General features: G+C 38.5%; 2 protein-coding genes across 2 annotated transcripts; both read left to right on the top strand.

Moving 5' to 3' along the window:
- Window positions 1-15,286: 15,286 nt before the first annotated feature.
- gfra4b (GDNF family receptor alpha 4b) lies at window positions 15,287-75,895 on the top strand. Its single transcript, XM_030739348.1, has 9 exons — window positions 15,287-15,433; window positions 15,571-15,657; window positions 58,505-58,780; window positions 61,138-61,218; window positions 64,928-65,273; window positions 66,479-66,588; window positions 67,414-67,548; window positions 71,522-71,682; window positions 73,847-75,895. Exons 2-9 carry the CDS (start codon window positions 15,615-15,617, stop codon window positions 73,988-73,990), a joined length of 1,296 nt encoding a protein of 431 aa, XP_030595208.1. The 5' UTR covers window positions 15,287-15,433; window positions 15,571-15,614; the 3' UTR covers window positions 73,991-75,895.
- Window positions 75,896-98,207: 22,312 nt separating this feature from the next.
- Window positions 98,208-118,193, top strand: LOC115787005 (sodium bicarbonate transporter-like protein 11). The gene is made up of 20 exons (XM_030739555.1): window positions 98,208-98,287; window positions 104,127-104,177; window positions 104,908-105,000; window positions 105,352-105,395; window positions 105,722-105,941; window positions 106,063-106,144; window positions 106,227-106,350; window positions 108,728-108,937; window positions 110,735-110,819; window positions 110,897-111,022; window positions 111,183-111,296; window positions 111,919-112,051; window positions 112,331-112,404; window positions 112,961-113,234; window positions 114,919-115,025; window positions 115,289-115,454; window positions 115,634-115,807; window positions 116,175-116,370; window positions 116,963-117,132; window positions 117,611-118,193. The coding sequence occupies exons 1-20, from the start codon at window positions 98,227-98,229 to the stop codon at window positions 117,675-117,677; spliced, it is 2,571 nt and encodes an 856-aa protein (XP_030595415.1). The 5' UTR covers window positions 98,208-98,226; the 3' UTR covers window positions 117,678-118,193.
- Window positions 118,194-144,179: the final 25,986 nt, after the last annotated feature.

The raw sequence follows: 144,179 nt of genomic DNA on the forward strand, positions 1-144,179 counted from the left end.
ATAGTCTACCATTTTCAGAGGCTCAAAATTAACTGGACAAACTAATATAATGTGAAATATAGGGATTGTTTTAATACTTAGATGAAAATCCTTGGATGACGGCTTGAAATCTAAAATCCATGGACATCACCATATCCTGTATTTTCTCCCTTGACATGCTCTGCTAGGCATGGTGAATACTTACTTCACAAAGAAGGAGGAAGATAGGGTGACGTATGAGAGTGGAAGAAGGTGCACACAGGTGGGCTGCATCTGCAAAAGGTGCAATCAGAAAGAAACAGGAGACTGGAAGGTGGTGGCATTGGAGAATGTAGCTAAGCAGCATTGGATGGTTGTCTGTAGGATGGCTTTGTATATTAGAAGAGGAAAAGTAAAGTAAAGTAAAATTTTATTTATATAGCACTTTTCTAGATAAAATCACAAAGTGCTTTACAGCATTTAAAAGAAAACAATAATACACAATAAAACACACACAAACCACTAGTTAAAAGCAAGCCTGTACAAATGAGTCTTGAGCTGTTCTTTAAATGATTCAATAGAGTCCACAGATCTCAGGTGTGATGGTAGTGCATTCCACAATTTAGGAGCTGCAACCTCGAAAGCACAGTCTCCCTTAGTTTTTAGCCTAGAGCGAGGAACCACCAACAGATTTTGGTCAGAAGACCTCAGCAGTCTGTGCGTTATGTATGGGTGTAAGAGCTCACTAATGTATTCAGGCATTTGACCATGCAGAGCTCTGAAAGTCATCACCAAGATCTTAAACTGGGATCTGAACTTTATGGGAAGCCAGTGCAGAGATGACAAGATAGGTGTCACATGAGACCACTTAGAGGATCCTTTAAGTAGCCTGGCAGCAGCATTTTGGACCAACTGGAGGCGATTCAAAGACGATTTGCTGAGACCAATGTATAAAGAATTACAGTAGTCCAACCAAGAGGAGACAAAAGCATGAACAATAATTTCCAATTCCGGCTTGGACACCATTCGACTGAGGCGGACAATATTTCGCAAATGAAAAAAGCAGGATCGCACAAGGCTATTAACATGTTTCTCAAAGCTAAGAGCTTGGTCAAATGTAACTCCTAGGTTTCGAACATTTGACTGAACCATTGATGATAAAAAACCAAGATTGTTTATCACAGTGGGAACAAAGCTATCGGGTGCACAGACAAGAACTTCAGTTTTCCCGGTATTAAGTGAAAGGTAGTTAGCAGCACATCCAGTTCCTTACAGCCTCAACACAGTTCTGAAGAATAGATAGTTTTTTAACATTCTGTGGAGAAAAGGAGATATACAGCTGAATATCATCAGCGTAACAATGATATGAGACCTCTTTAAATGCGCCCAAAATGTCTCTGAGAGGTAGTAAATACAAAGTGAACAAGATAGGACCCAACACAGAGCCTTGGGGCACACCACAGGACAGAGCAGCAGATGAGGATGTAAAAATATCAGCAGCCACTGAGAAGCTTCTGTCTGAGAGGTAAGAGCGGAACCAATCTAAGGCTGATCCAGAGATGCCCACCCATGTCCTTAACCTGTCAATTAAAATGTTGTGATCTACTGTGTCAAATGCTGACGATAAGTCCAGGAGTACAAGAACAGAGTATTCACCTGCATCCCTTTTCATTAGAATATCGTTAGAGACTCTTAGGAGAGCAGTTTCAGTGGAGTGCAGGTTACGAAATCCAGACTGAAACTTATCGAGTATGTTATATTTAGCTAACATAACATTTAGCTGTTTGACCACAACTTTTTCTAAGACTTTTGATACAAAAGAAAGCTTTGAAATTGGTCTAAAACTTTGAGGAAGTGAAGGATCAGCATCAGGTTTTTTCAATAGGGGATGAATAACAGCTTGTTTAAAATATTGGGGGACAGAGCCAGTAACCAGTGACCTGTTAATTATTGTTAACACACATGGCCCAATGGTGCAAAAAATTTTCTTAAATAAAAATGTCGGTAAAACATCAATGGAGCTAGAGGAGGGTTTCATGCTATCAACCACACTTAGGAGATCTTTTAATGATATTGGTGAAAAGTTCTCCAGGATTGAAGGCCGAGTGGGAAGTAAGGCAGAAGAAAAGAGTGAAGGTAGAGGCAAGGATTAAATGGTGAAAGTTGAAGAAGCTGAATAATGTTGAAGAATGTTCAGGAAGGAGTGGTAGGGAAGGGTTACCAGATGACTGGGAAGGCTGCAGTGGTAAAACTGCCAAAAAAAACGTGTTTCGTGTATCCTCTGGACAGAGGAAAGAAGACAAGGAGAGTTGGTGGTGGTGTGGTGCAATGAGCAAGTACAGGAAAGTATTCAAGGGAAAAACCTGGCAAAGAAAATAATCAGGGAGCTGAAGAAAGTCCACACAGTGGACTTTTTGACCTGGTTGTTTAACGCACTCATGGAGAGTAAGAGGATGCCTGAGGAATGGAGAACAACTGTACTGGTACAAATTTTCAGGAACAAGGGTAATGTGCAGAGCTGTGGTAACTACAGAGGGACAGTTAATAAGCCATACTGTGAAGCTATAGGAAAGAGTTGTTGAAACTAGGCTTAAAAGACAGGAGACGATCAGTGAGCAGCAGTTTGACTTCATGACTTCAAGAGCACACAGATGTGATGTTTGCTTTGAGAGCGTTAATGGAGAACTATAGTAAAGGTCAGAAGGAGCTTCACGCTGTCTTTGTGAATCTAGAGAAAGCATGCGACAAGGTGCCAAGAGAAGAACTGTGGTATTGCACAAGAGGTCAGGCGTGGCAGAGAAATGACAGTGGTGCAGGATATGTGTGAGGACAGTGAAACAGTGGTGAGGTGTGTGGTAGGAGTTACAGATAGGTTGAATGTGGGGTGGGATTACAACCAGGGTTCAGCTCTAAGCCTGTTTTTGTTTGCGATTGTTAGGGACAGGTTGACAAATGAAGTTAGGCAGGTATCTCCTTGGACTATGATGTTTGCAGACAACATTGTGATCTGTATTGAGAGAAGGGAGCAGGTGGAATAGAGTCTGGAGAAGTGGAGGTATGCTCTGGAGAGGGCTGAAAGTCATTAGAAACAAGAGGTAGGACATGTGTGAATGAGAGAGAGAGATGTGGAAAGGTGAACATGCAAGGAGTAGAGGTAATGAAGTTAGATGAGTTTAAATACCTGGGTTCAACCATAAAAAGCAGCAGACAGTGCACAGAAGGAGAGAGTACAGGCAGGGAGTAGTGGGTGGAGATGGGTGTCACAGAAGGATAGCAAGAGTGAAAGGGAAAGTTTATAAGATGGTAGTGAAATCTGCTGTTATATATAGTTTGAAGACAGAGGCACTAACAAGAAGACAGGATACAGAGATGGAGGTGGCAGAGTTGAATGGACAGGATTAGAAATGAGAGTATCAGACGGACCGTTCAAGTTGAGCTGTTTGGGGGCAAAGTTAGAGAGGCAAGGTTGAGATGATTTGGACATGTGCAGAGGAGGAACAGTGAATGGACTGGACAAAGGATGTTGAGGACGGAGCTGCCAGGCAGGAGGAAAAGAGAAAGACCTCAGCAGAGGTTCATGGATGTTGTGAAAGAAGACATGGTTTGTTTTCAGTAAGTGTGAGCCATACTCTACTGGGTTGAGATCAGATGAGTGACTTGGCCATTGAAGAATATTCCATTTTGTTGCCTTGCATTTGCATTATGCTTTGGATCATTATCCATTTGCAGTGTAGGAGCTGTTTGATCAGTTGTGCACATTTGGCTGAAACTAAGGCTTCAGCCAAATGTGCACAACTGCAAACTTCTGAATTCATCCTGCTACTTCTATCAACACTCAGATCATCAATAAACACCAGCAACCTGGTTCCACTGGCAGCCATACATGCCCATGTCATAACACTGCCTCCACCATGCTTGAGAGACAATGTGGTATGCTTTGGATCATGAGCTGTTTCTGTATAATTTGGTCATTATACACTTTAATTGTCATTTGTGGTGAGAATGTGGAACTATGTCTAAAACTGTCTGGGATTCCTAAACAGTTAATCCAAAAATGTTGTAAAACCCCTTGAATTAAAACCGAAAGTCTGTGCTAACCAGTCACATATTAATTGTTTGATTTTAAGAGTAAAGAGGCAAAACCTAACTGTAACAAAGTACAGCAAGCTGTCCAAGTATTGGGATCAGGCCTAGGTTAGTTTGGAGGGCAATATATATTTACCAAAAATACCAAAGCAAAAACAGGGCAGGGACTGAATGTGTGTTTGTCTATTGTACTGTAAAATGTAAAAGTTATTATGCCTGATTCACCAGTTTAAGACCTGCAGTATTTTCACTGAATTGCCTCAAATCCAAATGGCATAAAACTTACTGTGTTGTGTTACAAGCAAAGCTGCTCAGAGGTTTATCTCATGTAAAAGTGAAATCCACATGAAGAACGCAATCATATTAGACAAGCCTGAAATTTTCAATGACAAGGTCAGCATATGGGTTAGCATGGATTACTTTGAATCCTGCAAAGCTATTTTAATTGAGACAAAAAAAAGTAGAACTGGAGATGAACACGAGACCTACTTCCCGCTTCAGCCTTTGCCAGCTCATTATGATACCAAGTCAAAAGATAATAAATTTGGGCATCAAATTTAAAGTTTATCACCTTATTCCAATATTATTACTATTTGGTTACCAACCAGCTCTGCTCAGCAGGCCTAGTCTGTTTAAAAAATAATTCTGAGTGGTAGATGCACTTAGGATCATCATTATAAACTGATGCATAGTTTGATAAATATGGAAAATAATAACAAAGAGGGAGCAGATTCTAGTTAAGGGTAAAAAAAAAAAAATAATAAAAAACAAGCAAAACAAAACATTAAAAAAAACCCTTTTAATATGTCTGGCACTCTCGGCAAATGCTTTGATTTTACCCCAAATCACTAATTGATAACCACACTGAATATCCCTCTACCATAACCTCATCTATAATTCATGAAGTAATGTGATACACTGCACACAACATGGAGTTTACTATAGAGCACAGTGCTCTGCAATATTCATGTAAACCTCAGGCCAGTATAAGCAATGCACGGCACTGAAAATCCTGCTGAATACTGCATGACTTGAAGGATATCATCTAGTTACCTTGGGGCCAAAAGATTGAATCACTTCTTGATGTAAGAGCTGTACTCCTTATGTACTCCTTATGCATACCATACATATGGCAAAAATCCAAAACAAACAAACAAAAAACAACCCACTGAAAAATCGCTGTCACATATGTAGCCATAGATTCACCATAACTGCCTTTTCAACTCATAAAAAGCTTGTATATTCCCTATTAATACAAATCAAAAATTAGCATTATAACACAAAAAAAAAAAAAAAAAAAAAACTGCGCAAAAACAGCTTGCAAAGTGCTGTGTGGATTTTTTAAGTTGCAGCCATCTGCACAGCTGAACAGATAATTTCATGAATAACTACTTGGATAGATGCATGGCTCATCAAAAATTGTAAATTCATTTTTTCCTGCTTGAAGACAGATACGCGGCTTCCACCACTCACTCTGCAGCCTATTAAATAAAGACACAAGGTAAATTGTTACTTCAGCTTGTTTGAGGGGAAATGAAATCAGTGAGGACTTCAAAGGGTTTGTGAATACATTATGGAAATTATGTAAAATGCTCTATGAAAACAATTATAAACTGTGAGTTTAAAAAAGAAATTTGGGCCCTTGAACATTCTGGTATGTGTTCATGCACGTAGGTCTTTGACGAGTGAGGAACAAAACAAAAAATAACATAACGTGAGTTTTTATGTGACGTTACTGTGAGATAACTGCAAAGGTAACTGAGCTGGCTGAGCTGTTTGCTTTAGAACCACTATGGAAAACAGCATTGGCTCCCATTTTGACCTGTGCCCTCACCAGACGTTGCCTTCTAATTTGGCTAATTGTATTTTTCCCAGGGGATGCGTATACATGGCCATCAATGAATGGGTGTCAGGTCAGTGTTAAAGCACAGGTCATAACACATAACTCTGGAAAAGAGTACCACCTCTCACCATGAGGGCAGCATTAGATTATTAAATCTGCATAATAATTGCAATCTCCACTTTTTGCTGATAGGGTTTTTTAAATTAACCAAACCTCTAAAAGGATCAGTAACTTTTTGTATATCCCAGCAATTGTAAATATCAGGTAATTTCAGATAAGGTCAGTTCTTTTACAAGCTGCTCAGCTCAAATAACTTTTGAGCTTGGTGTGAGGAGCATACCTTTGTCTCTCTGGTGTTCTAATAATAGCACATCTACTGTAACAATATATTCTTGCCCTCAATGTGTTACAGTGTGTAACTTGGTAAGAAATCCCTTTTCATCATATTTTAATGATACCCCCATTTTCTGACATTTTAGTGCTCATTTTCCAACATGAGTACGAACAAAAATCTACAAAAGTCCACATCAGGACGCCGGAGGGCTGATGGACGGCAGAATGACACAACAACACAATCCCCAACCAAATCCATGTACAGATTTACATACCAAAAATACTGGGTCAGTTTTGTGGTGGTGGTTGTGGTGGTGTGGCTACGAACAGTAACTGACTAAACTAAAGATAACTGATGTGAAACTTCTCTTTTTTTTTGGCATCCATCTATGAATCATGTGTAACTGTATTGCTTCACATACAGTATGTTTGGTAGTATTTTAATCTTTTCTCATTTGTGATAAGCTTCATGTTCTCCCCTCAAATGATTAAAATTAAAATAGCATTTAAAAAGTTAACTTGAGATTTGGATGATCAACATGAAGGTGCAGTTTGTTTTATAATTTAAGATACACATGCCTTTTAATTGTGATAGATGCTAAGTGCAGTCTGACCAAGTCTGGATATAGTGCATTACAAATTAAAACATTTTTATTATAGATATTATTATATACATCCATCCAGGATAAACACCTCTTATATCAATCAACTTTTCAAGTGCTCTAATAGGGCTTTCAGATATAAAGTGACTCCCTGCAAAGAAGGTAGAGATTTCAAAATTTCTTGTGGAACTATTTACTGAATCAAAATATTTTGCATGAACACTTCATTACCTGATTACCTCTTTAACTCAATTTGGAAAACTATTATAGATCTATAGAGTGATTGGGTGGACCACTTAAAGCTGAACTGTTTGCACATGTAATCTACCTAAAACGACCTACCTGACTAACACACACCTGTATACCAAGTTGCATGGCAACCTGTTTTCAAGATAGATAAAAATGCAGACTGGAGTCAATTCAGGGAATTCAGAATAACACACTATCAGAGTTTGTTGTCCTTGCCTGGCTAGATGCCTTGTTTCTATTGGTCCTGCAGGTATTTGTCACAGCAAGGATGGGTTATAGTTCAAGTTAAGTGAACTTTGACCGCTGTGTATGTGTGCTTTGCTCAAGAAGCGCCAAAGTTTCTTAGTGCAAGCCATTGGAAATAATGGGCTTCATAGAGCAGTATTACTATTGTTGCATCATGCCTGAAAGCCCCTTAAGGCAGCAACCAGGACCACTAAAAAACAGTGGAATAAAACATCATCTGGATGTGGCAGGATAAGGAAAGTCAGTAAAAAAAGGGTTAGGGTGGACTAAACTGCAGCATATCCTGCATGACTTCCACAGGTCTGAGCGTAGACCTAATGAAGTACAATGGACACATGGAATAATCATAGTAGCCTAAACAGATCTGTTGTTTCTAAAGTGCCACAAATACACAGGTTAGTCAAAATCATGCTGTTACCAATATACAGAAATGAGCTGCAGAGGAACATAATCACCTTATGCATGTCATAGTTCTGGGCCGTCTGCCCAGCGTTTTGTGTTTAATTTTATTTTCCTTGTGTGTTCCCAGTTTGTTTTGGTTTTCATCATTCTTAGTGCTGGCTTTATCATTTGTGGTTTTCTTGTTCCTTCATCCCTGTCTCCCCGGCGTCTGTGTTCTGGTGTCTGTTTGTCCTTTTGTCTTATCCCTGACCTTCTTTGTTTCTGTATTGAGTTTTATTCCCAGTGTTGTGACTAGTCTGTGTTTCTGTCCCATGTCTGTGTCTCTGTTTCCCTGTGCTGTGTTCCTTCCTTGGTCACTTCCTGTTTTATTTTGACAAGTCTTGTGTTCCCCGTGCTTCGAGTTTAGTTTGCTTCCCCTGTTATTAATTTCATTTGCTTCACCTGTGGTGCCCTGCTGTTTCCTCTTGCCCTGATTACCTGCTGTGTATTTAAGCCCTCAGTTTTCTTCTGTTCTTTGTCGTGTTGTCATTGATATTCAGATGTGTGTGTCTCTGTCCCCTAAAATTTGGACAAAAATGTATCTCAAGCACTTTTTCCAGCTGTAGCATCTTTTCCTACAAACATCTGCTGATTGCCTCTCAGCCACAGAAACACATTCTTATAAAGACGCGTGTGTGAAAAAGGCCAAAGAAACTTCTGTAAACATGCAGAAAACTTGCACTCACTCGCTTATTTTGGTGTGACCGCTCACACAATCACAAAATCCCTGGAGATGAGTTATGGAACTTAAAACACAGAGATGTTGATCCAGGTGCCATCTGATTATTTTTGGCCACTGAAAGTGTCAGGAAATAGGTGATAGATCCTCTTGGATAACCTTATCACCCCCTCAAACTCATGAATCTGTTACTGCCAGCGTAACCTGATCTATTTGTACTGCTAATCTTTGATTACACGAGTGATAATGGCTGAACTCTAAGGTGCAAAAAAGAGGGGAGCATATAAGAAGTATAAGAAGACACTACATAAACATACTGTATATTCTAAATGCAGCTGTTAAAGAAAGGACGAATGGGGGGCAAAACACTTTTATGCTAACAATGTTCTAACAATCTTTACTGTGGCATTATCTTTGCATCATTTACTGATTAATAAATTCAACAGCCCCTCCTCTCTCCTCTTCTCTGTGTATCTCTGTGCAAGTGTGTGTGTTCTCGCCTGCACCCGTGTGGTCCAAATGGAGTTTAAGACACAGCTAGGCACCCAGAGAGGAGTAACCTGACACACACTATGCACGAGACACACCATCTGTTGAAGTGAGAGGTAACAAAGTCACCGTCTGTGCGAATCTCCGCCGTGGAGTCTGGCACCAATTGAGCATTGCTCTATTTGGCATGGTACTGACAACACCCCAGCCAGATTGTAGTGACTCCATACTCCTAAATTTCCTTTAACAATACAATATTATTCTAATACAGTGAACCCTCGTTTATCGCGGGGGTTACGTTCCAAAAATAATCCGCGAAGTAGTCAGCTTTATTTTTTACAATTATTATACAGTACTATAGAAGGAAACCAAAGATCAAAACCTGTTTTCAAGCCGAACACATTCTGTGCTGGACAGAGACGAGGGACGGAGGAGATTGATTGACAGCCAATCAGGACGCAAAACACGATGCGCGTTCATACACTGTTTAAAAAAAAAAAAAAGCATAAAAAACTGCACTAAAAAAATCCGTGAAACAGCGAGGCCGCGAGAGGTGAATAACGAGGGTTCACTGTATTCTGATTCCGATCACTGCATGTCAGTGGTAATTTAAGCTTTATTAAATCACATGACACCTCTTTGATAGAGAAACACAACTCCGGTGTTATTTTAAATTGTTTCAAGTATGTCCCATATTACTGCATTAAGCTGCAAAAAAGAGAAGAATGAGAAAATGGAGGTGTCCCAAGTGTTCACACAGAACAACTACTGCTCTGTTTGCAATCAAGTAGAGACATGATGTCACTATCCTGGGAGCAGTATAGATATATGAACTGCTTCTTAGTCAACTATGTGAATGTTTGAAGGTGTGTAATGAAGTGCTGAAACACATGTTAGGCCCATTATTGAACACTACAACATGAGCTCTTGTTTCCACTTCTAACCCACCTCCCTCCCTAAAAGAAGTGTTGTGTTGTTAGTTGTGTTTCTATGTCCAAATCAACATACAGTTGAGATCTGAACTTCACATACACTCATCATGGGCATGTATATCATTGTAATTTGGGGCTTTTAATGATTTATTTGAACTATTCTTTTCCAAGAATTTTCCAGGATATAACATACATCTTTAATGACTTGGGTGCACAAATTTGAATTTATTTTGGACTTTCTCTAATCCACACAATTGTCAAAAGTATACATACAGGCTCAAATATATACATAAAAACACTTTTCTGTTTTAATAAGTGCTGCTGTTGCTGAAGGTTCTACAGTGTCTTTTAACTTGACAAGGCTGAGGCCTTTTGACTTCTCGTTAGTGATCATGATTAACTGCAACTGGTAGTTTTTCTTTACCGGCATAAAAAAGATTTGTTTGACAGCACTCATTGGACTGACAAGCCAAATACATTCTGGAGAAAAGTTTAAGGGTCAGACGAGACAAAGATTGAACTATTTGGCCACAATGGCAAGAGTTATGTTTGGAAGAGTAAAGGTGAGGCTTTCAAACCTAAAAACACTGAACCAACTGTCAGACATTGTGGAGGTAGCATCATACTCTGGGGCTGTTTTGCTGACAGTGGTACTGTTACGTTGCACCAAGTGGACAGAATAATGAAAAAGGATGACCTCCAAATTCTTCAACTTCCCCTCAAATCAACAGCTACACAGTTTAATCTTGGACATAATTGGGTGTTTCAACATGACAATGATCCCAAATGCACATCAAGAATGGATAAAGCAGGCTATCATTAAGCTGCTGGAATGGGCTTCCTAAAAGCCCGACCCTAACCCTACTGAAAAATTGCAACTGTGACAGGAAACCAACCAATTTAAATCAATTCTACCAATTCTGCCAAGAAGAGTGGTGCCAGAGTTATGCCAGAAGCTTTTTGATAGCTACCAAAAGCATTTGACCATGGTGCAACTTGCTATGGGTGGCATGGACTTCGTTGGCTTCTCTCATTCTGGGTCTCCCATTCTGGTCATGTTCATTAACCAATCCTTGTGTTGTAGAGGCGGTCCTTCTCCAGTTCTCAGCTGCTTGACACCTGGGCCGGTTCCCGCAGCTGATGATGGTTTGGGTGATCATCTGGCCTACTTAAGTGGAGGAAGACCTACACTCAACGCTGAATTATTACTTACCTCCCAGTTAGTTGATGTAAGCGCTCTAGTTTCATGTTATGACTTCTCAGTGGACATCTGTTGATACCTCTGTTTCTTCTTTGTCCAGAAACTGGAACCCTGGAGTGCATGCCCGAGAGTAAGTGAGCGAGAAGAGGAAAAGAGGAGAGAGGTCCAAGTGTTGTTTTTGTGAGAGCATCCTGTAAACCTGTGGAGCCACCCTGGAGAGTCCAACCTGCCACCTTTTCCCAATATCACTATTCATTGTCTTGTGCAAGGTAGATACATTCACTGAAAGAGATTCTAACAGCCTGTGTTTCGAGTCCTCCCTATTCCTTCAGCCATGACAAAGGGACATTTAACCAGATATTAGTTGGGGTGTATACTTCAAGGATTCTTTATTGTCATTCGCATCACATTTACATGCAGTGGAATGAATATTTGAGCCTGTATGTATACCTTTGACTCTGTGTGGATTAGAGAAAATCCAAAATAATGGTAAATGGTAAATGGACCAGTTCTTATATAGCGCTTTTCTACTCAGTCCGAGCACTCAAAGTGCTTATAAAACACAAATGCATCCAGTTCTTGTTTTTTGAAGTCATTAAAGAAGTTTACTGTACAATCATTCCACCCTGGAAAAAGAACAATTCAAAGAAGTCATTAAAAGCCCCAAATTACTATGACATTCATGCCTGTAAACTTCTGACCACAACTGTAAATATCCTAAATTTGATGGATATCAATAAAAGAGTAAAGGTAAGGCAGGGTAAAGGAAAGTAAACTAAGGCTTAACTTCTTGCTGAAAACTTTCCATTTTCTTATTGGAAAAAGTCAAATGATTGGCAGCAGACAGAGTGTAGCAAAAACCTCAACTTTGCCAGCAAAGTAGCAAATTAAATTGAAGACATTATGTTTACTGTGGTGGATTATCCATCTTGGGACATGTTCAATTAAGTGTAATTTGTTTACAACAGAGCAGAGAACAAACGGCAGCTAAGGCTTCTTCTCAAGGGCAGAAAGTTCTGATACCTCAAATTATGGTAATACATATGTAAGAGGAGCAATTAGTACAATTGCTACATAATTAAAAAACAAACTGGCAGAAATTAATAGACAAGCCAGTATTTAAAAAAAAATGCAACCATGGCACAAACATGCAGATGTTGTCAGTAATATCACCTGACTAGATGTTCTGTAAGATACAGTCTCCTGATGCGGTGACTATCGGCAAGCCAAATCTGTGAACTACTGTAACTGGTATGCTAAACACAATAATATAGTCTTCTGGGAACAAACAGTGCTAATAAAGCTAAAACTAATAATATCCAACCAGCTGGTCATGTTATAGAGATATAGTGCCTTGAAGTAGGACCTTCCCCACCACACCACCGAAGTCAGACACTGCAGAGGAAGCCCATGCCTGCTGCCTGCTGCCACAATCTCACTGTTTTTGCCATCACCCAAAGCTCATCACCACAGGTGAGATCAGGAATGTTCCTATATCACTGCAGACACCACGCCACACCACACCACACCAATCCATCCATCCATCCATCCATCCATCCATCCATCCATCCATCTCCTGCCCTGCTCCTCCCACAACTATTCGATTCAACTATCCAAATTTTAGGATAGTAGGATGGAGTTTTTGGCTACTATATTTTTGTAACTTGAACTATAGTATTTTAATGTTGCTGTCTAAATGCTCTGGGTGCTGAAATAGTCCTTTGACATTGTAAAGGCTTTTTAAAAAATAGCCTTTACATGCTGCCTCACTGTTGTACTGTCATTGACAATACACCCCCCCCCCCCCCCCAAAAAAAAAAAATCCTATAAACAAACAAAAAAACAAAGTTATGATTTGAAGAAATTCAGTCTGCATTTTCATTCAGTGAGTATAACTGCTAAATGGTTTCAACAAATATTTACAAAGCCTCTTTTCATCACCCAGTTTGGTAATTTTGACACCAGTGATTATGGGTACAATAACTAATCCCTCATTAATGTTGTGTCCTCACTGCTCTGTGTCACAAGGATAGGAAATCAATGTGCCTTTGCCTGAAGCAAGAACTGAGAGCTGTCCATCTCCCATGTTTAAACAGCACCTTCTCTCAATACTGAAAGATGGTTAGAAAAGTAAGAAATCCTGGACCTACTGACAGTAACTTAGTCTTCAAAGGACAACATAATCATGTTTACCAGGCGGGTCTATCCACAAGAAAACTCTTAGTTGAGGTTATTAGACTCGCATTCAGTCAACATTTCATAATTTGAACAAAAAAAGACAAAGCCTTCTGCACCACAATACACCTGAAAGGTGCCAGAGACTAATGGTTTAGAAGATAACAAACATTTTCCCTCAAATTCTCCCCAAACCATTTTTCTGGGCTTTTTCATTCTTCCAAATTTGATGTTGATTTGAATTACAAATGCCGATGCACATTGCAAATATGTACGAAGAGATCCCCATGGCACTGAGCTGCTCTTTAAAGATTCATAAAGCAGTTTCAGAGCCCATCTCTCCTTGTTTAAGGACTCCCAATGGAGATGTTAATGCATTGTTCCAAATATTCTCACTGCAAGCTTGTTAGGGAACTAAAATTACAATCGTTGAGGCATAAAGACATTTTACAGTTACAGTTTTCCAATGTGAAGCTTCAGCAAAAAATCAAAACTTGAAACAACTTAGGCTCTGAAAATGCTTGAATTATAGTTGCTGGCTCATGTAAGTCCATTGAACCAGTACAGCAGAGCAGCCATGAACAGCAGTAAAGATAATACTAACAGGCTGAAATGGCTCTTCCGAGGTCTTCATTCTGTCTTTCATACACAACTGGATCATCCTTTTGGACCCCCGGGTTGCTTTATAGACACAGACATGTGCACACATATACAGTAAAGCATACACACTGAGTCTGGCTGATCCAGTATTGTGACTCTTTTGTTATCTGCTCCTCACCAGCTTTGTTTGCATGGATCATCTGGAAACTATTTGTTGCTGCCGTTTTGGAGATGCACTAAAGTGGTCAGTCAACAAGCTCTAAATGCACTCCTGGTCTACTGATGTTCTCTTCGAACAAAAAGGGCCTCTGAACCATAAAATGAACAGATGGTGTGAAAGTTGAATTCTTAACACTAAAGAATCAATAACTGTCTGTTTCAAAACAGTGAACAGCTCTGAAAATTGAGCACTGCAGCTCTGGCTGTCAGTAGTGACCAGGAACTGCATCCACCTCTCTGCTGGGGCCAAGAATTAAAGCTTTTCTGCGAAAGAAAAGAGAAAACCTTATAGTTTGATAAAGCAGCAATGTATTAATATCATTTGAATTTTTTCACTTTCACATAGGTGCCCAGGTACTTGTAAAATAAAGTTTCGATATAAACAACTATTTTAAAGTGGTTTTGGTTTTGCTACTATCTTTGTAAATTTAACCTGGGATCTGACAGACCAGATCAAAATCAGATATCAGAAGGTGTTCATGTAGAGCTTAAACTTTGTATAAGGCAACCTAATCAAGTAGGTTTCAGGTTGAGAATTCCCAAATGTGCCATTTTGAGAGTTTGTATTGTTACTAACCTTTTGTTCAGCTTCCTTGGAAACCTGTAAGACCCCAGTCACCACTTTTGGAGAAAATATATGCACTGAACATTTGGGGAGCTCACACACATTACACTATCCTGTACTTCAGCTCAAAGTACTAGCTCACTTTTCTTTTTAAGTTCCTTTTTTATTAACTCTGGTTACAAAATCCCATACTTTATATAAGCAATTTGAATGACAAGTGCTAGACCTTGAGATGATGAGAGAGGACAGGGGAATGAATAGCAGGAATTATAAAAAGAAGGGAGGTCTTTATCTCTTAACACTCCATGGAATTCAAGTAGAGATTAAAGCTGAAATATTCAGTCAGCTGCTTGAAATTATATGCACTTTCTAGGCTAGAAAAACAGAAACTATAAGGGATAACATAGGATGCTCAGTAAATGCTATACAACACATCACAAAGCAGGAGAAGATCACAGTGATTTACTTTCCCTACACTGCAGGTCCTCTGAGTCATAACATGATGTTTCTGTGTTAGAATTAACATTATATCACTTTCACCGTTAAGCCCTGACCACGTAAGCATGCGGTTTAATTCCTACACAAACACTTCTCAAACCCCCCACCCCCGCCAGTGGTTCTCCCCGGCACTCTGCATCTCTCCAGCAGCGGACACAAGGACTTGTGTGACCACCTCGACGTGCAACAGAAGGCTCTCTCTCACAATATCGGACAATACTGCGCACAGGACAACTTCCACTCACAATATTACGCATGGCTCTGCCTTTGCGCAAAAGCGCGACTCTGACAGCGACTTGGAAGAAACTGATGGGATTGTAAGATATAAAAGACAGGGATAACTAGAAAAAGAAGATTTGAGGATTTTTCAAGCGCTTATTCTCTTCGCGTAAATAATGATCTCCAAATGCATAAAAGGGCGCCCCATTCATACCGTGTAATTATCCCGCTGTAGGTGTAGCTCCGACGCATAACCCGAAATTCTCATTTCAAACGGACATGGATCTGTGGGGAGTTTATCTCTTTCATCTTATAACTTTGGGTAAGTAAAAACTTATCTTCTTTATTAAATGTACCCAGTGTCACCTGTCCTCACTTGGGAAACAAAGTAAAACAATCTCCATTCGGGGTCTGATTAAAACAAGCTGATCAAATTGCTAAGTTAGAAGGAGTTTATCGGTCGTCCCCTCCTCGAGCTTTTTTGCACAAGTCTGTATGATTACAACTGCATGATTAAAATGCCATCAGCAATAACTCGAGAAGGCGAATGATAAATTAGCGGGATTCCACAGTCTGCGTAGTGTTCTATGCAAAACAGATATGCTTACGTGCACGTGCTTATGTGTGCGCGTAGGTGTCCCTGCATGGATGCCTTTCGTGTGGGCGCAGAAGTGCATTTTCCTACGACAGGAATCGATGTGTATGTTATCTTTGGCTTAACTTCTGCCTTTAATTCATACCCACATGATATGTGTCATAATACTTGTAGTCATGACATAATGCTGAATGGCTTTATCAGTTAAAATGCCCTTCAGGATACATTTTAAAACTTTAAATGCACATGGCAGAATTGCTTTGTTGTTGTTTTCTTTAAAGTAAAGCCTCTAAAAGTGACCATAAACAGCAGTACATCAGTCATTGCGGTGAGTGTCACTGAGTTACCTGCTCTCTGTGTAATTGAATGGAGCTGGAATATTGATTTTTTTTTTTTTTTTTTGGAACAATCTACCGTCTTGAAAGAGAAGAGCAGCTTGTTGTTGGGTCTCAGTGTCTCTTTGCCACTATACACAAATGTGTCAATCTCAAGCCTGCTGTCACACTGCTAACTAATGTGATTATACCCACTGATGGCTGCAACATAAGACATGATCATGCCCATTTTAACTGGCACCAGGTTTCCTGCTTAACAAAGACAGGAAAATGCACTACATCCTGCTCCTTTATTCATTATTAATATCCTCTTTGGAGGTCTTCATTAGAGAAATGAAAGAAGATGCCAGTAAGAAATGCTGAATGGAAAACAGTTTGTTTTTTGAGTCAGCTTTTCTCTCCATATTGACCTTTGATGAAAGCACTTTTTTTTTGGCATGATCTGGCTGGTAATGGATGACTGGAAAAAGACAGAGGTATAGCCATATGCCTTGCAGTAACTCCCCATTTGTATTTCATTCCACGAACCTGCATATTCATGCTGAAATTTGAATATTTGTCATAAAAAAGCATATCTCTATTCAAAAGAAAAGTCTGCTTAGCCATCTGCTTAAATTAATTAGCCAAGATCCAACTGCAAAAGGTCAGAAAATACAGCCTGTTTGGATGACTCAACTCATTTAGTCAGCCTTGTGGGCAGAAAAATAAAATTACACATTATCCAGCTCTCCTAACTACTCCAGATACCGGCAAGTCAACACAGACTGATCTCAAAATGACCACAATTTTGTAAGAAATTGCTCTTAACGCAAACACCAGGAGCTGTATTTCTCAGCTGGGAATCGGCCCATTAGAGGCTGCCATTGTCAGATTATTCCTCTGGTTCTGTTGCCTCTCTTTGCCAGGTGAAATCAAGTTAGAACAGTGAAAGTGTTTCGTTCTGACACATAGAAATATAGGGCCATATTAGGAGGTGGTAGAGCATTTTGAGGCATATGCACCATAGTGCACCCTGTGTGCGCCATTTCACTTTTATTGTTCCCTTGATAAGAATCAGACGTGTTTCCTTAAGGGCTGAAATAATGAGTCAATTAATTGAATAGAGTTAGTTGACAGCTTTAAACTCAAAGTCTATTTTCCCTAGAAACATTCCTGCTTTCAGGTTGTCACAATCTAAGCATTTTGCTATGTTGTTGTTTTTTTCTTTTCATTTCGAACAGTTGGCCAGACAAACCTGACAAGCTGTTTGATTCATAGTACAAATAAGTGACATATTTTTCAATTACTATACTTATAATTACTATAATAAATTAGCTGCAGCTTTACAACCCTTGTTGGTTTGGCTGAAAAGCCTGTGGAAATCACCTAGAAATAGTTCCTTCGGTGCTTTTTCATTAATTAGCTGCATCTGGTGTGATCTGGTTGATTGGTCTGCAATGAGATGCAAACCTTGAGCAGTGATGATGTTCAGGACAGACCTGCGAGTGCTCAGGAAGACATTAATCTAGCAGAGGGGCAGTTTTTTGCATTCAGAGGAGTTATGGAGTTCAGAGAGAATCACTCTTGCCTGCACTGTTATGCAAAGTAAAAATGAATCTGAGGCAAGTAGTTGACTGTCCGAGTTTTGATCTTATCTTGCATGATAAATGTGTGCTGGTGCTCACTGTGACGGATCCACACTGAAACTCAAAATGATATAGAATTAAGCACAATTGTGCAGTGCAAGTCTTTTTTTTTTAAAGGTTGGATAAGCTTTTCTTGCAGTATTAACGTGAAATGGAAAATTGTGGGGCACAGTTACATCACAGTGATTTGATATCAAGGTGCAATTTTCAGTTGTAGGACGAGGTGATTGTATTTAATGTTAATAGGTCAAACTGAGTGAAAGCACAAGAACTGATCTCTAGTGGCACTCAAACTAGTAATGGTTGCAGTGAAAAATTAATATCAGGTGACAAGAATGCAGATTCATTACTCTTCTAACATTTTTCTTATTAAAGCCTATTATAGCTTTTTATTTCTTCTTAAGGAGATAGTGTACATAATCTATTATTTAAAACCACCTTCTTCAACCAGAATCGCTTCAGCACCCAGTTTCAGCCTACCTTCATGCTATATTCTGTGATTTAATGGTTTTGACATTGTGGGATATGACCTGTGTCTTTAATGGAGATAGATAAGTACTGCCACACATGCTATTACCTAGCATACTGGCTGGCCTCTTGTAGTGGGATTTGTCATGAATCTCATTTGAAGCAGGTAGTACCCATGGAGAAAAGACAACCCATCACAAGCTTTCTTCTGTCCCACATGATGAAAGCTCATGCTTCTTCTTAATATCACTTTAACACAGAAATCCCATGTAGGACACAAGATGCAACCATCACATGCGAGGGTTAAATAGCTGCTCCTAAAAGTTCAGCTCCATTCCCATCATGGCTATAACAGAGATTATATAACACCTTATGCAATTTAAAGAGATGGTGTCTCACTGGAAGTGGAAATTCATCATGCCACTGTATGCAAAATAATGTAATTTTATGGTATGTAATTTTATAGGGAGACAAAATAATTGTCACCCTATAAAAAAAATGGCTTATTAACAACTTAGTTTCCACAGACATTTATATGGACTTCTGTGATTGAGATGAGCGCAATTTATGTCAGAGAGCCTGAAATTTTCATAGTACTTCTCTTTTAGTGGCCCCTCAGTATCCAAATAAGATCCAAGAGAGGAACAATTTCACTTTCTGTATTTCTTGGAACATAGTCTCTTTCACTGTGTAATTTAGCACTGATTGTAGGGAAAATGTAACTTGGTTCCAGAACTCATCACCACCCACACCTCTGATTTGTTCAGCGATTCAAATGAAGTGAATTAAAATGGCCAGGCAAGGGAAAATCAACTATTCAGATGGTACTGAGCTAAACATAAAAAAAATATAGAACCAAATATCCATTCTAAACTTTATTTAAAGGTAATCACCAAAAATGAGTATACAGTTTCAAACTTTTCTCCATTTACAGCTTATAACAATGAAGATAAACTAAATACAAAAAAAAGACTTGTCAGCAAAATGTAATAGAGTTCAACAACACTGCAAACAATATGACTTTCAAGCTGACTATATATCTTGATGGTTGGTTCAGGGGGTCTTACACTGCTTTAGTTTTAGTTAGGGGTATTGTGTCTAATCCATTGTATTTATTACCCATGTAAACAAAGGGATATCCAGTTTTCCCTGTGAGTTTTAAAAATCCATCCATCCATCCATCCATCCATCCACTTATCCATAGCAGTTTATGGCAAGGCTGGAGATAGGATGTCATAGGATGAAAGGTGGGGTAAACCCTGGAGAGCTCGCCAGTCTGTCACAAGGCTAACACGGTGACCATTCAGACTCACAGCCAATTTTTTGTTTTGTTTTTTGTTTTTATCTTTAAATGTTAATATTAAACACTTGTCAGTGTTCTATGATTGAGTAGTGAGGTCTGCACAAGCTATAATCATTTGGTTAATCATGACTGTTTATTATCCAGTCTAAAAGAGGCTTAAAGTCTCACTTTTTAGACAAAGTACTTTTTTATATAATACAGAAGGTGAGGAAACAAAGGGAAACATAATAATGGAACTCGGCACATGTGAAAGTTGCATTACTAACTTAATGCATCTGCCCTAAATGGACCTTTGCTGAGCTCTTGATTATTAGACACTAAGAGTTAGTGTTGCGTCTAGTGAATATCATAGTCTAGAGAATATAAAATTATAAAGGATATGAGTTTTCCATCTATCAATACAGTACATTTGAGTAGCGGTCACTTGCTGGCAGAGCAGGAGGCTAAAAGCTTCAGAGACAGAGAGGCTGTTACACTTTTCCTGTGGGCTGCCGCTCTTCTCCTGCTATTCTAGGAGCCCTTTAAATGCCTTTGTATTTAATTATTGAGGTTTTAGAATCTGCTGTTGAGCTGGCACATTGCCATTCATCTGATGTCAGTCAGTCTGATGGCTCCGACCTTTAATGGGGACATTATTTAATTTTTCACATAATCATCTTCCTATAATATTAAACTATGATAACTTTAAACAGTACATAAAGTTCGAGAGTAAAAGAGCTACTCGCAGTTAGAATGTTTAAAAGTCTGAGACAGGCCGGGGGAGGGTTATAGTGAAAGACATGCCATTGATTAGGAGTGATGTATGTGGGTGAAAAATAAATGAGTCTGAGTTTAAAGCCCTAATCCATTATTATAGTCGAGTGCCCCGAGTTATATCACTGGTACCTCATTACTGAATGTGTTTACACTTTAAGATTTATGTGATTGAAGACATTCTATTAGAGGAAAATGACCAACAACAGGTAATTTGGAGACACAGTATACAATGCCTGTCTAGCATTAGCAATCTCATTTTCCTGTTTTCACAAACCAGTCATGTCTCATTTGGTTATGTTTCCCCCCAGTGTATTGAGATTTTATTAGGTGCTTCAAGTTGCTGCAAGCAAAATTTTTTATATTAACACTAGGTCAAAAACAAATCACATTTGTATATAAAATGTTTTGCTTAGTTTGCTTGTGATGAACACACAGATAACTCACCCAGCTTTGGAGTTTCTCCCTAAACTTCTACAGAGCATTTCGGCATACTGTAGCATCATTAGTGTAAGAACACCATATCGAGTCACTTTGCGTATTATCACTACACATAAACAGTGCCCTAACCCACTCTTAACTACTCACATTTTATTTAAAGCTACAAAAAGCTTAAAATGCAATGGCATGACACACCAAATATGCCTGAAGTAACACGCTGTTACACGTAATCCAATGATATCACATTTGGTTTTCCAGCCTGCAACCAAACAGCAGACAAACAACATTAGCTGTTTGCTGGTGATCATAACGGAGTGCTAGAGCTTGATATTTTTCTTATGAGATACTGGAGACCAGAGCACAGCAAAAAAAGGAGGTTGAGCATTGGAATTAATTGTGTTGTGATTTGCCTCTAAATAAATCATACATGCATTTTGTTGATGTAGTAAATTTGAGGAATGAGCAAATATCCAATAATACATATCTAAATGGGAAAAAAGTTTTTAACAATGCTGTAAAATCTTTAACACTTCTCTTCACAGTGTGCTGAAAACCTTTTATACACCTCTGGGTAAAATCACTCATACAACACATTCGCTTTGCAGCATTCTACGAAATAAACCTTGGACAAATATTTCTTTTAGTAAGAAATAATAAAAGAATATTCATCCAGGTGAATGGGTGATTCTGAATGTGGGCATGTATGACCATCTGTCTGTGTGTTAGTCCTCTGATAGAATGGCAACCTGTCTTGGGTGTATCCTTCCTCTCATTCAATGTTAGCTGGTCTAACCTGCCCCTCTCCACATAGGTGGTTAAGAATTAGAATTGCCATAATTAAAAGAAACTTAAATAAATATCATAATTAAAAGAAAAATGCTCACATTTATGATTTCCCTTCTTTACAATGGAAATGGAGAGGTACGTTTTAAAAAGGATAAAAATTTGATTAAACAAACCACAGACAGTGGTGGAGTGAGCTGACAAGTGAAAAGTTCATTGTTCAGAAAGCACTTTCCATGTCTCTCGCTCTTGTTATGTAAGGTTTAACAGTTGTCAGGAGGCTTTTAATGCACTTACAGTCAATTAAATGTATCTTCATTTTAACTGTCGCTTATCTGCTCCATTACACATGTGAGAAGAAAGAAATATATTTCTATTTTTTTTTGTTTATCTTGGTCACATCAAGTTTAAGTTTACTAATGAATACCAATTCTGTAAATCATAACTAAGTAATTGTAAGTAAATTGTAAATATATATGCTAGATTTATGTATTTATTTGTGATTCGGTGTATATAGAGTCAGGAAAGTCAGAAACAGTCTTATGTTGCCCTACATATAAAAGAATGATTCCTAGTGTGAGGTAAGAGTAAGAGAGTAAGGACAAGAAGCCTTACTAACAAAACTGAAGTTATTATCTTTGGACCTAAAGAGGAACGATCAAGAGTTAGCGCGCAGCTTCAGCTACTACATTTAGAGACCTGTGAACAGGCTCGAAATCTGGGTGTTGTAATGGACTCAGACCTGAACCTTCAGAGACACATAAAAACAGTTACAAAGTCGGCTTTCTACCACCTGAAGAACATTTCTAGAATTAAAGGACTAATGTCTCAACAAGATCTAGAGAAACTCATCCATGCATTTATCTTTAGCCGCATTGATTATTCGAACAGTATCTTCACAGGTCTGCCAAAAAAATCAATCAGACAACTGCAGCTAATCCAAAATGCTGCTGCTCGTGTTCTCACCAAGACTAGAAAAATAGAGCACATCACCCCGGTTTTAAAGTCCTTACACTGGCTACCTGTAGCCCTGAGAATAGACTTTAAAATACTTGTATTAGTTTATAAATCGCTGAACGGTTTAGCACCACAATACATTAAAAACTTAATATCGTCGTATCAACCCTCCAGAACACTCAGGTCTTCTGGTTCCAGCCTACTTTGTATCCCCAGAACCAGAACCAAACATGGAGAAGCAGCTTTCAGTTTTTATGCACCTTTAATCTGGAACAAACTCCCAGAAAACTTAAAAACAGCCGAAACACTAAATTCCTTTAAATCAAGGCTGAAAACCCACCTGTTTAGAGCTGCCTTTGATTAGTAGTCCGCAAACAAACCCGGGTGGAAGCTGCTTTTAATGATTTTACTGCACATTTGTTTGATGTTCTTATGATGTAAAGCACTTTGAACTGCCTTGCCGCTGAAATGTGCTATACAAATAAATTTTTACTTACTTACTTTACTTACTTACTTACTACTGACCCCAATTAAAAAAAAATAATTCAGAAAGTAAAACAGAGCTTAATATTTCATAGCCTAGCCTTAGCTACACCATTACAGCAGCTACCAATTCAAGTAACAAAGCACCAATGCTAACCATTTTTTTTTCTGTCAGCATTGGCACCAGGGCTCTCTGTGATCACAGAGATAGGCTCAGGTAGCTGTCACCAGGGTATCATACAAATGTTGAGCACATAACAGTACTATCTATCCACTCTCTTCCGCTTATTCTGTTCAGGGTCGGGGTGGTGTTCTAGAGGCAGGGCTAACACAGACAGACAGACAGACAACCATTAACACTCACATTCACACCTATGGGCAATTTGAGAGTGACCAATTAACCTAACTGCATGCCTTTGGTCTGTGGGAGGAAACCCACTCAGACACGGGGAGAACATGCAAACTCCATTCAGAAAGGCCCGGGCCAAGGTGGAATTGAACCACAATGTGCTGCCCACATAACAACACTACCACGTAACAACACTACCTTGGGGAAATCAGGATGTGCGCCTGTATCTGTATCATCCATGCATCCCTATTTCTAACACCATATACTGAGATTATTCACATTTTTAAACTGTTACTCTTCAGTCTGATTCAACCTCATAGAGCTCTCTTTGGAGAACTGAAAGCCTTCTAAAACCTTTTTCACACATACATTAAGCAGTACTTGGCAAGACTTGAAAAATATGCTTTTGCCAGTAAAACTATTAATTGCAATAACAAACTGTGGTTACAACCAGTGCACCCATGCTAATAATCTGTGTCCAATGAAAAGCTAAACTGCAAAGGTTATATACAATATTGATGTTTACAGAAATCTGTTTACAAAAGGTTTAGTAAAGTACAAATATAATGCACAAAAACAAAGAGAGTAGTGGTCCACGTTGCCAGAATAACATTTGTCTTTCACATCATACATAATTGGAAACTGAGATGCAGTGGCTGCTTTAAAATAATTACTTTGTTTGTGGTTGCTGTTGCATGATCCTGGACTGATAAAACAAAGTCCAGGCAAGAAAACGCGCTGTGTTCTAAGTTTGAAGAACAATCTAGCTCATGGTTAAATGCTTTGTAAATCAGTCTTACTTTTTGTGTTGTTTGATCAAGATGTAAGGTTGAGCAAGCACTTTCTCTTAGTACAAGAGAAGAACCACTAAAAGATTTAGTGAAATAACCCACTGTGCAAGGGTAGCAGTCTAAGCAGACATGGCTGGATCCTCCTTTTCCCCTTTTCCTGTTGTATGTTGCTGGGTACAGTTTGTTCCTGGTAAAGTCTTACAAGACAAACTGGTGCTGGGTGAAGGGTCAGTGAGATTTACAAGACCTCTGTGGAAAAAAACAACAGTGGGCTATGTTATCTCGCCTGGACTGGAGTTACTAGGGCACCGACCCAGAGCCAGGCCTGGAGGAGGGGCTCATAAATGAACATCTGGTGGCCGGACCGTAGCTCATGGGGCCTGGCCACTTAGTTCAAATGAACCACAAGAGCCAACTTTCCTGTACATCCACTACCTGCAGGAGAGAACATAGGGGTCCAGTGCCATGTGGATTGGATGGTGGCCAAAAGTGGAGGCCCTGGCGGTCTGATCCTCGGTTGCTAGATCTGTGTGGAATTACATTTGTGTTAAAAGTGGTGTGTGCGATAAAACGTAATCCTGAGCAGATAATTTCACAGTTGCAAGTATTCACTGTGCAATTAAATTCCTCACATGGAAAAACCCAAGCATGTAGAACTCAGCAGCCACGCACACAAAGAAATTCTGCTTGCTCAAATCCACCTGACTTCTGACAGTGTGGGAGGCAGAGCCCAAAGGAAGAAGGGCACTAATGTGATTGGTCACTTTCAGTGCAGCGACACCACAACCTCTGTAACTGACAAGTTCATTTTACTGAGTTAAATCGAGTTATGCTGTGGCAGCAACTCAAGAGCTGTTTTATACTGTGCTTGTTTACAATTTGGAAATGAATTTTACCTAATTAACTATCAACAGTTTTTTTTTTGTTGTTTTTTGCTGTGCAGCAGTGAAAACTATCACTAGCTTATTTTTATGTTGAAGAAACTGGAGGGTTCAATGGGAAGTTCTGAAACCTCTGCATTCCTGAGATATAGATATACTATATTCAGCTGTACTTTGAAGGTATTGTTTTTTTTTTTTTTTACTATGTACTGCTTTTTAAGCTTCAAGTACTGACTAGCATATTTAGAAGAATTAATAAATTATATTAGCTACAGTGAAATAACTCCAGCAGCAGCATTAAAGTGATACACTCTTTAATGTTTTATGCAAATATTGGCACTTTTAGTTCAGTAAAAGTACTTTTACAGAATGTACATACACTGCAGTATTACTATTTTTATATATGTGTAAGTATATGATTTAAGATAAAATGTTTTTTCCATGACTGTGAAAAGTATAAAATCAACTACTGATCAGAGACAATGTCCTCAAAAAGTCAACTTTTGGGTAAATCACTGAGGTCTGTTTTTGGAGAAGATAACCTCTATTACATTTCTTTTCAAAAGAGAGACCGAGAAGTACTAATAACTGAGTGTCACTCAGGTGAAAGAAAAAAACGATTTTTTTAAATCAAGTAACAGTGATATATCCAGAAAATGGGTTCCTTGAATCTGCCTAATATGAACATTGAAAACTGCTGATGATTACAAAGTTTAGAGGCAGAAAGTGAAAACGATCCAGAGACCTGATCTGACTAAGAGCTGCATCTCCATTAGACCCGTTAGGAATTTCAGAAGATGGCTGTGAGGTTATAGACATACAGTGGCCTCTAAGGGCCAAACAGAGGCTCATTAACTCAGAGTCTGTCAGCGGTTATCGAGAGAAAAGGACTGTTCCAGACAAGTAGGCATGGCCCCATTATGACACAGTTTCAAATGGAGGGCTTAAGCTCCATTTTCTGCTTTCGTCTTGCATTTCTGGGGCACTGCTAAATCTATTTGGGGTGAGTGAAGTTTCATGAAGATATATGGAAGTGAAAGCACGGGACAAAGATATAAGACATACTTTTTGGTCTTCTGCAGTTGTTTTACTTTATTTAAATTTTTCTAAGATGCCCTTAAATATCTGTGAGTCATCACAAATACATTTTATGTGATTCAGAGAGGTGTAATCCTCTTAAAAAATATAAGATTGTCTGATGTGGATTTCTTAATAACAGTGCTTTCGCTTATTTTGATTAAATAACCTTGAACCAGTTCTGAAACTTATTTTTGAATAACATAGTGAGTTTTCTTTGTTTCCTCTTTGACTTTCTGGCATTAATAACCACAAAGAGTGTAGGCAGTAAAGTGACTTTCTGATGAACCAGTAATCTATTCAGTGTTTTTCCTTTTAACAGAAATGAAAGCTACTGAAATCCATTCCTTTGTCCCCTTTCCAGTTTTACTGTGGTAAAAACTACTCTGTCATACACTGGCCATGTTTTTTGAAAAGACTTTTGCAAGACTGTATCCACCAGTAATAGTAATTACCGCTTAAATTCATGTACCAAGAAAAGGCTTAGAAAAAGTGTCTAAAGTTTCATGTATATGCTCTCCTTTCTCCAAATTAACAAATTCTTTTCATAACTGTTGGCCTATTATGCTGCCCTACAAGTTTTAAAATTTGTGGCAAAAAAGTTTAGAAACCAAACTCTATGCCGGAAAAGGAGCTCAGACAACACTGCTTGCAAATGATGGATGCAGCTGCCTTGTATCATTGTTGTCCAAAAACAGGTTTCGTGGCAGGCAGGATAAATGAGCTCAATAACTGAACTATTTGATATCTGTAGTCGTGCATATGTACTGTAGGCTATATGACTGCTATTATTCAATTAAAATAAGTGCAGTATCAGACTTTATAGTATTTAATTACTGTTTCATTGTTTGTTTACAGGCCCAGGCAAGTGAATTACACTGCAGTTCAGCGAGCAAATGGAATTGTTTCTTATCAGCGTTCCCAGACTAGACCATGCACCAGCTGAGTTACGGCAGCGGTTTTTCACTGAAATTAATTCAGCATCTTTTATGCCTAGGAGGATCTCTTCAGTTAATCAAATCAGCAAAATCAGTTTCTGCCCTTATTGTAACCACAATAAAAAGGGATGACTGGAAGTTCTCATTTGCACAGTATAAACTGAATTATTGTCTAGACTGAGAAACATGAAACAGAGAAAATGGCAGAATAGTGATAAACTCACAACCTAGCAGCAACATAGCATGTCTTAGACGTGTCCTCACTCTGATCCATATGGCTCAAGTTACAGTTGGAGTAGTAGCACTGATACTACTGGAAGAAGAAACATCTGATTACAGTGAAAATTATGACATTAAAACTTGCTATCACTCAGTCAAAAGTGTTATATTAGTGTAAATATCTGCTGCATTTTGCATTTATGCATTACTTTTTCTGAGGATAAACAAATGTGTAAACCAAGAAATGGCAAACGATATGAAAGGTCTCACACACACACAAAAAAATGCCAAATAGTCCAATGATGTAATTATGTCTGTGTGTGCATACTGGCATCTCAGCTGTTAAGGTTTATCTGAGGAACAGAATGTGCCCATACAATAAATCTCCTTAACTTATATGTCAGAAATCTATCAGTTTTCCCGTTATTTCCAGCTATTTGCAGTCCGATTTAGTGATAGATCTGTGGTTAGCACTGCCTTCTCACAGCATAAAAACCATCCTTCTCCTTTTGGTGTGAGCTTTTTCTTTTTCCTTCCACAACCCCAAAACATTCAGAACAAGTGAACTGGAAACTACATTTCCTGTGGGTATAAATGCAAATATGCTTGCTCCATCCCACCGTGACCCAGCACATAAGTAAGTGAACAGATGACAGAAGCTTTGCCATGCTTTGAATGTTGCATCCATAGCATCACAATTCTAAAAAAGATTAGATGTAGACTGACATAAAAAGGAGACCTAAACATCTTGCCAAATATCTCAAATATTGTAAAATCCTTGAGTGATGCTGCCTATGTAAGAAAAACATCTTAAATGGGATGCATTTACTTTAGCAGTCCTTGTAATACTCAGGTTGCAGGGCATAGTATCCTCTGAGAACCCCATTGGATTAATTGTTGTATGTTACTGCAAATAGCTTATTCAACTGATAAAATAAGGACTCTATTGAGCAAACATTCAAACTCTGTTGAGTCTGAATATTCAATGTTTTATCTCAGACTCAAGATATTTTATTCCACAGAGTATTATTTTTGAGGTGATTAGTCATCTCATGCTCTGTTGTACAACCTTATAAAGAGGAGATGATAGAGGTTGGATTGAGTGTTGTTCAGTTCCTCTAGTGTTCCAGGAAAGGAAACACACCATTACTAAAGCAGCAGACAGGAACCGGCTGGAGGGCACCTGTCTGTGTGAGCTGCATTGGATTTACAACATCTGCTCCATGCAGCAGAGGATGCCACCTCCGTTTACCACCACTTGATTAATTATTTCAGGCACTTGGTATGACACAGCCAACAAATTGTAAATTGGATGCAGAGAAGATCACCATCCCAACATAAGCTCAATACTTCTCAGGAAAATGTAAGTTATTACATCATCTGTTGTCAGGACTGTTTAGTTTGCTCAACATTAGCCAGAGTTAAAATTTCTGAATAAGAAATGATTCCATATTATTAGTGAGACTGGTTTGCTTTTCTACATGTTTATAAGTATGCTGCTTCATATGTCTCATTAACGGCCACGACGAGATGTTGGCCTCATTTGCGGAGGCCTTTGACTTTGTCACCACCCAGTAGATCCAAATTCCTTTCCCCTCTATGGCTTGTTAGGTCCTAATTAATTGGATCAAGAGAATGCCACTAAGCATTTGACAGCTCTCTGTGAGTGATAACTGTGAAACCAAAGCCACATTCCCATGTGTATGCCCCTGGAGAAGAATCACTCTATATTAGGTCCATTGACTCTCTGCCACACACTTCCTGAGGGAACCAACCCTGCTGCTATGATAACACGCATAAAGACCATGCTTTGAAAGCTGCAGTGTGTTTTGAAGTTTTGTAAGTACATCCATCTATCCATTTTCTTACCCTGGGGGGTGGGGTGTGGAGCCTATCCCAGCTGTCATAGGGCGAGAGGCAGGGTACACCCTGGCTTGGTTGCCAGCTAACACAGAGAGACAGACAACCATTCACACTCACATTCACACCTATGGTCAATTTAGAATCACCAATTAACCTAACCCCACTAAGTGCATGCCTTTGGACTGTGGGAGGAAACTGGAGTACCCAGAGAAAATCCTTGCAGACACAAAAAAGAACATGCAAACTCTACATTGTCATGGTAAATCTATCTTTAGCTGGTAGATCAGCTTATAAACATATAAAGTGTGTTCAAAATATAGAAACATAATGTGACACAATTCATGTTAGATGTAAATTTATTAACTTAATATAAACTTACTGGAATGAAGAAATTGCAATTTAAAATTGAGCTATAATTTCCATGTATTAATTATATTTAAATTTAATAAAGGAAAAAGAAAAGAAAGAAAAGCACTTTGCGCTGTCTGTCAATGTGAGTGCCATAAATTAATCATTAATCATCCTTTTGGCCCAGCACAGCACTCTGAAACTTCCAGTGCCAATCTTAGTTTTAATTTCCCATACCGGTAGTCTCATTAAAAACATGCCTCTGCCTCAGACACCTTATATAACAAAAAAATTAAAAAAATTATATATTTTATGTATGCGGATTTTATGTATGCTGCTCTCCTTCCTAGTGTAGCCAACAGAAGCATAGTGTGGTGGTATCCACTCTCCATTAGGTGTTCGTGGTAGCCTTGGGATGACTTGTTAGAGCACTCAGGTCTTTAGTCAAATCTTTACTGTTATAATTTTAATCCGACATAGGAAAATATCCAATCCTTCCATGTGTGTAGCTCAGCCAGCAAGATGGCCACAAGAACAGCCAGGGTTGTTAAGGAATTCATATTTTAAATTTGTGAGTGAAAAGGATAAGAACATCACATTGAAATGCAGAATTTTGCAGGTGGAGAGGCCCATTGAGCAGGAGGTACTACAGCTTTGAAACAGTAACAGCTTTTAGTGCCATCTAAAGCTGTCAAAGGGGAAATTAACATGCTTTACTGCTTACATTGTGAATAAACAGGAGATACTACCAATATCAATTCACTATGTGCTCTCACACTAGGTTAGGTTACTGTCCCCAAGAGTGTTTGACCCCAGAAGTCCATTTCATTTGACAGGAATGATCTCTGTGTGCCGCGCACTGGGCCATTTGAAGAGGTTGGGCTGGGCGTGGACTCATGCACAGTAATCATGTTGTGCAATCTCCAACCATGGAACTCTATGACTTCATCAACTACAGCTGCCTCTGTTAAGTAATTACCAAATTTACAAGGCATGTGAGAGGACAGAATTTCACCCCATCCAAAAATTGCCCCAATTATGTCACAAAAAAAAATCATGGACCTCATTGTTCTCTGGATAAGAGCTTTTCAAAAACGCAGAGAGGAGTTGGGATGCTGAAACAAACTGAAGCACACTTGAGCTCGGATCATTAAGCGTAATGTGATTGCAGGCCAGTATTACAGTAGGGAGGATGGGCAAAGGCACACTCTTAGAGTCAGTACATTCAAAGGGAGAGTCACACTTTCTGGACAGTGTAAGGAATGTGGACAGGGAATTGCAAATGATGAGGTTATTTTTAATGGTAGTAATATTTGAAATGAGATAAATTTATTTTAAAAGTGACACTAATAAGTGATGACTGTGATACTACTGTGATGATGGTCTATAGTAATAACAGCTGCTCTGTTACAGCTGGAGAACCTGGAGACATGACACAATCAATCATCTTTCTTCCTTATTGCTGTTCTTAAATTAGTGGCTGAGTGGGTACTATTGCTGTTATTCAAAGTTACACTTAGAAGTATTCTCGACATTGATTTATGGCCAACTTCGGGAGTGGTCCCTTCTCATCTTTTCTTTTCTAGTTTTGCTTTTGGTTATAGTTAGTGTTACTACTGGAAACCCTAAAGAGGGGGACCCTAAAGAGGTTGCACTGATAATCCAACTTCTCCAAGATGGCACATTAATATGTGCCATTGCCAGAAGGTTTGCTGTGTCTCCCAGCACAGTCTCAAGAGCATGGAGGAGATTCCAGGAGACAGGCCATTACTCTAGGAGAGCTGGACAGGGCCGTAGAAGGTCCTTAATCCATCAGCAGGACCAGTATCTGCTCCTTTGTGCAAGGAGTCACAGTATGAGCACTTCCAGAGCCCTACAAAATGAAATTCAGCAGGCCACTGGTGTGAAAGTCTCTGATTAAACAATCATAAACAGACTTAATCAGGGTGGCCTGAGTGCTCACTGCCTGACACCATGGAGCCCAACTGGCATTTGCCATTGAATACCAGAATTAGCATGTGCACCACTGGTGTCCTGTGCTTTTTACAGATGAGAACAGGTTCCCCCTGAGCATATGTGACAGATACAGTATGATAGGGTCTGGAGAACCCATGGAGAATGTTAAGCTGCCTGTAACATCATTCAGTATGATAGGTTTGGTGGTGGATCTGTGATGGTCTGGGGAGGCATATCTATGGAGGTACGTACAGATCTCTACAAGCTAGGCAACGATACCCTGACTGCCATTAGGTATAGGGATGAAATCCTTGGATCCACTTGTGGATCCAAGTATATATAAATATATATAAAATTCCCACTTGCCCTTTGGACGGTCTTTGTTTGTCCTTGAAGCTCAGGTCTGAGTGTTCTGAGTACCACAGCTTGCCTTCCCTTTCCACATCCTCTCTAGCTCTTCTCTCAGCCCTTGGTATTTTTTGAGCTTCTTGTGTTTCTTCTTTCTGATGTTGCTATCACTCTGTATTGCTGCATCTATCACTATGGCCTTCCAATAGCCATCACCAGTTTGTCCATCTGTATCTGGAAGTCCCAGAGAACCATAGCTTGGTCATTCTCAGCCACCTTTGGGAACGTATCCCATTTTGACCTCAGGACTTCCTGGGCATATTCGGTATAGATGTTCCTCTATATTATCCCGGACACTTGAGTATGGTCCATATATGCCCTGCCTGGTAGCATCTTGAACCCTGCTGTTATGTACTGGATTGTCTCAGGGGTATCTCTGCATAGCCTATGCCTGGGGTCTTGCCAGGTGTGGTAGACCTCAGCCTCCATCGACCTTGTACTTAAAGCTTGTTCCTATGCTGCCGTGATTAGTACCTCTGTGCTGTCTTTCATTCCAGCTTTATCCAGCCATTGGTAGGATTTTTCAATATCGGCCACCTCTTCTATCTGCCGGTGGTACATGCCATGCAGGGGCCTCTCCTCCCATGATGGCACCTGTTCTTGCTCCTTTTCTTTCTTGTGTTTCTGCTGCCTGAGGTATTCATTAATTGCACGATCAGTCTTGGCTATCTTTCTGGTGTACTCATGGACCTTTGTTCTTTCATCCAGGACAGTGGTTCTGACACTCACTAGTCCTCAGCCTCCCTCCTTCCACTTGGTGTACAGTCTGGTGCTGGACTTGGGTGAAACCCTCCATGCATGGTAAGGAACTTTCTTGTATTGATGTCAGCGACTTTTATCATCTCCTTGGGCCAGCTTATTATCCCAGCAGGGTATCTGATGACCAGCAGGGAGTAGGTGCTGATTACCCAGATCTTGTTCTTCCGGGGCAGCACGGTGGCACAGTGGTTAGCACTGCTGCCTCACAGTTAGAATACCATCTGGAAGGCCTGGGTTTGATTCCACCTTGGCCCAGGCCCCTCCCTCTCTCTCTGTGTGGAGTTTGCATGTTCTCCCCGTGTGTGCGTGGGTTTTCTCTGGGTACTCCGGTTTCCTTCCACAGTCCAAAGACATGCACTTACTGGGGTTAGGTTAATTGGAAACTCCAAATTGCCCATAGGTGTGAGTGTGGATGTTGTCTGTCTCTCTGTGTTGGCCCTGCGACATGCTGGCTACCTGTACAGGGTGTACCCTGCCTCTTGCCCTATGTCAGCTGGGATAGGCTCCAGCCCTCCTGTGACCCTGAACAGGATAAGTGGAAGTGGATGGATTGTTCTTCCTATTTACTTCCTGCATTACTCTCTGCGGGTACCTGGCAGTTGCAGCTTTCCTAGTAGCCTCTTCATGTCTGCAATGTTGCCTTCTGGTAGTGCAATGCCCTCAGTTTTGACTACCCTCCTGCTCTTTGTTACTGTACCGTCTGACTACACTTCTCCAGTCTGAAAGACATTCCACTGTCATTTCTGTAGATCCTAGTGGTGTGGATCAGTGAATCAATGTCTCATTCACTCCTGGCATGCAGCTTGATGTTATCCATGTAGAGGAGGTGGCTAATGGTTGCTCTATTCTGTAGTCAGTATCCATAGCCAATCTTGTTAATGATCTGGGTGAGGGGGTTCTGGCCTATGCTGAACAGCAGTCTGGACAGAGCATCTCCTTGGTAAATCCTGCACTTGATGGTGACTTGTGCATTTGGCTTGAAGTTGGCCCATTCTGTTGTTTTCTACATCCCAATTGAATTCCTGATGAAGGCTCTTAGGGTGCTGTTGGTCTCGTATAGTTCTAGGCATTCCAGGATGTGTGAGGAATTGCATCATGGGCCTTCTTGTAGTCATTACAGGCGATGCACAAGTCGGCCAGTCAGGTCTCACAGTCTTGAGTGACTGCTCTATCTACCAGGAGCTGGTGTTTTGCTCCTCTGGTGTTTCTGACAGTTCCTTTTTAGGCCCCACTCATGTATTGAGCCACATGCCTGTTCATTTAAGATGCTATGATGCCTGACAGGAGCTTCCATGTTGTGCTAAGGCAGGTTATTGGCTGGCAATTGGATGGGACCGGTCCCTTCTGGGGATCCTTGGAGATCAGGACTGTCCAGCCTTCGGTTTGCCATTCTGCTCATAGCTCACCCCTTTTGCACAGTAACTGACATTTAAAAAATGTGAATTAAAAAAAAAATGTAAATTAGCAGGTTTTTAAATCTTTAGTGTAGTTTCAAATATATTTGCTTTACATACTGTACTTAGTTTATATTTAAAATATGCCAATCATTTTTTGGCAATATTGTTATTATGGTTTAATTAATAATAATTGAGGTTTTATAAATTTTTTGTGATTCAGTAAAAGTACACTGGTTTGAAAGATTTGATGTTACTGAGTAAGAAATGCGCTGATGCGATCCTATTCATGCATCTTTCTCTGGTGAAAAATATGACCTGAAGAAGACTGAGAACCTGAGAGGTCCCATCTCAAAGATTTTTGATGTTTACTGCTGTTTAAGTGTTTGTCTGTTGCCCTAGAGTTCACATGGTGTGCATCATTATAGAAAACAGCCTGATATTTGTTGTGCCCTATTCAAAAGAAAACACACTCCTGGTTAGAGGACAAGGGAGAAGGAGGAAGATCTATGTATGAGCTTGCTGTATAGGTAGTTCAGTAACACATCATTTGAACTTGGGAGAAAGACATCCAAACTATCCCTTCCATTTCTTCTCTTATGCTGGGAGTATTGTTGGCCATCTCCTCTTCAACAGTAGCAGCAATGACAACAACTTGGAGGACTACACCCCAAGAGTCTACAGTCCTATCTCTGCTTGGAGGACACCCCGAGTGTAACGTTACTTTAGCACAACGTCTTATAACTGTTTGGAGTTTGAGAAATATAATGCAGTGTAAAATCTGTTACTCTCTTTAACTCATATGGCCACAAACCTGCCTTGAGAAATCATAGGGAGTTTCAGGATTGATATCCCACCTTAGCATTGCTTGAACTCTGTCCAGAAGGTTTATGCAGAGGAATAAGCCAAAGGATCACATACACTAAATGTGGCCTAATTATAATTATAAAGAGTGCCACAGTACATGTGTAAGTCTGTTGTTAAAACTAATCTGGGCGTGTTACTTCATGGCATTTTATATAATGAAATTATAACAGAGCAACCTTTTGGAAAATGACACCACTGAAGTCAGCTTGACATTTACAAGAAACATTTTGCATTTTACCAAAAAAAAAAAAAAAAAGGAGAAAAAAAAGAAAAAACTTAATTACAAAACTTATAGCATGATGTGCTTTCCCCCTTCTGCGAATATTTTTCTGATCATGTTATTTCGATTTTCATCTCAGTCTCAAATATTTATCTACAGCCCAGAATTTTCTCATTCTGAGCTATCAGTGGGGATTTTTTTTTCCCTTTTTTGATCAAGGTGGCTAATCCCTTTAATGTGACTATACATTCATTTTTTTTTTAAACAAATTAACACTCCAGGAGACATTGAACAAGCTGCTGGGAGGAGGCACACATTGCATTCAGTATGAGCTAGCCTTGACAGCCTTGGTATTCAGGGACAAAGGAAATGAAGAAAAGCAATCTATGTGATTATCATACAAATGGTAATGTAGCACACACACTATAACTGAACCATATAACCTAATGTTGGTGAATAGTTCAATATTCACAAAGAAGTATTCATTCCTCTTTGTTCACAACCACTAATTCAGTGACTTTTGTCTTCTCCATCAGTGTTCCTTCCTTCAGTTACTAAAACCCCTTTCATGTTTGAAATGCATGCATGATGTGAGTCTTTTCTGTACGCACTCGACCTATTCAGAAAAGACAGCTGTCATAACTTAATCTCTGGTTGTCACTGTTGGCTGAGACTTCTGTTATATATTTCCACAGACTTCAGGACCAAACTATAAATTAGCTGAAATATACTGAAACCACAAAGCAATGTTTCACTTCCATTTAATTTTGGACAGGGGGGAGGTTGATTCTGGAAGTGTTTTTCCCACCCCGATTTCGCTTTTCAAAATTTTCTCCTTCATAGAAACATGGGAGCCTAATGAATAATGCAACCTTCACGTATGATTACTGCCACTAGCTGATTTAGTGCTTTGATTCAGGTTGGCATGAAAAATAACTTCAATACTCATGAGCTGAAACTGTGATTAAGTGACTCGGTGAGAGTCATGTGCTATAGGCGGCTCTCGGAGAAAAGAAGTCAAGCAACATGATGCTGAATTAACCCTGTAGAGTTTGTAAAGTCTGAACAATGAAATAATTGCCAGAAAATTCAAATATTTTAAAACCAGATTGTATATTAACTTTCTGACAAATTAAAAAAAAAAAAAAAAAAAAAAAAAAAAAAAAAAATATATATATATATATATATATATATATATATATATGTGTATAGCATCTTGCATTACATTATGAGTAAAATGTAAAAAGGTTTGTATGCTTGCGTTTGTGGTCTGATAACCAGATAGAGCGGTAAATCTGTAAGTCATTTAATAATGTGTCTTACTGTTAGGACCAATAATATCTGAAATAGCGCCTCCTGCTTTATAAGTATCTACATAGGCAGCTGACCTCTCTGTTAGTCTAATTGGGGTATGAGACAGCAGCAGTGCAACTCAAAGGAACATAGCTGCAAAATGTATCAGTGAGTGATGATGCAGTATGGTAGTTATAGGGAGAAATTTTTTACACAAAAAGCTTATGCTGTAGCTACTTCTCAAAGGAGAAAACAGTTCATTGTCAGCCTTATTTTCAAGGGCATTGCCATCAGACTTTTGACACTTTCACTGGGTGTTACATACATTCAGTTTGGTGGTTACTCTTACCACCAAAATTTCTGACACCTTGATAACTACGTAGTACTCACTGTTATCTTTTTAAAACTGCTTTTTGTTGAAATGCTGGAAGCATAATACTGTTAAACAGTTCTGACGACCTACAAATACATAAAAGCTTTTCAGTCTGACTAGTATTTCAATTGTAGTGTAGTTCAGCAATATAACGGCAAAGCTTTTCAGATGAAAGAAGTTATAATGCTGGAATTACAGCAAGAGTCATGTCACTTTTTGGGTATGTGCACAGCTTGCCGCAGCTTGTTAGTCTGTCTCTTAACATTTTTAGATTCGTTTTCATTACCTTTACAGAAATACAGCAAACATGGTTAATGAAACCACTTTTTCAATTATACTTCAGCCTCAGTCATGTTTGGCCCTGCAAGCTATAATCCAGACAGTCTGTTTGACTAACTATGAATTTCAGAGCTGAAATTAATTAGGACATTGTTATGGTTTATTGCCACTGGAAGTTAAATTGAAGTGACTGGAAAAGAAAATTGTAATCATCTCATACAAAGTGCTTTTGTTCTATAAACTGTGACAGAAATGCTTAATGGGTTTTTTGTTAGAATAAAAGATAGCGGCTTCAATCATTCAGCCTTTCTGTTTATATAAATAGATAAATAAATGAATCAATAAATAACAATGAATAAATCTGTAGAAGAAACAAAAAGCAATGTTGATGATCTAAAGATAATACAAATATAATTTTAGATTATATAGAATCAGATTAGATTAAATCAGAACCATGAAATGATACTGAAATCCCAAAACACACCCAATTAAGATGCACAGTAATGTTTAAATAACCACCCAGTTGATTAGCAGTCTGTCAAAGCTTCTAGAACCACACAAGGCTGCATGGTATGTTATGAATCACTCCTGTGATTTTCTAATGAGGAGAGGAAAGCTGAGGCTTTGCTGTCATCCTATCTTGAGCATATTCCTAGTATTTTGAAAGACTTCAGCATCTGACTGTAAATCACAAGTATCACTAACAGTGTTGTTAAGTATGATTGACAGCTCTGACAATGACAAATAGCTTTGCAGGTTTTAGATACTTGAGGAATGACTTTCATGTATCCTTTGCAGTTTAACTCTGTCTATATTCCAGCTATGTAAATAGCCCAGTTCTGACATGTGTTCAAACAGTAGTTAAAGAAGAATTTATGGGAAATTCCTTGTTTAACAGTAGACATCATCAGACTCATAGTGTCCTTATGATTAAGCCTGTGCTGCCTTGGCTTGTCTGATCCCATTGTGACCTGTCATTTGGGGCTTTAAACAGTGAATCACAAAGGAACTCAAAAAGTCATGTAACTGAGATACTGCAGATTACTGTCTTCCACCTATGGGTCCTGCATGATTGACAGAGTCCTCTGCTCCAGACTCATCTCTAATAGCGTAACATCTGGTCACGCTGACCCACATTTCAGTTTTTGTCATCATAATGTTGTCTCTAGGTGAATGATAATTTCCTGGTGCAGACTTCACAAAGAGGTTAGAGCATGTGAAGATACCAATTACTCAGTTACGGAGGAGATGTAAATCAAATGGAGATGTAATCAAATGGCATTTTGTAAAAGCCATGACACACATTTAAATGATGTACAGCTTAAAGAGACTTTTTGTCAAGATCCATGCAATTAAAAAACACAGTAAACTTGCAGAATTTCTATCTGATACTATCTTAAATCACATCATGAAAATGCATCACTCCTTTATGACAATGCAAGTTGAAGGCAATCAGCAGAAAAGCCGCATCTCAAGATTCATGTATGGGCTCCTCTCACTGTGGCTGCTTCTGCTGCATTACACAGCGCCAGACAGGTCTCAAGGACTGGAGGCATGCTGAGAGTCTGCAAAACACAGAGGACACAGGGCTATTAAGGAGTCTCATCAGTAAAAGTACCCATCAATCATTGTACTGGAATGTATGGCCCCTCCCACATCCTGTTATGACTCTTGAGTGACAACCGCAGCTGCCAGGTATTATGGCCTTGCCACAACATCAGACCTGACAGAATGTTAACACTTAATCACAGTGTCAACTCAGTCAGCTACTGTTCTGTAAATGTTTTCTTATGATTTCCAAAGAAGTTGCTGCTTTCTCCCATATCTTCTCATTTCAGGATTTGATACAACCTGCTCCAGGTACAAACTATTACCAGTCATAGCTTAGCATTCTGTGACAGCCTTAGACCTTGTGTCAGTATTGGTTGTTGGGCTGGTTTTTGTGTTATCATTTTCAGGGCCTAATTAATGGCTTCTAATAGAGAAATTTACTTCACCTGCCTGGAGCTGTTTTTCTTCCAAGATGTCTCCCTCCTCCTGAAAGGCACCAGCCTTCCAGGAGGAGAGAGTTTGATTGTATTGTTGTAATCCATAGTTTAAGTCACATGTAGCTTATAGGTTAGCACCTAGTTTTATTTTGTCATCTTTCTTTGAATTATGATTAATAAATTGACCGAGTGAAAACTGTTACTGTGTGGCTCTCCCTTCTTTCTTATGTCCTGAAAGAGCTGGGCATAAAAGAGATAATCCATTGCTAAATCTGGAAAATCCTTAAATGTTTAAGGCATTGAAATAGGCTTGGGAGACCCACAGTGACAATTTATTTTGAGTGAGATTTGTTGGAGAGGTTAGTTCTCTGTTAAACTGTCATGGACAAGAACGATGAATATTCATCATACATTAAACAACTCTGGTGATGGTTGTAACTGGGTAGTTGTATCTTTTGCTATGTGGCAGGAGCATTTTTGTGTCCCCCAGCAATTATTCGACATGGAAAAATTGCTGAATTTTGTTTTTAGGTCTATTAGTTATTTTTTGTGTGTTGTTCATGGGGTTGAGGCATTTCGGTTGGTAGCAGCCCAGAGTATTGGCTTAGACATTCTCTCGTCCCCAAGACAGATGTTTTACAGGTGCATAAATACTAGATGCTGAAGACTAGGGTGCAGTTAGTCAGTTTGGGGCCTGGCAGATGGGGGTATGCTCCATAACCTAGAGTGTCCTGGGTTATGGAGCATAGTTGCATATTGTGTTCCTCACATTGCCTAGTTTTTTTTCTTCTGGATTTATCATCCTTAATTCCTTCTAGCTGCATAGTCCAAGATAACTGGTGAATGTGGATACTTACCAAATAGTAATGCATTGGTCTCTGAGTTTTTTAAAAGACCCTCTTGCAACACTTTGGCTCAGCTTACAAATGCAAATTTGCTTGATTTGGCAGTTGAGCTGATGAAAAACTGAAAAGATCACAAAAACAGGGAATTAAGCAGCATTGTGGAGGTACTAGCTGTATCAACTAAACTTTTGGAGGCAGTCCTGGCTTCTGTGACACCAGTTTCAGAACTGTTTGGTGGGTCTTTATCATTTGATCAGTATATACAACGAGAGAAGGATCAAGTAAGAATTAAAAATGAGAGACTGCAGTTTGAGTTAGATCATTGGAAAAGGAGCGCGTAATAGTGAAATGGTTAAGACTGGAGTTGATAAATGAGGGAAAAACAGATGAGTCCTTGACTATTGGGAGAAGAACTCAGTCTAGTGGTTTAATGTCAGGGAAAACTTGAGCCTTTTGCCTAAATTAGACAAAAAAAGACCCAGATACTTTTTTCCCCCCACACTGTTTAAGCATGCTTTAGAAGCTGGAGGGTGAGCTTATCATCATAAAACCTTGATAAAAAAAAAAAAAATGTATATAAATTTCTGCTCTTCACTCTGTTGATAGTGTTGATTATTCTACAGTTAAGGAGGCAGTTTTGAAAGAGGCATACAGGCAAAGATATAGAAAACGTGAAATGGAAATGGGGAAAAAAGACCTATTTTGTGTTTGTTCAAGATAATTTGCATCATTTTACACATTGGTGCTCTGCTTCTGAAGAAGAAAAATATGACAGTTTATGTGACCTGACTGTCTTGGAACAGTTTAACAGCACTCTGCCTGCTCACTTTGGTACTTACATTAATGAGAAGAAGGTTAAGACACCTTCTTCTCATTAATGTAAGTAGCATTATAAGCCTGCAGCTGCTCTTATGGCTGATGAGTATGTTTTGAGACATGCTGAGGGCCCAGCATGTGGTCAGGGTTATAGAGAAGGGCAGCAGAGGGAAAGCTTTAGGTCTAACAAATCTGCAAGTGTCTCTCATGAGTCTACTCAAAGGGCTGTGAGAAATGTTCTAGGTATTTATAAAAACAAGGGACATTGAAAAGGAGACTGTCCAATAAGCAAGTCTCCTTGCAAATCTACAGACTTCTGTGTATATGAAATCAGCTGGGCTTATGTAAACAGTACGCAGCTCTGAGCTGCTCTGATAAATCTATCTTCCTTTAAAGACTGCTAATTGTAGTCCAATTGTATTCATGGTATTTATGCACTTTTTGGATTGAAAAAGAAAAAGACACTTTGGATGGAAAGGAAAAGGTACCTGTTAAAATTTTGTGAGACATGGCACCACTAAGAGGTTTATTTTGAAGAGTGTTTTACCTTTCTCAGACCACACTACAACTTGAGGTAAATATACTCTGCTTGGTATACTGTAGGTTTGGTTTCCCTGTGGATGCCCTTGCATAGTTTCGATTTCTATTCCAAATCCGATTTAGCTGGGTCAAAAGTTTGGAAAGATGATCTACCAATCTTCTTGTGCTGGTCCACCCTCACAACAATCTGACACATCCTAAAATATTTTATTTTTCTGCTGTGACACTTGCAAAGAGTAAGGCTGAGTCTGAGAAAAATTCAAGTTTCTGAAACACAAACTCCTATGTCAGAAGACTGTTCTGAGGGAAAGGACCAGACTAAGTTTTCCACTCAACACTGTCTAGAAAAGAATGTATGAAGGACCAAGCTGCAGATTCTACACTGAAAAACATTACTTGCTATCCTGGAGCATTTTACTTTGCACTTGATTAAGGCGAGGTCAGGGCTGAAGGCTTTCTCCACCTTTATATCAACTTTGTGTGGTCCAAAGGTGGTACAAACTGACCAAGGGAGTAATTTCATGTCTCTCACTTTTGAACAACCAATTTGGGGTTTAAATGTCATGTGTCAAGTGCATACCACTCAAGGAGCATTGGAACATTTCAATCAGATATTAAAGCCTGAGCATAGGTATACTCAGATTTTTCATTATTGGGAAGAGGGCATGCATTGGTTGCTGCTTGCAATAAGGGAAGTTCAACAAGAAAGCACAGGCTTCAGTCCTAATGAACTAGTATTTGGGCACATAGTATGGGGTCTGCTATCTGTTTTAGGTGATGAATTGAAGAATGTTGAGCCATCTGATAATGCTTTGAGTTATGTAAATGATTTCTGTTGCTGCTTGCATGTTGCCTGTCGAATCTTTGAGAACAGTCGCCACAGTGGGCACTTTGTCTGATGATGAATTTGAAATTCCATCTGGACCCGTTCTAACAGGCAAATTAAAAAAATTCAGAGTGTCTAAAACATTGAATTGACTTGTTCGGTTATCCGTCAAATGATCATCAGGGAGACCCGGTGAAGCTTTTTGAGTCACTCACTTCTCCTAACACATCATCATGCACCACCTTAATCGAGCACGGCATAGACATGAGGGATCCTCAACCTCTCAAGCAGCATTTCTGCAGGATGCACAAACAGATTGTTAAAGAGAGTCAGTACATGTTGGAATATGGGATTGCTGAACCAGCATGCTCCAGCTGGGCTTCTCCATGTTTGTTGGCAGATAAGGCTGATAGTTCTGATAGATTCTGTACTGACTTTAGAAAGGTTAATGCTGTCACTGAGCCCGATCATTATTCAGTGTCACACATGAAAGGCTGCATTGATCAGGTAGGAAGTGCAAAATCTGTCACCAAACTAGACCTTTAGAAGGATATGGTAGAAATCTCAGCTTTTATTAGACCATGGGGTTTGGATTCCTGTTTTGCTATGCCCTTTGGACTGAAAAATGCTCCTGCCATTTTTAAGCGCTTTATATACAAAGTTTTGGCCGGTTTGACAGGCTGTATGTCCTATTTAGATGATGTTGTGGTTTATGGTGACATGTGGGAAACCCACATTTAGGGTCTGGCTGGAGTATTTGATGAGCTGGCCAGTGTTGGCACCAGGGTGAAGTCCGTCTGGTGCCAGGGTTATAATAGTTTTGGATTTTACATTATAGTTTAATTTTAGTTCGTTTTTACTTTTTTTTCTCTAATTCAGTTAGTTTTCAGAGTGGTTTTCATTTTAGTTAGTTATGTAAACCCATAATATAGTTTTATTTAGTTATCCTTTATTCATTTTAATTTATTTATGGATTTATTATTTATTTCACTTAACGAGAATGTTTTTTCAATTTCAGTTTTCATTATTTAGTTCGTTTTCGTTAACGATAATAACCTTGTCTGGTGCTAGCTAATGTGGAGGCCACTGAAAAATATCTTGTGCCAGCATTGACTGTCATTTTGCTTTCACTTGGGTGAAGAAGTGCTCCTGTTCTTGCAGCACCTAATTCTGAGAAACCTATAAGGGACGCTTAACAAATATCGACATTTTCCAGAGCGTACAAAGTGTACGAAGGGGGGGGGACCCAGTGTACGCTTTTCAAATAGTTGGAAAATGTCGGTCGCTCTGTGTAATTTGAACGCTGCCGCCTGACTGCCGATGCCCGGGGCATCCACACCACTGCACCATTGCGTGGTCTGCAGGATATGGCCTCAGGTCTGGTGGATCAGTTCAAATGCCTCATTGAATTCTCTAAAATAGTTATCATCAATTCACAAAATGACTCTACTGGCGATATTAGACAGGAACAAACTGTGAGTGCAGCGCAGCAGGTGTGGAAAGCAGCCAAAGCCACAGGAGATAAATTCAACAAGAAGTGGAAGCATTGTTCCAAAAATGGAAACCATACGCAGTAAACCGCAAAAAATGGTGATGGATTTGGCCTATTTTCATCTATGCTGGCCCGTATATTTGTGCGTAATCTGGCGATTGGCGGCTGGCACTAAAGGATGAATCGAGGTCTGGGTGTGTGTGCTGTCCCCCTCGGTGCCGAAGAGAGGTCTGGGCGATGTCACAGTGTACGAGGGGACGCAGTACGAGCGCTGTGTGTACACAAAACACGGTGACAGCGGAGTTTTCAGGGTTCTGGTGTTGAGTCAAAAAGGGATTTCTTTTTTCTTTTTTTTTTTTTTTAATGTTTTATCTTTGCTTATATTGGTAAATAGACTGGTGCACAGGATTTATGAAGGGCTTACATATAAAATGAAGAAATGACTTGTTCTTGCCCTCATTAATAAAGAATATATTGTAGCGTCTTTTAAGACGTTGAAGAAGATGGTGAGAGATTGCCAGCAAATGTTGCCCTTTTATTTACTATTAAATGGTTGCTGTGTGCCACAGCCACGCCAAAAACAACAACAAAACAGGACTCTGACTCTCCCCTGTGCGCACACAGATGTTCAAGTAGCAACAAAACAGTGGGAAATCAGAACATCTGCACAGAACCATCTAACGTTAAAAGAATCGCTACAATATGAAAGTCACTGCCAAAAACTGACTGTAGCTTCTACCATGTGACAGAAATGTTCTTTATGACTCAAAATGAATTGATATCATTCATAAGAGATGATGTTTGAGATATGCTTGACAGATTATAGTACGCAAGTCATTTACAACAATGTAAATATCAGCAATAATTTTTTGGGCAAATAAATCACTTTTTTGGCACAAGACCAGCTATTCAGATGACAAATCGCTCCACTGCCACTGTGTACAGTTGTGCGGCATGTACATTTGAATGTGTACATGCAGTGCAGTACACATTCACATTAAAATTCAAATCAGTTTATTGCACTCTATAAATTCTAATATATAGGTATATCTGTTAATTACAGAGTGTACCCTGCATCTCGCCCTGTGACAGCTGGGATAGGCTACAGCCCTCCCGCGATCCTGAAAAGGATAAGTGGAAGAGAATGGACGGATGGATTTTTATTAGTGCAACAATACAATGTTTTAATAGATAGGAAAGAGTATATTTGATACCAAGATCTACAGAATTTTTCAACACCAGGGTGTGTTTTTACAGAACCCAGCAAGGGACATGGGAGAAAAAATAAACGAGGGAAAAAAAAGAGAGAGATGTACTTCTACGAGATCTCACATACACACACACTCAGCTTGAGCTGAGAGGAGAAGGGGAAGGGGCAGCGTTGTGTGTATTTGTGGCGATTGAGTGAAGCAGTGGTGGCGTGAGAGTGAGACAGTCAGCCAGGTTCATTCATTCATGCCTGTACAGTTTTGGCGTGGTTACAACCAGCAGGAACCGCTGAATTATAAATTAAAGGTGAATTTTGCTGGCAATCTCTCGCCGATCCTTTCAACATCCTGATGGACGTTGCCGTATCAAGATTAACGTTGAAGCATGCGGCCTAAAATTAAAAAGTTTTGCGAGATCTCACAAAAGTGCATGTGTTGGAGCCCTGACTTCAGTTCAGGAGATGAGCTTGAGGCGAGAAGGAAGAGAATAGTGGAAATGATGGAGAAGAGAGAGCACACTGTAAACCCAGATTTTGATTCCACTTAAAAATATTGAGTTCATATTACTTAAAATTGCCTAGAATGTGAACATTACTTGTTAATGCTGAGTAGACTGTACTTTTTGATGGTCTATCTTATTGTAATCGTGTTTGAATTCAAACAACTTAATATCATCAAGTTTTGCACCTGCTAAAAATCTAGTTATACCAGTTTTAACAGACTGGCTTAATGCGCAGCTGCATGGTGGTACGATGGTTAGCAGTGCTACCTCACAGGTAGAATACAATCTAGAAGGTCTGGGTTCAATTCCAGCTTGGCCCAGGCCTCTTGCTGTTTGGAATAGTATACATTTGGTATTTTTGTTTGGTTTTTGTTCACAACGCTCTCTCGTATAGTTTTTTTATTGTTCCATGGACAAATGTTATTTGTAAATGTTAATGTACCAGTGTTCAGCAGGGCTGAGTTTTATCATGTTTATTTACCAAATTTAAACAGACACAGTTCAACACTGTAAAAAATATTTGTGTTACTGGGCAGCATGGTGGCGTGGTAGTTACAGTAGCACTGCTGCTAGAATAGCTATCTGATAGTCTGGGTTCAATTCCACCTTAGCCTGGTACTCTTGCTGTGTGGAGTTTGTATGTTCTCCCTGTGTCTGTATGGGTTTTCTCCCACAACCTGAAGACATGCAGTTACTGGGGTTAGGTTAATTGGTCTCTCTAAATTGCCCCCAGGTGAGAATGGTTGTCTGGGGTGTACCCTGCATCTTACTGCCTTGTCAGCTGGGATAGGCTCCAGCCCTCCCCCCCCACAAAACCATGAAAAGGATAGGGGGAATTGATTGATCAAAAGACATTTTATTTTTTCATGAACTATAAAAGATAAGTTTGGTCAATTAGAACATACAATTTAGTTCAAGTGGAAATGGAGTAGTGCTTACTTAATAGGCTGAGTTAAATGAACTGTTTCATTACTTAAAAAATTTAAGGCAACGAGTTACCTTGGTTTTTTTAAGTAGATTCAACTTATCCGGGTTTACAGTGCAGTGGTGGTGGAGGAGAAAGACATAATGAGAAAGAGATGATAAAAATATACATGTACAAATGTCAAATGGTCAGTAGTCTAGTCTAATAGTCTGAAAGGGCTACTTGTGATGTTTAAATTAAAAGTAATGTATAAGGCGATTAGGTATAAGGGGAAAGTCCATCTTTGCTACTATATTCAAGATAGGAGGGCAGCCGGCAAACCGGCATCCACTCCTATGTACCTTTAATGGATTAATTGTATGTTTATGAGAATGCATCAGTTTGTTGGAAGATGTAATTACACATTAGTGTATATTTATGAGTACAACATTCTTTTTTTCTTTAATCTAACATGCATATCTCTGGACTCTGGAATCCAGACCAATAGGAGAAAATACACACATGTACTCTACACTGTTAAAAATACTGAATAAAATATTTCAATGTACTGTCAGCAAAATACAATTTCTGTATGTAATTTGTTGCTCTTTATTAGTTAGTTAAGCACATAGGACTTTAGACCAACCTAAAAATCCTTATATTCCACCCCACCACCACCACCACCACCAATTGGACCACTTTTCAGGATATGAGAGCTACTCAGCCAGGAGGTTCTGGTCAGCCTTGTGTGATTTCTTGAAATAGCTGTTATTTTTTATGTTCAATTGCCGGAGAGAAACTCAACAGAAGTGAACAGGGAATTTAATGGGAGTCATATGCTTGATTGAAGGTTGCAATGCTCCCATGCTTCTGATTCTATTGTGTGACAAGGCCTCCTTTTAAACTATGATAAATGGTTACTTTGTGTCTTGTCTATTTGATGCACACCTCTTTATCTTTCCAGTAGCTCTTTTGTTGTCTCATTTGTGTGTTGCACTCCTCCTCTGCTTTCCTGCTCTCCTCTCACCTGTCCTCCTCATTAACAGAATGCAATCAGCAATTGCTCATCAAAATCTAACCAAATTTTTTATTTTTTTTTTTAGTTTGATGCCATCAAAATAAAGCTTCGAAATGTGTGTGTTTTATGAAATAAAATAATGCAAAATGAAATGGGGAGTTAGTTGCTGTTTAAAATATAGAGAAATTCTGTGTGGTGCTTCTCTGTCCTCCACCACTATTTTAATACATATTATAAATGTTGCTCTGTAAACACTTCTAGGACAGGTGTTTAATCTACAAAGAAAGGGAAAAGATGATTAATAATGACACTTAAAAGGCTGGTGTTTGCTTGTATAGCATTATGGTCTGATTATGTAACCAAGATAACATTGCCAGCCATCCTGTAGCATACCCCCCATATTTAAGAAGATCCATCATTTGTATGCCTTGGTTTCTTCTTTAGTGCTGCAGACAGCCAAAACTTTCACAGTGGGAGAAAAACATGATGCGTCACGCTCTCGCCCTCTGCAAGCAAAGGACGATGTTCTGATTAGTTAATTGCAGCCATTACATACCAATAGTTGACACACTCATAATGTCACCATTTCCAAGTGGAGATAAAGTAGTCTTTGTTGTGTGACATTGAGACTGAACCTTGACAAAACTTCACTGTAACATACAAATTGGTACACACACACACACACACACACACACACACACACACACACACACACACACACACACACACACACACACACACACACCTTCACCTTCACTCCTTAAGTCTGGCCACTAAATAATCACAGTCTTTATTTTTTTCACATCTGGGAAAATGAATTAAATTTTACTTTTCCAACTCAGTCTGATGGAAGCTGCTCTGCATATCAAAAGAAAGCCTTTCATAATTTTCTTTCTCATTAAAAGTAACAAGTTGCATTCTTCCATATAAATGTTGGAAGCTGCCTCTGTGGTTATGACTGGAATATATAGTCTCTGCAGGAAAGGAGGTTTGAAGAAGTGCTTTAGGTGTTTTTTGTAATAACCCCAATAATATCTTTCAATATAACACAATTTAAACCTATTCAATATTTGCCTGCTTTTTTACTTTTTCTCCAACAAACAGAAAGTTGCTATATTGACAAAGTACAAGATTGCTCCTGTTATAAATCAGTTAAAAAGTTGTTAATGAATTTTTATTTTGGCCTTTACACAAACCTACCATATTCACACCTAAAAATTCAGCTTTTCAAAAAACAAAACCAACTGATTTCAGAGGGACTTTTTAAAATCCACTAACCCTGTGACATGGTAAAAGGGGCTCCTGACTTTGGCATTAATTGATAGTTCCAACCATGATCTTAATTTCAATATGGGTATAAATTAAAAATAAGAACAATGAAAGTAAAGAAGGAGAATATATATTATTTTATCATGGAGTGAAACTATGAACTCAGTTGTCCAAAGGTGGTGTGTCCTGTTGAGACCTGATCCCTGTTAGCCTCACCAAAATGACTGGCAGTCTTTCCAGGTATGACACCATTATGTACCAGAAGAATGAGCCTATTCCAGCAAGTGTTGTAGCCTTATGGTTCAACAGAAACGTACCATGCTGTGGATTTGTACTTGTGGTTGTGTGTATGTTTCAGCAGATGGGATGTTTTGCACTTGTTTGCATTTTGGCACCTGGCCCAGGGCTTCTAGACTATTTCAGTGTGCTAGTGATGCAAGCCTCGGGTGGTTCAGACACACTTTAAAAACTAACTGAGGAGGAGCAGGAAAGGCTTTTTGTGGAGTATGTTGCTTCTGTGTCACTTCACAGTAACAGAGAGAATGCTGAGATTTTTAAGGCATCCAATTTATACCACTGCAACTTTTTTTTTTTTTTTAGGTTTCTCATTAAGTTTGATGCATTTGCTTAAAGAATGGCTTTGGGGTCTTTCTCACATTTAAGTAGCAGCCATGTAGACACATATATGGTATACACTCGTCTGCTCCTCTGAGCTTTAGACCATTCAGTAAGATAAATGCTAAAGCAGAACTGTGGTACATCGGTGAGATTCTCCAAAAAACACCAGAGCATACCAGTGCATAGTGGTGGCTGTAGATTTACAGCACCTGTTAACCATCAGACAGTCAGTCATGATGATTTGATGATGATGATGTAATTTACACCTCTCATATTGAAAGAAGGTATAGAAAGTAGGAAACAGAAAGTCTCTGATCTTGGACAGGAAATGTTTCCAAAATGTCTTTACACTTAGCCCGTGGCAACGAGCACACTTTATCCAGCCAGATCTCATGTGAGTTTAAGAGAATTCTATAGACCAAGTTCTGTTAGAGTCATAAGTTACTTAAGGCATCGTTAAAATCCAAACATCTAAATCTCACATCTCACTTGCTAACTTATTTTCATTCAAGGACAAAATTTCACACTGGTTCCCAAATGGATAGCAATTCATTCATAACTCATTTACACGCACGTACAGAATTAAACAAACTTCAGTGCTAGGATATTTTTGCAGCTGTGCCAGTCAGTTTTACAGCATCTAGCCCTTAGATCAAACTGACATGGATGCTCAACTGAATCAGGAATTGAAGCCATGAATAACAAACACTCTCTTTGGTGCATTCAAATATAATCTTTTGTTTAGGATTCGCTCCCTTCACACAGCAGCCCTGGCATTATGGGATCAATTTGTTTGTTTGTTTGTTTTTTTCTCTAACTACATAGTGGGAATGAAAAATTCTAAATTCAACAGGCAAAATGGAAAAACAAAAAACAAAACAAAAACAAAAGAGTTAAATACACACGTTTGAAAAGAAAACTTGGTTGGCAAACATATCAGTGCTACTGCCTCCATTTGCAGACAGCTATTTATAATAAGAATATTGAAAGTAAGAGCGTTGACAAAAATGTAACTACATGCAGTGTTACAAAGAACAAAAAGGTGGGGGAGTTGAGGCTGTGACCCTCTGTTTATTAATTACAGTGGATTCAGAGCAGCAGACAGATGGAATTTTATTATTTTTAAGTGCGAATGTGGTATTTACTTGTTATTCGCTCAAGTGTTTTAGTGCAGTGTTTGTGTCAATCTTTGGATAAGTGAAAAGCAGAAGGAGTCTCTCCTTTCGGGCTGAAACTCCTCTGAGGCAAAGCATTGATTAAAGACAGAGTCGTTTATGTTGGTGGAGGAGAGAGATGGTTATCAGGAAACTAAATGGTTTCTATCCAAGACCTGATGCTATCTCAGAGACCTGAGACGTCATTTAGAGGAATACAGGTTTTTAGTGCTTACTTTAACAGACTTCTGTCACTCTGTGTCAAATAAGGTACTCGTGCAATTGCAGCTCCAATCTGATTTCACTCTGCACACTGCGTGAAAAGTTTACCACATGGCAGCAAGTCACAGTAAAGAGTTTGCTACAACAGTGAGGATTTGGAAGTGTGTCGTTCTTCTTTTTACTCTAAAACGATCCGTATAAAAAATAAAGAGAACATTTTTGTTTGATAGTAATATATGATGAATGCTACCCTTAGTTGTATTATAGTGTGGTTCCTGTGGCTGTCAAAATAAAAGCCAGCTTGCAGTTTTCCTGTTGAATGCTTATAATGTGATGGAGCTGCAGTAGGAAATATTTAGTTAGAATTACTCTTATCTTAATAGAGCTCTGATACAGCTGGGAAAGTGAACAGTAAACAGCAAGGCTGATACCCACGAGTTAAATTACAAACTAAAATGCTGATTACATGCATGCGTTGTTTCAAATGAATCCCCTGTGAGTGTGAAGGTGATTTGAATCCAGTGAGGGGAATGGCAAGCTACACTGCTACCAAAGAAAATTAGCATACAGAATGTAAATACTTTAAATGGCTGTTACAGAGAAAATTCATCCATCCATCAATTTTCTTAACCGCTCATCCAATTTAATGTTGTTGAGGGGTGGGGGCCATTTGAAGCCTATTCTAGCTGATAGTGTGAGAGGAGGGGCACACCCCGGACATGCCATAAGTCTGTCACAGGGCTAACAGAGAAAGAGAGACAACCGTTCATGCTCACATTCACACCTATGTCCAGTTTTGAATAATCAATTAATCTAGCATGGATGTCTTTGAATGAAGCCAGAATACACAGAGAGATGGCATAAATTCTTTTGGCACATGGTGAGAAAGCACAGAGAGAACATTCAAACGCCACACAGAAGAAGGCCAACTGGCCTATGGATTCAGACCCAAGACATTCTTACTGTGAGGCAACAGCACTAACAACTGCACCACAGTACCACCTTTATTACAGAGAAAATGATGACCATAGATAATCTAACAAATAGGTTTAATGTTTGAAAAATCTTACGATTTATAAGTTTAATATTTCTGTGCAGGTATACAAATGTTTGCAGTGAATAAGTGTTAATAAACATATACATATAAACATCCACTGTTTGATTAAGTAAGAAACAATGTGACAAAGAGAATCTTTTTGGTGAAAGTGGGTTGCACAATGGCTTGCAGAAGTGTAGCAACTGTGGGAATATAAAGCAGCTTAAATAAACATCTGTGACATTTTTTGTGATTTTGTGGTCTACCTGAACTCATGTTGTACTCTACACTTTTAAATATAATATCATAGTAATATAAAAGGATGTCTGACACTAATATGCTAGCAGGTCTAGCACTGACTTGATCAGTTTAAACCAGTGATACAGTCTTCATATTATGATGAACTCTCTCCTGCTGTGAATTGTTTACTTCCATCTGTCATTGGTTGTTCTTTCATTGCTAGCTTTGGTGTTGTTTTCTTCCTCTGTATTTTCTTATGTTTGGGTACATTGATCAAAAAATATCTGATCAAAATCATAGTCCCTTCATGTGTGTGTCTTTGACTTGTTACTGTATCTGCTACTGCTAATATGGCTATCTACAGTGTTTGGTCTGAAGCTCTGAGTAAACAATTTATATTATTTGACTGATATGCAACATTTCCTCTCAGTAAAAGTGGGAAATATCCCCTGTTGGAAAGGGATCAACTGAATGGATTATTTTTTAAGCTGAAAAAAAAAAAAAATTCTGTGTAGCACAGAAGATGACATCTTCTGCTGAAAGCATGAATGCTTTTCTTTTCAAAACTTTGAAGCTAAATTACAGGGCTTTTTTGGGTCTTCGTGTGCTATTTGTTTGATGTCTAACATGAAGTGGAAGTGGCGCTGACTTTGCTTTATTCTGATTGAAGATGACATTTTGCAGTCTCATTTTGCCAAATTCAATCTACTCTGCTTTGATGTCTGAAATTACTAATTTTTGTGCTATGAATGGAAATAATGTTGCCTTATGCAGAGTATCAGACAGCAACAATTTATAATAGAAAGGCACAGGCTACAGATTCATACACTGGAAGAACAATTTATGCTCACTTAGCAATTATTTTAAATCATTACCTTGTCGATGTCATCACTGAAAAAGCAGCCAAACTGTACAGAACATAAACCCTTACATCACTTTTGCAGGAAGTTGAGGTTCACTTTTCCCTCAGAGGCAAAATGCCAAACTTAAGAAGTTCAATGTGTGACCATCTGTAGCTCAAGAAATAGTAAGAACAGATTTAGTATTCATTTGGATATTATTAAAGCATGTCACCTGGAACACTTTGCATTTTAATGACTTCTGATGGCTGAATTAAAATGTGAAAACACTTTTACTAGACTAAATGTCTCATATTAAAAACTGGTTTTGGCTCAAATGGAAATTTTTCAAAGAATGCACAAACTAAGAAACAGTATCGTATTTGAGGTAACCCCCCCCCCCCCCCCCCCCCAAAAAAAAATAAATAAAAATAAAAATAAAAAAAAATAAACAAAAACAAAAAACAGGCTCAAACCTTATTTTGCATCCACAATTGTTCTGGTAAACAAAAAAGGACACTATCAGAAAACTAGGAGCACTATGATAACAAAGACAGACAAAACATGTCTAAGTGACAATTTCACCTGTTAAACCTCTCGTTACCAAAAACATCTAAATATGTAACATCTAAATGTCACTTCTGGTACACAGATCTTGGATAAACTAACTGGATGTAACTGGTTCAGTTTTAATGAAGAAGAAGCTGAGGGAATATGAATTTGCGAATGAATGGCAATCTCTTATGAGCAGTTTCAATGTTGTTAAAAAAAAAAAAAATGGCAAAATCCAATTCAGACCTAATTAGTACAATTAAACATAGTGGTTCTTCTTCTGTTTATTTTTCAAATTAAAAGAAAAACAAGTGTATAAAGAGATGTTCTTATTAATTCAAAGACAAAAACATCCTGCATTCATGAGTAAGTTTAGAATTTCTGTGCTACCTCTAAACACCAGTATCCATCCTGCAATCTTTTGTCATCACTGCCCAACAAGCAGCTCTATGTATATAAGTGTGAGTTACATCAATTATTATGCAGGGTCCAGAAATGACTGAAACACAATTGCAGACTCATCACTCCTATTGAACCTTTTGCAGGGGGCAAGTGCAGGTTTGCCCATACTTGAGTCTGCTTTGAAGGTAAACAACATTAGCAAAAAATGTTTTTAATAATGTCTTTGTTTAAAGTATTTATAGTAGGTTTGTTCAAAAAAAAAAAAAAAAAAAGGTCAATACTCAGATGCTAGAAACTTTCGGTTGTCATAGCAGATAGCTCCACATACTTGAACTGGTAGATGCCCTTGTTGAAGTAACCCCAAAGGCAATGTGTCTCCTTCTGGGGTTGAACCAGGGATCTTTTGCTTCCCCATATGCATAGAACTTAACAGCCCAAACTTGCAAAGCTGCTGTCACTGTTACACATGAGAGTCTCTGCTTGGCGAGTGATACAGTAGCTCTGCTACTTTTTGAAAACGGACGCACTGGCACATGCACACTATGGTTGCGACTCCTATACCCACACCGCCAACTTGTGGCCTGGGATGGTAACTACGGATTTTTCAATGTCTTGTGGTTCCATGTGAACGGCGATTGTTTTTAAAACATTTCTATCTAAATACTTTTTGAAAATGTAAACGGAAAAAATGATACAGTTTCCACTGCATCATTCTCATGTAAACGGGGCTGTAATCTGCGTTAGTGGCTGTTGTTAGCGTTCATACTTGTAATGCATGGTGCATTACATGTTAAATACCTTGGGGTCATGTCCCAGTGTTCTAGATGCCTTAGGTTACAGTTACATAATGTCGTAGGTTATGTCATAGTTTACACTGGAGGTTACATCATAGGGTTTTAGAGGAGTTTGTGGTTATGATGTACCTATGACGTAGATTCAACGCAGAGCTATGAATTTCCTATTAGCCATCTGGTATCATTAAGGTAGCAACTAGTGGCAATGGCTAATAATAAAACGATAATATTAATTATGAGAGCTAGGCACCAAATGGTATCAGTCCTGCCCATATGTAATGTTAATAGACAGTGTTAATTTAACAATAACACAATTATTCTGAAAAGTGTTATGGTTCCCATAAAGTTCCAGCTTGAAGCAGAAAAAAATCTAGCATCAGCCACAGAGAAACAGTGGCAGTCTCCCTTAACAACTTTATTTGATCAGCAGCTAAAAATATGGTGCCAAGTCACCAGAAGCAAAGACAACTTAATTGCGAGACAACTTAAAAATAGTATATTCACTGATGTTACTGTCCAAATTTTTATATATAAAAAATACATTTTTTCATCCCATTTCTTTATCTTATGGTACTTAAAATGGTATTGGGTATCAAATATTTTCCTGGACATTGTAAAAAGATTAAAATTCTAGTGTCATGACAACCCTAATTTATTGGCTGGATCCTTTTGTGGTGTTACTGATTACATGAGCACACCGGATCTAGCTAGATTTATTGTCTCAAATGGAAATAACATTTTTGGATCCTAAACAATCGTGATGCAGAGCCCTGTGATTCAATGAAGTTGTTGCTTTGCCATCCATGCAAATTAGTAGAGCTCCTCTCTCAAATCATATTGTTCCTGCTGCTCTGTGATGACTACAGGTGTTTAATTAACTGAGCAGAACGTGAGTGTGAGAGGCTGCTCACTTATCAAACACGACATCAGTATTGACATTTCTTTGGAACTGGATTACCCTCTAGTCGATTGGATTATAGGTAAGAGTCTTCATCAGCTGCAGATAGAAAATGTATTTCAGTGCACATGCCAATCTGCATTAGATGGAAAAATGGTAAAAGCTAGCTTTACTCATGTCTGTAAGTGCCTTTGCCAACCAAACACAGAAATTAATCTTAGGAGCATTTGCATTATGTGCTCTTTGTGAGAAGTCTTCTGAGCAGGTTTTAATGTATACATCTGTACCCACATTTGTACCTGTGCTCACTCAGCTGTTCCTCTCCTTCCACCTTGGCCTAACCACCACTGTTTGGTGACAGAAAATTACCAAACAGCAGCATAAGAGGGGAAAAACAAACAAATAAACACCCGAACCAAACTCTGTTTGGCCTTGCACAGGTTCTGTGCATGCAAAATAGAGAGATAATTGTGTTAAATAAGCAGTTACTCTACAGTGGCTTGTATAATGTTACCTAACACCCTTGACTAAGCAGTTGTAAAATCACATAATTAATGTGAGGCTGCTAGCTTTAACCCAGCTATCCAAGATAGTGTAGTTTACAAATTCTAAAACCATGGAAAAAAAGATACTCATTATGTGTTGCCATTTTACCCCACAAGTTTATATAGGAATGAAGGTAACATTCCAGCTGACTTCATTAAGTTTCATTTTCCATTTTATCTCTCCTGAAGTGGACCATTAAGCTGGCGCACAAGGGTAACTGATCAGCTAATCTGCCTGTGATTTATGTGGCAGGGAAACTGAGGACTTAACTGAGCCTTGGAACACATTGATTACTGACATGGTTAATTGGCTAACCCTACTGGTACACTGAGACAGGCTTATTGGAAATGTCAAATCAAGTGGCTAATTTGCATTCATGATGTATGGTGTCTATTCCAGCTTCTGCCCAGGCAGCACAAACTGACACACATAGCTGTAAAGAAAGGCCTGGGATACATTTGCAGCTGACCATCTGGCCTTCCAGGACTCTGGCATTGGCAACCTTTCCCCAACCCAGTATCCACATGTCTTTACTGGATGTGCTTAGCTGGTATGTGATGATATGAGCATATGCATAACTCCTGATGTGAGTGAGACTCAGTGCACCTGTGGGGTTCGAGTAAAGCTCCAGCTTTGGAAGCATAATAATTGATAGCGTAGTGCTGACAGAAGGGAAATTATTTGTTTTTCAATACATTGTTCTGGAATATGTATGTATGTTTTAAAGCTCAAAACAGTGGCTGGGACAATATCGCCCCAGAAATACCTACGGTGTAAGCAGATGAAACCAGCATGAAATGGAAAATTTGGGTTTGAGCTGAAGGGGTAAAAGGTGGAAATAAAAGGTGGTATGAATTTCCACTGTTTGAATAAAAGGATACCTTTTGTTTACCGTAGGTCATGCTAAGGAATATGTTTGCGGAATACTCTTCATGCACAACTGTAAAAAAAAAGAACAGCCTTCTTAGAAATGACAACACTTACAGGGATTTAGAATTGAACTGGATTAGAACATAGTATGAAAAATCTGATCCAAGTGCACAACGTGTTTAAAAACAAGACAGAGAAAAGAAAACCCTTTACTTAGAGGTTATATCACCCCCCCAAACCTTAATTAAAAGATTTTCTTCACCAAAGCAACAGATGAACGTGTGTGTTGCTCTTACTCATTAATGTTATTAACATGTTCTGTAAATGACACTCATTGGTAATTCAAGAACCCTGGTATGCTGAACAGAATAAGCTTGAGTCATGCAGTACAACTGTAGGAGTCCAAGCTACTCAGGACAAGGTCTGGCAGTGAATCATTAAGAGCATGAATTAGCATCTGTATAGGTCTGCCATTCAAAAGCTTTCTCACAGTAACTGGATAAAATACATGCACATTTAATATGCAAAGAAATTATATTTCATATCTTCAGCCTTGAAACTGCTCCCGTTTCAATAAAGTGGCAAATGCTGTAGACTGCAGGGCCATTTGTAAGGTACTGAATACTCCAAATACATGTTATCCAGTTATCCACGGAATGTGAACAAACCTATAACTGCCAAAATGTGGGTAATTTGAAAAAATGTGTTCATATAACAGCAGTATTTTCACAGTGTGTTCACTGTTTCATTACATAGTTTTTCATCTTGAAGAGAAACGTTTCTGTGTGGAAGAAATATGAACCTCACAAAGAGAGCTGATGTGCTTTATACAATAGTCTATTTTTGCACATCTGGATGCAAATGTAAATTACTGTATTAATTCATTCATTCTGCATGCTCTTAACTATCAGGACTCATTTTCTTCTCTTTGATGTGGACATACCATGTATATTTCTAGGTTTATATTTAATTTGTATGGCTTAAAGCTAAAAAAAATTCTCCTTGAAATAAAGGCCAGTATTTAGTCAGTTCTGAAACATGCTGGTTAATGCTGTCTTTTTAAGGTCCCCGACTCACTTGATGGCTTTCTGGAAATTATCTCTCACTGGACTTCAGCTGGCTCCAGAGCATCTACAGAAAGCATTTTACTCAAAGACTGAACTGCTCATTTTAACCAAAAATGTTTTCTGTGACTGCATCTGCTCTAATATTGTGTGGCCAACTGCACATTGTCCAAAGTGGTTCAGCTGCCCCACTTAGACTTAACACTAAGAAACAAATCTCACTTTTCTAGCTTGTGAAGAAGTTTTACAAACAAGAAACCTCCATGGATTAAAAATTGATAATAGCAGGAGCAAAGAGCGAGCTTGTTTGCATTCGGAGATTTCTTATCAGTGGTTGCAGGGGATTTATTTATTGTAATGTTGCAGCATTTTGTTTTTTTGAAAAGTGATTCATGGAAGCTATGGAAAATAGCAGTCTGTAGCCTGAAATGGTCAATATGTTACCACACATACATGATATATAAAAAACTGTAACAACAAAGTGATGAAAAACTTCAACTAAAGCCATTAAAATTTCAGCAGGTAGTATGAAAAGACTGCTTTAACAATCTCACCTTCACTCTCACATTGTCAGGATTGCACAACAAAATTCCCAGCTGATTTAAAATTCAGTACCTATTAGAACATTTTACAATTTATTCACAGTGAAATCTCCCCACCCACCATGTACAATTGGTTCATACATCTCACAATCTTACACCTTAACTGCCTTCTCTAATCCTCTTATGTTTCTGCTTTCTGTTGTGCTCTCATTTCTTCCTCACACAGCTCTGTCAGAGGTTGTACATACCAGCAGAGACTGCTTGGTGGCCGGAGACTCGTGTTCGAGTGATGAGGCTTGTAGTCCACGTCTTCGTACTTTGCGTCAGTGTGTGGCGGGCAATGGCAGCATGAAACTGGGCCCCGGTGCCAGGAGCCAGTGTGCCAATGCAGTGTCTGCTCTGCTGTCCAGTCCTTTACATGGCTGCCAATGTAAACGAGGAATGAAGAAGGAAAAGAACTGTCTAAGCATCTACTGGAGCCTGCAGCAGTCTGTCATACATGGTCTGTAGTTATGCATATATATTTTAAAAGCTGCATATCAGAATGATTTTTTTTTTCAAATATACAGGAGTTATGTGACAGCAGTTCTCAATATATTTTAACCAAAACCATATGTTTCTAGTTATGTGTATCAGTTTTAGTGTTTAAACTGCTGGTTTTCTCATTTCGATGGAATACAGTGAGAGTAGACTGTAACAAACATTTGCCTGTTGTCAGATAACATTTTTATACACTTCCTATGTGGAGCGTGGCGGGGGGGGGCTGGCCTTTGCTTGATCTCACAAATTCATCTGTAACTTATGGATAAAATGGCAGTGAGAGCAGTTAGCCTATAGATTATCACTCATGCATGGCAGCCATTGTTACTCGTTTTTTTCTGTATTTCTTCAGTGTTCTTTCTGCTTTTGCCTCCTGACTTGCACGTCGCTGTTTTTCAATTGTGTACCATTGTCAGGCAGAGCGTGTCTCCCAGGAGATGGTGATCAGGAGTCACGACCAATGACAATAAACACTGTCAGCATTGCTCTGATATAGATGACAGTGTTGAAAGATTCTTAAAAAAAAAAAAAGGCAACCTATGAGTAAAGTCTATTAATAAATACAAAAGAATGCACAGAATACAGAACAGATTGGGAACATTATTACCTGTGGCTGGGGTGCGGTAGCAGGAATATATATGAGGCCAGTTGGGGCAATGTCAGATGCCTGACCAATACTGTTTGTATGGTGCATATGCAGATACAGATTTACATAATAAAATATCCAATATTGATACATCAGCCAATATTCTGCACATCCCGTCGAGACCCCGTGTCCTCATACAGACATTACATTTGGCTTTTCTGCACTTTGTACCTCATTCTGCTCAATAAAGTGTTTTATTCTTTGGGTTTAGGTTAAACTGGATAAATGTATGGCAAGTTACACTGAAATAAAGGGAAAATGATGGGATGTTTATTAACTTTCAAGCAAGGTTTTCACAAACTAATTTACAACTTACTACAAAGACACTGCATGACTTCTCACCACCGTCTGCTGTGATGTGATACTATCGTATCACATGGGCATTGGTACAGCAAACAATTAAGTTGAAAGTGCCCTGCTGGGTAAGCTATGTGATGAGATAAATTCTAAATTATGTGTAATTCATCTACATTATGTTCAGTAAAAAACAAACAACCAGCAAAAGATGGAACTAAGTGGCAGTGGCGCAGTGGGTAGGCGTTCGCCTTGCAGCCGGAGGGTTACCGGTTCGAACCCCTGCTCTGCGTTGTGTCCTTGGGCAAGACACTTAAACCACATTGCCTAATGGTAGTGCCAGTCTCTGGCTGTATGACCGTAGATGCTCGTCTCTGGATGAGTGATCTGGAACAATCATTTTGTTTTGTGCCTTGTGCACACAATGACAATGAGTTGAATCTAACATCTAAAAAAAACCCAGACATATTGGACAGCATAGAACCCGATACTTATTTATCTGTGAAAGGCCAATAGTGGCAGATATTTCAGTTGGACTATTTATCAAACAACAGTAGAAAATCAAAGCAGGAGCAATAGGCTGAGGAGGATGACAGAGAGAGGAGCACTCTCCTACTCAAGGGTTGGTTACAGTTTCCTCACAGCCCTCCAGAGGATACTCAGCTACTGCTAAGGGATTGACACTTTCCATGCATCCATCCATCCTCTTCCATTTATCCTTTTCAGGGTCACGCGTGACACTTTACATAGATATCATAAATTTATAAATAGTGTGAACCGTGCTTAATAACATCCTAAATAATCAATACAGAATCAATGATTCTGGAGGAGTTGTTAACAATATCAATTATGTCCATATTTCATAGAAAAGGCTACAGGAAGTATGTCACAGAAAATTCAACTGCGACCAGAGGCAGTAAGCAAGCGTATGCAAGAGAACTGGAATGCTGGGAAGTCCACATGCTCGCAATACATGGTGTATAATAAAGTACATAATTTATGTTATTTCATAGATTTTATTATACCTACCCTCATTCTTTTTCCTAAAAACAAAAGCACGAGTGTTTAAAAATACCACAATGCTGCTATAAATGTAGACATGAAATATATTTTAGGTTGAGGAATGTTTAGATTATACATAGTCGTAGATACAGAAACATAAATGCCAACATTGGCAACTGGGTTGAAAATAACACAATAACCCTGACAAATGAATAATAAACAGAGGGAATGTGTAGATAAATTGTGATTGAGTCAACTGGAGCCTCAGTGACTAAATAAAAATGACTGCATTGTCATTATTTATGTTTCTTGAGGTTTAGATGAGCTGCAGTGCCCAGTGAAGCCTTTATTTCTAACTACATATTGTTTTTTTCCAGGACTCAACCTGGTGGAGAGTTATCCCTATGAGACAGTGCAGAGGGATTATAACTATGTTCGCTTGGCCTCTATTTCTGCTGGTAAGTTCACTAACCTTCATTAACTTTTCACCATATTCTAAACCCCTTTACCCTTTGAAGATGTTTGTGTTCTAGCAAGTATACTACATTACTCCAAAGCTTTTTTGTTGTAAACATACCCAATACAAACACCATTCACCTCCCAGACTCAGCTGAAACAGCATAATCCATCCAAGTCATTGCATACTAATGGAGGTATTTGTTATACTACTGTATTAAAATAATTGACTATTCCAAATCTTGTATTGTTTCCTATATTTTCATTCCCCTTTTACAACACAGTTATACAAAATTAATTAAGCCCAAACTCTGAAAAGAACATAATAGCCTGGGGACATTAAAAAAGAAAATATAATACTAAATGACAACAACTGGAACTACATATGTCCTTGTTGAATGAAGTAAAGTTTTGTCTAAATTCAGGTCAGTGTTTTGATAGTGACGTGGTCATCATTAAATAAGTAATACAGAAAATAATCAAGAGCCAAAGCCGTATTTTGGCTATACACAGACTGGGACTGGAACCAACAGACTAAGACCAAAATATATCTGGTATCAAATATGATGAACACAAGCAGCAAATATTTATGCCAAAGACTGGAACCAAATACACTGCCAAAAGCATTCACGCACCCATCCAAATCATTGAATTCGGGAGTTCCAATCACATCCATGCCCAAAGGTGTATAAAACACACTGTTTCTACAAACATTTGTGGAAAAAAAGAAGTGGAAGCAATTGGGAACAACAGCAACTTAGCCATGAAGTGGTAGGCCATGAAAAATCACAGAGCAGGATCAGTAGATGCTGAGGTGCATAGTGCACAGAGGTCGCCAACTTTCTGCAGAGTCAATCACTACAGAGCTCCAAACTTCATGTGGCCTTCAGATTACCTGAAGAACAGTGCGTAGAGAGATTCATAGAATGGGTTTCCATGGACATGCAGCTGCATCCAAGTCTTACATCACCAAGCTCAATGCAAAGCATTGGATGCAGTGCTGTAAAGCCTGCTGCCACTGGACTCCAGAACAGTGGAGTTCTCTGGAGTGATGAATCACGCTTCTCCATCTGGCAATGCGATGGATGATTCTGGGTTTGGCATTTTCCGGGAGAATGGCACTTATCTGACTGCATTATGCCAAGTGTAAGGTTTGGTAGAGGGGGGATTATGGTGTGGTGTTGCTTTTCAGGAGTTGGGCTCGGTCTCTTAGTTCCAGCAAAGTAACTCTTAACGTTACAGTATACCAAGACATTTTAGACAATTTCATACTCCTAACTTTGTGGGAACAGTTTGGGACGGCCCCTTCCTGTTCCAACATGACTGCGCACCAGTGAACAAAGCAAGGTCCATAAAGACATTGATGAGTGAGTTTGGTGTGGAAGAACTTGACTGGCCTGTACAGAGTCCTGACCTCAACCTGATAGAACACCTATGGATGATTTAGAGTGCAGACTGTGAGCCAGGCCTTCTCACCCAACAGCAGTGTCTGATCTCACAAATGCTCTTCTAGTAGAATGGTCAAAAATTCCCATAAATACTCCTAAACTTTGTGAAAAACCTTCCCAGAAGAGTAGACACTATTACAGCTGAAAAGGATGTTCTGACATCATATTAAACCCTATGGATTAAGGATGAAATGTTACTGTGAAGGCAGATGAGCAAATACATTTGGCAATATATTGTATTTAGTATGTTTGCATAAAAAAAAACAGACAGTTATCAAAATCAACTACCTGGTTATCTTCTTCCAATTTGGTCAGATAACCTGCCAGCTTTTAAAAACTATAATCAAAATTATGACTCATCCCTGAACTGTACAGCTCAGAGAGGTCAGCTAGCTTGCACATTTCCCAGGCAGCATGAATACAAATGGTTCATTCACAAGTTACCACAAAGGAACAAGGTCCACTGTCACTTGATACATGACCATTCATAAGCACTGCTGCTTGTTTTGGTGGCAAATCTACACATATAACACCACCGATCTGATGTGAAAGATAACTGAATATGAAATGATTTAATATATTTTGTGAATTAAATTTAAAATACTATTTCCTAAGCTGTGTCCTACTAGCTGCATTAGTAAGTGATGTGATAAACAATTAAAAGACAAAGAAGGGATTAGTCTGTGACAAAAAAATTACTACAGTGGCCAAAATAATCAGTGACTCATAAGCCAGAAGAGAAGAGAAGAGAGCTTACTTAAGAAACATTTAAACTCCATTAAATGAAAAGCTGACTTTCAGTAACAGTAAGCTGTTACAGCAAGTTTGTGCACCTGCACTGTTTGACATTGGACATGTGACTGAAGACTAAGTTATGAAATAACAAATGGAAGAAGAGCTAAAGTAACACAATAGTTACACATATTTTACAGATGAGAGGACAAAACATCAGGTGGTTAAAAGTCTTGTAATGGAAGATTTCAACATAGCTTGCTAATCTTTAATAAATAGGCTGTAAAATGTTATTAGCTTTTGCTAATATTCAAATAAAGTAAAAAAAAAAATTAAAGAAACACATTGAAAGCACATCAGTGGGAGGAAAAAACATGCTGGATATCTATACTGATATGGACTGTTAGGAATGAAAGCATGCCACATGGAATGGAAATTAAAACTATCAACCTACACCCTGAAAATCAAAGTGAAAAAATGATGCAGCAGGCCAGTCCATTTTGCCATAATTTCATTGCAGCAACTCAAAATGGTACTCTGTAGTTTGTATGGCCCCCACATGCTTGCATGCATGCCTGACAATGCTGCAGCATGCTCCTAATGAGATGACGGATAGCGTCCTGGGGGATTTCCTCCCAGATCTGGACCAGGGCAAAATTGAGCACCTGGACAGTCCGAGGTGCAACCTGACAGCATCGGATGGACTGAAACATAATGTCCCAGAAGTGCTCAATTGGATTTAGGCCAGGTGAGCATAGGGGCCAGTCAGTGGTATCAGTTGCTCAATTTCTGAACTGACAAAACTGTCAAGCCCATTTTTGGAGCTTTGCGTGAAACACACACACAAAGGAAATAAACATGTGTATAGCAAAACATGTGTAATTACAGAATTTTCTGGGTGAAATACACTTAATTTTTTGGAAAAATTTCAAGGGTGCATGTGTGTTTGTGTGTGTGTGTGTGTGTGTGTGTGTATATATATATATATATATATATATATATATATATATATATATATATATATATATATATATATATATATATGTAATTTTTTAAATTTTTTTTTAATTTGTAATTTTTTTCACAGTGTGTGTACATGCATATACATAAGGATAGATATTTAATTGATTATCTTTTTAAGCATGTAAATTAAGTGGTATCATGTTTTTAATGGTAAATCAGGGACCATTTTCTTTAGAATGCTTTTTTGTTGCTATTTTACATGTGCAAAATAAAGCAATCAATGAAAAAATTAAGACACTGGGCTATTTTCATAACACTGGAGACCAAACTCCTCTTCTGGTAATCACTTTGTTTTTGTGGTACTGTTCTTTGTTTACACACGCGCCACCATCTTAAGGCTGATTTTTAATTCCATACTACCATTCTGACCTTTTAAACAACAGGAGATTACATCTCACTGTGATGAATTAATAAACTAGTATGAATCACAGAATGCGTATGCTCTTTTTGATCAGTTGCTATTAGTTTTCTGTTGAAATCTTGTCTCTGACCTTACTTCCGACCACAGACTCTGTTGTTGGCATGACAACTGTGAATCGCTGCCTGGATGCAGCCAAGGCTTGCAATGTGGACGACTTGTGCCAGAAGCTCCGCACAGAATATGTCTCAGCTTGTATCAAACCTACTGCCAAGTCAGGTCTGTGCAACCGGCCTAAATGCAATAAGGCCCTGCGCAGGTTCTTTGACCGTGTTCCTGCTGACTACACACACGAGCTGCTCTTCTGCCCATGCACGGACACAGCGTGTGCAGAGCGTCGAAGGCAGACCATTGTGCCCAGCTGCTCCTATGAAACTGTGGAAAAACCTCACTGCATTGCACAGATGAGGACCTGCAATGCTGACTATGTGTGCAGGTTAGAACAGAGCTAATTAATTGATAATAGACTGTGTTTCCACTCTATTTCCGATTCTATTTGTGGCAAGTGTACGCATCAATACATTAAGGAGGCACATATGCATCCTTAAATTAATTATATAACATTATAAGTTTCTCCTTGTACTATTTCCAACTATTTTGTCAGTCTGAGACATATAATCAGGCACCTGTCCAGTGAGGTGGTGATGGTAGTTATTGTTTTGCTATGCAGCCAAAACCAGTTAGTTCTGTCTCGAGGGTCATTCTAGCTTGCAGCAAACTGCCAGAGCAGAACAAGGACTACCATCACCATCTACTGAAGTTCGAGTTTCTCTCTGGAGAAGCTAGGTGGTCAGAAAGACACGATACAGGAAAGGCTGAATAGCAGCAGCTAAACTTTCAAAGTAAGAGCAAGGGTATTACAGACTATGCAATCAATTGCAGATAGAATTTTCTATCAGAAGGACAAAAATAAAATGATAAAAATTTTTTAAATTAATCACTAAATGTAGCCTTCCTGGATACCCTGCCTAAGAAAAAAATTATTTGTGGGAAAGCACTTTTCTGATTTTGATACAATAACACATGGCTCTAAAATAACTGTAAACTTTGACATTGCCTAATAGTCCCTTTTCTCAGTGTTTTCCTTGGATATAGATTTTACACGTATTCACCATACATATTTAGGCCAGTGCTGTTCAATATTACGGTTCTTTGAAACTAAACAAACAGCCACTCAATCAACAAAATGGCCTGCTGTTTTACCCTAAAGCTTTGTACCACCAGTGGTTAGAACACCCCAGAGAGCCTGTTGGAATAACACATTAAATATTTAGCACAGATAAAGAGCCAGATGGATCAGAGTTATCGCTCATTGCTATCTCTGGTCATGGCCATTATTTTTCCACAGCCCCATTAGACTCAGAGGGCTTTACTAATGATCCCAGGTCTGGGGGATGAAATGTATTACTCTTTCTATCACTTTCACATTACAGCTCAGTGCTTTCACTCCTCACGATGGCCAACAATATTTCTTTATGTTAGAGAGTCAAGCTCTTAATTAAATGAACAAGTTATAACTTATAAGTTACTTAAAATAAGTAATAATATTTTAAAAAAGGAAACAGCAAACCTTTTAGATAAAAAAAATTACAGAGGTCTTTCATGTTCTTGCTAACTAGAACCCATTTTGTGTTTTTATAGGTCTCGTCTTGCACAGTTTCAGTATGACTGTGAACCCTCCAAAACATCCGCCAGTGGCTGCAAGCAAGAGAACTATGGAGCCTGTCTACTCGCCTACACAGGGCTTATAGGTAGGTGCACATTTGAGACGTAGCACAAGGAGCGAAAACACATAAAGTCGAAAAATAAAATGAATTGAGCACCTGTAGGAGGAAAGAGGCAGTATGTAAGTGAAGGTATGTCGCAGATGCTGTGAGAGAGACGGAAAGAGGAAATTGTGCAGCCACAAACACGCAGGAATGAGTGAAAGCTACCTAGAAGCAAAATTAATAAATACGGAACAGGTTAAGATTGAGTGGGCGAATGAAATGAAACTTCTTTTTCTAAATGCAAAGACAAAGTTCAACTTGGTGTAAGATTCAAAAGCATAAAAATCTCTCATTACAGAAAAAGCTGAGGCTCTTTATATAATGTGAAGCTTAATCTGTTTTTTAACAGGTGGCAAAAGAAAAAGAACAGACAGATTTCTTTTCCATACACCGGAAAGAGGAGCTAACCTTAATGCATTTCAGGATCCTCAAATGGTGCCCCTCAGCACAAACACACTTGGCATTTTTATTCTTGTCTTGTATTTATTAAAGTACTTGAAATCTAACAACACTATGTTGGAAAAAAAAGAGCAACAGAAAGCAATCTCAATGCCAGAGACTTCTGTGACCTAAAAAAACGAAAATTGAAGTATTTTTCAGTATCAATCTATTATATAATATTAGTCAGCGTGTAGCCAGTCTAACCTGCGGTGCTATAATATTACCATCCTCTTTACATCAGGTCAGTGCATAGGAAATGCAGAGTCCATTAATGTTTCAGAAAATAATGCACCATGATTACAGTGTAACAACTCAAAAGCAATGCACATTTAATATCGATTGATGCCTGGTGCTGTCTCTCTGCAGGAAGTACAATAACTCCCAACTATGTTGACAACTCCACGTCCAGTGTAGCCCCATGGTGCTCATGCTCAGCCAGTGGGAGCCAAAGAGAAGAGTGTGATAATTTCCTGGGATATTTCACTGACAACATCTGTCTAAGTGAGTGCTACCGTGTTACTCTAACCCTGTAGGAGTTGTGTTCATTTAGAGATATTTTGTTTAGTTTGTGATAGTTTGTGATCACTCTTAATGTTTACTTCTGTGAAATGGATCAGATTCATGTCAGTCTGTATAACTTGGCCCCCACTGAACAAATAGGCTATTTGTGTCAGTCTATAGAACATGTGAGGGAAGCTTTGCTGTGTGTGTGTTGCAAATGTATTTCTTGCACTTGGTGAATGTACACTCTGTCTTCCTGCCATTGCAGCTCTTATATTTGTTGCTACTGGATCTAGAACAGAATTTAGATCAGGGAACATTTACGGTTACGGATAAATTTCTAGGCGGCGCCTGGGATGAAAAGTTCAAAATCAGGTTTGACGTCCTCCCATTTGTGTTGGCCCTGGTTGCACCACACTGGCAGTAATGTGGGTGGCTCATTCCTTGGACAAAAAGGCCAGTCAGTTTCAACATTTTTTAACCTCCATATTTCTGTCCTGGTTTGGCTGCTGACAGGCTTATTTTGGAGCTAAGTGATGGTTAATCTTATCTCACTTAAACGGCCTCGTGTTGTGAGAACGCATCATCCAAATCTTCCTCTCTTTTAAGATTTCTAAGTAGAGATTCTGTTTGCAATCTTGATTGATAAGGAGCATTACATGCAAAACAATTTATTTGTTGTGCCCCCACCCTGAGTTTGCAGCAGGGATAGAGTGTAAGAAAATATAGAAAAGGTCAGACGGTAAAACGGGGAAAATTGTGCAGGAATGTGGGAACAGACAGGTGTAGGTAGTTGAAATGTAACAATGTTGCAGGGTTTTCCGGAGCAGAAAGACAAAACACACATGCATGCATTTCATATAAACCAACAACCTGTCCCACCACCTGCCCCTCAATATCCCATACACACATACATACACCTGGACACACACAGTAACAGCAGGCATACCGGAGAGGTTGAAAGGGTACAGAACCTTGACACTTTTACGACTCATGTGTAATTAGTGTGTGTGTGTGTGTGTGTGTGTGTGTGTGTGTGTGTGTGTGTGTGTGTGTGTGTGCTGGGGGGTTGGGGGTTGCAGTGTGTAGTCACTGAAAATGTGTTCAGAAAATGAGCCAAAGGCAAGAAATCAGAGGTTGAAATAATGATAAATTGCATAATTTCCCTTTTGGTAAATAGTGAAAACAGGCCCCTTAGACCCAAATACCACACAGGGGTTCAACTCCAAGGACACTTAGTGGTCTTACTAACAGTTCTCTTACATCATAACCATATATCTTGGTAACTTATATTTTCTTTACTTTCAGCATTCAAATACAAATTGCATGTGTGACATGTTACTATAAAACCATTCTTTAACATTTTGGACCTGTCTTCTGTAAAAAGACTTGGCCTTGGTTTTGTGCCACCTGATGTGCAATAGTACCACAACTGACACTTTCAAGCTAACAAACAGGTTTAAAAAGACATAGACTGCAATGGTGGCGTGGTGGTTAGTACTGCTGCCTCACAGCTAGAAGAACAGCTAGAAGGTCTGGGTTCAAATCCACCTTGGCCTTTCTGTGTGGAGGTTGCATGTTCTCGCTGTGTCTGCATGGGTTTCCTCCCACAGTCCAAAGACATGCAGTTAAATTGACTGGGGATTCTAAATAGTTCGTCAACAAACTATTGGAATAGCTGTCTGTCTCTCTGTGTTAGCCCTGCGACAGGCTGGCGACCTGTACAGGGTGTGCCCTGTGAGAGCTGGGATAGGCTCCAGCCCCCCTCCGACCCTGAACAGGATAAGCAGATGGATAGACTGCAACTGTACAGCTGAAACAAATCCTGTTTTCCAGAAGTGCTTGCTTGTTCTGATCTCTGTGGTTTCACATCCTTTTCACTTAACTCCTGATAACCTGTAATAGGGGACATTCAAGGGACTTGATATGAAAAACAAATTAAGCTCCATGACAGACGTAGCGATAGGACGGAGCTGTTGGGATTCAGTGAGACAAATGTTTCGCAGCATGCTTCAACAGTGGCAGAGAGAGATGTATTTAAATCAAGGAGCTTGTGCTTTTTGTAAAATGAAGACTGTGCTCTTTTCTCACTCTCTCTGTTTCAGGCTTTCATTTATGAATGAAACAAAACACGTCTTTATTTTGCATTATTAATATGCACTTTATGTGGTTTCCTTGGCAATTCCAAGACAGTTGAGACAGTCACTTCTAAGTAAATTATATGTAAGCAGCTCTGTAATTATTGGGCAATTTTATACTTATCTTAGTCAAACATATTTATGCATTTCTTTCCTTTTTTTTTTTTTTCAAAGAACTGATGAGAAACTAGAGCTATAACTCCTCACAAATACTGCTGAAGATTTTGGATACAAATGTAACCCTTCAGGTATGTTTAGAAACAGTACTTTCTACCTCAGAGGCAAATACTATGAAGCAGGATTTGGGCTTATCAAGCTTAACGTAAGATTCAATCTTGGATTTTCAGTACTATGAAAGCATTTCATTTCTTACTGGGGCTCATTACTACCACTTATGCTGCAGCTCTAACATGCTCTAGAGCAAGTTATCTTTGAGATCAAAGATGCAAAATAACCGTCTACTGACCAACTCTGTCACCATTCTTGGAAGATCCTTCAGACCTCAGTGCGTGGATAGGAAGAGGGTCTAAGGTGTTTTAAGAGCATCTAAATTAGGAGTGGGCAATTAAGTTTCCCAAGAGCCCACATGAGAAACTGGTACTGTTGTGGAGGGCTTCACCAGTAAGATTAATAATATTGAATTGAGTTCAGCTTATTGGTGCGGCAGTTTTATTGTTCTATAAGCATCGATACATGATCCTAAAACAGAGCACCTACTTAGATTAGAGATTAGATTAAACTTTATTAATCCCTTTAAGAAGATTCTGTCAGGGAAATTAACTTGTACTTATCAAATTTCCAAGTACAGACTATATTTGAAATATGGGTTTATAGTTATTTATTTAACTTGCTCTTCAGACCGTTAAGGTTAAAACTAACTTACACACATCTATACATTAATTTTATTGTAATCTGTCAGATCCTCCTGTTTCTTAATGACAGAGCCATAAAACTGATAAGCCTGTTGACTTACACAGTGAGCATTTTTTTAATGTTTTTCCTTTATGGCTTCACATTGGCTAACTTTGTTATTATAGTAGTGCCAACCAAAGTGCTTAAAGCTGTTGAACTTGCTTTGTAGTCTGGCACATGGGTCTTTAGTGATCTAGAGCCCTGCAACACTGATGCTACAGATTAACTTTCAAAGCTCACTGATATTTGATAACATGCCTCTCTGCATATTGTATTTTTTTTTAACACATAAACAACTGTTACCGCTCAAACACACTCAGCTGACACAACACAAGTTAGTCAGCACAGCCATGCATCTGTTTGCATTATGTCTAAAGCCCCACACTGACTTCTGTTGTCTCTTTGTTTTCCATGCTAATTTTTAAACTTCCCCTCTTTCCCTCATATTTTTATGACCTCTGCTCTAGAGCGTGAATAATTAATGTCCGTATTACTGACCTTAGTGAGCATATATCTCTCACAGAACCTGTACACATAGTGAATATCTTTGGTATGTGTGGCGAGGTGAATCTTTGGCCAGTCTTTCCTTGGGCCCCCTGCCTAGAAAAGATACAGAGAGAGGTCTCACAGTTATTTGGCCAGTGCAAATGGCCTAGGAGTTAATGAGGTCGATGTGGAGACGCAGGTGCAGTTTGGATACTTGAAGAGAATACTGAGTATTTTCGCTTTTCTTTTTTCCTTTTCTCCTGTGCTGTCCAAACTAGCCCTGGCCCAGCAGAACCTCTTATGCAAGATTTACAACGCAGAACAGGAGGCATCTGTCATGACTGAATAAGCCATAAATGTAACTCAGTGAAAGCATATGAAGCTGGTGTTGCTGAAGACTAGTAACATTTTTTTTGCTGCTGTGTCTAATGTTTCAGGTAATGCGTTCATGATGTTTGGAAAGGAGTCAAACCAACAGCCGACTTTCAACCAGTACAGCCCAACGAGCAAAGGCAGGCAAGAAAACAGCAGCACCACTTCTCCACCAGAAACCATAGAAACTATGAGGAACATTCTGGATACAATAATACCAACACAGGTATGCAGTTTTTTTTTTTTTTGTCATTCTTTTGTTGCAGTCAGTTTTCACTGCAGCAGGTCTGCAATTCAGGAGTGAATCATTTCTAACATTTGGCAAAAGCATTTCTTAGATTTACAACAATGTAGGCATTTGAAATTATTTTGCCATGCACTGTAAAAGACTGACATAATCACATAAATTTGTCCAGTGAAAATGATAAATAGCATGCCAATCTAAGCTATGAACATTTGAATTCATCCTTAAATGGGACCATCATGGGACACCATTATAGCTAATACTGAGATCAAGCAACACAATACTAGCCAGATAATACCCCTAACCTCCCAGCGACGTGGGGCTCTGGGAGCAAAAACGATTAGGAAGTGTAAAAATAAACTGGCAAAAAGATAAGCATTATTTCAATAACAATAATAATAAAATTAGTAATTAAACCATGGAGAACATTTTAAATTCTGTGCACATATACTGCACAATAGCAATTTCACTCTCTTCATACAGAGTGGAAGTAGAAGAAAAGAAGGAGTCCACCTTAACTGCCAAGTGATGATCCATGGTTCCTACTGTAGGTTAAATTTTATTCATAAAAATGTAAGTTGCACACATAAATATTCAGTGGGCCACTGAAGCTGGTCTTTGGCACATTCATGAACATTTTGCAAGCTTTGAACAACAGCAAGCTATGCATGTTCAAGGTCCAATGTGGCATGGTAACTAGCCATCTTTCTTGGGGAGGACATGGCTGTAAATTCTGACTATGAACAAAGTAGCACACAGACCGTGTCAAAAGGCAAACATATTGTTTTGTCTGAGGTTCTAATTACATTTCAGTTCAAGCAGCCCTTGCTTCCACTTTAGTTTTGCTTCACTCCTTATATTGCACCAAAAGCAAAGTTAAGCCTTGCGTTGTATTATTGGTGTGAACACAGTCATGTTGGAGACCCCTAACAGCCAATGGGATGAGGAGGAGCACAACTAATAGCTGGAATATAGTTATAGTAACATTTTTTCACAACTTATCTACCATTAAGCCCTACATTTTTGTGCTCTCCTTTTTTCCCGTATCTATATAAAAGCAAAGTTTAAACTGTATCTTTAAGTTTGTCCTCCATTTTTTGATTATTAGTAGCAGCAGGAGAGAATGCACTGGTACTTATATGGTGCCTTTTTACTTATTTTAGCACTCAAAGTGCTCTCTTACTACAAGTCACCCAATCACACTGTATTTTCATACAGTGCTTTTATCTATGCCTAAAATTCACACACCATCATGGGACACCATTATCACTAATACTGAGATCAGGCAACACAATACTAGCCAGATAATACCCCTAACCTCCCAGCGACACACACACACACACACACACACACACACACGGATGCATCGGGGGCAGCTCAAGGTTCAGTACCTTGCACATGGAATTTTTCAGCATTCAGACTGCAGCAATCAGAGATGAATCCACCGACCTTTCAATTGGTAGATGACCTCATGCTGCCACCTGAGCCACAACCACTCCATGAATCCACTGTCTATAGGAGAGTCCCAGCTGATGGGTTTTCATGATGCAGCACAAAGCGAATTTTTCGCCAAAGTTGAAATTACTATTCTGCCTCTGTTCGCATCAGGCAGTGCAAATTTGGGTCAGTTTACCTCATTGCATAGCCTTTGTATATAATCATAACACATGAAATATTTACTTTGACTAAATTAAGTAAAAATTAAATGCGAGTGGAACAAGACAGATTTAAAACAAACTGGCTTACTGAATACGTGTATTTTACATTCAGATGTGCTGTATTTAGAGATATATTGGTAAAGAGTTGCCAAAGATCTTTGGATGACAAGATCCTAACGTGCATCTTTTTACATTTGACTAAAACTGAAAAGAAAATGTATAAATGTGTCTGACACAAGTGTAACATATGAAAGACATAAAAGGAGCATGAACCACTTAAGTGTGTTTGGCGCTGTGTCTTTAAACCTTGTTCTGAACCTGGCTTTGCAGTGCTGAGGTGAATCCTAAAACAGAGTATCACTAATTTGCTTTTACACAAGCAGTGATGACACCTGAAATGGAAAGTGTATCCAACGATTAAACAGATTAGCAGGGATGAAAGAACGGAAAAAAACAAACAAACAACTAATCTCCCTATCTCCTTTCAGATCCTAGGAAATGAATTACTAGTGGGCCACTCCACCATGTCATCTAACAGTCTCCTAAATGCTGCCTCACCTCACAGCCTAATGCTTCAAGCTGCCTCCAGCCTTCTGTTGCTGCTCCTTCAAATCCTTATCAATGAACACTAAAGACTGCAGGGGGGCATGCCAAGGATTCTCCTAGTATCAAGCAGATGGGAGGACCTGTGCAGTTCAGAGGAAGTGGACATGTGATCTTATTTCTCCCTCTAAATATGTACAGCAGTTCTGTTCTTCTATTTTTCTGTCTAAATAGTCCGGTTCCACCTGTCAGAGTTCTCATTCTGAGTGTGGGAGCCTTCTACAGACAGATGCCTGTCTGTACATTTGTATATTATTATTATTATTATTATTGCAATCAAGCTGAAATGAAGTCAAGGTACTGCTTTTGTGGACTAGCTAAATTTTCAGCTATCTCTGTGTATCTCTATTTAGTTATAATATAACAAATCTGTGTGATATTTAGACATGAAGTATGTACTGTAAAGATTTGTATTATGAACAGAGGCTCTTGTTTGAATATGGTTATGAAAAATGACTGGGGAAAACCAGTGAGCTTTGTATGTGCTCTGTGCTCAGTGGATAAAGTGTTCTGAAAGCTGCCGGAGAAGATGGGGGCAATAATACCAGTCTCTTCAACTGAGTGAAAAGAGGACCATTATATCTGACCAATACTGGAATTGTCGAGTGACCAAGAGACAACAGAGCTGCATTTCACTCAGACATCCTGGACTAATGCACTGATTCCAACATGTCTAGCACAACCATAAAGAAGAGATGTGGCAAATCAGAGCACATAACAAAAAACCTTGACATTATCATCATCCTTTCCATTAGAACTGTCCCTTTCTCGAACTCCCTGGCAACACTTCATTTGTTATCGCTAAGGCCTCAGAAGATAGAAAATACAAGTCCTTGGTCTTTATCAGCGAAGACGAGTTTTGGGACTTGAAAGGAAATAACCAGAAAAGTTGAAGCTTTTTACCTGTAGCTGCTGTGCGTTGTGTTTGTGAGTGTAATACCCCTTTGTTTCTCATTGTGTAAGTGATCATTGCTATATGGCGCGCTGAGTTTTTGTGCCAGAGAGGAAAGTGAATGGTTTGACTTACTGAGTGCCGCCAACACCAGTAGGGAGCCTGTTAGAGATTTGACAACAATGAATGATTCAGTATTTCCTGCTCTGGGAACATGCCAATAAAGTCTGAACAGGACCCGAGGAGTAGCAAATAAAAGTTCTCTGATCATTATGAATACATTTTGTTATTCAGCCTTTTCTAATTAAATGATATATGTTTAGTGCTAATGAAGTTAATACTTATAGGCTACAATCCAACTCCATATTTTTACACTCACCAGTGGGGAGTTTGAGAGACACTGACACCTAAACTAAGAGTCATAATGAGGTACTATGAAGTGCATTATTTGAAGTGAGAATATGACAGGATTTACAGTAATTAATAATTCAGCCCTTTGTGACAAAGTCTGATCTGTCTTAAGCTGATGAATTGCTTCATATTGGAGATACTGTGCTCATATCTTGCTTACTTGCTTCAACTTCCTTAATGGCCATTTGAAACAAATTTTACGCCCTAAAGGCATTCGGTGTACTAACTCATAAGTACTTACTCAATTATATGACAACTATAACTATTTTTGCTATACTTACTAGCAGATACCAACAGGAGATTCAACCAGGGAAACACATGTTGCTGCCAAAGACTAAATAAGAAAATTCATGAATTCATTGCCAGATGGACCGTCATGGACTGTTTAAGAAAGCCCTTACACATAACAGGTTAAATAGATTAAACATCTGTATATTAAAAGAGCTGTCATGTTTTTGTTTTGTTTGCATAGCTTTGGAAATATGAAGTTGCCGTTATGCTCAGGAGTAAAAGTGAAATCTGGCTGATTTGCTGATTTCTGCTGACATTCACTGTTAACCCTCCTCCTTTGCCACTATTTACATTTTGCACTTGTACTCAATAAATAAGCTGTGATTGTGACACAAAACGATGAATTATCTTGCTGTTAGCCTTGTTAATTATATATAAAAAAATCAATTAAAAAAGATATAACCAGCTGCAATTAAACTAGAAGGTGCATCAAATTATATAATGAAAGCCCAACATGATTTGGGATTTTGCTGATTTCCTGCATACACCTGGCTGCATGAATGTATATTTTCTCTTAATTTTATGCAAAGGTAAACATTATAAAACACTGACATCATAATATTCACTATACTTGCTACTATTTTTGTCTTTGGATGTGAAAAAGATAATTTACATCCAAACTTAAGGGCAACTGACATACACATACTGTTGCAGATATTTGGACTTGTTCTGATATATATCAGCTGATACTTCTTTCCTTCAGACACGTGAAACAGACAAGTAACAAAAATTTGTTACGTGTAGTTATTTATTTACTCATTTGCAGTATGCGCTGTGTGATTCTACTAGGATCAGCTGGTTGTTGTGTTTGGCGTTCAAAACACATATGTGCTCTCTTCTTTACTTTATTCATTTTCATTTATCAGCCTTTATAAATAATAATCCTCATTAGATTGGCAAATAGCTAATACCAGCTGATAAAAAAAAATAAGGAAATTAGCAAAACTGAAAATATTCATTATGCCTGTCACCAAAGCATTTTACAAATGGGCTACTCCAAATAAATAAAGCTGAATCTCATTGTAAAGTTGAATTCAAGGTCAATCCAGTGAAAATTTAATGTGCTGGTTGTTATACTGTAACTCGGCTTGCTCTCAGACATAAAACAGGTTAAGTAAGAGTGTCTCGTCATTATGGAACCAAAAATGGACCTTTGAGCTAATAATTGTGTCATAAGTGTCAAGCACCATCTAACAAATTTAAAGCACAGTTGTAACTGTTGGGAACGCAAATGTTGCCAGTAATGTTGCCATAAGTCAAAGACAGAGTTCATAATAACCAAATAACCACATACTCTGTTAGTGAGACTAAAAATAACAGTGGACTAAGTTACCTTTAACTGTATATGCCTAACATACAGTAGGACTGTTATTTTCACAGTTTAATGCACAGTAATCTGGTCATCATGTTCTCTTTGTCAGATTAAATAGGTTTGCAGTTATTAAACTGGTATATTCCAATTAGTACATGACTGGCTCCATGTTGTAAAGTGTCTCATTTACTGGTTAAATACAATTTAAAAACCAATCTCGCACAACAGTGCTACCATTCAGTGTCATGTTTGTAAAAAAACAAAACAAAAAAAAACAATACAGAACATACATCACTTTTCACTTAAAGCAGAGTTAAGAGAAAGAGTGGACTGGAAAGGTTGAGATATAAAAGTTAACAACTTATGTTTGAGGAGAAAAATTAATCAGGTAAATCCAATTTGTAATTTTTGAGTTATGACTGCAGATGAGTCCCCACTTGTGATAAAAAATGTACAGTCTACAAAGTGCTTTGTCAAAAATAAATGAAGAATAAAACACTCGTTTGCATCATTGTGCAACTGCACCGTGGGAATATATAATGAAGTCAAGGGAGTGACCTCCAACATATTGCATGGCGGTGAGGAACCATGCTCATTTTAAAATTAATGTGGATGATAAACAGATTGCTGTGATTATATCAGAACTGCTCAGCTGATTTATACCAGACTCATTACTCCATGAGTGATGCGTTTTCATTTTCACAGTGCAGTGTTGCGGAAAAAACAAACCTAGTTAGGAATCATCTCTTATCCCTGATGACCCATGGTACAATTTGTCAAACTGGAACCTTACTCCTATTAAAATCACTCTTTTAATATATACAAGATAATTAAAAAAAAAAAAAAATCCTAAAGAAATTTTAATGGAGCTCAGGAAATGTCAAATACACATCTCCTCATATTGCACACAGCTTGCATGTTCAGTCTTGCTACGTTTGTCACAATTTTGCTAATAGCACTCTTCCATGTAGTATAGCTTCTTGGAGGCAGTTATGGTTACGGTGTATCACAAATCAAGTCTTTTGCAGTCAAAAAGATAGCAATTTCCATAAATATGAAGCAGTCAGTAATTCACCTTTTATATTACACTGAATTTAACACAATCTGGGAACCCACAGGCAAGTGTGCTAAATTATAGCTTCTGGGGGCAGTAGCCAGTTTTTCAAATCTTTCAGTGTAGGTAGTGAATAACTGGACACATATAGATTTTATATATATATTTTTTTTTACAAATGAAGATATAAAAAAAAAAGCTAATAAAATGCTAGTCAATGTATTTTGACAAATGCCATCCCCCTTTCACTTTCTACAGAGACCATTTACTTCCATCAACCAACACCTTCTTAAAAGTGGCTGAAAGTCAGTACCACAAAAACTACACGCTGTCTAGCTGAAACCTGAACATTATGATTTATAGGGATGAACTCTAACATAGTTAATTGTTACAATTAAAGTTCTTTCTCCAAGGCAAAAAAAAAAAGAAAAGAAAAGAAAATATATATATTTTTTTGGATGTTTAGAATTCACTGTACAGAGCAGTGTTTTATATTAAAGCATTGATGCAATCCTGTTCTCGTTTATGAATTTAAGGTACACAAGTGTAAGCATAATTTGAGACACCAAATTTACAACTTACAAGATGTATCGTTGGGTGGGATGCTGGGAATTTTTATTAAACTGTGGGACTTTAACACAAGCAGACAATGACAGTTAAAGGGGACGATGTGACTCGGGGGGAATGGACTGTCTGATTCAGATCTATAAGTAATGTTCTCTTATTGGACTTTTGTGAAGCTTGTCAATAACAAAAGCCATGTTTAAACACAAGTGTATTAATAAGTGTGTTTGGCATCAGGACACCTTAGGTCACTAGTCGATATTATTTTTCATTGTAAAATTAGACCTGAGTTGGATCAGATAGCAGGGGGAAAAGACTGAGAGCCAGCATACTTCCAAATTCATAGTGTTTGACAGTTTGGGATATCATCCCACCTCTGGCAGAGTTTATATGGCACAATGAGTTTGAATTAGACAGTTGAAGTGATTTGGGTATCTTTCTGGGATGCCTCCCACATGAGGTAATTAGGGCATATCCAGCTGGGCAGAGACACCAGGATACACTGGGCAGATTATGTCCTTCAACCAGTTTTCACAGGGCTGTATGCAGCTCTGTGAAAAATTAAGTACTGTACACCTGGTGCTGCCAGTCAAATGAACATGATTAATTGCTCATTGGCAAGTGTGACCACTTCTATAAAACAAAATTTTTTGTCAGTTTGCTGATGTAGAGCATTTAGTTGTGTCTTCCCAGGAGTGGACATCCGAGCAATTCTGTTCCTTTTAGAGGAAAAAGCCTTAGATTTTCAAAAGCTGCATTTCACCAAACTAGACTCCTGGAACAATGTCCTTTGGACAGACAAGACCAAAGTTGAGATGTTTGGCCACAATGCACAGCATACCATCTGTCAAGGACAGTGGAGGGATGATGATTTAGGCTTGCTTTGCAGCCACAGGACCTGGGCACCTCGCAGCCATTGAGCTGAACATGAACTCCTGTGTATCCCAAAGTATTCTAGAGGCTATCTGCCCAACAGCTAAAGTTTGGCCCAAACTGGATCATGCAACAGGACAATGATCCCAAGCACACCAGCAAATCTACAAATCAGTCAAAGTGTTGTAATGGTTGTAATGTTGTGGCAGGTTGTGGCACAAAGCTGTGCTTAAATAATGTGTGCAAACCTCAATGAAGCAACACTGTAAAGAAGAGTGAGCTAAACACACACAATGATGTGTGAGGCTGGTAAGTTCATACACTAAACTATTACTTCAAGTTGCTTCAAGTTAGTGTTGCTAAAGGTAAATAACGTTTGTCCCCAAATTGAAGAAATTCTCTTTGAAGTTTTCCACACATACTGCAATCATGAGAATGAAATGGATTTGACAGACAAATTACTGGAACACATGATGACCATATCTGTTGCAAAAGTAGAGCCATAAAAGATATGAATAAATAAACTGTGTTAGAAATAATGTTCATGCTTTTAGTTTAGGGCATAAAAGTAATGAAAATGAATTACTTTCAAATTAATTATTTTCCTTCTTACACTGAGGAATTCATATCATATTTATTATTATGGCAACTGGATGCTTTTCAAGTATGAGCTAGAAATCCATTTGCTGCTCACTAGACAAGTATTTCCAGAACCCCACATGTACAGTACAGTGCGTATTGACACATTACACTTACTGCCAGTTAAGACAGTATTTTTTTTTTTAATTCATTGGATGAATGGAATGACCACTCACTAGACATACTGTAGCATTTCATGGTATGTTGGATTAATTTTGTTTCAGATTAAATTTGATTTAGTATTTGGGTTTGTCAGTGACCCAGTTGTTGGCAACGACTAATAATTTACAGGAAAGATGACTTATTGTTTATTTAGGTTATCTTCACTAGATGGAGCACGTGCCTTATGATTTGGGAAGGTAAAACTATCCTGAAGCACAAAAAGGAAGAAATATGATGTTTTCCCCTCTATGTTTAACCTCATTCCTTTCTAATATACCATGCATTTTTCTATAACTTTCATGTGTTTGGGACTATCACTTGGATTCATTCACCCCTGTTGCCCTTGCCCTTCCGTACGCTGCAGTTTCTACCCAGTGGTGGCTCTGAATCAAACAGCAATCAATAACAACAATCAAATTCTGCCCTAGGGTGTTAACAGCTCTTGCCATTTACCAATGGATCATTTTACCTGCATCAAATCAACACAAAGTTTCAGACTCTATGGGGTTACCATTTTATTTTGTCTGTGTTTATCTTGTTTCCAAGGTAGAGTGAGATTTGTACTTATCACTAATTGCTGTAAACAAAGAAGAAAAAATATAGTAAGGGCTAATGACAATATCATGACATTTTTTTCATATAGTTTCTCATAGACATAATGACTTGTTAATGACTGTAATTTCACTTCCACAGATAAATGTAGCAAAATCACAGCAATCACAAAAATATATGCATTGTTTTTTTCATAGGAATATACAGGTAGCTGTAAATAAACTAGCTCAATAGCAGAGTTAAAAGATTCTTTTCTGAATTAATGCAACATTATACATTTCATGGTTTAATAGACCAGAAAAATCAAAAGTAAGACATAAAATATAATTTAGTTATTTATTTTTAAAAATGTAAATTGTAAACTGCGTACCATTGGCTATACATCATTTAAAATATCTGACTTATACAAAGAAATGCCATTCAAATGCAATATATTGGCAATAAAATTAAAGACAGCAGAGCAATTTCAGCTGTAGATTGGCACAAGACAATGCTTAATGCCTACACTTGTCTTCATTGAAATTATCAGTGGACAAACTGGACAGGGGCTTCAAGCTTGCCAATCCATCCATCCATCCATCCATCCATCCATCCATCCATCCATCCATCCATCCATCCATCCATCCATCCATCCATCCATCCATCCATCCATCCATCCATCCATCCATCCATCCATCATCCTTTTCTTTTTTTAATTTTTCCCTCTCAGTGTTTTTCTTAAACCTGACAAGCTGACAAGCCAGATGTTTTTACACATAAGCATGTGTTCATTACACATAACCGTTTGGAGAGTCTTTGTTGGGAAATGATTGGCCAAGGGAAGGCATTTTCCCACTGGCTGATTTTGACAAATCAGGACAAAGAGAGTACAGATGAGGAAAAAGTATCTGCAGCATGAGTTGCTTTGACAACTAGCAAGCATTTGCATATGTGTGTGTGTGTGTGTGTGTGTGTGTGTGTGTGCCTATATAATTGTGATGTGGAACCAAAACTAACTGGATTACATGTGTAATGTAAAATGTAAAGCACATGTCTCCATGGGTAAAAACAGTGTTGCATAGTTTGTTGTAGATGCACTCCTCCAGTTCTATGTGTATGTTCAATTTTGTCTGCTTATATCTGTGCTTAAGTACAAGTCTGCCTCTTCATACCTATGTTTGCGAAGCGTGTAGGCGTATGTCTGCAGACATCTGTTTTTTTGTGTAATCAGTGTGTATCTATGTGGGGATGCATGAATGGGCAAGTACAAAGCTGTCTAGTAAAGGTAATGTTTTCCTTCTATTCCTACAATGTTTTGTGACATAAGGGAACTCCTTGTACCTTTAGATGTATGGATATGTTTCAATTTAATTCAATTCAATTCAATTTATATAGCACCAAATCACAACAGTCAGCTCAAGGTGCTTCATACTGTAACATGAAGACCATATAATAATTACAGAGAAAACCCAACAATCAAAATTACTCCTATGAGCAAGCATTTGGTGACAGCAGGAAGTAAAAACTCCCTTTTCACAGGAAGAAACCTCTGGCAGGCTCTGGGAGGGGCAGCCATCTGCTGCGACTGGTTGGGGCTGAGGGGAGAGAGACAGGACCAAAGACATGCTGTGGAAGAGCGTGAGAGTGAAAATAGGTAAAAGAAACACTTCCCAGCAGCCTAGGGATATTGCACCATAACTAAGGGGGGGTTCACAGTAACCTAATCCAGCCCTAAGCACAGAATGAGCTTTATCAAAAAGGAAAGTTTTAAGTCTAATTTTAAAAATAGAGGGGGTATCTGTCTCCAGAATCCAGACTGGGAGCTGGTTCCACAGAAGAGGGGCCTCAAACATGAAGGCTCTGCCTCCCATTGGTGGAGGCAGAGCCTCCTGAAGTAAGCCAGCAGTCTGAGAGCAAAGTGCTCTATTGGAGTGAAATGGTTATATGAGGTCTGTAAAATAAGATGGGGCCTGATTATTCAAAACCTGTATGTGAAGAGAAGGGTTTTAAATTTAATTCTGGATCTAACAGGGGGGCAATGAAGAGGAGCCAATATGGGAGAAATATGCTCTCTCTTTCTAGTCCCTGTCAGTACTGCAGTACTGTCAGTACTCTAGCTGCAGCATTTTGGATCAGCTAAAAGTTTTTCAGGGAGATTTAGGACAACCTCATAGTACAGAATTACAATAGTCCAGCCTAGAAATAAGAAATGCATGAATCTACTTCTCAGCATCACCCTGAGATAGGATGTTTCTAATTTTAAAGATATTGGACAAATGCAAGAAAGCGGTCCTACATATTTGTTTAATATGTGCACTGAAGGACACATAATGGTCAAAAATGACTCCAAGATTTCTCACAGTGTTACTGGAGGCCAATGCTGTGCCATCCAGAGTAAGTATTTGGTTAGACACGTTTCTAAGATTTGTGGGGCCGAGTACAAGAACTTCAGTTTTATCTGAATTTAGAAGCAGGAAATTAGAGGTCATCCAGACATTTATGTTTTTTTTTTGTTTTTTTAATCAGGTTTTAGGTGCATGTAAGCATTTACACTTAAAGGTTCACTATGTTTTAATGTGCTACAGTTGCCAGCAACTGCACTGTATAAGCTGCATTCAGGTCCCTGAGGAGAACAGCATCAGAGGGGGAGCAGCTGGACATTAATGACTGCCCACTATTCAGCAATCCTTCAATGGCCTTTAATCCTATGGGTCCAACTGAGGTCTTATGGGAGCTTGCTAGATTCCTACATACTTAAAATTCTCCCTGTGGAGGCCATTTTCTGAACAAATGCTCCTTCTCCTGAGGCAATTTCACAATTGCTGTCTCAGTATTTCAGGTGACGGTGGTTGACAAGTTGGCATCAGTATAAACTGAATTTTGTTTAACCTCTGTTGTTCTTATTAGTGTCAGCTAAATAAGAGAAACAGATCCTTTTACGGCATCTTGTTTGTTTGTTCTTGTCTCGCAAATGATCATAAAATTTAATAGATCCATCTGTAAAACTGTTTAAAAAATGTACATCATACCTTTCATGAACTTCCTGTATTTGACTATACTGAGTGAAGGATTTGGGGTATACGACTTACACAGGCATGCTTGTGTGCAGCAAAAGAACAAAAACAAAACTAAACAACAGCATAAGGCAGGAAAGGGTGCTACTGAGAAGTACCCCCCTGCATCTGAGGCAGATGATCAAGGGGTGCTACTGTCATTGATTTTCAAAAGACAATATCCAAACAATGATAACATGGTTTTCGGTTCCGATACTTCCCCAGTAAGGCACCTAAAGACCGGCATCTGGATCTGTTTAAAGAGTTAAAGGTGAATCCTTATCCTTCTTATGTTATCCTGATGTACATGTTACCATTTTGTTTGAGAAAGCTGACATTGCCATTGTAAAGTCAACTATGTTCCACAGGCTAAAATGTTTGTAATGGCTAACATATAGATGCTTAAGCTAACGTAACTAACATTTATACCTCATAGTAACAATAGTTGGCTACTCGGCAACCATCTTAACATTTCAGTCTGTGTCATGTCAACAAAATATAATGTTAATGTTTTTAAAAATAGGTTTACCACTTCCAAGTTGGTTTAAAATTACTTTTTATGAAGGAGTTTATTTTTAAGTACATGGTACCCTTTGCTTTGGTATCGAAGTGTGGTGTAATTCCACTGATATTAGTACCAACTACCAAATGGGGACTGTGTCATCCTTAGTGGCTACACTGGACAGTTTTCATTGTATTTAACACTCTGTTTCACTTTACTATGGAGACATACTTTGTCTATTAAGCTACAGTATAGGACAAACGACAGCAGAAGCAAGAACAAGATAAGCTCACAGACTGGTTGATTTTTCTTGACAGTCTGCAAAGCTTTGTGTAGGCTCTGCACAGGACCATTTACACTGTGCATAGATCACATTGGTACTCATTTAAAGTTGTGTTTCTAGTCAACAAATTCAAGTACAGGCTCCAAAAACTAATGAGGAAATATTTGGGTCTTTATTGACTCCATACAACACTTTGTCTACTTGCTACATGGTAACTTTATCCTCCTGCAGGTAATGTACAAAGGGTCTATCAGACATTTTCTGCTAACAAATAGCAATCTAGAAAGCAATCCACAAAACAAAACAATGAGCTGGAAATCATGAAAATGCTTCTCAGAGCTAAGTTGTGAATATGGGTAATGTTGCCTGTGTATATCAAGATATGCAGCAACTTTCAAATTATATGTAGTCTTTTAATTTTTTTACAGATAAAAGCAATTTATTTGAGATGCTTTTTTTTATTGTTCTGTAAAAATGAAATTTAAAAGGTTCCCACTGGGCATTAAAAATGTCTTCTGTTCTGTGCATTTGTTGTGCCCATTACACCTGAAAGCCTCACGAAATGTATCTAATTGCAATTCTTAACCAGTGATGCAAATACTTAAGATTTCGTGTTTACTGATTAAAGTCTGAAAATCACACAATGAAAATGGCAGTTTGTCAATAAAATTGTGATGGAACATAATAGCATAAGTTGGTGGCACCTGTATTCCAGACAAACAACAATCACCTGAAAATACCATGAAGGTACAGCTTCAACAAAGGCTAAAACTGTCATATTGATCCTCCAACAGTAATGGCAAGAAGTACCCGCCATACTCTTGCACAAGCTCCCTGTGAAATGAAATCTATACATTACCATGAAAACATCGCAGCCCTATAATCTCTATAGGACAGCATAAAGAAATTATTGCATAAGAACATAATTTCAAAAATGTGTAATAATTTAAAAAAATCTAGAATAGTCATATAGCCATAGATTTTATCATAGCAATACTCAGATATCAAATACTAATTAAAATGTAACAGAGTTTTTTTTAAGAGATGGAGAAATGGAAGCTTGGATTTTTTTATTATATAGTTTTTATTAAACTGCTTTCCCTCTTGTTATCAAGTAGCTTACAGTGAGTCAGTGTTGCAGCCTGTGCAGCTGGTGAATTCAGAAGTACAAAATTACTGTCTACACTGCAAAGAACTCACGACCTTTGGTTAACTTACACCGTTCTTTACTCATCCATTGCCTTACTTAATATAATAACATAAAACTAAAAACGTTTATCCTTTTTTTCATGCTTGTCCTTATAGCTCTCTCTTTGTGTCTTAAGTGGAAATGATATTAAATCAACAAGCAGCACAGCTTTCACCCTGGACTGGCTCGTTATAATAGCCTGTTCACAGGTTTATGCTTGTTTGAAAACACTTTCACATGTTCAATAACTACAAATCCTTATCTCGAACTAGCTATTCTGTATTAACCTTCCGATTAAAGCAGTGAAAAGCAAATGATGTAATAGTGTTGTTTCTCTTTAGTTTCCAACTCACAGTTTAGTATAGGATTTAGGACAGAGAGCCAAAGTCTTGGCAGCTCAGGGAAGTTGCATTCAGTATGTCCTGTTTTATCCTTTGAAAATATAATAATTCCCCAGGGACACACTGTAACATATTCAAAGACAAATCAGCTCCTACTTGCTATAAATCGAAACATCAATGATGTAGTAGCCCATCCGACTCGTGATCCATCACAATTCACAGATTAGTGTATTGTGTAAAGTACAGAAAGGAGAAGTTATACATTTTCTTGTCATTGGCCAGCTGTATTGCACTAATGAGAATTAAAAATCCACATCAAGGGAGCTCGTAAACAGTCATACCCAGGACAAATTAATCTTGTTTCACTAAAATCTGACCAATACTCTAGAAGTGACTCTTGTGAAAATGGAAAAGTGCCTGTAATATGACAAATAAAATATCTTGACTTTAACCTTGAGCACAGTTTGACCCATTAGGTGATCACTGTGGAAGTTTAACAAAAATCTGAGCAGTACTGTAGGAGGAGTGGCATAAGCTCATTGGATCTTTGTCTAAAAATGGAAATGTTTGATTTTAATAACAATTACTTTGTATGCACAGGGAGAAAAAAAATCTATGGCCCTGTAAAAGACAAGTACAACCGCTACACTCATCGTATCTTGGTTTCATCCATGCCCAGCTCACCAACACTCTCTCCTAAAGTAACAATTAACCTCCTAGGCGTAATCTCTGGAGTCTAACAACCCTTAAAATATTTGCTCCTCTTTGTCCTCTCTGTGCTACTGTTGTTTTAGACCTGGCTGAACTAACACTGAACCCTACCTTTCCTTTACTGATAAATGTCTTGGACTTATGGGAAATGGTATTTGCTAAAGTTAAAAAGATAAAGATTTAATAAAAACAACATGATGTTGTTTTTCTTTTGAAATCACATGAACGTGAAACACACAACATTTGGAAAAGGTTCTGGTTCAGATTTAGTTTCAGTGCAGCTCTTCATGTACATGTAATAGGTACATTCAGAAAGGCCCTATAAATAGATAGCCCAAGTCAAGTTGAAGTGCAATAATTAAATGAAACTCTTCACCCATGGTTATTTCTGTTCCTGTGGGATTTAATTGGAGGAATCTGTGTTTTCATTTTGAAAGGAGCAGAAGCAAAAGAAGCATTGGCTCTAGTGCAATTAATTGGATGACCCAGTGGTCCCCCCCCCCCCCCCCCCCCCCCCCCCCCCACACACACACACACACACACACACACACACACTACATTTTCATAAAATGATGTGAATGACAAAGCATTTACAGGTTAACAACCATTAAAGAACTTTATAACAAAGTGTCTGAAATTAGATAAATTAACCCAAATGTGAGATATTCCAGAGCAAACTATACTAACACATGAATATGCACATCACTTATTAGTAAAAGTTGCACATACACAGGCATTCAAATTAGGCCAAAAAACATATTCTGGCAGATTCCAAATCTTGATGTTGAAGTAGTTTACTGACAGTAATCTTTCGGAGCATTTCTATCTGCATTTCTGCTCTGCTGCTAAATGAGACATTCTGAAGGCAACAGGCTGGTGGGCTGAGTGTATGAGGATGTCAGTTCACATCCACCTCTGATACCAGCCATGCCCTCACTCAGTCACTATCATTGCTGTGAAGCCAGTCAGACTAAACCAAGCAGCTATTTTGCCTGAAGAAAAGTCTCTGCATGGGCAACGATACGGGCTAGAGGCTGACATGTTCTCTGTCCATCTCTTCCTTCCCTGTAGATGTGCACATACTGCTGAGCAACTTTTCCCCAGCTTTAGCTCCAGATGTGAGCCAAGTCAGCACCTGTCCATTGGTAGCTCATTGCCTAGTCAGGCTTGATAAAACCAAGTCTGCATTCTCCATCTTTGCCTTTAAAGTGAAGATTAGCACAGGCTTCCATGTGTAAAATTTGGTGAGATGCAGTTCTCATAAGTTAAATGCATTTTTACACACAATGTTCAAAAACAGTGAAAGATGCTTATTTTAATGTCCAAGAGCCTGAGGTGGCATCTTTATTATACATGAAAAAAGTAGATATCAATTAGCAATATAGGGATTTTCTGTCAATCTACTGACTAATGACCCAGTAATTTGTTAATTCTAATTGTGAGCCTTATTCAAGAAATTTCTCTTCAAAAGATATTTTACAATTAATATTGACCATGACTGGAGGAATGTAAATAATGGGAACCACTGGGGAAGATGCAGTTAACAATGAAAACACAGCTTGGCTCTCAGTACTTCAGCTGACACAATCAACAACTCTTACAAGTCATTATGTGTAATAAGCCTCATTGGAAAATTTTCTTCTTATCATTATTTTCTGTACAACATTAATTAATTATTTATATCAAAAGTGAAAACAAAAAACCAACTGGTCTCTGTAGTTTTTAATTTTTGAGACTCAGCTGGGTTTATACTGCCCTCTAATGGGTTCAATGAGTAATACAGTTCTCACTTCACCAGACTTTGAAACACAAAGACTCACTCTTATTGTTAAGAAGACAGCCACACCAGTGCTGCAGTCAATGAAATGAAGGTATTATTGTCTATACTACTAGAGCACTCACAGTGATATTCTCATGTAGCCATCTGTAGTGCAGCTCTGATATTTCAGGGCTTCTTAAAGCAACTTGTAATAATTAAGGCTCTCTGCAGTCATGGCAACCCCCAGAGAAACAGTCTGAGAGTCTACACAGGTGCATAAACCTACTTATATAGAAAAGTCAAGTTCCCCACAGACCACAGAAGAATGCCATTTGAAAATGGCAAATGTAAATGCCATTTATTAAGTTTTCCTAACACATACTTTAACATTTGTCAGACTGAAAATAGAAGGAAACAGACACAAGGTGTGCTTTTATATAATTCTCTGTGTTGCACTTTTCCTTCCAGAGAATTATCACGAGAAACCAAGAACTCAGTGCAAAGCTGTTATTGAGAAGCAGAAAGGGAGAAGATGATATAGTTTCTTTTTGTGTTATAAACAAAACACTCTCAGTGTTGCAAAGCTGGCAGGACTTCCTCAGGTGCCACAGTGTAATCTGTTACAGAACCAGGCTACCTTGATCCAACTTATCCCTGTCACCTTATTAGTGCTGCCTCAGTGCCTCTGGTCTGCTGAGGCACAGAGGCAGAAAAAAATACGTTACCTGTCTGTATTATTACGGATGTGGAAAAAATTGTTGGCACCCTTCCATTAAAGAAAGAAAAACCCACAGTGGTCACAAAATGATGGTACCCCTAGAAAGGACTGAAATCTGTTGACCATAGGGACATGTTAAACTAAGGTGTGTCCTTTAACAAGCATCACAGGTGTCTTCTAACTTATAATCATTAAGCCTGCTTATTTAAAGGGTGAAAAGTAGTCACGGTGCTTTTTGTTATCCTGCTGTAAGAGATTAGAGGTGAACTCCAAGGTCAGATCGCACCATCCCAAAGTGGGCTTAATGGAAGATGTCTGAGGGAAGACACCACTATTGAAAGCAAATCATAAAAAAGCAAGACTGCAATTTGCCATAATACATATCGACAAGTCACAGAGCTTCTGGGAGAATGTCCTTTGGACAGATGAGACAAAACTGGAGCTTGTTGGCAAGTCACATCACCTCTATGTACACAGGCGCAAAAATGAAGCATACAAAGAAAAGAACACTGTACCTACTGTGAAACATGGAGGAGGCTCAGTTATGTTCTGGGGCTGCTTTATTGTATCTGCCACATGGTGTCTTGAATCTGTGCAGAGTACAAAGAAATCTCATGACTATCAAGGGATTCAGTTGCAGGTCATGGGTTCTACAAGAGGATAATTACCCAAAACACAGCTAAAAACACCCAGTAATGGCTTAAAACAAAACATTGCACCATTCTGAAGTGGCCTTCTACGGACCCTGATCTAAATCCTATAGAACATCTGAGGAAGGAGCTGAAATATGCAATCTGCAGAAGGCACCCTTAAAACCTGAGGTAGTTGGAGCAGTTCATGGGGCGTGGGCCAGAATACCTGTCGACAGGTGTAAAAGTCTCATTGAGAGTTACAGGAATCCTGTGATTGCAGCGGTAGACTCAAAAAGTTGTGCAACAAATTATTAAGTTAAGGGTACCATCATTTGTGTCCAGTTTCATTAGTTTGTTATTTAAAACAATTCTCCTACACCATAATTAAAAAGAAATGTCTGATTTTCAACAGTTCATTTTCAGTAAATTTGTATTTATTATTACTTTTGTCAATTTCAAGTCATTTCAGTGACCATTGTGGGTTTTTCTTTCTTTAATGGAAGGGTACCAATAATGTTGTCCACGTCTGTCTGTCCCTATTTTTGTGAAGCTCACAGTTGACATCTCACCATGGTTCATTATCATGTTCAGAGTAACCTGCTTGAGACAGATAGCTAACACCTCTGGCAGGGTCATTGATTACCTAATTGTTTGTTCATTAACTCCAAGGCACCTGTGACCGCTTCATAACAGTCTTCCTTATCACACCACAAGCATGAACTGAACAACAATGAAAATGCATTTTCTATGCATTTATGTGAGAGCTGTTGCAGTGCATTTTAAAGCACAGCTAACTACTGATGTTCTCGGTACTTATGTATACACTCTACAGTAGGCGTCTCCAGGACCACAAACACCAGATTAGAGCAAACATCTAGCGTGCATCCCAGTGCACAATGAGCAACTGTGGGTTTTATCTTTGGTAGTGAATCATCAACATCTCCTCTGTGCAAAAATTGAGAAGCCCCCTAAATGATTAAGTCTAATGTCAACCAGCCTTGTAAAGTCAGACTGAGACTGAGCAAGTTTTTTCATGAATTAAAAATAAGAAATTCCCCGTGCATTCCTCTGTATGACCACCATACTCACCTAACTTGCCATGACCATGGTCTTGAAGGGAAGCCAACATAACATATTTAGTGCTGATAAGTTTGTTTTTGTGTTTTCTTTTTTTTTTAATGGCGACGTAACAGGCAGCAGTTCAAAGTTATGTTCCTTCAAAAATAAATCTGAGTTGACTGAAAGCATAAATGGATAAGGACTATGTACTTTAAGAAGAATGGTTTCTAAAAACTCAGACAATATTTTCAGAGCTTGTATCAAGCATTGTTTAAGACAACAGCCCAGACCTGTATAAAGAAATCTACATGTGTACATATTAAAAAAGCTGGAAATAAGAAATTTTGATGCAAGACGTCTACTTTTACAGTATGCCATAATTTTCTCTGCATTATTGTATGGCCTTAACCTTACAATATAATGGCCTAGAGGCAGCTGTTGTTGTGATTTGGTGCTATATAAATAATGAATTGAATTTAACTGAATTATTGTCCCATTGTACATTAGCAACTATAAATACATCATGCTTTCATAAATTGCAGGCATAGGGAACCTGCAACCTTGAATGCTGATTCTTTTCCAAAGCCACAGATACAAGAAAACAATGAGAGAGCAATGGGTATAGTAGAGGAACTCCTCATTTATTGAGCTTATTCAATAATTAGAACTCATTTAGCTGATATTTTGCTGTGTTATGTGTTTAATCAAATGAAAGTGGAAATACTGGTTAAAATGTGCAGTTGTACAATTTCATTTACAAAACACTGTATATCAAAATGCCACATAAACATATAATAAGACACACAGCAATTCAAAACAGTTGTTTCATTTAAGATTCAGTAGGTAAAATATGTTAAAATGTAGATGAAATAGTTTGCACTGCTGAGCTGGGTTATCCAACACTTAATCTGGAACACCTGGATACAGATTAACTTACCCTGTGCAGCACACTCTCAGACATTTGTAAGACCTCTGTGAAACACTGACAAATGTTAAAAAATAACAATATCTAGGTCCACTTTTATCCCCCCTCCCCCCAGACATGCATATTGCACATGAAGAAATCCAGGTGTGACAGCTGTTTAATGTGTTTTTGTATCTAGATTTTATTTCTCCACCCCTGCAAGACAAGCTAGCTTTATTACAGTGTCTATCTTATCTGGTACCACATGTGTTACTAAGAGTCAAGGGATAAAAGAGAATCAACATTTACACATGGATGAATGGGTAGGTAAATTACAGTTAGATAGATGATGTAATGACAATCATGAGAACAAAAAAAGAAAAAGGAAACAAAGGTGATGTAGACATGTAATGGAAATGTTTGCATAGACAAACTAAACAAACTTTTTGTTTTTTTTTTATCTGGACTTCCTTGGTAGCTCCCTTAATTATATTTGGAGAAAAAATTCAAACATTTGTTGGAAATAACTGCTAATCAACACGAGAGAGAGAGATGTACACATCACAGCAAACTGAAAAAGGTGCACCACAGTAGTAAACTCAAAGAATTCATCTTTAACTGTAACTTGGAGAATCCACAGCCAATTCAGATTTTCTTTTTATCATGTGACAAGTCAGTTGTACAATTCCATTTCATTTCAGTCCAAATACACAGGGACGTTATACACATGTCTTCAGGGCCACCTCATCTTCCACACTGATCTGATCTCTGCTTGCACACTAAGTCAAAAATATAGACTTGTTGTGAGAAGACTGGTGGAGATTGAAAGTTTTACAAGCACTAGTACACGATCATGCTATGGTTTAGTTATTTAGTCTGTGATTTTAGTCTGTTTTTATGTGGTCGTTAGGCAACACGATACTGACATTTTATCAATAATTCAGTTTTTGTGGTTATAAATGAGATGTTAGTGTAATGAAACTGAAATGATACGATACTTTTCTAAAGTGTTGCATGTAGGTGCACATCCATCCAGGTGTTATAAATTGTAAATGTTTCAAATGGGTCAGTTTTTTTCTGATGGTATGTGGGTGCTAGGCAACATGATGATTTTATAGTGTGTGACCTTGACAAGAACCTTCAGGAGCTTAAGATGTACCTGTGTGGCAAGATTCCTGATGTGTAGCAGGGGTTTGTGGAGAGACAATCGCATTATAGCTGATGTATTATATACAGGATGTTCTAGAGGAGATTAGTTTAATGAGTGGAAATGGCAGGACTTAGAAGAAAGTAAAACTGCTTTAAAGGATTGTCATAATAGAACTGTAAATTTATTTGTAGAAGTACATGACAAACTGGCCTTTAAAGTTGTGGTCTGCTCAGTTATGATAAAATTCTTATCACAATTATTTTGGTCAATATTTAGATTGTTGTACATGATTACTCATAGACTTTATTAAAATTTATAAAAATTTCATTGGTAATTTAACAGAAAATGAAAGAAAGAGATTAACTAAACACGCCTGACATTCTAGAAAGTAACAAAATTAAGGTGAAGAGGCTGAAAGACAAAACGAAAGCCTCATTGCAAAACATAATTTGATGAAATAATTTCATCTCTCTGATTGTTTTCTTCCCCCACTTTTTTAAAAGATTAAAATTACTTGCACAGCCCAACTGCTGTGACCTGTCAACTTATGCAGTGGCAGGTGTCAGGACATATTAAAACACTGCACACAGATTTCTAAATTATTTAAAAAAGATCTTTTTTGCATTTCATTTATTAAAAAAACATAGGTAATGCACTAGATTGCCCAGATTTTAGATAAATAAAATAACATAATGAAACTGAGTATAAGAATTTAATGAGAAGCATACAGTGCTGTGCAAAAGTCCTGAACCACACCTCATTTCTTCATATTTTCCTTTCAAAGAACCAGACTTACTTCTACGTTTTTAAATGAGTCTTGAGCAGTGGCTCTCTTCTCTGGACAGTGGCTGCTTTTTTCACTCATTTTCAGTCCAGTCCTTGTATCTGATCATTTACAGAGTGATGTTTATTTTGTTTGTGACGCCACTTGACACTGATCTACGAATCACTCAAGCATAACAAAGGCACCTAACTCAAGCGATGATTCAGTGTTGTATCTACACATAATAGACAATTCAGCAAAGAGTCAGTTTTAAATTTTATCTTTACTTATTTTACTTTCTTTGTTACTTTGTTAGGAGCAGCCTGCCACAAAACACAAAATTTGTTCCCATTTCTTTAGTTAAAGATAACATTTTGAGAGGCATAAAATAGCATATTTGAACCAAAAAAGGTGATTCCGAAAGAGCTATTAGCTGAAAACTTGGCATATCGCACCATGGTGTGCAGTGTGTCCTTTAAAAAAAACTGAAAAATTGGACAAGTGGAGGACAAAAGACTAGGAACTATGCAATATGAATGCAGCAAAGAACTGTCAGATTTTAATCCACCATCTGTCAAGCATCTAATTGGCTACAGCTTCATTTTTAATGATAATGTGATAATTATCCCTAAAACACTGCCATTGCAGTAAAAGCCCATTTGGTTAGGAAAACAGATAATGGAACAAGATTATTGAAACAGTGTGGGATCATCTTGACAAGAGAGTTTTGGAATATACTAAAAGAAGCCTGGAGAGCCATTCCTGACGATTACTTAAAGGAATTACAATAAAGCTGCCAAAGAGAATTCAAACTGTGTTGAAGAACAAAGGCGGTCATAGCAGTTACAGTACAGCCTTTCGGGTTTGTTAGAATTGCACAAAATCTGTTTTTGCCTTACTCTTGCCATGTGTTTCTAATCTAAAACCCTCAGCCTGTCCCACCGACTCGCTTATTCAAGGAAGTTTGGGACACCATCAGGCCTAATGTACAGTCTATTATAAACAGTAGTCTTGCTACTGGTGTTGTTCCCTTACACTTTAAGCAACCAGTGGTACAGCCTTTGATTAAAAAAATAAATAATTCTCGTCACCTCAGTCCTTTCTAATTTTCATCCAATCTCTCTGTTCCTGTTTATTGTAGAGATTTTAGAGAAGGTAGTTCTGCAGTTTCAACCTTTTTTAGATATGCATAAGATACTTGAGGTGTTCCAGTCTGGCTTTAAGGCATTTCACAGCACAGAATGAGCTCTTTTAAGAGTTTTTTAAGATGTTTAATTGGCTACCAACTCTGGGGATCCCATTATTTTAGTGTTTCTTGATTTCATAGCTACCTTTTTTTTTTTTTTTTTTTTGGCGTTTTTGGCCACAGCTGCATTTGTTAGCAGTGGAGAGAGAGACAGGAAATGGGGGAAAGATACAGGGGAAGACACGCAGGCAAATTGGCGATGGCCCGGGACGCGAACCAGTGACGCCCGCATCGCAACGCGGCATTTGTATGTGGTCGCCAGCTTCATCACTAAGCCACCCAGGCGCCCCTCATTGCTGCCTTTGACACTGTTGAACACAATATTCTCATTTCTAGTCTTGAGCACTGTGTGCGGGTAAAAAGCATACCTGTCAGAGCGAAGTTTTGGAGGCCCAACTTCTTCCTCTGTCCCGCTTTTATGTGGAGTTCCACAGGGGTTTTTGGACTGATTCTTTTTTCTTTATATTTACTTCCCCTAGGATCGATTTTGAAAATATAGGGTATCTCCTTCCACTTCTATGTTGACGATTTCCAAACTTATCTGTCCCTGAAAGGAAATGATGGTACTTCACTAAAATTGCTATTTGAATGTCTTAATGACATTGAAGCCTGGATGGCTTTAAACTTTTTGCATTTTTTAACAAAAGCAAGACTGAGATCATGATACTTAGACCCAGTAGTTTGAGCAGTACTTCAAAACTGGACCTGGGCCCACTTGATCCTTATGACAGGCATGTGGTTAATAACCTTGGTGTGAAAAGAGACTGTGATCTAAAGCCAGAGAAACAGATCAACTCTGGTGAGATCAGGCTTTTACCAAGTGAGGCTCCATTCTAATGTCAAGCCCTTCTTATCTTTTAATAATTTTGAAAGAGTTATACAGTACACGCTTTTATTTCTACTGTATGTATGTTAGTATGAACCAGTCCTCTCTTTCTCACCTTCAATTGGTCCAGAATGCAGCTGCTCGCTTTCTGACTAGAACTCCTAAAACTGAGCATATCTCCCCTGTGCTGGCCTCCCTTCATTGGCTTCCTGTGCATTTTAGGATTGATTTTAAGATTTTATTGTATGTTTTTAAATCTCTTAATTGTCTGGTCCCATCATATCTCGCTGAACTCCTAACACCTTACGTTCCCTCTAGGTCACTGAGATCCGCTGACCAGCTACTTCTCAGTGTTCCTAAAACTAGGCTTAAGAGCGGGGGGACTGAGCGTTCCCAGCCATAGCCCCTAAACTATGGGACGAGTTGCCCCCCTATGTTAGGTCAGCCTCCACCCTGCATGTCTTTAAAGTGCATCTTAAAACTTATTTTTTATTCTTTGGCCTTCAAATCAGAGTGTGAGGTATTTTTGGGGGGCTGTTGTATTATTTTATAATTTTGTGATTTCTTAGATATATTTTTGATGTGTGTTTATGTGTGTGTTTGTGTGTGTTTGGTGTATTCATTTTATTTTAATTTCCCTATGTACAGTACTTTGGTCAACCCTGTTGTTTTAAATGTGCTTTATAAATAAATTGAATTGTTTATATACTTTGTTTTCATGTATGTTTACACGTTTCAATAAATCACTGGACCAAATTTGAGAGGTGGCTCAAGATTTTTGCACAGTATACTGTTTTCTGAAAAGTTAGACTTACTAATCAAGCGGCAGAGTATATACTAGGGATCATATCCGGTTGTAACAATCAATAGCAATAACTACAGTTATTAAGGTATGCAGATACCCCCCCCCCCCCCCCCCCCCCCCCCCCAAAAAAAAAAAAAAAAAAAAATTAGTGGCTCAGGAAATACTTTGACCGGTACTGTATAGCGGGTTGATGGTTTGATCCCTGGCTTATCCAGTCTACATGTCTTTCAGCTTGAGCAAGATAGCGATGGATCTATCAGAGTGTGAGTGTGTTCATGATAGTCAGAAAGTGCTTTAAAGTATAGACTGAGTGTTACATGAATGTGAAAAGCCCTCTGAGTGCTCAGTGCTACATGTTTATGCAATATGTCTATATTAGAAATTTTTTTTTTAATTCTACAATTTTTAAATTTTATTTATTTATTTTTCTCAGGCAGGTATGTATGCATATTGGCAGACATGCACTTCTTTTTTTTAATCACTTTTTAGCCATGGAGCGTCATTATAAACAGCACTACTACTGCAGTCAAATTGCTTTGGATAATTTGTAATGTGGACTCAGCCATGAACAGCAGGCGAGTAATTGGATAACTTGCTGTGAAAATGTTTTCCTGAAGCCATTTGAATGTTATCCTCTCTAAAAATTAGTAAGTTCAAGCAACTATGGAAGAGGCTTTTTTTAAAAGTGCTAGCCACTTCTTTATGAATTTAAACCTGGTGGTGAGAAGAGGTAAGAATAGTTTTTTTTTTTTTTTTTTTAAGATAAAGTTGGAAAGTGGCAGTTAGCATTCTGTTTTATGCATATGAGGTTTGTTTGAAGAAGACCACACAATAAGTGACAAATTACACATGAAGGTAGATGACTGCAGTAAATTTAGGTCCATTGTTTTAGTAGGTGAAGGGCACCTTGGCAGGAGGTGAAATCAAAGATATTTGGTGCTTCCATTTAAACAGACTTTTTAAGTTTGCAACTGTGGATTATTGTAAATTGTCCTTCTCCACTGCCTGCTCAAATGTGGCCACTGAAAACTGCTGAAAACCTGCTATAAACAATAGAGTCGAACAATAGAATATATTTTGCCAGTTCTATAACTTAAGAAAACTGTCTGCTCACAACTCACACATTCTTTACCTGCTTAAATTAGTTCACAAAAACTTCATGTGCGGTATTTGACAGAAAAGCATTCTATACATAATCTATATGCAAACTCAACATATGCATTAACCTTTTTCTTGGATTACAAAAATGAATAGAAAAATATAAATTTTAAGGTCCAGATCACTACATAAATTGAATAGCTGCTTATAGTGAGTTATGCATATAAATATTTTACCGTGAGACATTATGATTTAAAGTTACTGTTTAGCATAGCAGTAAAACTTTTACAAAGAGAGTCATGTTAAAATAGTAAACAGTCCCAGTTTGCATTTCGTTAAAAGTTCCGCCCACCTTCATCCTTCAATCTGCTTGCAAGACAATTCAAGCTGCAGCTCTTACAAAAGAGCAACATATTCCATTTTGTTCTGCTTAATTTTTCTTCGCTATATCAATGCATCAACAAACTGTTTCCTGCATCACAAGAATCCCACCTAGGATGGACACCAAAAACGAAGAAAAGGAGATGTCAGGAGTCATTGTGGATCAGTTTGCTGAAGGTAAGGACCACCAGACTGTGTGATCTGCATATCAGTAAAATATTACCAACAAATTCATTCAGTAACTCTTCAGTAACTGTATGTCATCCAGTACTGAGCTGTAAAACCGCTAAAATTACTGTACACAACAGGCCTTTGTGCGTGTGCTATTTGAATATTTATCATGATGAATCATTGAACTTGTTTCTGTTATAAACACTTGTGCAAAAAATATTGTGTTTTTAGTTGAATAATGGTGCTCAGGTGTTGGTGTGTTTCTCCACAGTTATATCCCTCAAGGTTCTTGTGGGGTTTGATTAATGTTTCACTGTAGACTAAGCCAAACTCATTTACTTGTGTTGAACCGCTTGACCACAACCCTTGACTTTTTTTTTTTTTTTTTAAATTAATGCAGTATTTCATTGCATTCCTGGCTGGTTTGTTCGTGGTTGTTAAAGTGGTGATGAAAGTCCACTGTGCAGATATTTATGCATGAGCGGAACTGTGTGTGTTGAGGATAATTTATTTAGGGAAGATGCAGTCTTCTCTGGAAATAAGCTTAGTGAACTCAGACCCAAATATTCGTGTTTGCCGAGGTGATTCGCACTGTTGTCTCACAACAAGAAGGTCCTGGATTTGAATCCACCATCTGGGCAGGGCCCTTCTGTGTGGCATGTGCATGTTCCCCTTGTGTCTCCAAGCACAAGGGGAACAACTGCAGTTAGTGGCCCTGTTGCTGCTGGTACCGTGCTGCTTTTTAAAAATGGACTCTGCTGCCATCTTAAGGCAAATAAGGGAATTATTACTTCTGGCTCTAGAATTTTTTTAAATGAGCATTTTTTATTCTTTTATTGCTTTTTACCAAACTACTCAAATAAGGCAAGCTAAGCCACAGCCCCAACTCTCTTAGATTTTTCATTTACCTGAAATAGCTTTTCCTTCTTTGGATTCATGTGTTCACACCTACTCCCACACATCAAAAGTCAACATGAAAAAGCCCTACATGAAATAAAAAAATTACAGAGCATCCATATGTTCCATTAAACTACCCTTGTTATTACACAAGCAAGCAAACAAACAAAAGGAAACAACTAAAATGTAAAGTTTTTCATTAGGCTCGTAACTTCTCAAAAGAACAAAAAACAAAAACAGAAATGAGTTCACCAGAAGAAATCCACAACACAAAGTCACGGGCTCTCACACTGTTTATCACGCAGAATTACTTCCCTGCTAAAAGTCACTCACTACTTTCATTTTGTACATTATCATTCCACCCTGGCAACAAAATTTATTCCCAGCTGTCAGATGAAACCCTAAAGAAATACATGGGTTTTGAACCTTCAGGCTAGAATGAGCCTTCCTCTGGAGTCAAATTCAAACAAGAGCATGACAGACGAGCAATAGTCATGACAGAGTGCCTCCATCAGTACAGCTTCATTCAGTCAAATGAACAAGCTGCTGCTTGTCACTTTTACTTCTCGTGTGCATGTCAGATGAAACAGGGCAAACATATGCGTGATCTCTCGCTTCCATTTTTACTGCTGCCTGTTTAAATCTTGCTGGGTTTATTTCATTATTTTGATTATGATGAATTTTATTTATGTTCTGTGAAAACAAAATATCTTATATACAGCTTATTAAAAAATGTGTTTATGATCTTGGAACTTGTATTTCTATTAATATTGGATCATAAGGTATATTTAAAAAATATTTTTTGATATCATGGAGCCTTTGCACTCACCAATGAACTGATCAATGAAAACACAAATGATGGAATTATCAAGCTCATTATAGTTTATTATATTCTAGTTTATTATATTTCACATTTTAAAAAGTAAGCAAATTACAGAATTTTACTGTTTTGTGCCAAGACATACTTTTCTGTGTTTATTACTTTTTCATCATCAGTATTATTATTTCATGAAGATGCATATTTAAATAAATGTTACATCTATCTGTGAGAATCAAGATTACAAGTGGAGTAATTTTATACTGTATTTAACTTGAATAGTGAGTTTATACTGTAGTCTAATTGCTGGTGGTGCTGTGGTGTTACTTTGAGCCTTAAGACAGTATTTTTTTTTGGCAGGTCTGTTTGTATTTTATATTAATTGGAGCATCACTTCCCACTACAGTGTATCTGATCTTCCATAGCAGTGTATCATCTCAGGGGGTTGCAGCATTTAACAGGATTTCCCAGAAGTCTGTGCATATTAAAAGGAACATGAATTATTAAAATAAAGATGTAGATGCACATTGAAGTGGAAACAAGAAAATCTTCTCCCCAGAATCTACCTTTAAAATGATTGAAGTGATACTTAAAGTGTAACTAAAGAATCTTGCAGCTTTTTTAATGCTATGGATCAATAGTTTTAACACTGGGTCACTCTTTTTTTTTGCACCTCGATCTTCTTGATGTGCAGCGAAATGCAAGTGCCAATTTGAATGAGGGATGTGTAAAGAAATACAGCGATGTGCCAGTGAGGAATAAAATAGTGCCCATAATGTAAACGATGAGAGTTTGGATTTGTTCTGAGCATATGGCGTTAAGAAAGGCCGAACATGACAAGATGTGTTTCATTAACCTCGGCTTCAAATTCAATTTTAATATTTTACTGATTTGTGTTTGGACATTTTGGCATATAATAGTGAACATTAGATCCTGTTAGTTGACTTTGTCCTTCACTGAGTTGTCACTTTGTGTACAATCTAAATGTTTACATGTTGCTTTTTGTGTTTATTTGATATTTACAAAGAGAAATATGACAATTGATGGTTTTTCAACAGTTTATTGGTTTTACTGATTTTAGAGCTGACACACAATACTCAGACATTAAGCATCAAAAATACAATTCTCAAACCATAAAATTAATCTTTTAAAAGTTAGTTGCAATATATTCCAGTTCTCCGGCACAAGGACCCAGCAGAAACAAGCACCCCTCTCATCCTCATGCCCTCCCTCTCCCTCTTCCAAACCCATGTGCTCCCAGAGGAGGTCCAGGAAGATAGCTTTTCCTAAGTATGTCTATATAGGCGCGTGTATAAAAGACACTGAGGATCACCACTAAGATAAAGATTATGGGTTGACCTTTGGAAAACGACTTACCTAAAATAAAAACAAACAAAACTAGAGAAGATGGAAGACAAAAAGGTCCTTACTTTTGTGCCATCTGGTAAGTTTTACAGGCGAGGAGTGAGGTGAGGAGGTGAGAACCTGTGCCACCTGTGTCAAACATGTGGAGAGACCCTTTTTACAGTGTATGTGTGTATATGTGTGCGCGCGCTTACTGATGCGATTCATAAAATTGCGAAATGAAGTGTTCAGTAATATTTTTAAGTGAAATGTTTTACAACACTACTTTTTTTTCTTTTCTTTTTAAAATGTATTTGCTCGTCCTCTGGTTGCTTTTTTGCATTTCTTGTTGTTAACAATAAAACCACAGAATAGGAGAAAGATGCTTTCATTGCCTAGAGAGGAAGAAAATCAGAAGCAAAGCACATGGGTCAATATTTACAATGTGGCAATAAATGATACACTCACCTGTCACGCAGCGCTTTAATCGCAAACTTGTAAAATATGGCTTTTTGTTACAAAATGGGAAAATGTCTCTGTGAGGTTATAGGGTCTTTACAGTTGGTGCTATATACAATAACTACATATAAATTGAAATCTAAAACTCTAAAACTATGTGTCATAATGTTAACTGTGCCATGATCCTACTGGCTAAAGCTGTTATCGTACAGAAAATTAATGTGTATTTCTTTCAAGCCAAAATCTGCCAAACCTTAAAGGCACCAGCATCTAAAATGGGGCTAATTTCTTTGTGCCTCGGAGCGTACTTACTCTGAGCCATTAATAGGTTTAAAAGTCCTACTTGAATTTTCTCAGATCAGTGATTAAGAAGATTACATAACAGAAAAATGTCAAATATTCCAATCTGGCAGATCTCAAGGTTTTCCACTCTCACCCCTTCATTGCATGGTTGGTGTTGATGATAATGTTAATATTAATAGAAAATGGACATAAAACATATTCCCATCCTTTACTTTAGATTATTACTTAAAGGCTTCCAGGCTTTCTCTAACAGAACCTCAGTGTAATTAACATTAATTTGCTCTTTTAGGATTAGCACCATATGGCAAAAAAACTTTTTTGAAGTCAGAAAAACTCCTTTCAGTCAGGTACTGAGGTTGGAATAACTTGTGTAACTGCAGTTACTGTTGGTTCCTGATGTTTGTTTCCGCAGCACATTCACTGTGCTGGATAAACAAACATGTTATTCTTATCGGCACCCTCAGAGGTGTTGATGTGAAATGAGCTGTAGTTCCTCCTTCCTGTTATTTACATTATTACAAAGCATTTGACTGCAATGTGACGCACAGTGTACACAATGTTCATGTACAGCAGTGTTCAGATTCAGTCTTGATCAGGTTCCACTTTAACAGCAGGTATAGCAGTTATATAAACTTGCTTTAATGATACAAAACAATACATCCTATTCCAGAGCCCCCCCTCCAAAAAAACAAAAAAAAAAAAACAAAAACCTGACTGGCTGACCTTTGTATCTGATAGACAAACTGTAATAAGTCCTTACATATGAAAACTACGGCCCTTCTGCTTTGATAGTCTGACCTTGGGCAATTCAGCAGAGTTCTCAGATTTGCAGCTCCACACACTTGCTTCCAGAGACCCAACAAGGATTCTCCTGTTTGCGTTCACTCAAGGACATCGGCCGCTTACGATCTACAGACATCAGCGTGGCTGTCTATGGGTCATGTTTTAAATCTGCCTATCCTGTTTAGTGAGATAGATCAATAACAGACAACAAATGAGTGGTGATTTGGCATGTCAGATTTCAACAATTGTAAGACAACAAACAATTTTAGATTCAAGCATACTTGGAAAATGTAGATAAACCAGTTATTACAAGGACACAAAACAAGATGCTTTAGCACTATCCTGATGGCAGTAATATCTGTAACTGTTATTTTTTGTGTCAGCCCCTTGTAGAGAAGTACTTTCAGTGCAACCATACTACATGATAAGAAGTCATCAACAAGCATAAACAACAGCAACTCAGAGTTTTGCAGAACATTTCCCTCGCTGACAATTTTGACAATATTGTTGATCTCAGTATTGATAAGCAACAGCATTTATTTACAATAAACCTAACACTCATGTTTATGAGACACAATTTTAAAGGTCACCATCGACACGCTGTCCTGGCGCAAATGCCTGTGTGGTCTGCGCGAGCTCCTGTGAAGTGGAAGAGGCCTGGGAATGTTCTATCTAATCTGCTTTGAAATATATCCTTGCTCGTGAGCCCCTAGAGCCCAGCACTGCCTCGGGCGATGAAAACTCATCTGTACAGCTGCAGCAGTGTCTCGCAGCTACATGATCACCAACACAAACATCAGACGCAGCTGACACTAGATTTTTTTATTTTTCTGTAAGAGAGTTCGCAGATCTCTTTTAAGATTCTCAGGATGGTTTTGTTGTTGCTGCTGTTCCTTTGCAGTATTTCCATAACTTGACATTGACTTAAATTTCATTAACGTATCACATTACAGTATATTGGAAGGTTTGGAAGTAATGGTGTCTAGCTCAGATGTGTGTGCTGCCTTTGTAATATAAAATTGTGAAATGAGCATGTGTAACCTCCTGATGCACCCTAACTGTTTTGTGAGACCAACTGTTGCTCTAGCCCAAAGCAACTGTTTCTACATTGAGTCTATTTTCACACAGTTTTTTTTTTAAACCATGTCCTAGTTATAGTTATATATACATAATGTAAAAGACTCCGTGCTTGAAATTGAGCAGGAAATTTTGTAAATATCATATTTTTTATTCAACCCACAGAGGCTCTATCCACAGAGAGGCCTAAGAATGGTTACCCTTTCCATGAGATGGGTATGTATTTGTAGTAATACATAATAAAATGACTTTTTATGGTAATATACATCTAAATTTATTGTATCACTATTATTTATGTTGATGTCAGTTCTTCTCTCTGCTCACTGATGACCCATTTCACATGCTGGTGGGAACAGCCAGTTCCTTTGCTGTGTTTTAATTAATGGATAAATAACAAGGCAGATGATCTCTGAGTCTTTGATGGGAAGAGTAAATAATCAGCTCAAAGCTTTGCTCATGAAGGGTTAATTATCTAATTCTGAGGCAGTTTTTCCTTCCCCCATAAAACTAGCAGTTGAGAAGCCATATTTATCTTCTATACAATAAAGGAATTTATGAGAGGCTGCTGTTGTTATATTGCCACATGTCTGGTTTAAGGGTTTTTTTTTTTGGTTTTTTTTACTGGCAGTCTCTCTCTCTCTCCCTCCCTCTTGCTCTGTGCTTGTCAACAGATGGCAGAGTGCTGGGAGGGCAAAATAAATTGTCCCTTACTGGAGGGATTGTTAATGTGACTAGCATAGCTTCTTAACCTTGACACAAAGAACAGGTTTTATCTTAGTGTGACTTATCATAATAAAGCAGGACCCAAGGCTGTATAATGACCCTTATATGTCATACAATTGTAAAGGGAAAATTTGTTTAGCCAAAGATACTGTTGTTGTATGTAATGTATGTGCTCTGGGACTTTATTGCTAGTCTACTGTGCTCATTTATTTTTTATGCACAGAGCTGAGGGATGGGGAGCAGGACTGTGAGCAGGATTCACCTACCACTAACAAGGACCACATTTATGACAATGAGATCCAGATCAGTCCTTCAGGTCTGTGTTTTAATTTGCCTCCATCTGTCAACACATAGCAGCTGTGTGGTCTTTTATCCCCTTTGGTCAAGATACAAAAATTTTGGTGGAAAAAAAAATATCTTCTGCCTACAGTACATAATCTTTTTAGGTAGAAGACTTCAGAAAATGAATATTACAGTATAATTTATAACTATAGAAAGTAATATACACAACTGTGTATATTAAGGGGATATGGTATAATACTCTTGGACATGACAGCTTTAGAAATATAGAAGAACAGTCTGGAACAGAGCAACAACTTGGTGATACCGAGAGAATCTCTGCAAGTAAGTATAATATCCATAATTCCTTGTGTTTTGTGTGTTGAAGATCCCGAAGGAGCTGGATTTGGGCTTTTAAACACCACAAGAAAAGTAAGCTTAAATTTTTGCATCATAATCATCATGGAATTTTTTATACCATTACTTACACAGGGAGAAAATACTTAAAAAAAATGATTTAAGTTACACTGCAGCACCAAATCCCAACATTTCTTTAACTTAACTAATGCAGCATCAGCAATGAGGATGGAAATGCATCTCAGTTTACATATACATATACATATACAGCCGGCATAACCACAAAAAAGATACAGTGCCAATCAAAAGTTTGTACACACTCACCCATTCGTGAGTGTGTACAATCATTTCATCCATTTACATCCATCATTTAAACTGCAGTTGTTCTTGCTTCCCACCAGTATATTAAGCCCATGAACTTTGAGGAGGAAGTGCGTGCCCACAGAGACCTAGATGGTTTTTTGGCCCAGGCAAGCATCATTTTGGATGAAAAAGCTGCCACTCTGGATGAGGTGCTAAGGCGAATGTTAACTCATGTTGTGGAGGACGGCCGTGAGAGCTGGGATGTGGATGAGATCATGAACTCACTGTTCACAGACTCAGGAAGGAAAGAGATTAATGGTGAACAAGCATTTTAGCAAAAGAGTCTAAATCACTTGATGATGAATTGTTTGCATTAAAGGCAGCTTGAAAATTAGCATTTAATCTGATGTTTGCTGTTCATTGCATTATGCTTCCACAGTTCACCTTCTGTCAGAAACCATTCAGGGTGTGACCTCTACTTCTACTGGCATTCATTACCAGCAATCCTGGCTTTGTATTCTGTGAGTGATACAGCTGTTTAGGGTTGTGTTAATGTCTCTTATTGGCTAACATATTTAAAATAATACATTTCTTCTAATTCAGCTCGAATGTGAGAAACCTGCAGGGACGTCATGTCTTCATCACCCGCCTGGAGAGACCACAAAACTGGGGAGTCAACTGCTGTGAGGCTCGCTTTGTCATACTTATCCTCGCTCCACCTAGAACAGTAAGGATAAACTCTCCACTTATCTTCGAGGTCAGTCATAAACAAAAGTATTTGTTTATGACTGACCATATTATTCGGTCATATAGACTGGTGTAGCCACTGTGACATCACCAAAAGAGACCATATTTGGATGAGTGATGGCATTCAATCCTAAGCTGAGATCAACAAGAGATTTTAAAGTACAGCATAAAGTATAACTTTAAGCAAGCTTTTTAAAATTCTATTTTGGGTTAAGTCAGTAAAATTTCAGATTTTTATTAGATTTAACTTGTGATTCTTTGCATGTAGTTTTTATGATATGCTTCAAAACAACTTCCCAAATAACTGGGTCTGTAGCTAAGCAAGCTAAGCAAACTTACAAAAACAAACACACAGGCAGTGACACTTACTAGTTAGTTCAATAAACAGTACAGGAAGTAAGTATTTGTCAGGTAAATGATCCACAAGTCACCAATACCACAAACACATCTGAGAGGTCTATTTCAGTGGCTCAAAACAACTGATGTTACACCTAGCAGCTAACAGCTACAGTTGTGGGCATTTGTCAGCCACCCAAAGAGGCCACAATCCTAATAATATGTGACATTAAACCTTGATACAATGTAAACTTCCAAGTTATTTAAAAAACAAAACAAAAAACAAACAGATTCATCAACAGGGGTTTGGACTGTTAGGGCATCCTCCCCTGACTGCTGCCCAGTCCACTAAACACTGAATCCTTCCTGTGCGTGGTGGGCCCACATGAGGGTGGGTGCATGGCTTGCTTTGGCGCTGTGAAAAAGAAAAAAAACACGCACATCCAAAGGAATGAAAAAAGGGTGCTAGGACAAAAAACAATAATGGAACAAAGATTAATGTCCGCACACCTAAGGAGCTCCTGAGAAAATTTTATTTACCTCGAACAGGAGAGTTACGTTTTTGTGCAAATTGCCCTTCCTCAGACTTCTCATAAGTCTGAAGTCAGAGGAAGGGCAGTTAAAAAGCTCTCCAGTGGCCAGGTCCCTGGGGTGGATGACATTTGTCTGAGTTCCTAAAGACTGTCCTAATGGATAGGGCTATGCAGGGCTGTCTTGGTTGACACATGTCTGCAACATTATGGGGAAGTCAGGGACAGTGCCCCTGGATTACCAGACTGGAGTGGTGGTACCCCTTGCCCAACCAATCTACATGTGTTATGTGAACTTGAAGAAGGCATTTGACCACATTCCTTGGAGCATCCTGTGGGCAGTGGTCCGAGATTACAGGGTGACTTTCAATATGGGCCATTTGGTTCCTGTACAACTGTAGCAGGTTGGTTTGCATTGCCACCAGTAAGTTGGACTCATTCCCGGTGAGCTGGTCTCAGTCAGGGCTGGCCTTTGTCATGATTCTGTTTATGATATTTATGGATAGAATCTCTCCACGCAGCTAAGCAGTGGAGAGTCTCTGCTTTGGTGGCCTTAGGATCGCATCTCTGTTCTTTACAGATGATGTGATTCTCTTGGCCTCATCAGGCAGTCACCTGGAGCTTCCACTATGGTGGTTTGCGGCTGAATGTGAAGCAGCCAGGATGAGAATCAGCACCTCCAAGTCTGAGACCATGGACCTCAGGTAGAAAAGTACTAACTCCAGTTCAAGGATGAGTTGTTGCCCCAAGTGGAGGAATTTAAGTATCTCAGGGCCTTGTTCACAGATGGGGGAGAGTGGAGCGGGAGACTGACAGACGGATTGCTGTGGAATCTGCAAAGGGTGACTGGGCTCTCCATTAAAGACAGGATGAGGAAATTGGTCATTTGGGAGGGGCTCAGAGTAGCGCCGCTACCCCTCCACATTGAAAGGAGCCAGCTGATGTGGTTTGGACATGTCCTATCAGGAGAAGGCCCTGGAGAGATTATGCTCCTCTGCTGGGTTGGGAATGCCTTGTTTAAAAATAATTAATTTTTCAGGCCTGGAGGTCGGTCAGCTTAGCCAATCTTTTTTTTGGTGAATGTTCACTGGCTTCCCGGGATATAAAATTTTACATCTTTGGTTTCCCAGACAAAATTTCCTTTTTTATGTCAGGGAATGTTTTTGCTTTTCCTCACACCTTAGAGAACAAAAAAGATTCTTGAGCTCAGTCAAGAGAATAAACAGTGCAATCATTAACAATAAAATTGAGAATCCTTCGCCTAGTTTCTCTGCAACACTAAACAAAAATGGCACTGATTATTTTTGTGTGGCGTGGTACTTTGTTATTAGAGGTCAGATTTAAAGAATCTCTTAACAAGAATGTCTTTGTTTTTGCTCACTATCAAATATAAAAATCTGATAATTAGCATAATATTGCTAGAAAAAATAATAATAATTCTAACTTAAAATCACAGAAACTAACAGAACCAAACGTCAACGTGTTTTTCAGAAAAGCACCAAGACAGCGACTGAGGTAGGTAGAACATTTGCAACAATGTTCTCCAACGTTTCCTTTAGACAGAAGCTTCTGGAGACTAAGACTGAAGAGGAGTTCAAACAGACGCTTGTCAACTGGCGACAACAGCTCTCTACAGTCAGTGAGAAGCTGGTTGTAGAAGAAGAGAAGGACTCGGATCCACGCAGGAGCAAACAACTACAGGTGAAAATAAGAGGAAATAAGAAGATGTAAAGCAAGCAGTGACATTTTGGTTCTGTGCTGCAATCAGTACAGAATTTGGTGAATGAGTACTATGACTAACTAAAGTGGGTACAGCATATTGCATAAGGTTCAGTCATTGATGCAAACACATTAACCTGGAAAAGCTAATATCTTGCAATACAGAAACAAATGCCTAAACCATTCTATACTGATTTAGGCATTTATTAGATTCTCTCTAGATGTGGAGACCACCCTTGAATTTTCCCACTCTATCTAGGCATATAAAGATGTGGAGCATTATTCAAAGTAGTTGACCCAGAATACCCCATTTCCCCACTTGAAGAATGTAAAGCACCTGGGATACAGACTGAAAACACTGGCAAGTCTATCATGGAAATGGCAGAAGAATGTGTGCACAGCCATGTAATGATAAAGTACAGCATTAAGTCCAGTATCTGAATTAAGAGGAAACGTGTGTGTTCAGCAGGGGGTGTGAGAAATACTGCTAAGAGGAAAAAAGCATGTACTGGGTTGTAAAGGACTAAAGTTTACAACAGGTTGTGGTTATACCTGATGTTCTGACTGGATTCAAAACAGTGTTTAAATGTAGGTTTGCAGCTGCCAAGCCAACCTTTAAACCTATCCTGCAATTAGACACTTCTGCATGTGTTGCGACCTTGAAATATCCCTTTTAATCTTATTTGTATTTTCAATTATTTAGTTGGCAGTAACAGATTTAAACAATAGGTAAATATTTTACGTTTCTATTTTATTTTGATGTTATGCCAAATATTACTGTGATTAATGTTGCTACTATGGGGTCAGAGTTCAGGATGTGATGCCATCAACTATCGCGAGGTTGGTGAGCGGTGCAACCTCTGGTGAATGTTTTTTTTTTGTTACTTTCTCTCGTTCATCTGTGCTCATGTTTGTGCCTGCTTTGTGGAGCCATTCAGAGAATCGGGAATAAAAAAAGTTGCTGAACTGAAGATGGAATCCTGTCTTTTTAAGAGGGCAACACATGTATTTGAGTTTATGCCATATATCAGCTAAATTTCTGTTAAAATGTCTCCACATTGATGCAATATTCATGATGCTCAATTCAAAACACCCATGGCAAATACAAATGTTTCTATATTGATTTCTGTGTTTATTAAATATTCTTCCACATAATGGAGATTCTTCCAGATAATGGAGGTTGTTCTCAGATCACCACTAGCACTGCAGGGGAAAAAAAAACTCCAGTAAAAATTTTACTTAAAAAAAAAGAATCCACAAAATCTGGTACATAAAGTACGGTGTAGCCTTTTGTAAATGATTGCAGTTTTTTGGTGTGGACTGAAAGCTTAGTATGATTCTGCCTGTCTTGTGCATTGTGATAAATGGATTATCACAATGCACGAGAGAGCGCCGGTCTCTGGCTGCATGACCGCAGATGCTCGTCTCTGGATGAGTGATCTGGAACGATCATTTCGTTGTGTGCCTTGTGCGCACAATGACTATGAGTTGAATCTAACATCTAACAAAATCTTGTACAGTGAGGACTAAGGTGATGTCTTGCCTTGTCTGATACATACAGCCTTCTAATAATCACCCTGTTGTTCTGCTGGGATTTTCCAGCCCCTTTGCTCATTGGGATTGTCCCTTAGCATTTCTATGAAAAATTTAGTGCACATAGAAAAGAGGCAAGTCTTTAATTTCTAACTAGTCCTATTGTATAACAAGAGTTAGAGCATTTGTTAATATATTGTGACATGAAGCTTCAGTGGGCTTGTTTATTCTCTACCTGCTTCACAGTGTATGGATTTCTTCAAATTTGGGAAGGGTGTTTATGATGACCTTCATCGCAGACTGCCTCTCTACCCCTCAGACTTCACAGACGGTAATAACAATGTCTATTCAGTGGATTTATTATTGCTACTGTTACTGCTTTAGTAACACTTTGTATAATCTGTAAAGGTATAACTGGAAAGGACCGTTCACTCTTGAAGTACACCACTACTGCTATTTTCCTTTACATTGCCATTCTACTGCCTGCCATTTCTTTTGGCTCATTGAATGATGAAAGCACGAGAGGAGAAATAGGTATGGAGTTTTTCTTTATTGTCTTAATTTGGAACATATTACTCAATATTATATGATTATATCTACTAGGAATTTTGTGAAGAAAGGTGGAAAGCAAAAAAAAAATGATATAATAAAGAAGTATGTTGAACAACTTTCATGAAAAAATGGTCACTGACAGATGTTCAGAAGACCATTGTTGGTCAGAGCATTGGAGGAGTGATCTATGCTTTGTTTGCTGGCTCACCACTTGTCATTCCACTGACTACTGCACCACTGGCCATTTTCATAAGTGGTATGTATTGCTTTCTACTATTTGGAAGTCACATTTTTGAAGAAGTAACATTTATGAATTGACAAATAATGAATCATTCTTTTACTTTGAAGTTTATGAGATGGGATTAGGTGCAGCAAATGAAGTGTGATTCACGCCCAACGGCTAACATTAGGCAGTCATATTAAATAAAGTCATTATTGGGCCACAGCTACAAACAAATGAAGGTAGTCTGAAAAGAACTTGATGTAACTCTCTATCACTTCCCTTGGTTTAAATGTTGGTCCTTGCAAGCTGTTGATTACACCGATCCTCCCTCAGAGATTTATGACTGATCTCTACAGAGCTTTGAAACCGCTACTGAATTAGATTTTTTGTTTTATTATTTAGTCTTTTAAACACCATCCCCAGCCACCAAAGGTGGCTGTTATATAAAAAAAAGTTCTGATAATTTACTTTATACACTACCTACCCAGCATATAATTAATACTAAAAGTAGGCAGATCTGAGAATTGACCCTTAAAAATGCAGCTATTACTCACATTCACATCTCATTAAACAATATGTTGAGCACATAAACAGCAGAGCTGTCCTAAAAATAATAAATGTTTATGAGTTTGTGTGTTATGTGTATAATTTATAGTCATCAGGGGTATCTGCGATGACTACGACCTCGACTTTGATGCTTTCTACGCCTGCATCGGTTTATGGAACAGCTTGTTCCTCATCCTTGGAGGCTTATTCAATGTCAGCCTGCTGATGAAACTCTTCAAACGGTGAAGACACACTCGCATCAATATTTATTACTATTAAATATAACAGACAGAAGGCCAGTACTTGTATCTAACTAAACACCGACGCACACTGATAAATGCATGTCTGTTTTTGCTTTCTGTGTCCAACATTAATCAGTAATTTTGGTTAATTCTCTCTTGTGCCATTTTAGCCACAATTTTGCACTGAACTTACTGTTTTGTCTGTGGTGTGGAGAACACACAACTGTGATGCAACATAAATGATCACACCATGCCTCTTTTGTTTCTTTTATCTCTCAGCTCGACAGAAGAAGTGATTGCGTTGTTCATCTCTATTGCATTTGTTGTGGATGCGGTAAAAGGCACGGTCAAAAGTGAGTCCAACCAAGGTCAGACTACATTAAACATGCTGTGAATAGTGATAATGTAGCCAAACAAATATAAATAATCACTATGGAGTCTTTATAGGTAAAGCAAGCAAACAGAAACAGGTCAGTATTCTGTGGGAACAGATGCAATATTAACAAAAAAGTAGTCTTCACAATAGTTTTTCCACAAGGGTCTATCACAAGCTAGGAAATAAGCAGATGAACATATGCTGGATTCTTTAGAGTGTTCTCATTTCCTCTAAGCCTCAGGCTATAGTTTCCTGCCAATATAGTCCAAATTGAGCAATGCCCAAATGCTTGAATGATTGAAAATGTACTGAGAATGACAAATTTAAAGGGAATAATATTAACAAGCTGATGCAATCTGTAGGACGCCCAGCATGAAAGTATGTTTATTACTCCTTACGTCAGCTTTAAATATGTTGCTGAGACTATGGGATGTTTACCCCTATGACCACATACAGCCACATGTTGTCTTCTAGTTTATCCTCATTGATATCCCTTTCTAATTATTATTCCATCTTTCCCCTCCACTTTCTAGTTTTTCAGCACTACTACCATGAGCCCACAGTGGTGACCACAAACCGCACGCTAGTGCTTCAGCAGATTAATGAGATTCTGGACAATGCAAAAAACCAGACAGAAACCATGCATCATAATGAGACTGGGATGCTGTCAGGACATGCAGAAGGGCATGAGTCAATCTTCCTGCCTGAGACTTTGGTGGTATGCACGAAAGAAAGACCCATCCTCTGTCTCCTGCTCATGCTGGGGACTTTGTGGCTGGGTTACACACTCTACCTCATCAAGAGGAGGTAATGTTTGTTCACTTGATGTTTCATATCATGGAGCTCTGAACCATTTAATAGATTATTTTATCATATCAAAATATCTGCAGCAAACAGAGGCACAGGTCTGTTTCTCCTGGGAATGCATCTGTCATGTTTATAAAAGGAAGATAAAGTATCACCAGGTAGAACTACCACATTAAAAGTTGAAGTTTCACAGTAAAATTCTAGAGTGTTATCAGCAAAATGCATACAAGAGAAAACAAAGTTTCCAAACATACCAAATACAACAGGGGAAACACTGTATGTATAAAATGTTGCCCAAAGCAGACTCTTTTCAATCTGTAGTACTGCAGAATATCAAGTCTTAAATATTTTAGTCACATTGCTATAACAGAAAGATGGAACAACCAGATACAGAAGATACGATACTGCCAGAGATGCCGCAAGGTAATTAAAATGGAAAAACTTTGTCATATTGTTAACAGTATTAGAAGTAGAAGGTTGTATTACAGTATATTGAATATTATTCCTTAAAGGAATATTGCTTTCATATTATCATATGAAAGCAATATTTTAACTGTTGTCCGTTCTAAATTCATCATTGGAAAAATCTGCAGAACAAATTTAAACTATAAGCAGTGTTAGAAAATGCATGTGCAAAACTGAGATGCAAGCTTGAGTTAAATAACAGAGGGAGATGCGGTGCTTCACACCACTACATTTATCTAACAGCTGGACATGAGATGTTGAGATTTAGAAAGCTTTGAAGATTTTGCAAAAGAGAATAATTTATTACTGAGAAAATTAAACTACCCAAGCAGGGTATTACATACCTGGAGGTGGCTCTACATGGACTAGTTGCTGTTTGTACTTTGTACTGATTGAGTTTGAGTTTAAAATAACAAAGAAAAATTACAATTGTTCTTAAGTAATTATATTTATTCTTAAGTAGAATGAATATAATTAGATACCTTTCTCCACATCAAAAGGAGCCACTTGATATACAGTGCAGTGCACTTTTTCCACATAGTGCCAGGTAGGTTTGGATAGCTTTTATTCCCTTAATAAATGAAATCATCATTTGAAAAATGCACTTTGTATCTAATTGGCTTATCTTTGTCTAATAGTAACATTTTTTTTGATGATCTGAAACATGTAAGTGTGACAAATATGCAAAAAGCTAAGAAATCAGGAAGGGGACAAATACTTTTTCACTGCATGTAGTTTAGACATCTGGCCAGGGTGACCCTAGAAGAGCTTGAGGAGGTGCTCAGACTGCAGCCCCCCGATGACCTTGACCCAAATAAGCGGTAGCAGATGAGATGATTTGTGGATGGATGGATGGTTACTTTCCACTTCTGCTCATGGTAGCTGCAAATAGGTTCATATGATGTGTTGGACAAGGACAAAAGGTGCATCCTCAGACTGGAGTGCAAGATTACAAATCATGTGCAATGAATTTCACTCTACAGTAATAAAATTACCATACACGAGTTAGATATATGTGACTTTGCCATTATGGATTTCTGTGTCTGACTCCTGGGATTTCATTGTTCTTTCCCCTCAGTGGCAGCTTTGAGCAACTGACATGAATTATTTCCCAAACTCAAAGAGTAACCACAGTAAACAGTGCTGTAAAACTACTTGTAGAATTTATTACACCAGAGTTGCAAAATGTTGAAATATTTATCGCTTATTTTCCCGACAGCCCGTATCTAAATGACAAAATCAGAGAGGTGGTGTCTGACTGTGCTTTGCCTATCTCTGTGCTGATGCTCTCCTTCATTGGCTCCTACCACTTCATTGACATACAGCGTGAGTATGGATCTTTCAAATGAATGAACTGATAGAAGAGTACTCTTGAGACTTAAAGTCACAACCCTGGCACATAACATTTTTCACTGTTCATAAATCCTCTGTTGAAAGGGAAAAACATTTGCTTTAAACCCAGCCTGGGGATTTTGTGTATGTGAGAGAGACAGAATTCAAGTTCTGCTTTTAAAACAAAGCTTACTAGCAGAAAGGTTACTATTCAAACATTTATTTTTTGTTTTCTGCAAATATTTTACTCCTGTTAGTTCCTGTGTTCAGTGTCCATGATGGGCCAGTCTTCAAGTTCCCGCCATTTGAAAAGCTGTCAGGAATGAATACACTGAGTGCAGCTGGACTGGGCTTTCTGCTCGCTTTGCTCATCTTCATAGACCAAAACATCGTCATCTCACTGACACATGTACCAGAACACAAGTATGAGCCCACTTTACGTTTGAATTCTAAGTTTTGACAAGAATGACACACACAGCACGACAGAACTTGTGATTTAAATGTTACCTTTACAGTATTTCTTATTGATGCATGGACAGAAGTACTGCTGTGCCTTCACTGACAAACCACTTTAAGCTTATATGTGTGAACATCTGTACCAGGTTGCTAAAAGGCACTGCATTCCACTGGGATTTAATGCTGACTGGGTTCATCAACATCCTCATGTCCTGTCTGGGGTTGCCATGGATGCACGCTGCTTTCCCACATTCCTCTCTGCATGCCCGTCAGCTCACCAAAGTAGAGCAGCGAGTAGAAAATGGACACCTCTGCACGACGTGAGTAAAGTTTAAAAAAAGGAATGCTCTGAAAGAAACTGTTTTACTCACTGAAAACATCAGCTGTTTCTAAAAGCTTATATCCCCCAGTTTGAATCCCGTGCAACAGCGGTGCCAGTTCAAAACTGAGCAAAATAACAAAATTGTTACTTAGTATAGCTACCCTGTCAAAAATGTGTAGCTTACTTTTGCTTAGTTTGCGGTTTGCATAGTTGCCCATAAATTGTTTAATATTTCAGAGATCCATTTAATTTCAATCCTTTCACATTGGATTAAAAACTGAGATTATTAGAAAATCTTGAAGGCCACGTGGAACTATTGATATGAGGTACTTAAAGAACTTCTTCTTGTCTTTTTGTCCTAATAGTATTGTTAGTGTGAAGGAAACACGTCTGACCTCACTGGCAGCCAACATCTTGATTGGTCTGTCTGTGTTCATGCTGCCCATTCCTCTGCAGTGGATTCCCAAGCCTGTCCTCTACGGCCTCTTCCTCTACATCGCAGCCACTTCACTTGATGGAAATCAGATGGTGGACCGTATGACCCTGCTGCTAAAGGAACAGGTGAACTGAGGGCAGATAAGAAGCGTGTGGTGTGATTGATTGAACTGGTTGCTAAAAACCACCAACTCGATTTGTATCTTATTGTCTCTTTGTTTCCTTCAAAACAAAAGATGTGACACAAACATTTCTTGTTATCACATGATGGGTTTCACAGTTATTATATCAAGAAACTTTCATGTGATAAGTTGGTACACCATGGCCCCTCATAACAAGAACAACATGTTTTTAATGAGGTATCCTGAGTTTGTGGAAAACTGTTATTTTTGTCATGGTAAGAGTTTATCATGGTCTGGTAGACAAAATAGACAAAATAGATGACAACATGGCAAATCACAGCAATGAATTTGATAAAAACAACATTTTTCTAAAGTACGCAGCAATACACTTCTAAAAAAAAATAAATCTGACTTTAATTGTGGCAAACGACAATTTTAGAGCTTACAGGAGTATTTAGCATACCTCCTCTTCTCAAATGGTAATTGATGCTGCAGCAACAGGTGTGCTATTATATACAAATCTTGCCTTCAGAGGAGTATTTCAGTTAATCTCACTTAAAACATAGTTAATCATATCACACTCTGTCTCTGTCTAGACCGCCTATCCTGCCACCCACTACATTCGCCGTGTGCCTCAGAGAAAGATCCACTACTTCACAGGGCTGCAGATAATCCAGCTGGTCATTTTGTGTGCATTTGGGATGTATCCTCTGCCCTACATGAAGATGGTCTTCCCCCTGCTGATGATCCTGCTGGTACCTGTCAGGTGAGATAACCCAGGCCAACAGGGAGGAGAGTGGGAACATGAAAATCTGCATACATGCTTGTCTGCAGATTACTATCTATGGCCTCAGTAAATGCAGTTTTATAATATCATTTGATAGTGTTATAACTATTTTCGTTTTAAGTTCATGGTCCATAATTAGATGAAAAAATAGCATAAAGCAAGGCTTAGTTTTCAACATGCATACCTTGTGATTGACAGGTTGCTAAAAAAGTCTCTTGTGATTTCTTTAGCCTATGAACATGAAATGGTTAAGAGCTTGAGTACCCATTAAAATATTTTACATATAGAAAACCTTTGTTTCCACTCAGGTGTTCATTTATATTATCACAAGCAGACTAATTTTGTACTACCATTGCTCAAAACTTATCAGAGTTGATGTTATTTCTCTGAAATATTACAATTCAAAATGCTGTTTCTTTGTAAATAATACATGTGTTTCTAATGTGCTTTATCTCAGGACCAGCTTGCTCCCCAGAATGATTGATGCCAAGTATCTGGACATCTTGGATTCACAATACATGTAGAGCAACAAACCAGCTTTGTGAAAAGATTCTGTTTCTCTAGGTGGATGCATATAGACTTGGTACATAAATGTTTGTAATTATATTTGCCTACAAATACTTAACAGTAGATACTCTAGAATGAGGAGGTAATTATTCAGGTTTTTTTTTTTACAGGAAAGAAGAAATAATTTGCCCTACATCATTTACATTTAAGTAGCGTGTAACTTCTGGGTATTTGGTTTTTTTTTATTGCTAAAAAAGTACAGCATCATTTTCACTACTTTTAAGGCAAAAAAACCTTCTAATATATAGTATAAATGAAGGTAGCATTGCTAATAATGGCAGTTTATTGTTAATTCTGTTGTGTTTATTTTTGGGTTTACATAGAAATGAAAAACAAATTGTTCTATTGAATAACAAATAATAAATGGATGTTAATCCATTTTACAGTCTGTTTGAAAGTTCTGGTTGATGGCTGAACGGTGTTTGTGGAATCAAAAAAATAAAGTTTGACTTGGCGCCATCTTTCTAAGTTTACATTGCCTGAAATGTTTACTGGTGTTCATTTTTTCTCGTAAGTAGGAAAGGGACAACAGCCATTGTCACAGTTTTATGTGTACAATAAGTGGACAGTTGATTGAATTAGTGAAACACATGAATATGATGCATGAGAAATTAGATAGATACTTTATTGTTCCTGAAGGAAATTAGGAAAATGCAACATATGCATTTTCCTAATTTCCTTCAGGAACAATAAAGTATCTATCTATCTATCTATCTATCTATCTATCTATCTATCTATCTATCTATCTATCTATCTATCTATCTATCTATCTATCTATCTATCTATCTATCTATCTATCTATCCATCCATCCATCCATCCATCCATCCATCCATCCATCCATCCATCCATCCATCTATCGATCGCAGAATTGGTAGAGTTCATCTACCCATTACACCCAGTTTGCTTTCTCGTTATGTTTTTGGTAAAATACATGGAAATTCCATTCACTTTAGGGGAATTACACCCTCATGAAGTGCTACCCTGTTTTGTACTGAGCCTTGCAAGGGACATTGGAGGGAAAAAAATGATGTAATTTTTGAGCGATCCACAGTTACTTTTTGCAACATCTTGCAAAGCTTTTGCAAGATCCCACAAAAGTCCACAAACTTCCGGGTCAGCCTTGAAACCTTGGAAACAACCACAGTGATGTAGGGCACACACACATGGGAGAGAGTCATAGCTTTTTATTTTGAACTTGGCCTAAACTATAAACACATTAAATCAGTGCAGTAGACATGGTTTTCAACTAAGTGAGAGACATCTAAAGAGTTCTTATTGCAAGGGGACAAACTCATAAAGCATACTTCTGATCTGGGAGTCTTGGTTGAATTAGTTAACAACCAAGTGCAGTACTCTGGACAGCTTCTGAGGACGTGTGTATGTTAAATGCAGGGAACATGGACTACGTGTGAGGAAAGAGACAATGGGTACTTTGTCTCTAATGTCTGAAAGAGGACAAAAACCTCCTTCAGTTTTGTTGGATGGGACTCATCCAGGTGTGGTAATGAATTATGTTTTCATACGTGTGTGGATACATGTTTATGTGTATGAGAGAGAAGGGGAAGGGGCGGAAAGAAATTAGGAGGAGAAAATGAAAGCAGAATCAGAGATGAAGAGCAGGGGCAGACTGAGGGAATGAAGAGACTGGGAGGAAAGAAACAAGGGAGAGGGAGAGCAGAAAGAAATGGAGAGGACCAGAGAAGTACATTAAATGAAACTATGTGTGAATACAAAATTTTACTAATTTTTAGGCAGACATGTATGTAGTTGTTAAATATATTTATGTATTTTTTTTTAAAGGATTAGCTGAATGACTCACATTGGAACACACATTCCATCAGGCCAACAGTAAACATCAACCCCAATGTGATGTATACATTACCTGAGTTCTACAGGACAAGAGACTTTCTCCTGTTGAAGAAGAAGATGTTGAACTCTGCAAAAATGATTTTCCACTGACCAAAACACCCAGTTTGCTTTCCTGCCATATGTGACTTTTGGAGATATTGACTGTAGAAGTGCCTACCTTTCTCTTGTCATGTAACTAAATGCTCAGCAGCAATGTATTTATGCATAAATCAAGACCCATTACTTAAAATAAACAAAATAAATCCAAAAACATGTAAATAGTCTCATGGGTTTTTTTTTTGTTTTGTTTTGTTTTTTCATATCCAGTCAAACTCATTAATTTTATGTGCAGAAGGAGATCAGGTGATCTGTAATGTTAGCCATTAGGATGCATTTCATTGGTTCCTCAAGGCAAGTACCATATTTAACAGAAGGAAAATATGACATTGCTGATATCTCCCAAAACTGGGCAAATTATACCAAAACAATCTAGATGGATAAATAGCACTGCAGACCGGGTGGCGCTACCAGCTCAGGTGACGCATGTATCCAGTATTTATATAGATATATTAAGAAAAAATTTACTATTTAAAGTAATACCTGAGCTGGTAGCTCCACCCGGTCCACTGTCCTAAGCCATCTTTGAATTTGGAGCATGCTGTGTTTGGTATAATGGCGGATCAATTACTCCGCCCTGTGACATCATTTCAACACTTTTCTACTCATACCCACAAACTTGAATTCGTGTCCACACAGAGGGGAAGGAGTTCATAGTCGAAGAAATTGGAGTTGTATTCACAAGACTTTGCACTCACAGCTTTTAGATTCATTCTCACATAAAAACAGTCCTAATCTGCACAGTTTCTCAATTACGAATACGAATGTTAGAATTATGCACACATCTTTTTGACAGTTACCTTACTCCATACTAATATTGAAAAGTTTTGCGAGATCTCGCAAAAAATAACTCGGGATCTCACAAAACTTTTGCAAGATCTCGCAAAAGTGCCTCTTTTTTTTTTTTTTTCTCCCATGTTTTTCTTTTTTTTTCCCATGTCCCTTGTGGGGTTCCGTATCCTTTGGAGGTGGACATTGACCCACTATTAATCATATTTGTCATTACATGAGCCAAGGTGTGAAAAAAAATGTGGGTCATTACAACCAGGGGCTTCAGGTGAAACCACTGTCAGACATTGCTCCACCCCATCATGTGACATATTGAGGTCACCTGAAATTAGGTATACTGTAAGTGGATGTTGAGGCACCTGGGAAAGGATCTCAAAACTTCATTGTAGGTGGCTGACAGTGTTGTAAGAAACCACCTCTGTTCAATGACAGTCGTTCACAATGGACATAGATGGCTTCATGTACTCCTCTTTCAAACTGTCTCCCTGTACCAAAATGTGAACATTGGTATCCTTGAAAGAGGATTTAGTGAAGACCTTATCAGAGAGGGTCCTCAATAAACCGAAAAAGGATGTGCTAGCCAAAGGGCTCAATTTTGCCATATCTCCACAACAGCTGCCCATATTGGAGCTCCTTGCAGCCACAGAAACAGTGATAAGGATTAATAAACTAATACAACCCGAAGCAGAGCAAATCAGGATAAAGGTTTCAGCTACCCTCTCCAGTCCAAGAATTCCTCCATCCAACCTCACATTTCAAGAAAAAAAGGCCATCACATCCCTGAGTAAAGACCATGGCATCACCATATTACCTGCTGACAAGGGGAGGTGCACCATTGTTCTAAACTCAACTGATTATCATACCAAAATTACTTAACTCCTCAGTGACAGCAAGATTTATTAGGTCTTAAGGTGAGACCACACAAGCAATTACAAGAGTAAAATAATCTGTTACCTACAACAAGTTGAAAGGGAAAGAGCCATTGACTGCCCTACTTACTACCGTCTTTACCCTGGGGTTGCTACACCATATGTATGGACTTCTGAGATCCTGAAAGAAAGAGTCGCAAACAGACAACTGCTAACCATATAAAGTCACCTCGCCACCTACAACATTTCCAAGCACGTCACCACCATTTGTAGATTTGCACACTGTTAGACCTCTGCCTTACCACCACATATTTCAAATATGAGGGTTTCTACAGACATATGCATGGTTGTGCCACGGGCTCACCAGTGTCACCCATTGTAGCCAACTTTTCATGGAGGAAGTGGAAAGTAAAGTAAAGCTCTTGGCTCCTTCAAAGGGATAGCCACTTAGCCACTGGTACAGTTATGTGGATAACACCTGAGACAAAATCAAAACCCAAGAAGTAGAAGCCTGCATTGACTCAATGGATAAAAACATTGAGTTCCCAAGGGAGGATCCCAAGAATAATGGAGGATATTGACTGTAAAACACACACCTTTCACTTGATTGCAATGTAACTACAGTACCAGTCAAAGGTTTGGACAATGGAACTGTATATGCTCAACAGCAATGTCTTTAGGCATGAATTAAGACCCAAGAGTGTAGCTGGATTACTTTCTATTCAGTTACTGTATGCTCACAAATTTTATGATAATAATAGACAACTGTTCCTGGACTCTCCTTAACATTGAAGTTTACTGGAAGCCCACACACAGACCAGTACCTACTCTTTAACTCCCACCACCCACTGGAACACAAACTTGGGGTGATCAGGACCCTGCAACACCAGATGGAAAATGTTCCCTCTAAGCCAGAAGGGTAAGAAAAGGAACACACACACATGTAAAGAGCACTTAAAACATGTGTTTATCCCAACTGGGCCTTCATCAAATCAAAGATGTGCAGTAAAGTAGCTCAAACACCAACTAGGGAAAAAAAGAGGATGACAAAAGGAACAACAATCCCTTATGTAGCAGGTTTATCAGAGAAGCACAGGAGAATTTTCTCCAAGCATGACATCCTAGTGTGCTTCAGATGCAGCCACACCCTAAGACAAAACTGGTTCATCCCAGGGACAAAACACCCAAACACAAGCTAAGTCACATAGTATATAATGTGCAGTGCTTGGACCAAACAACCACTACAGAAATACGTGGCACCTCGACAGGACAAGACTCAGCTGTACATCTGTACCCAAAGGATAAAGGTCACTCTTTTGAGGATGCCAATGTTCACATTTTGGACCAGGAAGACAGATGGTTTGAAAGATAACTAAAAGAGGCCATCTGTGAATGACCATCATTAAACAGACATGGTGGCTTATGACACTAACTGTCAGCCACCTACAATGAAGTCTTGATATCCCTTCCCAGGTGCCTCAACGCCCACTTACACCTTACATCAGGTGACCTCAATAGGTCACATGAGAGGGTAGGGCTAGGTCACACAGTGGTTTCACCCAAAACCCCTGGTTGTAATGACCCATGCCTTTATTCACACCTAGGCACAAATCCACCTCCAAAAGAGGGCAGCCCCCACTGCGGTTTTAATACCTTGGACTTTCTACCCTTTGGCTTTAGAACTGAAGAAGAGAGGTGAAACGGGAAATAGCTGAGAAAGTTGATAGTCTCAAATGAATAACACCCAAATTTCACCCAAATCTTTCCAACTGTTTGACATTCAGCCTCACAAAAGTCTGGCCTCAGCGTTGGAACCTGTTCTGTTTCAGAAAAGTGTTCATGCTAATGCTTCAGCAACAGTTAATGTTCTGTCTATGATCTGTTGGTAGTTCCTCATCTAGGACCTCTTTGGATGGCAGGAAATTTCTCTCCATGTCTCTTCCAGGGACCCTTCTGATTCCTGAATGGACACAAGCAGAACCTCTAGCAAAAAAATAAATTAATTAAAAAAATATCCTCCAGTATCCATTGTGAGTCTCAGTAGCTTTGAGTTGGTAATGGTCAGGTGCACAAGTTAGTATGAGAGTCATCTTTTATCAAAATCAAATTTTGTTAATCATTTCATTTGATTTTCTGCATCAAATTGTGCAAAAGAGACTTTAAAGTTTAAAGTGTGATGCTGATGCTGTAATACAGGATGTGTAACTGCTGTGTAAGCTGAAAATCTCATGATAAAGAAATTCTAACTGTGATGGTGTCGCCTCACACTAGTGAATTCATGTTCAAAAACAATGAAGCCAGATTTCACAAAAGAAATTCCAGCCATTTAGATGTAAAAAAATGGGATTTCATTTAATTTCATGGAGACACATAATGTACATTGCATGTTATTTTATAGGCATCTGGTGTGTAATGATGGGGTTAAATCAAACTCTTGTAAAACAAATAAAGCCTTCTGAAAAAACAAATCCTTTTGTTTTCTTTGTAACTCAAAACTCAAAGCAAAGTTGCGAATGCACAACTAGCCATCGCAAAATGGCTGAAATCTCAAATGCTGTTTCACATGAGTACAATGCCTCCCTATAGACAGATGAGAACTGACAGTTGTAAAGCTAAGAATAATGAGCTCCCCCAATAGATGGCAGTAGAGGTTTACCTTTTGGGATGGTTTAAGCTCAGGCCTGACTGATAACAGATATGTACTCACCAAAAAATTACAGAAAAGAAATGAGCAGTATCGTCCAGTAAAATCAACTGGGATGGTGAAGTTAAGATTGAACAGAGATGAGGCATGAGCATCAGAATCATCACCTTTAGATGTTTTGTCATGTTTTTGCTTCATTTACTTCCTGCAAAGCCACTTTTGTCAGGAAACAAACTATTTTACTACTTTCAGACATGTTTTGCTGCTCTTGCTGTTTATTGCACCATTAAGGCATTGACTACTACTTAATCATGCCTGCTATCTTAGGATGTGTTATCTGTGTGAGCAGAATTGTATGAATGCACATGTACTTGCAGAGAAAAAGCAAACCAAATAAAAAACCTCTTTCAAATGGTGCTGCAACAGAGTAGCAAACACGAGACACTGAGCACAATTATTAATACTGGGTTTGGGAGTATGAACATGAATGCAACAGACAAAAGGATAAGGGTTGTAGTTACGTTCTAGGTTATATTTTATGATTTAAATGTAATCACACTGACAAAATAGTTTGTGTTTCTATGCCAAACAAGAAAGATTTGTATACACTGTGTGGATTCTTTGTTTGCCAATAATCAGGATTCTTTGTTTGACTTTTAACAATAAGAAAATCCATATTATGATCCTAGTAAAACTGACAGTTGCTTCCTGTTCTCTTCATTTCAATATGTGCAGCATTTTAAGTATGAATCTTCCTCTTTGCAGTTTATCCATGGAGAACTGACATTGCAAATAATTTGGCACTGAACTCTGTAAGAGCAAAATTCAAGAGAGATTCTAAAATAATACAAATCGACATTCATCTTATGTTGCTTTTTAAAGCTTGCAAAAACTAGAAGGAAATGTAAGAATTTCATTTTTTACATGATGTACAAAATCAAGACGAGGCAAAAAGGAAACCGGAGAGTACGGAGGGTGAAAGCAGAACCTGATGACCTTCTTGTATAGGGCTTAAGTCCAGGTCGATCAGTACAGTGAGCCAAAAGTGAGCTCTGGCATAAAAAAACACAACCAATCACACAGCTTGGCTGAGACTGGCTCTTTGGAGAGATTTGAGTAAACAAAAGAGAGGGGAAAATATTCACCTCTTGGTCATCATAGAAGTGCTGCCAGTAAATTTGCCATCACAAAGGCCTGTATATTTCTCTGTGTGCGACCTACCCAGGACTGCGCTCCCCCATTATTTGAGAGCTGTGCTAAATAATTTGTGTTCTTGTCTTGGGCAAGTCTGACTTTCTTCCATTATTCTACGTGTATGTGTATTGCCTCCTGCTCTGGATGCAGCAGAAACTGCAGGAATTCCAGTGTTTCTCCAGACTGGCTCAGACACCAGTCAGCTTCTCTCTGAAAGGGCAGGGAAGCTGAGAAAGAAAAGCTTCTTCCTCCTCTGCACACACACACATGCACATAAGCAGTGGTATATCAAGATTACTTACCTGGATGTCTTCTTGGTCTTTGAGTAAGCATATAAATATTGCTACAGGCACAAAGGGGTGCTACTAACACAAGAAACCCTGCTCATGTGAAGCTCAGTGTGTCACAGAGACTCAGAAAAACAACCCAGACTCTAACTTTCCAGTTGAGGTCATGTAAATCAAATTTCCAGCTTTGTCCATGATGTTAAGCTAAAGCAAACTGACGCCAAGTGACCTCGCAATTATCAAACAAATCCTCTGAACAGACTCCAAGCAGACTAGAAATGTGTATAATAGGATCAAAATAGGATTTTCTGCTGAACTTAGATATTGTTGTAATGGATGGGTGTGTCCCAAGAGTCTGTTGAAAAACAGCAGACAGAAGGAAGTTGAACAAAGTGCAAACTCAAAGTAGTGCAAGGTGTCCCACTCATACTGATAAAAATATATTGGACTTGGTTTAATACTTTCACAGCTGTCTAAAACAAAGTGTTTGCTCCTCTAAGAACAAACAGCCTACCTCTAAACAATCAATCATCAGTTCATTAGATGGAAGCAGGATCAGGAGGAAACTAGGGTGAGCAGGTGGCACTTTTTTTTTAACCATTGTTACTGAGTTCAACATTAATACAATGCCCCACGTTGATTCGCTCTAGTCTACAAAAATAAACATATCTCACAGGAAACATGTGACTCCATAAGAGCTGTGCTAAATGGAAACTGAGATAATCACGAGACAGAACAGCAGTTGAAATAACAGTGATAATAACTTAAACATGAAAAGTGAATCTACAAGCATACAGAGATTATTGCATAAGTCAAAATAAAATGATTCTAACTTCAGTTCCCATGTTTATGTTTCTTAGAAGGTGAGAAAAATCACATTCAAATAAAAGATATATTGGTCCTTAAAATGACCAATTCCAAACTTTTGACAAGCAGTTTAAAAAAAAGAAAAAAAGTTAAGCATATCAAATTTCTTCTTGGGATTAGTCATGTGTCCTGCGTTTGTGTACAGTATTTCTTGTCCCATGTTTAGTCTACCCTGGTTCAATGTTTCTCAAACTGTGAAGTGAGCCCCACTGTTGGCGACCCTCTACAGGTGGGGTGTGGTTAACCCAAGTAAAATTAGATTTTAATAATAATTTCTTTAGCTTGCTGACTCTGAATTAAGCTTCGAGGTTGGCTGTGTGCCACATCTGTGCCCCTCACCGATTGGCCGCGTCTACAAATAACACACCAATAGTAAGATGCCACAAAAACTGCTTTCACACACAAATTAACAAAGACATTCTAACACACACTCACACCTCCACTTTTCACACCCCGGCTCTTCATTTTCATTACACTCACACTCATTTCTCACACCTTCACTTAAATGTTGTGAACACAGCAAGCATCAAAACAATATGAGCTGCATGACAGGATTTACACTCTGTATGCTGTTGAGGATCAGAACTGCTAAGGCGACAGAAGAGACAGAAATCCACTGCATGAACTGTTGTAGACAACCTTATAGTGTCTTGCATTAATAACTAGGTTGTTTGAGCCTGGTGCAGCTGTCAGGATGGATTAAGGTCCATCATGGAGAAAGGGCTGGAGTAACATTACAGACAGTAGAGCTGTCTGTGTTTCTGTGTGTGGAGCTAGTAGGTAGGCAGAGAGCATTGCACTTGTTGTTGAGGAGTTCAGCCAGTGGTCTGTTTGATGCACCGAGTCAGCGTGGAAGCAACATATACGCGGGCAAACAGAGTCAGGCAAGCTAACAGTCATCAGTAAACACAGCAAAATTCACATGTCACTCATAAGTTTAAAACAATAGCTTGCTACTTTAGAAAAATACATTATAGAGATGGATGAGAAAAATCAATATTACTTGTCTCCTTGTCTAGATTGAAAATATGAAGCTTGAGAGAGGAGATAGATTTTTATCATTCCTTAAAGGATGGTTATAAAAAAAAAAAAACCCTATGTTATAAACCAGGAATCAACTCAAACATGTCACACTGTTCAGAGAAATCAGGCTAACTAACAGCTTTAACTGGCAGCAGGCAACAGCAGACAGACACTGAGCATGAATATATTTATGAATAAACTGTGCAAGAGAGGGATGTGTGATAAAATTATAAGGTGGTAAAAGACTGGCACAGAGAGGCACTCATGAAGGAAAGAACTATGAATACATTTAAATTTAAATATGATTAATACATTTAGGATTTTACTTAAAGCAGATAAGCTATTGTAAACAAGATATTGACCAGTAGGAAGGTTAGCATTGCTTTGGGTTGCATCAGTAGAAAAAAAACCTGCCATGTTTCTCCTACAGCAAGTGTAGATTTACTCAACTAAACACATTATATAGAGTGGTTTATGTCCCCAAAATATCTGCATTTAAAACTGTACAAAAAGGGAAAATAACTTACAGTGGGTGTCACTAGAAATATTTGTCTCATGGTAATTTAAAAAGATTTAATCCTGTGACTGAATTACTGAAATAATGAAAGTTTCCATTCCTCTTTTAAGTACCAAACTTAAATGCAGGCTTATGAGGAGCTAATAAAAAGTCAGTTTTCTCAGATAAATTAGGGATGAAAAAAATAATCTTAGAGTAATTCATGGCTTTTATCAGTGCTTGAGGCTTGTTTGTGAACCTGGCATCTAAAATGGCACAGCAGGACCCTGGCATACGCCAAGCCCATATGTCAGCCCTACAGGGAAATTTAATCTATGTCACTATGTCGTGGACATGTGCCTGCGTTACCTTGGTGTCTAAACACTTAAGGTAGGAGCAGATGTATTCTATGCTGGGCCCAAAATAGGTGGAGGTGCATGAAGGTTGAAATGACCCCCAAAGATAAACAAATTAGTCATGCAAACATGTTAATTAAACTGTCAAATGCAAAAACGTACCTGGTGGGAAACCTGTAGTCTTATGAGTTCCATCAAACATGTGTTCAGACGATTTGAAAACAATCAAACAAATCAGTCTGCATTCTTCCTTCACTTATCTGACTGAAAAACATGCATAGATGCATCAAGTGTCTTTTTCTCTGACTCCCAGCACTGTCAAGAGCCTCTTGTGTATTGTGACTCCAGATTAGAGGCAGTATTCAACAACAGCATTGATGCTGCTGTCACTCATCAAAGCTGCGTGCCACAGAAACTCTCCAAAAGCTCAACCAGACCATCTGTTCTCGACTGTCTGATGGGACCTGGAGAGAGATAACCCCCCCCCACACACACACACACACACACACTGCTAGATGTTAAAGCACCAAACTGCCGACAGAAGAAACACAAAACTCACCAACGCCCAGCTGAGATATTGATGTTAAGTCTTAAGATGATCTGACCTCAATGTGTGCGCCCATTTATACTCCTGAAGCAAAACAACAGAAAAGCTGAAGGTGAGAGACATAAGAGGAACTATGGGTTGTTCTTTGCTTGCTAGAGCTTTAATCTGCATTCGTGGACTGTGTTTACAGATAATGATTTCTAGAAGTGTTCCTGAGCCCATGCAGTGTTTTCCACAACAGAATAATGCCTGTTTTTATTGCAGTGTTGCCCGAGGGCCCAAAGATCACAAGCATCTAATATTCATTTTTAGCCTTGTCCCTTGTACCCCGATATTTCATATTCCTGGAGTCTTTTGATAATACTGTAGATGATGAGATACTCAGTCTTTGCAATTTTACACCGAGGAATATTATTTTGAGAAACTCTGCCTCTTTAAGATGCTTTTTTTGTACAAATCATGTCACTGACCTGTTGTCAATTCACCTAATTAGTAGTAAAATGCTCCTCCAGCTGTTTCCTTTTAGTACCACTTACATTTCCATTTTTTTTTTCCTTCAGCCCAACTTCAAACAGTAAATCCTTTCCATTTAAAGAATTGATATGTTCAATAAATTAATATAAGATAGAATAAATATGCAAGTATAAGGGGAGCGGACCTAAGAAGGAAATCATTATCTACCCTTACAAGCGCAGATTCTGTGCTATGCATAGCTCTATAACCAAAGTGGAACTTGAACAAATATTTGTGTTAAAAGGTAGAGATAGGTCTGTAATTTGTGTGGTCAAGACTAAGTTTCTTAAGGAGTTGTTGCACAATAATATGATTAAAACTGGCAGGGTCGATTCCATTCAGCAAGGAGTTGTTTACAATTGCCAGGACAAGGGGGCAACATATAAAAAAAACAAAAACTTTAAAAGTTGCAGTGATAATGCTGGAACTGTTGGTGATGGCAAGATGAATTTCTAAAAGCCCAGCATTTATGATAAATGGTTAACATCACACTGTTACACATATACAAAACACTAAACACAATCTTTTAAAAAGCTCGTTTTAATTGAACTCTGTTTGTCCTGAAAAGGCCTTTGCAACTTAACAACACAAACTAAAGCCCTTTCTTCTATATTTTTGCTTCTCATCTTCTAGAAGGGAACGGTTTGAAGATTACAAAGCCGCGTTCATCTACATTCACTGTGTGGCGAGGGAGAAAAGGCAAAGAGTTTCAACCCTTTGTTTTCTAATGAAACACTTTCTTTCTGAGCTGAGTATCCCATTTTCCTGCAGCGTTCACTTTACCAAACAAGACGTAAAGAAGAATGATTCTGACATAAGAACGTGCCACGATCTTTAACTGTGGCTCATCTCTGCCTCAGCAAACAGCCAGAGCAGGCATGAACAGAGGACAAGCACCATTGACTACCTAACCACCTATAAGCCAATCACACAGTCACTTTACTATGACACAGTGGATGCACACAAGGGTAAAGCTGGCCCCAAATAGATACGCACTATCACTTGGTGAAATCCAGCATAATTTGCATTTCCTTTTTCCTCCCCAACAAGACACAGCAAGTTTTATGTTCCATGCTTTGGGCCAACGGATGTCCTTGACAATTAACATGTGAAAATGCAGCATGCTAGAAAACAAGCCCCAAAATAGAACAAAGCTTTGTTTACTTCTATAAATAATTTTGCTTACTATTCACTTGGGAGATAAATGGCCATATTTCCCATTATCATAAAGTTGTGTTATGTAATCTAATGAGTAAATGGTCCTTCTTCTCTCTTCATATCTTTCACTTCTCTTGTTCTAATGGTATTATAATTATGCATAGCTATTAGCTCAAAGTGACCTAAGCAAATCAGGAAAATCCATCTGTGTTAGAGGTAGCATTGCTAGTGTTTGAATGGGAAGCATGATGTAATGCCAAAAAATAAATTATTCATAAATCATAACCATAAATTTTGAGGCCCTAATAGTTGTCAGTGTGATATTAATATCCTCATGCTGAAAGGTGTTCCTTTCATTTTGAACACCTACATTTAGTGTGGTGTTTAAAATGAACATATTATGCTCTTTCTTAATTTCTGTCATATCTAAACTGTCACAATGGTGGTGCTCATATTAAACAGGCCAAAGTATTAAATAATAAGCCCAGGGCCAAAAGCTCCAGAGTGCTTCAGACTGCTATAAATAATCCATTTAAGAGTGTTTTCTACTCTTGACTCGGATGATGTCAGTGATTGGGAATATTCTTATTATGGTCATCTCAGGCACACAGCAGCCTCACCCATCAAACCTTCTGTTTATACTGGAAAGTCCTCAGAAGAAAGTTGGCTTAAGGGAAGTTGGCCTTTAGAGACTAGAGCAGAAGCATATTATTTCAGAGAATGAACTAAGGGGCTGCACAAAGGCCTAATATAAAAGAAATTTAGATCATGCTGAAATGTGACTCATGCATTGACTTCAGTGTCCCCGAACAACTTGTGCACACACTTTCAAATGCACAAAGAAAAAAACACACTTAGACAAACGTTCACAGCCATAAACTGCAGAAAATATATGGAAAAATGAACATTTAAATCCAACATTAATCTCATAATGCTCATAACAAAAGCTAGGACTGAACCAGCAATGCATTTAAATAGAAATTAGGATGAAATCAATTTAAGGAACTACACTTAATAAACTCTTCAAACATATAAACTGTTATATATATATATAGTTTTGAGCTTGATTCTTGAGAGGTTGGTGCAGATGGTAAAATTTTGCCCAGATTTTACCACCTCTCACCAATCCTGCAATCACACACACACACACACACACACACACACACACACACACACACACACACACACACACACACACACACACACACACACACACACACACACACACACACACACACACACACACACACACACGAGGATGAGAGTACCACTCAGGGGATGATAAAGTGACTAAAATAGAAAGATGATGGTAAGAACTGTTTGAACTGTTCCCTTCAAGAAAAGTGGGCCAATGATGTCCAAGGGGCAGGTTTAATAAATGCTATTAATGTAAATAAGTAAGTGAAATTTTGTTTATATAGCACTTTCAAGATAAATATCACCAAAAATTGTAAAAAATAAGAAAAGTTACCCAAAAGCAAGTTCAAAAAGATTAGTTTTAGCTGCTTTTTTAAAGAAACCATCAAGCACACAGATCTCAGGCTCAATAGACGAGTGTTCCAGAGTCTGGGGGCCACTGTGGCAGAAGCTCCTTTAGTTCTCAACCTTGTATGATACACAGCCAGCAGACCCTGATCACAAGACCTCATGGATGTGCTGGGGATGTATGGATATCAACGTTCACTGATGTACACCGGTGCTTGCACATGCAGAGCTCTAAAAGTCAAAACCAGAATCTTAAAGTGGGCTCTGGAGTGGACGCTGAAAGTAATTCAGTCGCACTGGCTCCACAGACATGAGAGTACATAGAAGACTTAGTTAGAAGCCTCACAGTTACATTCTGAACAAGTTGCAGACACTCCAAGGAGGGTTTGTTTAGACAAATGAACAATGAATTACAATAAGGTGAAATACAGGCACGACCAACAATTTTTAATTCAGAGAGAGATACAATAGAACACAACTTCACAATATCTCTTAATTATAAAAAAGCAAGAGTGAACCAGAGATTTAACGTGATCATCTTAAGTGAAAGCTGTCAAATGTTACCCCAAGGTAGAAGATTTATTAAAGAAAATTGTCAGCCATCCAAGTTTTAATAGCATCTAAGAACCTATGCAAGACTTGCAGCTTAGAAACATCTTGTATACTAGAAACAATAAAGGCCCCAAAATGGAACCTTCTGGCACACCATAGGTAAGTAGACAAGGACCTGAAATTAGAAGCAGCAATGGAAAAGGCATGTTCCAGCAGATATGAGGAAAACTAATCCAAAGCAGACCCCAATACACCCACTCAGTATCTCAGCCCATTGAGCAAAATGTGGTGGCCGACAGTATCAAAGGCAAATATCAGGTCCAACATCAACAAAACACAGCATTCTGGAAACTCTAAGAAAGCTGTTCCAGTAGAATGAGCTCTGCAAAAGCCAGATTGGAGTTCATGAAGAAGAACAGCTGTAAGTGGCTTAGCTACAACATTTTCTAAAATCTTCGCAATAAACAGTCATTTGGAGATTGGTTTGTAACTGCTAAGAAGAAAGGGTCACGTTTTGTTTTTTTTAAGTGGGTGAATGACAGCATTATAAATAATAATATAAATATAATAACCTGCTACCCATTACACCTACCTGCAGTTTCTCATCATTTGTGACCTGATTTGGCGAAAAGAGTCACAGGGGCTCATTTTTAGGCAAATAACATGAATCAGCGCGCTGTATTGTGGGTTGAGAGATCGCTTACATGTTTTGAGCACTATTTTCAACTACAAGTGATGATAGAGATACCATTTGATTTTACCTTTCATCACTACAATTTGTTTTGTTTGCAAATATTCATATGAGTCTGTAACTTTTCCCAGACTGTTTGGCCTGAGTCTTTTTTGAAAATGAACCCAGAAAATAACATGATAAATGGTGGGGCTGGAGGTAAAGTCAGTGAATAGCATTTTCTGGGAGCCATGATGTCTTCAACAGTTCACGAATGCAATATTTATTAGTGGAATTTACTGACTGGCTCACTGACCACAAAGTTGTTAGAATTTCATCATTTTAATTAAACTCATGCTACTAAAACATACAGTACAGACAGAGGTCCAGGTACTAACAGTCTCCCAGCTAAACCTGCACATCAATTGACTTGAAAATGCAGAACAAATGCAAATACAACCATAAACATGCAAAGGTTTTCTGCTGCAAAAACAAATTTATTCTTCCAAAAATAGACAAGAGGAAGGAGCAAAAGCTGCAGCTAGAGTTGTGACAAAGGGGCAAAACAAGACAAACTGCTAAAACTGCTGCAGATCAAGTTGTGAAGATTGGCGGGGGGGGGGGGGTGTCTAGATGTTTGCTTGCATCACTGAGAATGACATGTGTTTTGACTGACGTGTCTAAAATGAGAACCATGGCATTGCAAGATCTCCTTTAATCAGTTCACAGTGGTCTTGTCTTCAAGTTCTTGTCTGCCATGATGTCTACATGCATATATTTGAGTGTGCACATTTACTGTACATGCATCTTTGCATGCTGAGGCGCAGTCCTCCTTTTCTAACCCAGTTGTGTCTGCATGATTTATTCAATGACAAGTACAGTCCCAGTGAAGATTGGCCAGTAATGATATGTCATTTCAGTGGAGAAGGAGAGGAGAAATAAGTAGAGAAAAGGGCAAAACAAACATTTTTTTTCAGGCTAGGATTTTTTTTTCCCACTTATCCTGACTTGATTAGCACTCAGTTCTCTCTGTCATCCCACTTTAATGTCTGCAGCTAGGGTAAATTAGAAAAATAAGAGGAAACGTCAATGAAAAACAAGTCACACACTAATGCAATCAGACACACCAAAACTTACTCTCCATCTCTCTCTGAATACACACACTGGCACATCCACACATAAACACAAGTGGTTTCAGCAGCAGCCAGAACAAGGCCTAGTTTTAAATGGACATTTCTTTTCAAGGTTCTGGGACAATGGCATCAAATGAAAAGTGAAATAGTTCTGCGAGTTATGTGAATATATGACTGCATGTCCCAGAATAGCAACCAAAATAATTAGCTGTTATATTTGTTTTCCACACTGCCTTATTGTGTGGAAAGTGACTGATTAAAGAAGTCAAGTTTAATTCACAACACAAAACATATTCAGTCCAAGAACACTTAGAGCGAGGGGGAAAAAAGACGTAGACGATGCCACACTGACACACTGTTTGAAATGATTAAAGCAGATTCCCTTTCATGGCTGAAGGTGGTGATATCATGCCAACGAGGCTGACAGGTGTAAGATGAAAGATGATGTGTTGAGAGAAGATTTAGAAGATTATAGGGCTGATATTGTAACTACATCAATAAACACATAAGTAGTATGTGGTAAAAGAAATATGAAGAGCATGCCAGCATGCTGTCCTGTATGAATGCACACAGCGAATGAATGCTCGCCTCATTTAGGTGTAATCTACCATCTAATGTAAGTGCCAAACTGTGATTTTTGCATTCTATGATTGGAGCCAATGCCGTGGAACTTGGCGGCATGAACCTTAAATTTATTATGTTACCAGTGTTTCACAAGAATAAAAAAACTCACTGGTTTCCTGTGACATAATGTATGCAGTGTAACTATCTACCCACCTGATAAAATAGGATCACAAAGGTGACATTTCATTCAGAAAATAGTCCTTACCATCCTTACAGCATATGTTCATTTTCGTTATTTGAAAACAGCTAATCATTCGCTGACTTTGGGAGATCAGGGTTCAAATGAAGAAACGGGTAAAGCTCCTTTGTCTGACAAGTAATTTTCTGCACAATAATTTCTTTTCACGTCCAGAAACTGTGTATGTAGTACATTTATGATATGCAGTAATATTGGTCTGGACAATTTTTCATTCAGCCTGTGATTACAAGCATAATGTAAATCCAAGCATTTTAGCTAATGATTATGAAAACTCTGCTTGAGGGGGGATTTGCATTTCGGTTAAAAAAAAAAAACTGTTCATTGGCATTTGAAGATGCTTAATTGCTTGAAACATGTTAAGTGGGGACAACGCTACAAAGCTATCATTCCTGTTAGAGCAGCTTGTAATATTTCGGGTGGCTGAGACAGATCAGGAGGATGACAAGCACTTTATCCTCTTCAGTGGTCGTGTCTGAAACACATTTCAAGGGGACAGTAAGGGAAAACGATTGTTTGCTGTGGGAAAAATTGCTGGTAGAGGCTGATTGGAGAGTGACGGTTGTGGTGAACACTCAGGTACTGACACATGGTAAAGGGTCCATGCTGTAAATGTGTATTAGAGTGTTTCTCAAGGGTAGTGTTCCCACTGCAGCAAAGAGGGCTGAGGGATTGTGAGTGCCAGATGAAACACAACATATCTGGTGACACTGTTCATGTTGATACTTGTCAGTCTCTCACTGGAAAAGTACTCATGGAAAAGCAAGATGCTACATTTTATTTTCCTTTTTGACAGAATCTCCTGAACACATCTGTCTGTCAGATTTTTGAATTTGTCTCCATATCAGTTGGGCTGCAGCAACATGTCACTGGACAGGCTGGTCTGAGTATTTCAGAAATTGCTCATCTGCTGGGATTTTCCCATGCAACCATCTCTGAGGTTTACAGAGAATATTCCAAAAAAAGAGAGAATATCCAGTTATCCAGTGAATGGCAGTTGATGCCAGAGGTCAGGGTGGAATGCCCAGACTTTTTTCAAGCTGTTAGGAAGGCAACAGTAACTTAAATAGCCATTTGATATGGGAGATTCACATCATGGATGCACAGCCAGGAAATCTGCAGCAACTGTTTGATGCTATCATATCAATATGGACCAAAATTTCTGGGGAACTTTTTCAAAAGGGGGTCCAACCTGGTATAAGCAAGGTGTAACTAATCAAGTCACTTGTGAGTGTATTGTTTGGAAGAAAATATAATGAAATAGGTATAGTATGTTTCACATTCTCTTATCCATACTTTTTTTTTCAGCACAAAGACAATGATGGCAGTAACGAACATTGAAAAATAAGCTTTCTGTACATGCTCTAAACCTTTGCCACTCTAGGGCTACTGAGAACAGCAACTATGCCAATTTGGCAGCTCTGAGGAAGACATGTTTTTTTTTTAGACATGTTAATAAAAAGCAACCCATCAGGGGAAATTTGACAGCACTATTTTAGCATTATGATTATCCAGTTACATAGCTGATTGAACCTGAAGCTCATTCTTGTGTCGCCTCGTGTCTGTTACCAAAGGTAACCAACATGTGAAAATAAAAGATTTTGAGGCACATCTTCACTTCTGTCAAATCTTCATAAGTAATTTGCAGTGAAATTACAGATTTGCAAAACTTAGAGAAATGTACCAGGAAAAGAAAGTAGAAAACTTCATTACTTTCCCCCCGATGGTAGTCTTGGCAGTCTCTAGAAAGTCTGTGAATTCACGGACGGGGTGGTTGTAGCTCAGGCGGTAGAGCAGGTCACCTACTGATCAGAAGGTCGGGGGTTCGATTCCAGGCTGCACGCCAATGTATCCTTGGGCAAAATACTTAACCCCAAGTTGCTCTCTGGTGCAAGCATTGGAGTGTGAATGTGTGTGAATGTTAGATAATAAAAAATGCACTTAGCTTAGTTAATCATAGAAGTGCTTGTGTGAATGGGGTAAATGTGTTGTATACGTCCTCTGAGTGCTCAAAACAGAATAGAAAAGCACTATATAAGAACTAGTCCATTTACCATGGCACATTAATTGTGCATCACATTTGCCTAAAAACATGTATTTGATTTGCTCATTAAAAACACAGCTTTATCCTGTTAGCCTGTGAACAGAGCCATTCAAAGTTGTGTACCACCTTTATGGCTGGTACACAAATGGGGAAATGAACATGAATGAATGGAGCTTAAATATAAGACTGGGCGATATATAAACTTTTTAAGAAATATTGATATTTATCATACGAGATATAAGATGAGACAATATCGTTTATATCGATATAGTCTATGTCGCATTACAATCATACTTGTAGATCCACCAGTTCACACCTTTCTCTTCTCCCAATTTGTCTGTGCACAACTTCACACTCACCGTTTCACCCGTAAATCATGCAGGAAGCAACAGCATGGCAGTGTTGCCAACTTAGCGACTAGCCACAATTTTAGCAGCTTTTTCCGATGACGTTGGCGACTTTTGGAGAGTTTTGGAAACCTAAAATCCTCTCTTGGCGCTGTGTTTTGTGTACATACAGCCTTCGTACTGCATCTGTTCGTACGCTTTGGTATCGCCCGGACCCCCAAGAGTACCTGGCTGCAGGTAAGAGGGCGATGCCATACCTCAACTCTATAGTGGAATTTGTTTTGTACTGTAAGTCACATGACCTTAATAGCGTAGGTGGGTCTTTTTTGTGTGCTTGTGATGCAGCCGGCGGATACATAGATGCTGTATTGAGCGGGTGGGCCCATTGCTGTGATACGTCAGCGCATATGTCTATGGATTTATTGAGCAGGCTAAAATCCTTCTGACTGAAAGATGGAATTTTGTTCATTCAGTCTGTTTACATGTTTTGTTATTTGTACAGAGTACTAGATGTACAGAAGGTACACACAGGAGGAAGTACTTTGGTGACGTCTACTTCACTGAAGACTGGCATTTTAAAGAATAAGCCAGCCTTTTGCTATTTTTGCTCTGTATCTTTTCTGTTTACATTTTAATAGCACAGCTGTGAGTCTTTTGTTATGGAGGAAAAAAGCATTCATTAATTTGAGGAGCATCATTATTTAAATATGCCAATAGTTACATCTACAGCTGAACATTAATAAAAGTGTCCATGTGAATTTGGGACATGTAGCTTTGACTCTGAAGTGCCTTTTTGTTTATACCTTTTGGGAAGAAAAAATATCGAGGTATGTATCATATATCACCATTCAGCTAAAAAATATTGAGATATTACTTTTGGTCCATATTGCCCAGCCCTACTTGAATATATTAAAAGAAGGTGTTATTGTGCTGAGTTGATGCACAGACAAATTAAAAGCAACAGAATGAAATGCAATACAACTCTAATAGAAGTTTCAATTGTGGTCTAAAAATAACAAATTTCTTTTTTACTTTTACTTTTCTAAAATCTTCCTCCCTGTTGATTTCCAAGCACTGAGAAGAAAAATGTTTTGTTCCTGCTCTTATTTTGTGATGCAACATCAAAATAAAGCATTACAAGAAATGAATGAAGGCATGACGGAGATATCAAAGGGGTCATTTTGACCAAGATATGCAAATGTTTGTCCCTCGGATCTGTAAAATAAATCTCCTTTTGTGGAGTAAAAGTTTATTCATCAATTTCATGTGCCCTCAAATGCCTCCTAATATGCACATGCACACACAAGAAAACATTTCCAGGCTGTGTCTTGATTTGAGGTTGACACTGAGGGCAATATCTCTGTGCAAAAATGTAACCCAGTTTAGTTTCCCTTTCAATAGCAAAAGTTAATTTTCTTTTAATATTTTACTTTTATTTATACATTAAGATTTAATTTAAGATCTTGAAACTGTTTCTAGCGCTTTGGTTAGTTTAGTGATTTAACGTAGTCATTGTTTTTACTGGTTACCGCTGTTCTAGCACAAAAATCATTCAAATTTGCACAAATGGATGAAGCATGTAATCCAGCATTACTGTTTTCAATTTTATTTGATTTAGTGTGTTTACATGCACGGTCATAACCTGGTTACCGTAAACACAGCAGGTTAGTAATCAGAATTCTCTCCACCTAAATAGGTTGCAGTCAAGACATTTCCCACTGTTCATAATAAAGACTTTGATAACATGGGGTGGTTTTTATTGTGCGGTAGAGTTGAGATCAGATGCTGAGAAAATCTGCTCCAAAATCAGAGAATTAACTGTCAGTGGCTGTGACTAGATTAACGACAAGTGTGCCCATATTGACCAGGACTAAAATCTGATTTTATTCTGTTCATCTGTGTCATCATAATCTGTCTCACATCTAAAATTATTGCTGTCATTTTTAATTTTCTATGTGTAAAGTCATGGTTAATACCAAAGCACTTGATTAGTGTTCAGTATCAAGCCTTTAGGGCAAAATTCCATTTGCATTTATTGTGCTGGGTTGATTCAGGGACGAATTAAAAGACACTACTTAAAATGCACCAAAATCATCACAAAAATGTAGGCAGTGGTGTGTTGAATCATTTCCCCAAGATGCAATATTCATCATGCACTGAAACTCATTATGAAGTAATTTCTTTATAACTAGACTACAAATGAAGCATTTTTTTCCTTTAGATTTTTCCATTTCAGCACACTCAAACACGAACAGAAAAATGTTCCTAATGTGTGTGTGTGTGTGTGTGTGTGTGTGTGTGTGTGTGTGTGTGTGTGTGTGTGTGTGTGTGTGTGCGTGCGCGTGTGCAGTCCTGCCTTAAAGTTATGTATTAGTTTTTCTCAGTTGCTGCTTGTTCTCGCTCCCTCTCTGTCTCTCGCTGCTGTAACTCAGCTCTTGTTCTCAGCCATTGATAAACAAAGAAGAAGAGTGGTTAAGTGGTGATATTTACATTTTTTCATTCACAAGGGAAGGAGAAGTAGTTAATCTGATGCAGGGTAAAAAAAAAGAACAAGAGCCCAATTTTAACTCTGGTGAATTGAGACTAAAAAAAACCCCATAAAATAAGATCCTCTAATCAGCTTCTTTCACTGCAATGCAGACCAATTCATCAGCTACTGTGCTGTGCAGTGTGACAAGTGAGGTGAAAATTGAGCACTGGTCTGTACACTAGGAGCAAGAAGTGATTGTGCTGCTCAACAAGCCAGCTGCTCTGCAAGTCTGGGGCCTCATTAATACAAAGTATTAAAAATATGTTTCCTGTCCTATAGACCCAATTACATTCTCTTATTTTTACCTTGTAATATTGCATTTTATGGTGCAAATGAATGCACTTTTACCTTAAGGAAAACTACTAAAGCTGCTAATTTTTTTTTTTTTAAAGGATGAATACTGTTGCTTACATCAAGTTTATCACTGGCAAAAAAAAAAATATATTAAAAAAAATATTAGTTTCAACATTAGTTTTAACATTCTGTCTTTGAATGATTTTCTTATTAGAGCTGAAAATATTTTCAAAATATCAAATTATGTTTATTTTTCACACAGCTTCTGAACTTTTTATGAAATTAGTCTGTCCAAACTAAAAACCAGGAGCTGGTATGCAATACTGTCCAACTATCCATGCATCTCATTTTCTGCTGCTTATCCAGGGCTGGGTCACAGGTGCAAAGACCTAAGCAGAGAAGCCCACAGCTCTCTCTGTCCTCCTCCAGCTCATCCAGGGGAACACCAAAGCCTTCCCAGGCCATCCGAGAGATGTAATCTGCCCAGTGTGTCCTGAGTCTACCCTGGGGTCTCCTCCCAGTAGGACATGCAATTCAATTTTATTTATATTGTGCCAAATCACAACAAAAAAACTCTGGTAAAGACCAGACAATAATTACGGAAAATGCACAGAAAACCTCGCCCAGGAGGTGTCCGGAAGGCATTCTTGTCAGATGCCCAAACCACCTCAGTTGTCTCCATTCAATGTTGAGGAGCAGCAGCACTACTCTGAGTTCCTCCCAAATGACTAAACTCCTTATCCTATAATGGGCCAGAGCAGGGGGTGTCAAACTCAGTCACTGGGACAAAATTAAAAACACAGTCTAAGTCGCAGTCACAACTGTGATGTTATATCGGCAAAAAGTCCAGAAACAAGAAAAAAAAGAGCTATTTAGTCTTCTCTCTTATTCCATTTCTTTCTTACTTTCCATGAACTGACAGATTTCCTCAGGTAGTTCATCGCGCCTGTGTGATAAGCTCACATCACCAAATTCAGAAGCTATTTCCTCCAGAAAAGACCGAAACTGCCGGTGATTTAAACCTTTGCTTCTTATAAAATTCACTGTCTGTGTTACAGTGATTCTAACACATTCTGTCTTTAGGACTTTGCTGCGCAGCATTTCCTGGTGTGTGATGCAGTGATGTACTGCCAACTCACCTGTGCAGGTCTCCCCTTTCTCCCGCATCCATCCCACTAATCCACTCTTTTCCCTGCATATCGTAGGCAGGAAAAAGAGACACACGGGTTTACCTCCGATGGCAGCGAACAGGTGCCATCGAAGGTACCTGCCAACCTGGACACACACACACACACACACACACACACACACACACACACACACACACACACACACACACACACACACACACACACACACACACACAGTCAAGCAGATAAGAATCTTATAGAAGCTATTGATCCTGCCCATCAGTCTGGGAAGGGTTATAAAAACATTTGAAGTCTACAGTGAGAAAGATTATTAATCAAACCTGGAAAACATTCAGGACAGTGGAGTGCTCCCAGGAATGTACATCCTATCAAATTCACCAAGGCTGGTTAGGTCAGTGCTCAGTGCTCATCGTGTTTAAAGAGACAGCATCCATCCCACTTTGAATGCAGCAGTTCTCATTTCTAGAAATCTGGCCAAATTTATTAAACTCCCCCAAACGTGACTGTACTATGGTCACGAGTTTTGCGTAGTGACTGAAAGAATTAGATCACAAATACAAGAGACAGAAATGAATAAATCAACACCCCCAAGTCACATTAACTGTCTCCACCTCTGGCCACTGCCCGACACACATTGCACATTGCACCAGACCCCTACAACGCCTCCTGCAGGTGGTGGGCGCCTCTTGAGTGAGGTGTTCTGGGCATGTCCTACCAGGAGGAGGCCCCAGGACAGTCCCAGGACATGCTGGAGAGATTATAGCTCTCGGCCAGCCTGGGAACACTTTGGGGTCCCCCTGGATGAGCTGGTGGAGGCGGTTGGGGAAATGGAGGTCTGGGCTTCTCTGCTTAGGCTGCTGCCCCCGCAACCTGGCCCTGGTTCTTAGAGTATTTAAAAATAGAATGGAAGGCAGAGCATTCAGCTTTCAGGCCCCTCTTCTCTGGAACCAGCTCCCAGTCTGGATTCAGGAGACAGACACCCTCTCTATTTTTAAGATTAGACTTAACATTTTCCTTTATGATAACGCTTATAGTTAATTCTGGATCAATTTACTCTGAACCCTAATTTAGTTATGTTGCAATAGGCCTAGGCTGCTGATGGCTTCCCATGATGCACTGAGTTTTTCTTCTTTACCTTGCCATATAAAGTGCCTTGAGGCTATATAAATAAAACTGAACTGAACTGTAAGAGGGTTCTTTTTACCATAATTGCATGTTGGAATGAGCACGGTGGAATATTAACCAAACATGCTCAGCAGACCTTTCAGGTAAATAAAATCTTGAATGCTAACATTTGAGATTTTAACATCATCTAGCTGAGTGTACCACCATGGTAACGTTTTGCAACTGGACTTAAAAAAAGAAGTCTTCTCAATAGTTGACTGACATACACATTGTGCCGTGTGTGAAAAAGGTTTTTCAAAATAAGAGTTACCTTTACAAGGTATCACTCAAAAGGTACTTGGGAATAGGCTGAAATAAACACGATATAGATGTTTTCTAGGTTTCAAGATGAATATCAATTCCCTCCAACACATCACTCAAGTGGCATCATGCAGGGACTGACAGGACACATTTATCTGTGCAGAATATTTCAGCCTTTTCAGAGCCGGAGAATTTCTGACTGGGAAAAAGGGTTTGAATTGTCATCTCATGTTTTCATTCATGTGCTGCTGACACATTTCACAAAGAAAATTAGAAAGTGCTTTGCCAAATTAGATGGAAGGTGAGAAAAGCTCCTATTTCTTGCAAACAATATTTTCCATGGCATCTCTTCACTTAGGAAAAAGTATCTGCAAGCTGGGGCTATTTGATAACACAGCAGGTGATATGAAAAGTGGATTGCCGCCTGAGGAACTGTTTTCTGTGACTCATTAAATGTTCCTAAGGGTAATATTTTATTAAGCATGGCCTTAAGATGTGATTCTCAATGCTGGTCCTCAGGACATGAAGGCTACTGCTTTTTGTTTTCCATTTTAGCTATCTAAAGGGCAAAATGACAAATGGTGTTGTTCAATCAACCAACAACCACAACAAATTGATTCACATCATCCCCTCGCCTCAAACACATGCCATCACTGACAGAATAGTGGGCCAAATTTAGTAATGTCTATTAAATTCAATTCAGTTTTATTTATATAGCGCCAAATCACAACAAACTGTCGCCTCAAGGCGCTTTATCTTGTAAGGTAAAGACCGTAGTTTCAAATTCAACTGTAAAGGTGCAATCCAAAATGCTTCACATACAAACAGCAACATTGGTATGCAGGTTTTCCTGCTGTTTATACAGGTTGTCTTTATGTGGCATTGCTTTCATAATGCAGTGCTGCTTTTGTTCTCTCTGGTAGCTAACTAATAACTTGCCCTGAGGAGCTCAGATTATGGACAAAAAAAGCAAGATTTGAATTTATTTTGGATTTTTTCGAATCCACACAGGGTTAAACGTATACATACAGGCTCACATATATACATACATTCATTTAATAAGTGGTGCTGAAGGTTCTACAGTGTCTTTTAACTTGACAAGGCCAAAGCCTATTAACTTCTTGTTAATGACCATGACTGGCTACAGCTGGTAGTTTCTGTTTGCTAGTATAAGAATGATTTGTTTGACAGTACTCATTGGACTCAGAACAATGGGAAAGTCCAGGTAACTCAGCAAAGAAGGAGAACTGTGGATTTACACATTGGAAAGGGCTCTTGGAGACATTTCTAAACACCTGC

The sequence above is a fragment of the Archocentrus centrarchus genome, chromosome 10, assembly GCF_007364275.1.
Source record: "Archocentrus centrarchus isolate MPI-CPG fArcCen1 chromosome 10, fArcCen1, whole genome shotgun sequence".
NCBI classification, from domain to species: Eukaryota; Metazoa; Chordata; class Actinopteri; order Cichliformes; family Cichlidae; genus Archocentrus; species Archocentrus centrarchus.

Coding starts and splice junctions, on each gene's coding strand:
- gfra4b (XM_030739348.1), top strand. CDS start 15,615: ATGGATCTGTGGGGAGTTTATCTCTTTCATCTTATAACTTTGG. Junction 61,219..64,927: donor CTTGGCCTCTATTTCTGCTG/GTAAGTTCACTA, acceptor TTCCGACCACAG/ACTCTGTTGTTGGCATGACA. Junction 67,549..71,521: donor CACTGACAACATCTGTCTAA/GTGAGTGCTACC, acceptor CTAATGTTTCAG/GTAATGCGTTCATGATGTTT.
- LOC115787005 (XM_030739555.1), top strand. CDS start 98,227: ATGGACACCAAAAACGAAGAAAAGGAGATGTCAGGAGTCATTGTGGAT. Junction 105,942..106,062: donor AGGAAGGAAAGAGATTAATG/GTGAACAAGCAT, acceptor ATGCTTCCACAG/TTCACCTTCTGTCAGAAACC. Junction 115,026..115,288: donor CCACTTCATTGACATACAGC/GTGAGTATGGAT, acceptor TACTCCTGTTAG/TTCCTGTGTTCAGTGTCCAT.